This window comes from Anabrus simplex, chromosome 8, assembly GCF_040414725.1.
Source record: "Anabrus simplex isolate iqAnaSimp1 chromosome 8, ASM4041472v1, whole genome shotgun sequence".
Lineage (NCBI taxonomy): Eukaryota > Metazoa > Arthropoda > Insecta > Orthoptera > Tettigoniidae > Anabrus > Anabrus simplex.
Window position 1 is genome coordinate 112,632,461 of NC_090272.1, and position 144,179 is coordinate 112,776,639.

The 144,179-nt window shown below is 38.5% G+C and overlaps 1 protein-coding gene and 1 long non-coding RNA gene across 2 annotated transcripts; one reads left to right on the forward strand and one right to left on the reverse strand.

Moving 5' to 3' along the window:
• Positions 1 to 19,047: 19,047 nt before the first annotated feature.
• On the reverse strand, positions 19,048 to 61,357 carry LOC137501889 (uncharacterized). Its single transcript, XR_011018677.1, has 3 exons — positions 61,236 to 61,357; positions 47,618 to 47,730; positions 19,048 to 19,084 (listed from the first exon to the last, which is right to left on the reverse strand). It is a non-coding gene; the product is annotated as an uncharacterized lncRNA (long non-coding RNA).
• A 6,512-nt stretch (positions 61,358 to 67,869) lies between these two features.
• On the forward strand, positions 67,870 to 114,216 carry LOC137501906 (small COPII coat GTPase SAR1A-like). The gene is made up of 6 exons (XM_068229065.1): positions 67,870 to 68,161; positions 70,686 to 70,799; positions 70,849 to 70,968; positions 80,262 to 80,327; positions 100,313 to 100,548; positions 113,386 to 114,216. Exons 1-6 carry the CDS (start codon positions 67,870 to 67,872, stop codon positions 113,500 to 113,502), a joined length of 945 nt encoding a protein of 314 aa, XP_068085166.1. The 3' UTR covers positions 113,503 to 114,216.
• The last annotated feature ends 29,963 nt before the right edge of the window (positions 114,217 to 144,179 follow it).

Consider the following 144,179-nt stretch of genomic DNA (forward strand, 5'->3'; position numbering starts at 1 on the left):
TTTAAAAAGTAATGAACTTCATAATCTATATCTCTGCTAATATATAGAGAGAGAGTGACTTCGTGGCTATGAAAGGGTAATCTCAGAAACTACTGAACTGATTTTGAATTTATTTTTCACCATTTGAATGATACTATCATTCCAGGTAACACAGGCTATATGACATCCCAGAATACCAAAAGGTTCAGCGAGAACTATGATTTAAGGGGAAAATGGCAGCCATAATAAATCTACAAGTTTGTATGTTTGCCTGTCTGTTATTTTTCACATAAAAACTACTTGACTGATAGAGCTCAAATTTGGCAAACATATAGCTGATACCTTTGGTTAACACACAGGCTACTTATTATCACGTTATCTATTAAGTGGGCTAAGGAGCAAAAGAAAATGTGAAGGAAGTCAGAGAAAAACGCACGTTTGGGATGCTTAAAATTGAATACGCTACTTAAATGGTAAGTTCTATTGACAATGGAGCACACCAAGTGTATCAGAAATTTGATTTCTCAGAAAACAGTTTATATGAATTTTCTTTGTATCTCGAACAGTTTTCGAGAAAAAATGTTTTGCTGTGTTTTGGTGCATCCTTGGTCTTTTTGTCTTGGTTCCTTTCATGTAAAAACTACTTGATGGATCATGTTCAAATTTGGCAAGCATACAAGTGGAACCTTTGATTAACATATAGGATGCCTCAGTTCAACTTTAGCAAGCAACGAGTGTAGACGTGTCGAGTAGGGAGTGCGGAGAGACATGGTGGGCATTGAGCAATATCGGGCGGCAATCGGGAGCTGGCAGTGAAGGCTGAAGAAGACGTTGATGCGGGCAGCAAGCAAGGGAGTGCAGGGGAAGTTGGGCGAGGTGTTACTGGTAGCGGCGGTGATATCCATGCTACTAGTTACAGGGGGTGTGGAGTTGAACCCCGGCCCAATGGAAAGTGGAAACATGAGTTTGGAGGACTGGAAGAATATGAAGAAGGCGAATGGAGAAGTTATTAAAGAAAACAACAGAATCAAGGAGATTAAGGATTTGATAAAAGACCAAGTTAAGAAATTCGAAAATATGGAGGTACGGCTCCAAGATCAATAAGAAGCACAGTCAAAAAGGTTGGAAGTAATAAAATTGAGATTGAAATGTTATGTATATTCATATATGGGCTGCAGGAAGAAAGGACTGAGAATAAAGTGAACATTAGTGAAACCTCGATTCTCCGTTTTTCGAGGGACCATGAAAATAAAACGTACAATACGGGAAAACGGAAAATCCGGGAATGAATGAAAACCATCAACAATTTGGCTAAACATCACAAAAATGAAATATGTATAATTATAATCTTACAAAACTCCTAAACCAAACCAAACTACAGCCCCAGTGGGACTTTGCCTGCCAAGCGACCGCTGCTCAGCCCGAAGGACTCCAGATTACGAGGTGCGCATGGTCAGTGCGACGAATCCTCTCGGCCGGTATTCCTGGCTCTGTAGATCGGGGTCGCCATCTCACCATTAGATAGCTCCACAATTAAAGGTAATCACGTAGGCTGAGTGGACCTGGAACCAGACTTATATCCAGGTAAAATTGTCTGACCTGGTCACAATCGAACCCGGGCCTCTGGATGAGAGGCGGGCATGTTAGACCACGAAACCGCATTAATTACCGGTATGCGAGTTCAAAATCTCGATACTTTATATTCAGTTTTACAGGGGAATCTTCGTCAGTTTCCCGTGAAAACTTCTTTCAATTCAGCGACTTTGATTAGGCTAGCCAAACTCTTCGAAAAATCTAATAACGCCAAGCCAAACGACAATCGACCACAAGTAGTTTTTAATTCTCTCATCTAATAAAATAAAGCACATTAGATACGAAAGCACCCAAAATGAATGTGAAATCCGTTCATTTCTTAATCTTTCATTGTAATTTGGTCTCCGGTATACTGTTCGTAGTCAGTTTCTGAAAATCTCGTACCGCGCAAATTAGGCCTACGTCGACTTTTAAAGGTTATGTTGAACTCGAAAACATGGTTTCGAATATAAGTATCGATTCTTAAAAGTTCTCGAATGCATTATATTCAATTCTGCGCATCACAATTCAACCAAATTGGAAAGATAAAAGAAATATCAAAACTTCAGAAGTTACGGTTATTCGTGACCTTGAGGTCATCTGGAAAGCGCGCTCGCTGCACATGTCAGTGCGAGTTTGAAATTATACCAACCATTTAAAATGTAACGTGCGCAAATAAAACGACTGCGGTTTTTGGTATTTTAACACGAAAACGTCGAATTCCCAGTCTTACATTCGGACCTAAACAGTAATAGGCAATTCCAAGACCTCCCATGGCTTTCTTTTTTTAAATTACATTTAGGTGCAACATGTGTTTTGGTCTCGCTAACATAATCATGTACGATAATATCAAAAATACTGAATTTGTGTTAAGAAGCAGTTTCGATTCCTGCCTGAAAGCCCAGTTACTCTGCAGTGCCCTGAGCAAAGTGCCAAAAACCTCTTCGGCAGTACGATCGAAAAAAGTAAAAATATAAACATCTAACCCTGGACGTAATATGGACGTTTTATAAGTGCGAACATTTGACGAAACTCGTTCCGTCTTCAAGCAGAGCTGTCGAAATGCGCCGTGTCTCCTTGCAATTGTTGTTGCCACTCTCTGCTTTATGATTTTCCGAGATTCTCTAAACAATACCACCCGAATGCGATGCTAAGATGGTCCTTTATGCAAGTTCACCGCCGATCGCTTTTCCAGTACCGGTACAGTACTTGCTTTAATTATCGCAGTGACGGGGCGTTAACGCCAAGATCCATAAATATGCCATAGCTGTCCTTTTGTGAGATACAGTTTATTAAAAAACGATTGATCGAAGATTTAGCGTTGATGGGACTGGAATTTCTGGACGGTTGATCCGGGAAATCGTTTCTTCGAGGAACGGATAATGCGGGACTATTACAACGTGATTTAATTACGATGCTCGCAGGACCACGTAATTTGAACGCATATTCCGGGAAAACGTATTTTCCGGGAACGGATAATCGAGGTTCCACTGTATATACAAAGTGGTAGACGTTGTACAAAATAAAATGAAAATCAATTTTAGTGAAGCGGACATTGACGATGTTGAGAGTGTAGGAAAAGTTAAAGGAATGAGACCAATAAAAGTGAAGTTAATATCTACTCCAATGGCAGACATAGTGCTAAGAAATGCAAGGAACTTGCAAAGTGAAAAAATCTGGGTCAAGAGGGACCTGGGAAGAGAAGGGAGCGAGAACTTGAAAATTCTGAAGAAACATTTAGGGAGAGCCAGGCTTCAGGGTCTCAGGGCAAAAATTAAGGACCAAAAGTTGGTGGTTTCTAATAGTAATTGGTGGCGTGTCTGGTCGGTGGCAAAATTGAAAAGCATGGAGGAGGTGCTCAAACACGAAAAGAACCTAACAACAAGGCAAGATGGTAGGCAGGTGGCCGTTCAAGAGGAGAGCAGTAACGTGGAAGGATCTAATGAAGAGTCAAGTCAAGTGGCTAGTGTACTGCAGTGCAGTGAGAGTGCAAATACGAGTTCTCAGGAGCAGGAAGTGTTGTTGGATAGTGTTCCTCAAGAAAAAACAGATACAGTGTGTGACGGTTTGAGGGTGGAAAAGAAAGGTCGAGACACTATGATAAAAGGAAGAAGCAGGAGCCTTATGGACCTGTGGGGTAAGAAAAATAAAGCTATAGAGGAAAAGGAAAATAAAGAGAATACCAAAATGCCAAAGTCTGATGGAATGGAGGTAGAAGTGGAGAGGGAGATAGTGACAAAAAGCAAAAATAAAGATGGAGAAGACAGGGAGAAAAGGTTGTAACTAAACTGGAAAATAGGCTTTGTTAATATCGAAGGTCTATTAGGCAAAATAGGAAATATAGAAGTGAAAAATTTAATAGAAAGCTTTGTCACTGTATCACTCTTGGAAACATGGCTAAAGGTAGGTAAGGAGATAACTGGGGGGGGGGGGGGGGGTTACAATTAGGCATAAGTCAAGAAAACAAATTGAATAATAAGGGGTGTTCACCCGGAGGAATTATGCTAATTAAAGAAGAGATTAGTAAATTAGTAGAGGATATTAAGAGCAAATTGGAAGAAGTTTTTTGGATAAGATTTAACATGGGTAAAGAGGTAAGGAAAGAAAAACAAGTATGCTTGGCTTTTGCCTACTGTCACACCAAGGGATCCCTATATGTAAACGATAAGTTTTTTGAGGAATTACTAGTAGAGATTAGTGCTATCAGAGGGATGTATGAAGAGGATGGAATATTATTACTTGGAGACTGGAATGCCAGAATAGGTGAGCAAAGGCAAATGTATAGTAAAGAAGAAGAGATGACAATGAGGAGAGGAAGAAGAAGTAATGATAAGGAAATTAATACAGTAGAAGTCCGTTACAGCGAGTACGGGATATAACGAGAACCCCGTTTTCACGACAGGTTTTTTATGTCCCTTCAAAATTCCTATATTAAACTGTACAATAGCCTTCGGTTACAACGAGAACCCTTTCACAGAGTCATCCGTTATTGTGACAGTTTTTAACGTTATCGGTATTTCTACATTTCAGCGTTAAAAAAATAGCAAAAAGACTATCGATTATGATTTTCCGTGTAACTCTCGATATTCCACGAACTAAAGTACGGTAAATAGTTGTATATTACTATGATCGTTTTACACAATTAGATTATAAAACCTTCCACGAAAAAAATCGACAAACTTTGCAGCAGCGGGTCTCTTGCAAACGGGATTATTGGTAACATTATAGTCTCGTTCATATCAAGAATTCAACGCGAAGCGGTAGTTCCTTCCGATGTCACAAATTTGTTGGGTTGGTCAACATGTTATGCCTATGCATTGTCGCAATGAAGAGTTCTTTATTGAGCTAGTATTGTTGCAGTCAAAATTTGTCGTTCCTCGTGGTGTGACTGAATCTGACGCTTTAATTTAATGCTGTCGTATGCAGAGTAAAGCCACTTCTTGTGTTGCGTAAGTCGTGATTTCTTTAGTCTGCGTGTCTAAAATTGTTTTCTGTGTGAGATATGAACAAACTGTGCTATTGTTTATTTAAAAGATCGAGTTTCTTTCCGTAACATGCGAAGAAGTCGTGTAGGCTCTATTACTGATATAAAAGCGAACAGACTGTAATGTGTAGTGTTAATTTACATTTCTGTTTGTTTTCGGTGCTGTGAACAGCATTGTTCGAACTGTTGGCTGTTTCTAAGTTGTGTTTGGGAGTCTTCGTTCCTTTTGAAAACAGTATCGGTATTGAAACAAATCCAGTTCGTTCCGTTGTGACTTAACACATTACAATGTCGAGTGGGAAACTAAAATCAATAAATTTGGCTACAAAATATGAAATTGTGCAGGCTTGTGAAAAAAGCAGTGTGAGCAAAAGTAAAATAGGTGGGCGGTATAATTTCACATCTTCGACTCTTTTTATTATCCTTAAAAATAAGGAAAAAATCAAAGACGCTGTTAAAAAAAGGTAGCATTCCAAGCGGGAGTAAGAAACTGCGTGGTGCGGACCATGCTGAACTTGAAGCTGCCCTTTTTTAATGGTTTACCCAGAAGCGAGCTGCAGGAGTTCCTATTTCAGGGCCTATGTTAAAATCTAAGGCGCAAGACTTGGCTCTCAGACTATTTCAGACTTCCAATGCAGTGATGGATGGTTAAAGCGCTTTAAAGCCAGGCGTGGCATTTCGCTTCACACAATAAAAGGCGAATCGGGAAGTGTAGACGAAAAATCCGTCAGTGACTGGCTTCCAATTCTCCGTGAAATTCTTAACAGGTACGAGCCCAAAGATGTCTACAATGCTGATGAATCTGCACTTTTCTATAATTTATTACCCCAAAGGACTCTTGCGGTGAAGGGCGACCCATGCAAAGATGGAAAACGTAGCAAAGAACGATTAACCATTCTTTTGTGCTGCAACATGGACGGTAGTGATAAACTGAAACCGTTTATTATCGGGAAGTCAAACAAACCGCAAGCATTTAAAGGCGTGCGTAACGTTTCGTGCACGTATTAAGCGAACACGAAAGCATGGATGACATCCGTGCTTTTTAAGCAGTGGCTTCAAGCATTTGATTCGAGAATGGGATCGAAGAACAGAAAAGTTGTTCTTTTTATAGACCATTGCCCTGCTCATCCAAATGTTGAGCTACGGAATACTGAATTGGTATTCCTACCACCAAATTGTACCAGTGTGCTACAACCACTTGATCAGGGCATATTTAAACTCCTTAAACACCCGTTTTGTAGCATACTGGTCAATTCATTGATGCGTAGGCTAGAGGTAAAACGAGTACTGAAATGGAATGTACTGGAAGCTATCCGAGGTATCGCAGTGTCGTGGGAAACCATATCTCCCGCTGCAATTTCTGCATGTTTCAAACACGCTGGCTTCCAACTAAGTGAAACAGAAGGCGAAATTATTGAGGAGGAACTTCCTAATCTCGAAGTGCCAGATAGCTGGAATCGTGTCTCTTCTCAGTTGGAAGTCACCTGTCAATTTGACGATTACGTAAAAGCTGATGAAGGTGTCCCTGTGTGCGGGAATCTGAATGAGAGTGAAATTCTTGAACTCGTTAAGCCCACTAACTCACGTGATGAATCCGACGAGAGTGAGGAGGACGGGGACATCACGGACGAACCAACACAGTCTGCAGTCATGAGCGCTTTAGATGTTTTAAAAACATTTTATGCAGTGAATGACACATTACTAGACGATTTAGTGGCTATCCAGAGAGTGGAGAATTTTGTGATAAGGAACACCATTGCCGGTGCAAGACTGAAGCAAGCGACTTTGGACTCCTTCCTGAAGCCTCTGTAAGGTATAAAAAAATAACTACTGTTTCAAATTTAGTGCTGTGAATGGAAACTTTAAATGCAAATGTAATATAGCCTAGAATAGTTTTAACTTGCATTTTGCATGGTGAAACATTTTTAATCGCTGCACTTTTCGCCAGTTTTGGTAACTGGTATCTTGTTTGAATGATGCTGGTGTGTTTTATTTTGTATTATAAAAAGTTGTGTGTTCAAACTCAATTCATGTCCTGTCTATCCAAGACTTTGACAGAATTGCAATTCAAGTATTAACGGTGCGCGCTAAGTCGCCAGGCATGCTGAGATATATAGGAATGTAAACAACAAAAATGGCTTCATGACCAGGGGATGTTGCGTGTGTAAAGTATGAAGCACACCTCTGCCTTTATTCAGGGAGCTCCGTAGAGTACCACACTAAAATAAATAAAGCGGAAGCTTACGGGAAGATAGGAGAGAAATTTCTCAAGGAAATGGACAGTTTTTATATTTATTACCGTATGATAACCTGTAAGTAAACACCATCCGCAATGTTTGATTTTCCCAATATTGGAAGCAAGTAACAAGATCAATATTATTATTGAATTCCTAATATGTTTTCATGCAATAAGATACGAATTCCCATTGCATTCCTATCATTTGTATTTAAATCATGCGCATAAATTCAAATGCAAGCTGATGTTAAGGCAGTAAATATATCACAAAAATTATGTAGGAGAATATCGAAATCTTTTTTCCATGTTAATTATGCCTTACTGCGCGTTTCTCTTCCTTTTAAGAATACATCACACTGCTAGTCCAAGAACCACAACTGCTGGCTGACTTTCCTCCTCATTAAAACAAAATTCTATCAAACCTTGCAAAATCTTGTCAAACCTTCAGCAATAATGAACAGTCTTTGACAAGATTTGAAATTTTACTTGTGAACCATTGAATCGGAAGAAAAATGTGATGGTGTGCAACAGGCATTTTTAGTCGTGTGTTTCTGAAGGTTAGATTTAAATTGAACACGATCGATCATCCATATCGATTTATCACTACGTCCAGTACCCACACTAGCGAGCTATTTTGCGCTGCCGATTATTAATCCCCGTTGACTGGCGAAAAGAAATATTAAAGTTCGAAACGAGAGAGATGCCTTCATAATTCTTCTTCTTCTTCTTCTTCTTCTTCATAAGTGCGTAAATAACGTGACAGTTTTCGTTAGCACAGTCAAAATAAAGGCTGAAATAAACAAGTGATTTCAGTAATAACTACGTAATTGGCCTTACGTACTACTAATTACTTTTACCGGATTTTGTAGTCGCCGAGGTATCAAAATTTAGTCCCGCAGGAGTTCTTTTACATACCAGTAAATCTATAGACACGAGTCTGACGTATTTCAGAACCTTCAAATACCACCGGACTGAGCCAGGATCGATCCTATCCTACCAAGTTGGGGTCAGAAGGCCAGTGCCTCAACCATCTGAGCCACTCAGTCCAGCAGTTTAGGTACAGTAAATAAATAAAAATGTGATATATCTCAATGTACGACAGTATGCATCACTGATTTCAGAGGTTACTTTATTACCAATCGGGTTAAATTTCAGAAAGGCTGTTCCCTCATAAATTTTCAGCGAAATTATTAATATTATAATTACATTATTATTATTATTATTATTATTATTATTATTATTATTATTATTATTTTGCCAGGACATACAATATGTTTCCATGATACGTGCATGGTGAAGTATTTGGTTTTTTGCGTATCTATTCTGAAATTTAGGGAAAATCGGGTATAACGACAATCCGCTATAGCGAGTAAATTTTTCGTCGTCGTAAATTCTCGCTATAACGGACTTCTACTGTAGTTACGGTGGAAAACTCCTGGAATTATTCTGCGAAGTAGGACAGTTTTTCATCTTAAGTGGTTGTTGGGAGGGTGATAAAGAAGGAAAAATTACATATATTACGGAACAGGGGGTAGTGTTATTGACTTAGTAATAAGTTCGGAAGATATGTTAGAAAAAATTAAAAGGATAGAGGTTGGCGATTGGGTTGAGTCACATCATGCACCGGTATGGGTGAGAATAGTGAGAAGGATCGAGGAATTAAAGGAGAGAGACATCAAAAGGTCCTTAGAGAAGGTTATTGGTTACACTAAATATATTTGGACAGCGAACACAAAACGGGAACTGGATGACCTTATGAAAAATGCAAATCCAAGGAAGGAGAGGCCGTGGACGACCACGATTGAGATGGAAGACTACCATCCAACGCAGCACTATAGAAAGAAACCTGGACTGGGACACAGTGTTGGAGGAGGAGTGGTGGAAAGACCGAAGAAAGTGGAGAGGAACCATATTTGCCCCTACCCGGCTACAGCTGGATAAAGGGAAATGATGATGTTGATGATGATGAAGTGTGGATGGGAAATGGCTTTAGAGGAAAATAATATTGATAGAGCATTGTAGTTAATAGAATATCCAATAAAAAAGGCGGCACGGGCAGTCAAAGGTAGCAGAAGAAAAAAGGGTGAAGGTGGAGGGTGGTATAACGAAGAATGTGAGGTTTTTAGAAGAGTAGTGAAGACAGCATTAAAAGAGTATAGAGCAAAACGAGGGAATAAAGAATGAGAAGTCTTTTGTAGATTAAGGAAAGAGTACAAACATAAAATTGCTGGGAGGAAGAAGCTATGGATGAAGGAACAATCAGAGATAATAAATAGGGAATGCAGGATGAACCAAATGGAGAGAATATGGGAGAGAATAAATATAATTAACAAAGGAGGGAAGAGATACGATAAACTGAATATCGATTATGATCACTGGGTGTTATACTTTAGCGAGTTATTACGAGGTAGAGATAAATGGGGGTATAGAGAAAGGAGGCAGGTCATATGGAGTTATATAGAAGTAAGTATACATGAACTCGATAAGGAATTTACAATACAAGAAGTTCAGGAGGTGATAGGTAAACTGAGAAGGAGATCGGCGGGGGGATGGTATCAACAATATATTTTGGAAATAAATAAATAAATAAATAAATAAATAAATAAATACAGCCAGATGGAAGAGGGAATAGTAAAATTATTTAACAGGATTTTTGATGGGGGTAAAGTACCAAAAGTGTGCAAATCCGGGATTATTTGCCCAACATATAAAAAGAAGAGAAACAAAAAAACCTCCCAAAGAACTACCGAGGGATAACTCTCTTAGCCTCGCAGAGCAAGATCTACACAGGAGTCTTGGCAAATAGGTTAAGAGACTGGTCTGAAGAGAATAGTATCCATGTTCCAAGAGGGTTTCAGGAAAGGAAGACAAACAATAGATAACATCATAACAATCAAGATGATAACAGATAAATATATAAATAGGGAAAGAGGCAATGTATTTCTAGCAGCCATTGATTTTGAAAAAGCTTTTGACATGGTGAGTAGAAGAATGTTAATAGAAAAATTAGGGAGGTTGGGAGTTTCTAGAAAGATGGTTCGAGCAATTGAGGCGATATACCAGAACGTATATTGCAGTGTCAAATTAGAGGATAATTTAAATAGCAGGCCGATAGAGTGGAAGGTTGGTTTAAAACAAAGCTGCAAATTATTGCCAATATTATTCTTATTATTTATAAATGACATATTGCTGAGTGTTGAGAGGCAGGAAATAACCTGACTCCCTAAGGGAGCCAACGGCTTTGGGCGAATGAGCCCCTTTAGGAATGGCAACTGGATCACATCTGCATAGACAAATACCATACAAAGAGATCTATAACGTCAAAGTCCTCCGAGGAATAAACACAGGTTCAGATCACTACGTAGTTAAAATTAAACTCACTCCCCAGAGGAGACAGCAAAAGCAAGCCTGTAAAACTAAAAGAAAAATAGATCCTACCCAGCTAATCAACAACAACAATTACCAGAAAGCAACTGAAAAAATAAAAATCACAGATAAACTTGAAGACTTAGTACATAACCTTAAACAAATTACAGAAGACCTGGCTCCAATTAAACCACGTAAAAAGCATCAATGGTGGAACAGTGAATGTGATAAAACAGTGGAGAAAAGACATCAGGCATGGCTATTACATCAGTCCCAAAAAAACAGAAATATCCTATCAAAATCTAGTAAAACAGAGAAAAGAAACTACCCAAGTCTTAAGAAGAATAAAAAATCAACATCATAAGGACACACTGCAGTTAATTGAAGAACAATTCAATAAAACTTAATCAAGAGACTACTACAAAACCTTCAGAAAGCAGCTCCAAAAATATGAAGCCCCGACCCTACTGATGAAGGATGAAAATGGTAAGCTGGCTCATAATAAAGAAAATGCAGAAATTCTGGCTAAATATTTCAACAAGCTTTTAAACTGTGAGGAACCTACAGAACTCCTTCACCGAGCTTGATAGCTGCAGTCGCTTAAGTGCGGCCAGTACCCAAAATTCAGGAGATAGTAGGTTCAAACCCCACTGTCGGCAGCCCTGAAGATGGTTTTCCGTGGTTTCCCATTTTCACACCAGGCAAATGCTGAGGCTGTACCTTAATTAAGGCCACAGTCACTTCCTTCCCACTCCTAGCCCTTCCCTGTCCCATCGTCGCCAAAAACCTATCTGTGTCGGTGCGATGTAAAGCAAAACAAAAAAAAAAACACAACAGAACTCCTTCATTTGGACACCAACACCCTGATAAAAACACCATCAGAGAACATCAATCCCCCCAACAATACTGGAAGTCTACCAAGCTCTGAATAAATGAAAAAACTACAAAGCACCAGGAGAAGATCAGACCTTTGTGGAAATCTGGAAATATGCAGGAACATAAGCAAACGTTGCCCTCCATCAACAACTTGTCTCTATCTGGATTAAAGAAGAACTACCAGAACACTGGACAAGAACCCTCTTTCACCCACTACACAAAAAAGGAGACAAAACTGACCCTAATAACTACAGGGGAATCTCGCTCCTAGACATAACATACAAAATGTTTTCAATAATCATCCTTAATAGGATAAGTTTACAATTTGAGAAAAAACTAGAAGAATATCAAGGAGGTTTCAGACCCTGGAGGAGCTGTCCTGATCAGATCATGAGTCTTAAGTTGATAATGGACTATAACAGGAGAAGAAACAGAGATATGCTGATAACATTTGTAGATTTCAAGAAAGCTTATGATTGCATCCATAGAGAATTTCTGTTAAAATTTTAAGACACCTTGGACTACACCCCAAATTAATAAACATGATAAAATTGACTCTCACTAACACCAAATCAAAAGTGAAGTTTAGGAGTGAAACATCAGAGACATCTGAAATTAAAATTGGACTACGGCAGGGAGATGGGCTCTCACCACTATTATTTAATTGTGCTCTAGAAATGGTAATGAGGGAATGATTTAGGAAATGTCCCCCCAAAATAAAGATTGGCCGAAAAATCAAAACAAATTGCCTGGGTTTCGCTGACAATTTAGCATTACTAGCAGTGGACATAAAAAAAGAAAAACCCAGATATCATAACTTCAAAGGATTGCAAATAAAATTGGTCTCAAAATATCATTTGAAAAAAACAGAAATTAAGCCCCAAAAACCAACACAACTAAAAGAAGTTACCATAAATGGTAATAAAATCAAAATAGTAGCTCAATTTAAATATCTTGGAGAAGTAATAACATATAACCTAAATGAAAAAATCTCAATCCAAACAAGAACAAATAGATTAGCTAAAGCACAAAAATTAACATGGGATATCTACAAAAAAGAAATGTCTATCAATAAATGCAAAAATAAAACACTACAACACAGTTATAAAACCGAAACTACATATGCAGCAGAAACACATTTTCACCTGAATAAACAATCAAAGACCGACCGACTTCAGAGAATTGAAAGGAGGATTGGAAGAACCTGCATCAACAAAAAATACCAGAAAGATGGACAGTAGCGGTTAATACCTAACAAAGTCGTGTACAAAGAGCTAGAACCCATAACAGATACTATGCGTAAGAGGAGACTGGGATTCTTTGGACATATCATGAGGATGCAGGATTCGAGACTTCTCAAACAACTAGTACAACACAATCTCGTCTCAAAAAAATACCACAACAGGATGTAAATGGATCAGAGAAGTAAGATAGGATCCGAAGGAAATAGGCCTTACAACAGAAGACACCACAAATAAGATAAAATTGAATACAAAACTCAAGAACACAAACCTCCGCTTTACCCTTAAACAAAAGAAACCAACAACACGCATATTTTCAACTGAGGAAAGGGCACGAAGATCGGAGCATCTGAAGAAGTACTGGGAGGGCCGCAAAGCCCGTACAATCCCTTCAAAGAGTCCTGAACGACGGACTGACTAAAGTGATCCTATGTGGTCATAAAAGAAGAAGAAGAAATGACATACTGGATGGACACAGAGCAGCAAATTGGGCTGTACCGGTAGTGCACAATTTAGAGATTCCAGGTTTGATATTCACGGATAATATAATGATAATGACTCGAAGAAGGGGGGGGATTGCACAGAAGTATGAATAAATCAGCAGAATACGCAAAGAAGTGGTCATTAAAAATGAACTGTAACAAATCAAAGGTGTTAATTATGTGCAAGAGGAAGAGGATAAAAAAATAGAATGGAATGGATGATACAGGTAGAGAGAATAGAAGAAGATGAGAGGTTAGAATATTTAGGAGTGCTGTTAAATAGTAGAGGAGGATGGTATGATCATATTAAGAGGATAAATTGAGAGGGATTGCGGCTCTCTCGGCGGTGAAAATTCTAGTGGCTAAATACCCAGGGATAAATTACAAAGTACTGAGGTTAGTGTTAAAGACATTAGTACTAAGCAGAGCTTTATATGGGATAGAATTATGGGGACTGGATAAGAAAAGGGATATTTTGAACCAAATTATATACAAATTTAGTAAGATGGACTACCACAATATACAGCTAATGTGGGGGCGTTATCAATATGCAGTGAATATTTAGAGATGGAATGTGCTAATAGAGTACTGAACTACTGGATGCAACTCAAACAAGGAGCGGGAAGTCTTGTGCTACAGGAAGCATACAAACAAGAAATAACAGGTATGTATGCCGATAGTTGGGTGTAAAAAATTTAAACTTATGTCGAGAATTTGGCTATGGGTTATATTTGGCTAGAGACATGGAAGGGCAAAGATAGTAGAAGTCAAAGGGCTATGATAACAAGAATCAAGGATATTCAAATGCAAAGATAGTTAGAAGAATGTAGGGAAAGAACTTTGCTCAGTTTATTCTATAAGGTATTCCAATTCTCCAAAATAAACATAAGATATGGGGACAGAAGGATGAAAGGTGGTCTATTATGGTGGCTTATGGGATTGTATATAAACAAAGGATGGATTAGGAGCAAAGAGAGCACACAGTGTATTTTACGTGAGAAAAAGACCGATGACATGCATTTAATAGGCTTTCGTAATGAAACAGAGAAACTAAGGACAATGTTTCTAAGCACTGAACAACAGGAGTTGTGTAGACAAAATGAATGAAAAATTTTAGTACGGACAGTGAAACAGTGGAATAGTGGAGAAAACTTGAACAAGTTTTTATTGCAGTTAAAAAATTATGTCTAAGAAAAGTAAGTGAAAGGTATTGTATTTTAAGACAGATGGTTAGGGATAGAGAAAGTAAGTGTCAAAATCATTGGAATGAAACAGAAAGGATGCCAGCATAGGGGTCTGCGCAAGGTTGCTTTTTCTTTCATTCTCTTTGTTACATAACCTGATTGTAGTAATTCTTTCACATTTGTTAGTCATGATACTCAGATTAATCAGAGGAAACATTATGATTCTTTACTTATATTCTAAGACAATTGAAGTAAGGTAGTGATTTAGCTCTATCCCAAGCATATTTAGTAGCGTTTCAAAATTTCTGCAACTGGACAAACCTAAAGTAGAGCACAATACTATAAGATACTTTACATATTTTAACATATCTTCTTTCAATGTTTAGACTTTCAGAATACGTACATCCATCCAAGACATAAAACTTGAGGCACTTTGCCCTAAAGTAGAGGTCCCAGAATCATTGAATAGAGAATGGGAGTCATCACTGTCTTGATCAACCCTGTACAACAAATCAAAACATACTCTTTTAATAAACTTGTAAATGCATAATTAAGTTCGGCTAGATCAAGAGAAAGGTTTGAACATTTGACTTACTCCAAGTCACTGATATATCTGTCAAAGCAAAATTCCTTGCTTTCCAATCCTTCACTGATATCTGGTAGAGAAGCAGCAATATCCGATATTTCAAAAGAACTCCTTTCCTTTGCAACGTCCCCCCCTTCATCAGGAGCATGTTCCTCAACTTTAATTGCCATATCTTCTGCAGGTTCAGGAAGAGGATGGCCCCTTGGAAGTTTCACTTTAGGTCCAACATGTCTGAGGGAGAAAGATGCAAATGACAATGGGAATTATGAGTAGACAACACAAGTAGATGTAGAAGTCAGAGTTAAAATTCCACACATGATTATATAAAATTAGAGGATTTGCTGAACCATTCATGAAATGAATGACAATGCTGCATCATATTGTACCGGAAACACCGCTACGTGAAAGAAGTTTGAAGTATGTGTGTTAAACTTTGCGTGAGGTGGAAGATAGGCAGCCCGTCGAACTCGCTGACGTGCACAGCCGGGACGTAGCCGCTTCAAACTAACTCCACGCAGCCAGATGTGACCATACATGGTAATGTTCCGACCCATGTGTAAAAGTCTACTTGGAGTTAATATGTTGTTGTTTTTACACCGCCAACGTGGAGGCCCTCGTAACAGATGCAATCTAGCAAATTCTCAAGAAAATCCACCATGTACTTTGGGAGTTATAGAGGTGGATAGTGTCCACATTTCTAGATGCTTCGTCACATCCTGGTATAGGAGGGTGATCCAGGCTACAGACTCAGTGTTACTCCACCGTCTCTGCGATACATGTGACGGGTGGAGCTCTGCAAGTGTGGCAGACCGAACCTATGGTCGGACGAGACTTTGCATCTCGAGTGCTCAGTTCCAGCAGAGTTGGAACTTTATAATTTTCTTCAAGTGCCATGTTAGGACTTGTGTTTCAGTGACAAACTGAAGGAACTTAGAATTCCTCTTGTGAGTGTTGTAACTCTTCCAAGTGCTACATTTTAACTTGTGTTTCAACTTGTGTTTCGTTTTTTTTTTTTTTTTTTTTTTTTTTTTTTGCTAGGGGCTTTACGTCGCACCGACACAGATAGGTCTTATGGCGACGATGGGATGGGAAAGGCCTAGGAGTTGGAAGGAAGCGGCCGTGGCCTTAATTAAGGTACAGCCCCAGCATTTGCCTGGTGTGAAAATGGGAAACCACGGAAAACCATCTTCAGGGCTGCCGATAGTGGGATTCGAACCTACTATCTCCCGGATGCAAGCTCACAGCCGCACGCCTCTACGCGCACGGCCAACTCGCCCGGTACTTGTGTTTCGTAAACAGACTTTGGGAACATAGAAATTTCCCGAGTGTCGTATCTGAACTTGTGTTTTGCGACAAGCTGTGAGGACATAGAACTTTTCTTATGAGTGTTGTAATTTTCCAAGTACCACATTGAACTTGTGTTTCATGACGAACTGTGGAAACTTAAGAGTATTTCCGAGTATTACGTTCGAACTTGTGTTTCATAACAAATTGTGGGAACATGGAATATTTTTGAGTGCCGCATCTGAACTTGTGTTTAAACTTGTGTCATCGTAACTGACTGTGGAAACAGAGTACCCATGCCATATCTGAATTTGTTTTTTCCTCTAAGTTTCGAGAGAACATAGTTTTTCAGTGCCAAAATTGAACTTATAATTTATGCTTCATAATCATTTTTCACGGACAGTGTTAGACTCTTTCCAAGTGCAGTTTAACTTTAATGATCATTTAATGACATTGCTAAACAGTCTTCAGGTACACGTAATTTCGTGTCCTGAACTTGCATGAACTGTGCATTTTGCACTCAATATTGTGTTCTGATCATAGATTGACAAAATCATTAAGTTAGGAACTGTGATGATAAAGATTAGTGATCTAACAGAACATTCCAGTCTGCCATGCCAATGTTAGCAAACTTATGTCGTGAACTTGACATTATAAATTATGCATTATTTTCCCAAGTATTAATTCGGCTGACATCTAACACGTGGTCAGATATTTAGTTCAATTGCCTTACTTTCAAGTGATAATTTATGAACTTTTGTGATTCAACGAGGTGTTTGAATCAAGATTCAAGTGTCAATTTCATTAGCATTTGACATATTCCACTTGCAATGAATGAACGCAATATTTAAAGGTCAATGTTAATTTATTTAACAGTGCTACAAGTGAGTTGAATGCCATACGGCGGACTCATGTGTGAGTCACGCCTCACCTCTCAATATTATCGTGTGAGATCGAACCTCGCAACGTGTGCACCTAGAAATTCGAGAACTCCCAGATCCTCTAGAACTTCGAGAAATTCTAGAACGTCGAGAACTTTACTACCAGGACGGGCGTGGTTCATGTCCAGACCGTGCCCAGTAACCATCCTAGAGTCCAGAGATTCCAGCCTGCTACAACGCTTCAACTCAACTTGTATGAAAGGTGATATGAATTTGTTTTCAATGAACAATAAAACCAAATTTTCAAAGAAATCTAAGTTCAATGAACTAATACCCCTCTCTGTACCATCTCCAATGTTTATATGCCACACCCTTAGAAATATTCCATGCTCTTCAAACTAGTGTCAGCGGCCCCCAAAGACAGACATCATTTTCCCGGTACAATATGTAGTTTGAATTCTGTTACCTAAAATGTCTGGAAACTGAATTTGTGAATGAAATGATGTATACAGATGGTTGAAAACTTTTCTAGAGGATGTGTAAATAAAGTGCAAGCCTACAAGCTCAGCTAAATATAATGAATTATTTGCAACAGCAACAAAACATGGACAAAATTCAGTATGTTTCAGGAATAGATTTCTTCAATTTTCTTTTGATACAGATGAGGTATTTCTAGCCACTGGTACTCCCTTTTTAGAAATTGATTAGCCTTGTGTTAAGGAATTTTCTTTCATGTTCTAGATCAGAGTACATTAAATAAAACCTATTTCAGTTGTTTAGTTGCCATCTTGTCATCCATCGACAGCATTGGTATAGCACTGCAAGGCTCTTATACATCTCAGGGGGTTACGGGTCTTTTCTTGTCACTACGAAAGGAGATATATAGACTATTTGAAATAAAATCCAAGAATATAGATTCAAGTTAAATGAAAAGAAAATCATCAAAAGAACTCTAACGATGTGAAGCATCAATAAACAAAGGAAATTAAACTACACAGATGATAATTATAAATAATTTGATAATGAGTAGACCTTTGCCTTCCTTATAATTAGCTTTCATTTACTTCTCGAGTTGCACAAAATATAAACTGTGATTATTTAAAAGTAAGAACTGAAAATTATTATTTCAGATTCCAAGTAGTACCTTTGGTTAATTCACTTGATCCATGAATATTCAGTTTCTGTGATCAAATTCTGAATTTTTCTTTAATTAAGGTCATCCACCAATTAAATACCTCATAGGATAACAGACACCGAATGGACCCTTAACTGAATCAAAACAATCTCGAGTTGTATTTGATAATAACTTTATAATTTTCTTCAATGAACTAATACCCCTCTCTGTACCATCTCCAATGTTTATATGCCACACCCTTAGAAATATTCCATGCTCTTCTTCTTCTTTTTTACGTCCCACTAACTACTTTTCCGGTTTTTGGAGCAGTTGTACTTGAATCGGTTATAAAATTGTTATAAAATACTATTTAATAAACTAACTTGCTTATCTGCAAAGAATGGTGCTCTAAAAGTTCAGCAGTACATGATCATAGAAATAAAATTTATGTTATGTCATAACCTGACATCATGAAAATATTTTACATTTAAAATGCTTAAACACGCATATAAACCGAAACTGAACAACTGAATCAAAAACTATTTAATAAGATACTTTAGCTGATGTTTAAAATAAATTAAATGACTTTTTATTCAAGAAATAATTTTACTTAACTTTCAGGTTATGCTTACAATAATTTTACAATGGAATACTCCAATAAGCACATGATTTAATATTAATATAACCATGTCTATGAATGGCAAGTAAACTAATTAACACAATCATCTATGAACAGTGAAAATAAAACAAAACTAGTTATCTCTTCCCTTGATATTCATAGAATTTACAGCTGCAAGATCTGAAAATAAATAACACACAAAATTATCTTTGTCGTGTTAACTTGTAAAATAATACAAGTCAAAATAAATAATCAGGTGTGGTCTTTTAAAACAGTAAACTATCGCAGAAGAATCTAATACATACTCAAATGACACGTGATAAATAACACACTACAATTAATCAACCATCAAAATCCTAAATACTAAACACTGAAAATGTAAATGTTATCTAAATATAAAACAAAAAGAAATATTAATGAATCCAAAGCCTACAGAATAGTGGTTGAAGCTACATGCTGTCGGCTGGGCCTTCATGGGGTGCAACACTCATTTATAGCTTGATAATGCAATACTAATCCATAAAGCATATCCTAATCAAATTTATAACTTACACATTCCATGATGTATGGTGGACAGCACTAACACTTACACTGTCATAACCAATCCACTAACAATGCACAACACACTAATCACTTCACACTCCCTTCCACCTAATTCTTGGCCACCAACTATGTACAACACAAAAGTACCAGCTCCGTCCTCCAACACGTTAATCAACTAGCAACCCCTTCTATCTAAATATCAACCATCAACTGACAACACTATTTACAAGAAAGAAAAGTACATTCATAGTCCTATCGTCCATGTCCAACAAAGATGAAATAAGGTGAAGTCTGAAATGTAACTAGCATTATAAAACAAACACCAATGAGAAATATGTCTGTACCGGGGGTACACCTTCCCCGGCCTTCTCTGAGGCAATCGATGTAAAAAAAAAAAAACTAACTTGTGAACTCCAAGAAACTTTGATCTTCAATTGTTAGATGTCTCGACTATCAGTTTATATGCTCCCTCCGGCGGGCTAAACTCTAATTATTTCATAAAGAAATGTTTATTTTTTATGTTTATATACCTGATTCTGAGGATTGTTTATTAATGTTCTGAAGTTGTCAACACTTCAGCTGGTTCCTCCTCGATTGTAATCAACCTATCAAAAACTTGGAAATATTTTCTCTAGCCAATTAAAACTGGCAGAAGGGTGGGGGGGGGGGGTGAATAGGAATTCAGCCCATCAGTAAAGAGTTCTGGAATCTTCCCCTTGTGGTACTATAAAATCAGGGCCCCTTCGGGCCGTATAGTCTGAACTGCTCCAGTGTGAGGAGGGTGACTTGACGTGAACCAGAAGGCAGGGGCACGGTCTGCGGGAAGAAGGCCCAGCAACACAAGGTAATGGCAGAATCTACTTAGATATGTGATAGACCCTGCATACAGTTTGAGGGGAAGGTTTCAACCTCTTTTCTTTTAATGTAATTTTGTAAAACCGGTGATTTAAAAGTAGAATTTTCGGTCAGTCTCAGGATTCTGTTCTATTCCCCATTTATCAGTATGACCAATGTAAGGGAACAAAGAGTGATGACCCTCTGTCGTTTCCCATTCAACCTTGCATTGGGTGACTAAAGCTTTCAAACTCTAAATTTCTTCAATCTTGTCTTGGCATTAATGTTCCCTCTTTAGTCATCACAGCGTAGCATAAGATTAGCCTCTGTATTTTCGGGCCATAAGCCCACTTAGGGTTTTAACATTTACTACAAGGAGGGTAAGTGTTTCGCCTCCTAGACTTTTGTTTATGGCTGGTCATGTGCAACCTTTCCTTTTACCATTAAGGCCACTTAGTATGGACAATTGTGCCCCTGTCCGACTCGTTGGCTGAATGGTCAGCGTACTGGCCTTCGGTTCAGAGGGTCCCGGGTTTGATTCCCGGCCGGGTCGGGGATTTTAACCTTAATTGGTTAACTCCAATGGCCCGGGGGCTGGGTGTTCGTGCTGTCCCCAACATCCCTGCAACTCCCACACCACACATAACACTATCCTCCACCACAATAACACACAGTGACATACAAATGGCAGGTGCCGCCCACCCTCATCGGAGGGTCTGCCTTACAAAGGCTGCACTCGGCTAGAAATAGCCACACAAAATTATTATTATTATTGTGCCCCTGTTTATTTGGTCATTTTCTTTGGTGTTATTTCCCTTTGGGAACAGTGAATTACAGTATAATACTGTTAGGTAACAGATAAGCCCACATCGAGGCAACCGTGTATAAATACTTTAAGGTGAGGACAAAAGATAGGTTGTCAGGTGGAACTGGAGTACGCCATAAGAAACTGATGCCTCTGCGAGGCTGGACTATATTTGGAGCGCAGACTCCCATGTAGTGTAAATGATCAGAGCAAATCGTGCTCTTGTAAATTTTTTACCTGCCTAGAGCAATAGGCCTAAAGCTCTTTTCTATGTAACTGCCTGCTAATTATTACAAGTTTTGTACCTGATGTTCAGACTTCTTAGTTCCTTATATTGTTAGAGCTGACAAGCTCATTAACAATCTGTTCTATTGGCTTGTTATTCTTTCAGATTCTTCATCTATCAATTTTTAAGTAGGAAAAAAAAGGAAAGAAATAAAATTTCAAAATTTGCTGTGTTAAGTTCTGCTCTAGTTAATTCCTTGTACAGCCATTCAACCCACATGCTTCTTATCCCTCTGTGAACCACAGAAACCCCAGAACAATATTAATTCATGTCATTCGTAAATCTTTATGAGGATCCAACATACCTCCAATTTTCATCGTTACTAGCAAAAATCAAACCATTCATAATCCTACAAGTTACTACTAGGGTTCAGAAGTTTATGACCTAAAAAAGTACAAAATATGCAAGCAAATATGCCCTAAAAAATAGCTAAATATGACATAGAAAAAGGTAAAATATGACTTGAGCATTTTAGGGGTAGGAAGCAAGTATTAGGCCCGGTTTCATCAACACATGTTAAATATACAGTATACTAACAAGTAGTTAGTTAATACTGGGTTAAAAATTTAACATCTTGTTAGGTTTCTTGCGTTTCATCAAACTTTTCCTGTGAAATGTTAACTATCAGAATAATAACAGTAAGTTATTTATTAAATTGACCACCTAATCAATACAATAAGTCATTGTCTTGGATGATTTACATTGATCTATTAACTAAAAATGGTACGTTTCGCCTAGTATGAAGGCATCATCAGCCATTGTTTTAACCTCGGAATAAAAATAAGCACTTGATTAACATATAATAAGATGAAATTAATTTAAGAAATCTTGAAGAGACTTAAACTAAAATTAACATTAAAAATAACAATGTTGGTTTAAAATATTTTTTTACAATGTGAAGAATTACAAAAGGTGAAAGTATTAAAATTATTGACATTAAAAGGCTGCTATTACAAGTAAAATGGACAAAGCAACAGGCTGTGATGAATAAGTAGTAAGATTGCTGTAAAATTAAGTTGAGCGATTGGCGGTTACAATTAGACTCTGACGAGAATGACGATTAGCCATATTTATTCAAAAAGTAATATTGAGAAAATAATGTTGAAGGTTAGTCAAGAGATCACTATATTCCTTTCTAGGAGACAAAAGACGAAAGTCATAGGCATATGGTAGAAATGTAGAACACAATTGATGAGAAGATAAAAAGTTGTAGATTAAAGGTTGAAGAACAGTCGAGCAACCCACTCACAAGTCAGGTTTGCTATAAATCGGATAACATCAACGGCAAAAGGAAATGACAGTATAGGAATAGAGATGATAAAAATTATTCTGAATGTGATATTACCTGCACTAATTAACATATTTAACTCTTCCCTTGTAGACAGCACATTTCCCGAAATATGGAAAGCGGGCATTATACGTCCTCTAAAAAAAGTAGCTTCCCCTTCTGAACCATCTGACTACAGAGCCATTTGCATACTTTCTGCTTTATCCAAAGCGCTAGAGTTCATCGCTCATAGACAAATAACAGACTACATGACGACTTACAACTTATTTGACCCACTACAATCTGGTTTTCGTCAAGCACACAGTACTACAACGGCACTACTGAAGGTCACAGAAGACATCCGAGAAGCTATGGACAACAAGGAAGTGACAGTTTTAATACTCCTAGACTTGAGCAAAGCTTTTGACTCCGTTGACATTGACATTTTGCTCTCGAAATTGTATTCCCTCCATTTCTCGGACAGCGCCCTCCTTTGGTTGCATTCCTACCTGCATGGCCGTCGGCAGTGTGTTACAGATAGAATAAACAAATCAACTTGGCGGTCTGTGCAGTGTGTGTGCCCCAAGGGTCAGTGTTAGGAACCCTTCTTTTTTCTATTTACATTAATGATGTCTCCCAAAACCTAACGCACTGCAAATACCATATTTATGCTGATGATATACAAATGTACCTCCATACATCTCCAAATCTAATACTTTCGGCCATAGACAAAATCAATCAGGATCTAACATCGTTTTCTTCTTGGTCTTTGAGATGTGGGCTTAGGTTAAACCCAGCAAAAACGCAAGCCATCATCCTTGGATACCCAAAACTACTTGCGAAGGTCAATCGACCAGAGATTCCATCTATAAGGTCGTGTAATACTAACATACCATTCATGTCATCAGTAAAAGTCCTAGGCATTACTTTCGATGATGACATGTCATGGAAAACGCATATCACGAACATCACCCAGAAAACATTCTCTGCATTGCACATGCTGCACGAGTATAAATACTTATTTCCTGAAAAACTCAAAAAAATGCTGGTAGAAAGTCTGGTTTTCCCTCATTTCGACTATTGTGACGCGATTTATAGAGACGCTCGAGGCAAGTTATTGAGCAGATTACAACGTAGTCAAAATGCTTGTGTGAGATACGTCTGTAACCTATGGTACTATGACCACGTAACTCCTTCATATAACCATCTGTCTTGGCCCTGACTAGAAATCCGTCGCACTGTGCATTCCCTATGTCATCTCCATAAAATCCTTCATTCTTCACAACCATTTTACCTTACTTCATATTTCAAATACTTATCCTCTTATCACAGTCTTAACACCAGATCCACTAATAATTCCATCCTTGCTTTACCTACCCATAGAACTGCCATCTATGATAAATCATTCACAGTAATTGCCTGCCGTGAGTGGAACCTCCTTCCCGAAAATGTCAGGGGGCTAAGCGCTATTTGCACTTTCAAGGAAGCACTTTGGAGACATTTTATGCACCAGTAAGGATCATCTGTAAACTTGATGCTGCTACTTACATCCTTTCTATTGTTATGAATGTCCTGGTAGAGAGTCTAAAATTCTGATCCGATTTGTCTTTAAAATCAAATTTTATGTACTGCCTCTTTTTTTTTTAATTTTTTTTTTTACATGTAGGATATTAGTTTTAAGAATTTATCCCTTTTTATATCTAATTTATTTCATCTTAATTTAATCTTAATTTATTAATTTAATCTTAATTTATTTCATCTTAATGTAATCTGACCATTCTTGTATTATTATTAATTTAATTTGTATTAGATCTAGTTATTGTAAGTAATACAATGCAATATATGTATAGTTCAGTTCCTGGTTAGATGGAAGAGAAGGCCTGAAGGCCTTAATCTTGCCAGGTAAAATAAAACATTACTACTAAACAGTGTTAAAATTGGACCTCTGTGGACCATCTCAATTTGAAGCAATGTTAAAATGTCAAGAATATGAGTTTATTTTTTAACATTGCTTCAAATTGAGATGGTCCACAGAGGTCCAATTTTAACACTGTTCTTCAACCTTTAATCTACAACTTTTTATCTTCTCATCAATGTGTTCTACATTTCTACCATATGCCTATGACTTTCGTCTTTTGTCTCCTAGAAAGGAATATAGTGATCTCTTGACTAACCTTCAACATTATTTTCTCAATATTACTTTTTGAATAAATATGACTAATCGTCATTCTCGTCAGAGTCTAATTGTAACCGCATATCGCTCAACTTAATTTTACAGCAATCTTACTACTTGTTCATCACTAGAGCCCGGATTTCCATGCACTATCAAATCTCAAAATATGCATGCATTAATGCACTATCATATGGCAAAACATGCTCAATAAACTGGAAAATATGCACTATCGAAATTCAGTTCCTTTTGAAATATTGTATAAAAACTACTCGAATTTCTCCAAATTGTCCTGATTTAAGCTCATCCGTTTATCTGTCAGCACATTCTTAAGCACAGAAAATGATCTTTTTACGTCACAAGAAGTGATAGATGCATACTTCAATGTAGACATTTGGACAAAGTGAGGTCAAATTGTACGTATGTTGCATTTTCGCCGCAATACGTCTTTTATAAGCTTGACAAATTCAAAATCAGGATTTGAACGAATTAATTTGTTCAACTTATCTCTAGCTGCTGCAGCTACTTCTCCATGCGATGATTGCAGACACATTTGAATTTCCTCTTTAACTGGTAACGATTGCCTGCTGCGATAACAGTGATGTGTGACGTGTGAGAGTTCCGGGTAGGAAACTCCAGGATAACAGAAGAGGGCTCAATGCAAAACCAGACTTTGTAACGCGCCACAGAAGTGCGATACAAGTTTTCTTTCGTTCGCCTAACATAGACGAAAAATGAGCTGTCAATGGTTAATGCACAATTTACGGTTCAATATATAGCAATGTACAACTGTAACTGGGACACCTTATTCCTAAGAATTAGAGATCGATGTAGGGCCTCCCGACTTACGTCATTGTTTACTCAAGCAACAAATAAGAAAGTGTTTGGTTAATTGGATTATAGGACCTGTACCGTATGTAGGCTACTAACTTTGGTTGTCATATAGGATGCCAGGAATGGATTCTCTCCGTCTCTCAGCAATAGACATTAGCCTATAACGTGGAAAAAATGTCCCAAATTCTGCAAACTAACATGGAGAAAAGGCACTATCATGCAAGTTAACAATATATATGCGTGAAAGTCAGAATAAAAGTCATATTATGCAATATTAAATGTCCAAATATTCGCTATTGAATCCAAGATTTTGCAAATATGCATTATGCATGAATTTTCTCCTAAATATGCCAAAAGATGCAAACATGCACGGAAAAAGAACGGTTATTTGGAACTGTTAAGCCGCAAAACGAATATTTGCCAAGTTTGAGAAGTGTAGCTAGCTTATTTAAAAACATGCATTTGCATGGAAATCTGGGCTCTATTCATCACAGTCTGTTGCTTTGTCCATTTTACTTGTAATAGCAGCCTTTTAATGTCAATAATTTCAATACTTTCACCTTTTGTAATTCTTCACATTGTAAAAAAAAAATTTTAAACCAACATTGTTATTTTTAATGTTAATTTTAGTTTAAGTCTCTTCAAGATTTCTTAAATTAATTTCATCTTATTATATGTTAATCAAGTGCTTATTTTTATTCCGAGGTTAAGACAATGGCTGATGATGCCCTCATACTAGGCAAAACATGTACCATTTTTAGTTAATAGATCAATGTAAATCATCCATGACAATGACTTATTGTATTGATTAGGTGGTCAATTTAATAAATAACTTACTGTTATTATTCTAATCAAATATCATCAATAGGACCAAAACTGATATTTATTACATGTAATAAATGTTAACTAATCAACTGTTAACTCTCCCAACATTGCAAACTGGTGCAAATCAAGGAGGCAGTGGTACGAACATGCTGTTTTACAGCGCACTCCGATGCGCTTTTGTTTGAGTACAGCTGTTAAATATGACGCGTGAAGTGAAACGGAGTCGTGGTTCTAATTTTTCCTCCTTCGAAAAGGAGTTGTTAATTGAATTAGTTAGTAAATATACAGAAGTTATTGAGTGCAAGCGCACAGATGGCTTGATAATGAAAGAAAAGGACGAGGCGTGAAAGAAAGTCCACGAGGGTTTCAATAGGGTTAACAGATACCTTCCTAGCGGGTATCCACTATCACCTAACAAAATCCTTTCGTTAATTGTCCCCACTTCAAACTGGGTGCTCTGATATGAGAGTTATCAAATATTGTACCAATGTGTACAGAACCAAGCCACCTAGCAACTATATCCCTGATTTGGAGGTTAGGATCACTAATCACCTGAACATTAACATTAACAGGGAAATATCCCTTCCAATTACGATACATTTCGGCCCTATTGCCTCCAGGTGATAAAATTCACTCATTTTAAACGTAATTGTTCCGCAATAAAATTGGTCATTGCCACCGCAGTCTTGTCTGTATTAATATGTGTCCCCATGTCTAAGCCATTTGCGATCTGTAGATTTTTAAGCTCTGGATAATCACGGAAAATCCACTCTCTTTTCGCTTTAGAAATTCCAACATTGTCTCCGACCATAATGTGAAAAGAACCAGTAGCAAAATATCATGATATCAGTACCTGCAATATTGGAGAAAGAGGTAAGTTTCTCTTCGTAGGATATTCTAACCTCAGTCGAATTTCGTCAACAACCTTAGCAACGACTATTTTCGATAACCTGCAGGTATCTAGGAAGAAATTCTGTATCCGTCAAATTTTCAAAGTCATTACGTCGCTGAACTCTTCTTCGATCAAGATTACTGTGTAAAAGATCTAAATAGAGCAATTCCGTATCTAAAGGGAGATTCACAGCAGCCATTTTGGAACAGGTTGCCAAATGCTAATGTTAGCCATTTAACATGGGAAATGGGTGATGTTAACTTTAATATGCAGCTTAACATACAGTATGTTAACATTAACAGTTGTTGATGAAATGCAAATTTTCTTAAATTGTATGTTTAAATGATTTAACACCTTGTTAAGTACTAACATGTGTTGATGAAACCGGGCCTTACAGTATTACTAACATTAAACATGTTAAAATGTGATAAGCTATAATACAACAGACGCATTTTATCATGCAAACTGACAGGTAAATTAAAACTTTATACATTCATTCAGTATCACAGCCCTCAGGTACAGTTCTCAGTCTGTTTTCCTAAAAAATAACCAAAAATGAAATATTAGCATGCTTTTTGGTATCTGTCGCCCTATGTTCGTACAGCATCTCTTTGCAAATTAAGAATCTCATAACTGTTCCGTATTGACTTTACAGTAAAGAAATTATATAATTTCAACAGTCCACCTTGGTCTATACACAAATGTTAATTAAGAACACAATTAAAGATACATGTTTCAGCACTACTGGGGCTTCTTCAGTCTTGAAAAGGAATATGAGTTTACAGAAATGTTCTCTAGAAAAAAACACCACACTAAAAGTCCATAAGAATGAATTGATCTTGAAGGGTTTCAACTTGTCATAACGTGTCCTGCCTGCGGTCATTTCTTGATGGATACAGTACTTTTGCATCCATCTCTTGGCACCGGCCAGAGTAAAGTGTAGCTTCCACCGAAGTCCCAGTCAACATCCATGGCTGTGACAATATGGAAGTTGCTGGGGTATGGGTAGTGCTGAGCATGACTAGTGCATCTGAGTGTTATGAAAGGTGCTGCTCATAGGTCAGTCATGCTGCAATAGTACTTTCTAACCCAGTGAGGAAAGCAATGGCAAACTACCTCACTCCTCACCTTGCCCAGCACGCCTCATTTTGGTGCTGCCATTGGTTTTTGGGGTTTCCTCATAACCGCATAACCTTTGGTGGTGCTATTTGAGGATCCAACCAGCCTCTGGGCTGATGACCTAACAGACAGACAACCAAAAGTCATAAAGAAGAATACAGAGTGGTTGGAAATAACGTGAAACAGATATATGAACTTTAGAGGGTTGGTCATACTGGTAAATAATTTGAAAATCATAACTGGATATCTTGCGCGATTGTCATTTTATTGGCTGCTTAAGTTAGCCAATCAGAGCACTTTGCGCCCGAATTCAAAATGAGCTATGCAAGATGGTGTATGCCTGTATGTCGATAAATCAGCATTAAACACAAACACATTGTCGGTTTCAGCCAGTGCCACCTAGCATACTTGCTATGGCGAGATCCTGTCAACTTGGAGGTCCATGTTCAAATCCCTCCCTGGTGGAGTTTTTCCTTCAATTGGTGCTTTCAAGCCAGGTCTTAAGCCGCATGCAGATTTAGCAACATCGCCTCGCAAAGCGTATTTGAATTTGCCTGCGAAGCCATCTAATTGGCTAACTTCAGCAGCTAATAAAATGACAACATCATGAGATATCAAATTATTTCTTAGTATGACCAAGCATATAACGTTCATATACCCAGTTCACATTAATACCAACCATCCTGTACATACCCAAACACTTGTTCTCGAAGTCTTGTAGAAAAGTATCGATTGCACCAGAAATACTGTGTTGCAAGAAAGTTAGGAAAATAACAATTAGAAAAAACTGAAATGAAATACGGAAAACAAAAGAAACATAACAAAACCATGAAACTGAGAGACTGCCACAGCAAAGGAAGGGACAAGAGGAAATCGTGGAAGGGGGAACTTTTATGAAATGATGGGAAGAGTTGTAACTTTATGTTTTACCAAGAAGGATTATTAATGGACATTTAGTGCAGTGTTTTTTTGTAAGAGCATTTCTATATACAGTACTTTATATTATTTTTCAAGACTGAAGAAGATCCAATACAACCGAAACATGTACCTTTGATTGTGTTTTTAATCAACATTTGTGTAATGACTAAGGTGGACTATTGAAATTATATCATTTCTTTACAGCATCTCTTTCTCAGAATCATATCTTCTAAACCTGCTACCTATCTCTTTCGGAAAAAGAAAGAAAAATTGGCAGCTTTTATCCCGTCGGAAGGACATTTGATTGCTTTCAAGTCTTGCAAAAAGTAAAATGCAAGACCGTAACGGGTCACATGGCCCAATACTTGGAAGGAAGATGATGATGATGATGATGTCAACTTCCTTAAAATTTTGCACATACTATTTAAGTCGGACCGGTTGCACCTCGTTCCCGCCATCCTATGCTTCCTTGTTTTGACACTGGGGTGTAATGATGAACCCAAGTTTTATCAGAAGTCACAATGTGACGCAAAAATCATATCCTTCCCCCTCACAGCGATTCAGATGCCTCTGCCAAACATCCTGGCGGAACTATTTTCTTGTTCCTGGGTGAGGAGACAAGGAACCCACTAGGCAGACAATTTACGAAGGTCGACTTCATCATTGATAATGGCTTTAGCACTTCCAAAGCTTATTCCTACGAGTGAAGCTATTTCAGAAATGTTTATGCACCGATCTTCAATAAGGTCACGTTTGTCTGCAGTGATGCTTGTCCGCGGTCGTCTTTGTTAGGGCTCGTTTTCCACTTCTTCCCATCCTGCCAAAAATTGTTTGTGCCATTCATACACCCGTCTTTGAAAGGGTTGCATCCACAAAATGTGCACGGAGCCTTCTCAAAATTTTCGAAGCTTTGGTGCCTTCTTTCGCCAGAAACAGTCAAGGTCAAAACACGCCTTTCTGCTGGCTACTACAATTTTATGGTCTCCTTCAAAATCTTCTCTTGGCATAGCTATCACATCTTCCAATTGTCTGCATTTCTCCCTCTCAACTAAAATCAGATCAAACATTATAAAGAATAACAGAGCTTAAGGTTGATGCATTTCAATACATAGCAAGCAATGTTTCAAATTCTAATGTTACATTTTGTAATTTATATTTTAATTGTTACTGTTTCTTTTACTTCTCTTCTGGATTTGCTCCAAAATTTAAATCATGTTCTCCATATTTTGAAAGGATGTTAAAGGTAGTAAGAAAGTGTTATGTGGATTGGTTAAAAGCTAATTAAACAGGAGAGAAGATACAAAATTGTAAGGACAGATGTTACAGGACAAATTTTGGCACAAAGAGGATATTCTCCAGCAAAGGGAGGAGTATGTTGCTAAATTGTTTATATATCAAATTCAAAGAACTGGAGGAAGAGGAGCAACACGATGAAGAAATGGTGGAAGAAACCCAAAATGGAGATACAACAATGTTAGAAATATAGTGGAACCTCGTGTAACCGTACAAATGTACGATTCCCAAATTTTTAGGTTAGGAAATTTTCGTAAGATAATTCGTAATATTGAAGTCATGAAAATCATGTAATTTTGTTCATTTATAATGCATTATTATTATTGAATATCCAAAGCAGTTTGGAACCCTATTTTACATAGTATACTAAGGTTGTAGTTAAAATACATATTCAGTTTTACAATGAAAATGAATTCATGTCATGGTCCACTGTTTGTGAGGATCCACAAACACACACGTAGCCATCAGGACGATTGATTCTGAACTGATGAAAATAATAACCAAATTTGCTATGACCAGTCAAAAATTGAGTAATTTCAGAGTTTGGCACCAACACGTTACTTTGCAAGCAGTTGAAAACCTCAGGGAAGAATATTTCTCTGGTGACCTGGCCTCTAGTGGAAGAAGTCCAAATGTTGTTCCATTGATGGATTACGAGCTTCTTTATGATTTTTTAGCGTAGCTAGGTGACGTTTTGTCATAAGAAATTTCCAAATTAGATGCAGCCGCTGCTTTCGCCAGAAGATCAGCTTTCTCGTTTCCAGATATTCCACAATGACCGTGAATCCAGCCAAAACAGATGTGCAGACTTTGTTGAGCTGTGGTTCTAATAGCTACAGCTATTGGATTCAGATTATATTTATTATTTATCGCATTCAGCGCAGCTTGCGAATCACTTAATAAGCGAGATTTCTTAGTGTTGGATTTGCACCATTCAATCGCAGACTTGATCGCCCACAGTTCAGCCTGGAAAATAGAGCACGTAGAAGAGAGTTTGTACTGGGATGAGAACACCTCAGAATTGTTTTCATGAACAACGAAGGCACATCCAACTCTGTCCTGTTCATCTGTGCTTGGTATGCGAGATCCATCTGTGTAAATAAAGCAGTCATTGCTAATTGAACAAATTTCATAAATGAAGTTTTGAAGAGACTTGGATGATCAGACTGTAGAAAATGACAAGGTTGCTCTAGAGTGGTATTCAGAATGGGCATTGGTGACACTTTGTTTTTTTCAAAAAAGTGAGTTCAGCTTTTGCTATCGCCATCAGAAATAGTGGCTCAATGCCTGCAATAAGAAGAGCTGCATCAGTAGAGGTGGTGCGGTAAGCACGGGAAATACGAAGGGCAAATCCTCTCTGAATTTGCATCAATTTATGCTGAGCCCATTTCTTCTCAAGTGTCATTTGAAAAGAGGAAACACAATACAATATGAGAGGTACAAATGCTGTATCATAAATAATTCTTAGTGCCTCTGAATTTAGTCCCCAAGAAGGTCTGCAGGCAATAGCTAAACCTTGCATAAACTTACTGCCTTTCTGTTGTAGTTTGTTGAAATGGACCCTGAAGGTTAACTTCTTGTCAAGTACAACTCCTAGATAAAGAATATGATTTTCCATAGTGATATTTTGTCCATTCATTTTAATTTTAGGCTTTAGGTTTTTAGTTTCCTTCTCCTTGTAACAAAAATGGCCTTCGTTTTCTGGGGATTAAATTGTAATTTATTATCACAACCCCCAGTAAATAAAATGTCAAGAGACAAATTTGCTCTTACTCTCAGATCCCGCACATTATCTGCTTTAATTAGAAGAAGGGCATCATCAGCGTAGGCCACAACTTTACAACCAACAGGAAGACGTAAAGGTAGACGGTCATTGTATAAAATGTTCCAAAAACCAGGACTACAACTAGATCCTTGTGGGCAACCCCTTTTCAGGATCTTTGAAGAAACTGCTGATCCGACTTGAAGTTTAACTTTCTGATTTTGGAAATAAGATTGTATTAGTTTATATAAATTTTTGGGACAGAGCTTCTTTTTAAACTGAGTTAGAACTTTTGGCCACCAGGCATTATAGAATGCACTGGAGATATCCAGTGATATTAGGATAGCTACTTCATGCATGGAGAAATCAGTCTCAGCCCATTCTACTACACTAAGAACAGCATCTTCTGTCGATTTTTGTGGAATAAATCCGTACTGGCATTGACTTAAATGATTGTTGCTATATAAGTGGTACATGACCCGATCGATTATTAACTTCTCAAAAATCTTCCCCAGAACTAGAAGAAGGCAAATAGGCCTGAAAGATTTGGCAGTAAACATTCTTGAAATAATGCCTTTAGGGATTATTTTAACAATTGCAATTTTCCAAGATGTAGGGAAGAGGCTGAACACAAAGCATTTATTAAAAAGGGTGACAAACAGGGAAGGAAAACACAAGTGGATATTTTTGATAATGTTTGCTGATAGTCCATCCCAACCTGGTGCTTTCTTGTCATTTTGTGAGAGTATTATTCGTTCAACTTCTTGGCGGGTGAAAAGCACATCATCTGCAGTATTAGGAGGGAGAGTGCAAAATAATCTAATGGCCTTTTGCGTTTCTGTGTCGTCATCTTCTTCGGAGAAGAAAAAGTTGATAAGAACATCAGCAGTATCGGAGAAAGATTTTGAAAAACCGGTGTCTGATTCAATTGAGCAAATAGTATTATTCAAGTTTTCAGGTTTTCTTGTTAATTTGTAAACAACTCCCCAAGAATTACATTTTGTAGGCAGTGAGCAGAATTCTTTCCATTTTCCTGATTTCCTTATTATCAAATTCTTGTACTCTTCCTTAACTACCAGATATATTTCTTCGTATCGCTGACAGAGAAGAGGACAACGACTTCGTTTGTAACGTCTGTGACAAGCAAGAACACGTTTATTCATGACTGTTAACTCTTCGTTCCACCAGAAATTTTTAGGAGGTTTCCGAGATATTTTTGGTAGATTTGTTTCAGAAATTTTGATTATGGCATGAGTTAGTTTGTCTGTAGCTTTTTCTAGGTTTTCCGCGGCATTGCAGAATTCTATTTCTTTTTATATTCTAAGTAAACTTCTTTTAGCACCCTGTTGAAAGTGAGCCCATTTGATGTTTTTGGTCTTGTATTTTCTGGTTAAATAATGAGAGGTGTTCACTACAGGTGAACTGGCCGTAGACTTCATATTTATTATAATTAGAGAATGGTCGGAGGAAGTTGGCAGGTCGCTTACTTTCCAGTCGCATATAAAAGGAAGGAGTGAGGAGTTACACACACTAATGTCTAAAAAGCTCTGAGAATTTCTGCGCATACATGTAGGTATATTGCCTGTATTTAACAAAATTAAGTTGCCGGCACAGCAGAAATCATGGAATAGTTTGCCTCGTGCGTCGTCGAAAAGGCTGCCCCAGGGCCCGTGTTTCGCATTAATATCTCCTATTATAAGTAATGGCTTCCCTTTTAGCTCGTCGTGTATTCGTTGGAGAGCATTTATATCCTCAGAAATATCACGTTTAGAGTCAAAGTAAACATTACATATGTAAAGCTCCCGTTGGCCAATGGTTGTACATACAACCACTCTATCAGCTGAGCAGAACTGTTTTTTTGCTAGGGGCTTTACGTCGCACCGACACAGATAGGTCTTATAGCGACGATGGGATAGGAAAGGCCTAGGAGTTGGAAGGAAGCGGCCATGGCCTTAATTAAGGTACAGCCCCAGCATTTGCCTAGTGTGAAAATGGGAAACCACGGAAAACCATCTTCAGGGCTGCCGATAGTGGGATTCGAACCTACTATCTCCCGGATGCAAGCTCACAGCCACACGCCTCTACACGCAATGCCAACTCACCCGGTGAGCAGAACTGTGACAACAACAAGACATTCTGAGATTTTGTAACAATTGCCGCCCGGATTTTTTCCCAAGATGTAGTGTTTCTTGATGTATGAATAAGAAAGCCTTGTCCAAATCCCGTAACTTTATTGTGCCTGACGTTTGGTTCTTGTATGCATAAGATTGTTCTGTCATTTAGCTCGAAATTGGATATAAGTTCCTGCGGTGGAACGAGAGACTTGTGCAGATTTTGTTGATATATTATAAGTTCAGCCATAATTAATTTTAGATTTGATTATATTAAATACCTTCTTGTAGATAGGACACTCTAGAGATGTTGCTGGGTGTTGAATGTTAAGACATTCATACTGACATCTTGTGCGGTTTCTCTCGTTTTGAGACTTGCAATTTATGCATTCAGTATTCATTTTTGAACATTCATGGGCATTATGTGCCTCAGAACAGTGCGAACAGATCTACGGTTTATCACAATTCGAGGAGAAATGACCAAATCCTAAGCACTTATAGCAACGAATGACGGAGATGTATTCATTAAAACTACACCTATTGTAACCTACATACAACTTGTCACAATTTTGTAAAGCCCGAAAAATGGCGGGGCTAACTTCTATAACTGCGTACTTTGTGCTTCCATCTCGAGATATCTTCATGAAACACTTTTGTATTTCAGTACTCGCATCTGTCAAAGCATGTTTCACAGCTGGATTTTGCTCTGTGATTGATTCTAATAAATCGTTCTCGGGAAAACTAACCTCTATTCCATGAATTATTACTCTAGGATTTTTCTTGTGTGGAATTGTAGCTTTTAGATGAGGGCTGGCTTCTATCGTATTTACCATAGTCTTGCATTCATCTTCACTTCGTAGTTCAACGATCACACCTTTATTGCGTACTTTCTTAACTCTATTTACTCCAACTTTCATGGACCTGGTATTTGTTGTGGTTTGTAAAATATTTAAAGTTTGTTCGGAGTCTTTCACTGTTTCATCATTTTTAGGAGAAACCATGACCATATGTTTGATGATGATAATGATGCTTGCTGTTTAAAGGGGCCTAACATCTATGTCATCGGCCCTGACCACACGTTACCACGTTACCACATGAGGTAATTGGAAGCTTCTTAGACTGTACTGCATCTGAATAAAGAGCAGGTTGCTTACCTGGATTAAGAGATACATTCATCAAGATCATTAACTGTTCATTGAAGATGTCAAGAGTCTGCTTGATCACATTAACAGAAGCTAATACTTCGTCACGCCAGTTTTTATTTGTACATTTGTCAGTTTTTAAAACATCATTGATTAATTTCACTTCACTTTCAGCAGAGCGATATAATTCACCAACATTCATATTCACCACCATCTTTTAGTCTCGTTTATAATGTAAAAACATAATATTATATAATATATATATAATATTATAAGAACAATTTTTATATGTTTAATTTGTGTAAGTGTCTGCACATGGCATGGCAGTGTAGGTTGCTCAAGAATTGTGCACCACGGAAAACAGTGGCTATATCGAGAAAGACAGTTGAAGTCAGTTGGAAGTGTTACAACACGTGGTTTAGAAACCCGGGCTTAGGCCGGGAAGTGGATGCTGAAGATGCAAATTCATCAATGTGGACAAACGTGCAAGTTCGCCATTTGCGGATCGGCAGCTTGGTAACCAATCTGAAAGCTTCGATTTCGAACGAGGTTGCATTGAACAAGAGATGCTTGAAGATGTGGCAGTGGTAGTGTTGTTTCCTGTGGATTTTAGTAGACGCTACGCCACATGGAGCGTGCCTATATATGTGTGTGCGTGCAACGAATTTCTCAGCTTGCTTGTTATGGAGTGATGGACGAAACATATTGTGCGTGCTACAAGTTTATTTTTAATGTGCACGAGTTTGCGGTTAGGCCTACTGATCACTGATACTGAGGTTGCTGTTGAAGACGATTGCCTCTGCGAAGTCTTTGCTGTTCGAGTTCTTCACGGGTGCATTACTGCACAATTACCGAGTCATGACGAGTGCATTACTCGTTAATTCACATTCCCGGTGAGCGGTTGGTGGAAGATGCTACATGGTGTTCTTTTGTGAGTAAGACTATGGATTCCTCGCCGAGGAAATGCACATTGTGGGCAGTCTTTTATATGTGTAATTTGGAAGTAATATGTTGTGCACAGAACTAATTACGACTTGACGGAAACGTAGCTGAAGTGTTTATTACTTGCTCATTCTTTGAATAATACGACATGCTTGTCGTTATTTATTAATCCCGCAGCAGACATTTTACACTGTGGATGTGTATGGCTTAGTAACAGAGTATAGTGAGGTGGCTGGGTTTGTTTTTTGTACAGTTATGACATGTGGTAAGATTCCACGGTGATGATGCCATTGTGCTAACGTATTTAAGGTTAGGAAGGGATAGTCTTCATATCCGTAGGATAATCAGTTTGAAGCTTGACCTTCAGAATTATGTACAGTTGTGGTGTATAGCTTGTAGATGTTGTTTGTGTATGTTTATTCTGGTTTCATCACGTGATGATAATTGTTGGTTTTTGTTTTGTTTTAATATTATTTTGGGGAGTAAATTGTTGTAGTGAAACTCGTGGTAAATATTTTATCGGTGGAGTGAGGAAAAACCTGGCATGCTATCCAAATTTTATTTTAGGGGTAAACAGCAACAGGTAAGGTTGTAAAGTAAGTCTGGAGCTTCGTCAGCCTGATGACCATCGCCTTGGGACAGGGAGTTGCTCGTTGCTCTACAAAGTTAATTATTCCTGTCATTGTTTTTGCAGGTGGTGCCCAATCTTGTTATTTATACTTATTTTAGTCACCACTTATCAATTTGGTAATTTCAATAGCTTGTAGATGTCACACTCGATTCTCCGTTTCTGTAGTGATCATCAAACTAAAACGTACAACACGGGAAAACGGAAAATACGGGAATGAATGAAAACCATCAACAATTTGGCTAAACATCACAAAAATGAAATATCTATACCGGCAATTATAATCTTATAAACACTCCTAAATCAAACCAAACTACAGCCCCAATGGGCTTTTGACTGCCAAGCGACCGCTGTTCAGCCCGAAGGCCTACAGATTACGAGGTCACGCACGGTCAGTGTGACGAATTCTCTCAGCCGTTATTCCAGGCTCTCTAGACCGGGGTCGCCATCTCACCATCAGATAGCTCCTCAATTAAAGGTAATCACGCAGGCTGAGTTGACCTGGAATGAGCCCTAATATCCAGGTAAAAATGCTTGTCCTGGCCGGGAATCGAACAAGAGCCCTCCGGATGAGAGGCTGGCAAGTTAGACCATGAAACCGGCATCAAACATTAACTTCGTCAGTTTCCCGTCAAAACTTCTTTCAGTTCATAGCAACTTTGATTAGCCAAACTCTTCAAAAAACTAATAACGCCAAGCCAAATGACAATCGACCACAAGTAGTTTTTAATTCTCTCGTCTAATAAAATGAAGCATGTTAGATAATAAAGCGCTCAATGTGATGGCCAAATCCCTTCTTTTCTTACTCTTCCATTGTAATTTGGTCTCCGGTACACTATTCGTAGTCAGTTTTTGCAGAAAATCTTGTACCACGTAAATTAGGCATACATCGACTTTTACAGGTTATGTCAAGACCAAATTGTAGTTGGTCTTGGTTATGTTGAACTCGAGAACATGGTTTTGAATGTAATTATCGATTCTCAAAAGTTCTCGAATGCACTATATTCAATTCTGCTCATCACTAATCCAATCAAATTGGAAAGAGAAAAAAATATCATCAAAACTTCAGAAATTACATTTATTCATGACCATGAGCTCAGCTGAAAGCCGCGCTCGCTGCACATGGCAGTAAGAGTTGGAAATGATACAAACCATATAAATGTAACGTGTGGAAATAAAGCAACTGCGGTTTTTGACATTTTAACACGAAAACGTAATATTGCCAGCCTTATATTAGGATCAAAGCAGTAATAGGCAATCTGAAGACCTCCCATGGCTTTATGTATGTAAGGTGCAACATCTGTCCTGGTTCGATAACATAATCGTGTACGATAATATTAAAATACTACATTTGTGTTAAGAAGGAGCAGTTTCGATTCCTGCTTGCAAGCCCAGTTCCTATACAGTGCCCCAAGGAAAGTGCCGAAAAGCTGTTCTTCAATACAATCGAAAAACGTAAAAATATAAACATCTAACCCTGGACATAATGTGGACGTTCTATAAGTGCGAACATTTGATGAAACTCGTCCCTTCCCCAATAGAGCTGTTGAAATGCGCTGCGTATCCTTACAAATGTTGTGGCCACTCTCTGCTTTATTATTTCCGAGATTCTCTAAACAATACCACCCAAATGCGATGCTAAGATGGTCCCTTATGCAAGTTCACCGCCGATCGCTTTTCCCGTACTTGCTCTAATTAGGCCTATGGCAATGACGGGGCGTTCACGCCAAGATCCATAAGCTCGCTATAGCCGTCCTTTCATGAGATACAGTTTATTGCAAAATGCTTAATCGAGAATTCAGCGTTGATGAGAGAAATTTCTGAACTGTTGATCCGGGAAATCGTTTCTTCTTGAAACGAATTATGCAGGATTTTTACAACGTGATTTAATTACTATGCTCGCAGGACCACGTAATTTGAACGCATAATCCGGGAAACATAGTTTCCAGGGACGGATAATCGAGGTTCCACTGTAGAAGGTGCTATTAAAAAAAAGGATGAAAAGTGGCAAAGCATCAGGTGTGGATGAGGTAATTACAGAAATGATAAAGGCAGCAGGACCAGTAGTGTTACATTGGATATAAGATTAATTTTGAGTGATATGAAAGGAAAAAGAAGTACCAGAAGATTGGAGGAAGGGTCAGATAATCCCAGTGTTCAAGAATGTAGCAACTATAAGGTAATCACCCTCATTTCACATGAAGCAAAGATTTTGAGAGGATATTGGAGGGAAGACTTAGAATGATAAGGAAATGGAGGAAGAGAAATATAGATTTAGAAGAGATAGATCAACTTTTGATCTAATTTTTGCATTAAGGAACATTACATTTTCCAACAACTTTTGAATGATGCAATTAGAACTCAACAAGTGGTAAGGTATACCAACCCTAAGTACTGAATTTCCAGTGAGTATGATCAATAAAATGTTATAATCATGTGAGTGATATGATTTAAGCATGTGATTGTGGTGAAATTCAGAAAATTTTGTAATGATTACAGAAAATGTGATTTGTCTTCAAGATGGTGGTCCTAATGATACCTATAGGGTGAACAAGATCTGCCATAATTAAATAATTTTTTGACCTGCAACCATACCTCAAAATTTTGTGGCAGTGTTTTATTATGATTATTTATGCTAACGATTTTTCTCGTGCTGTGTGTTGAAATGCATCTTTTCTTTATAATGTTTCAAATTCTAATGTTACCTTTTGTTATTTATATTTTAATTGTTATCCTTTCTTTTATTTCTCTTCTGGATTTGCTTCAAAATTTAAATCATGTTCTCCCTATTTTGAAATATTTTGATCTAAGCTGCATGCTCCATTTTTATTATAGTTTTATTTCCTCCTCACTTTAATTTTATGTTTCTGATTTTCTTGGATTTTCAAGATAGCATTTTGAATGAAAGTTTAATTGCAGCCAATGGCCATATAAAGTCTTACAATACTGTTAAACAAAACTTTGTCAGTGATTCACGTCTCTGTCTACCGGAAGTGGCATGGTATCTACCACATGGCTCCCCGCAACAAAAGCATACACAGTCTGAGTCAGGGTGATGAAACGGTGATCTTCTGCATAACTTGCGGTGGAAACCATGCACTGTGAACCTAGTTACAGTGTACCGCAGCTCGTAATTTGCTAGTTTCCAGTCTTGTGAGAACATCACATCAGTGGTAAAGAAGTTGTCCCAGATTTCCGCTCTCTTTGCCGATAAATCTTGTAGGGCATTAAGGTAGCTGGAAGCGGCTGGAAGTAGCGGCTTAAACCACAGTTCCTCTATGTAGTATAATTCCCTGGCTAGCACATATACAAGACGGGATGGCGTGAATTTTGACAAGCAAAGGGCCTTTTCCAGAAAAGTTTATTTTACACTTTCGATATCTAATGTTTCTTTGTGAGATATGTCCAGATGTTTTCTAGAGCATATGTAATGACTGGTGATACCTTCACACTGAACAGCTTAATAGCTGTTTCAAGGGATAATTTGCTGAGCTGCTTTATGTCATTCATTGATTGTATTGCTGCTTTTACCTTGTCTTTCACATGTAGGGTAAAAACATTGCCATGGCTTTGGAATGTTATGCCTAGGTATTTAAACTTGGTCACAGTAGATACCTGTGTTACTTGTATAGAAAGACTGCTTGCTTTCCACCTTGTCTAAAGGACATCGACATGGTCTTATCCTCTTTTAGGAGGAGTTTATTTCTTTCCGCCCAGTCTGTCAGTTGAGTGAAGGATGTTTGAAGCATTTCCTGTGACGCTGACGTTAAAACCATATCATCCGCATAGATGTACGTTTGCAGCTTATCTGGATTTTCTAAGTACACAGACTGAATAACATCTGCTGTGGCTGTTATGAATAAAAGGGGACGCAAAGGGTCACCCTGCAGGACTCCAATATTCTGTCTTATAGGTTTGAGTAAGTAAGACCGTCATTGATTTCAATAAAGTTGTTATTTAGAATATTTCCATGATCCTGCATAGAAAATTCTAATCACCGAGCGAAGTTTCCAATTTCTCTATGAGTATATTTCTATTGCTAGTATTGAAAGCTTTTGTGAAATAAATGAAGATGGCATATAGTTAGTTTTTCCTTGGGCCTTGGCAGGGCTATCTCTGTATCTTCCTGAAGACACTGAATAGCCTGAAGAGTGGGCCTACCCTGTCTGAAGACAAATTGGTCTTCTGGAAGAAAACCATCCACTAAAGATGAGAGTCTTGTAGTTATAAGTCCAGTCAGTATTTTAAAAAGTGAACATTCTAGGGTGATTCATCTATAACTGTTGGGTCAGAAAATCTATATATATAAAATAACTTGTCCTGACTGACTGATTCATCATCGCCGAGCCAAAACTACTGGACATAAAGAAATGAAATTTTGGGGATACATTCATATTACAATGTAGGTGCTCACTAAGGGAGGAATTTTGGATATTCCACCGCTAAGGGGGTGAAAAGGGGGGTGAATTTTTAAAATGAGTGTACCTCTATCTCAAAAACTGAACAGTTTGAAGACATGAAAAATTGATATTTGGAATCTATATTTAAAATAAAGGAACACATCTTTTTTTGTTTTTGGAAAATCCTGTTAACAGGGTGAAAAAAAAGTGAAAAAGGAGTTGAATACCTTTTATGTGGATACTTATATCTCAAAAACTGAAGATGTTACAATAATGAAAATTGATATTTGGAATCTCCTTTAAAAATAAACAAACACGCATTTTATAACATGTTACAGATGTGAAAACTGGTATTTGGAATTTCCTGTAAAAGTAAAGGAATATGCATAATTTGTTTTCTGAAAATCCACTTAAGGGGAAGTGTTAAAGGGGGTAAATTTTTAAAATGAGCATATATACAGTATATACAAAAAAAAAACTTAACACGTTACAGACATGAACATTGGTATTTTTAATCTCTTTTAAAAATAAAAGTAACACGTATTTGTTTGTCTTAGGAAAAATACACTTCAGTGGGGGGGAGGGTGTAAAAGGGACTGAAAAAGGGGTTTAATTATTTTGATGTGGATACTTATAACTCAAAAACTGAAGATGTTACAGCCATGAAAAGATTTACTTGGAATCTCCTTTAAAAATAAAGAAACACATATTTTTTTGTTTTTGGAAAAACTACTTGGGGAGGGCGGAGAGAACAGGACTGACAAAGGGTGTGAGTTTTTAAAATGAGTATATCTCTAAAACAGAACATGTCACAGATGTAAAAATTGGTATTTTTAATCTTTTAAAAATAAAGTAACTGTTTTGTTTTCGGAAATTTCACTTTGGGGGGGGGGGGGTGAGTAAAAAGGAGTGAAAGAGGGGTTAAATTATTTTTATTAGGATACTGGTATCTCAAAATCTGAAGATATCACAGACGTGAAAATTGGTATTTGGAATCTGCTTTAAAATTATAGAAACACATATTTTTTGTTTTCGGAAATTCCTGTTAAGAGGGGTGAAAAAAAGTGAAGGGGTTGAAAACCTTTTATGTGGATATTTATATCTCAAAAATTGAAGATGTTATAGTCATGAAAATTGGTATTTGGAATCTCCTTTAAAAATAAACATGTATCATTTTGTTTTCATAAAATCCACTAAAATGGGGTTAAAAAGAAGTGAAAAGCAGTTAAATTTTTATTATGAGGATACTTATATTTCAAAAACTTAAGATGTAAAGAAATGAAACTTTATATTTGGAATTTTCTTTAAAAATAAACATGCATTCTTTTGTTTTTGGAAAATCCAATTAAGGGTGGGTAAATGAACTGAAAAATGAGTTTACTTCTTTGTATGAGGATACTTATATTACAAAAATGAAGGATGTTACGGATGTGAAAATTGTTATTTGGAATCTCCTTTAAAAGTAAGGAAACATGCAGTTTTGATGGGGGGGGGGGGGGGGGAGGGAAATCAACTTAAAGTGGGTGTAAAAGGAGTTGAATTATTTTTATGAGGAAACAAATAACAAGTGGACTTAAAACAATACACCCCTAAAGGGTTTTACTTGGGATGAGGAATGACGACAAAAACATACGTTTATATGAAACCATCTGAATTACAAAGTTAAAATGTCAAATGATATCCTAGGTGTGAAATAACAGAAGGTTTGAAACAAATTTAACCCCTCAGAGAGTTAAATGGGGATTAAGATTCAAAAACAGATATATTAATTCCTTCCTCCGAAGCGGTTTAACGTACGAAGACAACATTCCAAATAGCGGTATATATTTTAAATCATAAGTGTGAAATAAGAAATATTTTAAAACGTTCCACCGCTAAAGTGTCAAATGAGGTTAGCTCCGTAAACTAAATTATTCATCGCTCCAAAACCGTTTGGTGTACAAAGTTGTAATTGTACAAGAAGGGTCTTCTTTTATGTCTTAGGTTTAAAATACCGTTTACTTCAAAACATTTCACCCCTAAGAGGTTTAGATGATAGTTGGCTCTCAAAAACAATATCCATTCTTCTGAAACCGTTCTAGGCATGAACATAACTTTTTTTTTTATTTTTTATGAAGGGTGGTCTTCTATATCCTAGATGTTAATAAATATTTCAAAACATCCCAACCCTTAAAAAGGTATTCATTCCTCCATTACTGTTCAACGTACAAAATAAAAATTTCACAGATTGGTGGTTTTACGTCCTAGACGTTAAATCAGATATGGTTTAAAACATTCAAATTCATCCATACGGGATTCATGTGAGTGAGAGATTAGAAAATAAATAACCATTTCCCCAAAACCATTTGACGTACGAACTGAGGACATGTTTTACAGACTCAGCTGACAGTGGACTCTCCAAAATGTAAAACTTTGAATAATATCTTTCATTTTAAAGCCGTAGCGAAGCACGGGTATCTTGTTACTAATTTAATAATGGCAGATCTTGTTCACCCCTATAGGTATCATTAGGACCACCATCCTGAAGACAAATCACATTTTCTGTAATAATTCCAAAATCTTTCTGAATTTCACCACACTCACATGATTATAACAGCTTACTCTTTTAGTATGTCACAGGAATGGAGATATTTCTGTGAATTCTGTTCTTATGAAACTCAACTGCACTTGTTTTCTTAATTCTTGCATTCTTCCTGTGTGCCTTGTTCCTTGTTAGTCTTATTTTGTTTCTGTTATATGGGGTCTGAGCTAATTATGTAACCATCCTCCCTCTTTTGTTTTCACTTTTCTTTTGTGAATTGTGTGAGTGGGATCACATTCAATGGGGGATGGGTCTATTGCTTGATTGATGGGGTTTTGGCTTCTCTTGGGTTGACATTATAATGGATGTAACGTGGTGCTCCTAAGTTATGGATTATTTGAAGATTTCAAGGCACTATTATTGCTGATTTTTCATGGAGTTCCTGTTTGATGATTCCAAACATACCATTTGTTGCAAAACTATATGATAAAGGTCAACAGTTTTACAGCGAATGGTATGTTCAGATTACAATCTAAATCCAACTTTGAGGCTTCTTAGAAAATAGATTCAAGAGATTTGCTGGTTTTACAATTATGCGTCTGTGAATATTCATTAGGCTGAATCTCCAATACACGTGATTACAACCAGAGTTGGAGAGTTAAATCTCATTGATGGAATGGCGAAATGGAAAAGAAAAGAAACCAAAGCAGAGGGTATAAGCAAGAAATCAGGAGGCATACTCTAATGAGTGGAGTTAAGCAGAGGCCACACGGCATATACTTGTGTATATCCTCGACTAAAGCCCTGGTTATATTTACAAAATGATGATAGAACGTAATGAAAGTGCTTGTGCATGTGTGGTGTGCGCATGGATGAGTGTTGTCATAAAAACATGAATACGAGTTAATAATGTTGATATTCAGATGCAGTACTATCACAGATATTTTCATGTATTTAAGAAATTGCGTTACGAGAAACTTCTATTACGCTCTCTCACAAGACTTTTACAGACACTTGAAGTGCGCCTGCGCTGTGAGACGAGTGTATTGTTTCTACATTGGTTGTTCCCCCTCCTGTCCCTTCCTCTTCCCTTCTCAAACGTAGTCTTGGTGGCTGGTTGTATCCAGCGTTAGATTCTCACTAATTATTTGTCGCTCTCTTGAGCAACTACTGGGAGGTTCCTTTCGAACCCAAGGCTTCTGGGCTGCGAACATCGGAGCGTAAGTCGTGAGTGAATGTTGTATGTGTGTGTATTGAGTGAGAGGTTAATGCTTATGGCCGCAAATGGGTGTGTAAGTGGATTTGAGTTGTGCTTCTGTGTGTGCTGTGCTGTTTGGATGGGCCGGGTTCGTAGTCCAGGGGCCTATGGCCAGTTGAAGGCCGTTTCTTTTTCTTTAATGTTAACGTTTAGTATTACTTTCTAGTACTACTTGTTTCCATTATATTTTCTGGGGAAAATGAATCTTCTGTTCTCTCTTGTATGTAAAAGGCCAATAGGAGTTTATTGGTTTACCTTTGAAAGAGTGCTTCTTTTATAATGTTGTACATATGTTGTTGTCAGTGAATAAAAGACGGATGGATTTACAGATGGAAAGCTCCCTAACCTCGGTCCACGTAGCTTCCTCTCTGGGCATGTTCCTATTTTCCTAGGCCGCAATGCTAGCACCTTCTCAGGTGGTAGCAGAGCGTGGTTGATATCACAGATATTTTCATGTATTTAAGAAATTGCGTTACGAGAAACTTCTATTACGCTCTCTTACAAGACTTTTACAGATACTTGAAGTGCGCCTGCACTGTGAGTCGAGTGTATTGTTTCTACATTGGTTGTTCCCCCTCCTGTCCCTTCCCCTTCCCTTCTCAAACGTAGTCTTGGTGGCTGGTTGTATCCAGCGTTCGATTCTCACTAATTATTTGTCGCTCTCTTGAGCAACTACTGGGAGGTTCCTTTCGAACCCAAGGCTTCTGGGCTGCGAACATCGGAGCTTAAGTCGTGAGTGAATGTTGTATGTGTGTGTATTGAGTGAGAGGTTAATGCTTGTGGCCGCGAATGGGTGTGTAAGTGGATTTGAGTTGTGCTTCTGTGTGTGCTGTGCTGTTTGGATGGGCCGGGTTCGTAGTCCAGGGGCCTATGGCCAGTTGAAGGCCGTTTCTTTTTCTTTAATGTTAACGTTTAGTATTACTTTCTAGTACTACTTGTTTCCATTATATTTTCTGGGGAAAATGGATCTTCTGTTCTCTCTTGTATGTAAGAGACCAATAGTATATTACCGAAACTTGGCGAAAACAGCAGTTACCAAGACATTCTCTTAATAAAGCAATAAGTGGCCTTTACCTGAGAAGGTGCTAGCATTAGGGCCCTAGGAAAATAGGAACATGCCCAGAGAGGAAGCTAGGTGGACCGAGGTTAGGGAGCTTTCCATCTGTAAATCCATCCGTCTTTTATTTACTGACAACAACATATGTACAACATTATAAAAGAAGCACTCTTTCAAAGGTAAACCAATAAACTCCTATTGGCCTCTTACATACAAGAGAGAACAGAAGATCCATTTTCCCCAGAAAATATAATGGAAACAAGTAGTACTAGAAAGTAATACTAAACGTTAACATTAAAGAAAAAGAAACGGCCTTCGACTGGCCATAGGCCCCTGGACTACGGACCCGGCCCATCCAAACAGCACAGCACACACACAAGCACAACTCAAATCCACTTACACACCCATTCGCGGCCACAAGCATTAACCTCTCACTCAATACACACACATACAACATTCACTCACGACTTACGCTCCGATGTTCACAGCCCAGAAGCCTTGGGTTCGAAAGGAACCTCCCAGTAGTTGCTCAAGAGAGCGACAAATAATTAGTGAGAATCTAACGCTGGATACAACCAGCCACTAAAACTACATTTGAGAAGGGAAGGGGAAGGGACAGGAGGGGGAACAACCAATGTAGAAACAATACACTCGACTCACAGCGCAGGCGCACTTCAAGTGTCTGTAAAAGTCTTGTGAGAGAGCGTAATAGAAGTTTCTCGTAACGCAATTTCTTAAATACATGAAAATATCTGTGATAGTACATTACAAGATCTTACATTAACATACCAAGAAAGAACAATATGATAAAGGTCAACAGTTTTACAGTGAATGGAATGTTCAGATTACAATCAAAAACCCAACTTTTGTGGCTTCTTAGAAAATAGATTCAAGAGATCTGTTGGTTTTACAATTATGTGTCTGTGAATGTTCAAAACAGCCAACCTATTGAGTCGATATTCACTTGTTTATTTTCAGTTTCTGTTTATTTTCTTTTGTAAAATGTCCATGGGAGGGGTTCTAAACCCCAGTAAGCTCCCCCCACCACCGCCACTGGTCTATGCCCCTGAAACAAATATAATCTAAAATTAAATTAACCTACTCACAGGCACCTTCTGCTTGTGGTCTTCCAGGGCATCTCACATTCTTTTCCTCTTAGATCATGTATTCCAGTCAGCTGTTGTAGTCCTTATTGGCCCTCTTTTCACCATCATGTACTCTGAAATCCAAATTCTCAGCAAATATTACAATATACTTATACAAGGGTTCTGGATAAAACATTATTATAGACATTTATTTGCAATTTTTTACTCCAAGTTAATTAAAGCAAGAAGGCAAGAGTAAATGGAAAAAGGTTAAGCATTTCAAATCTCTCTCTTGGGTATCTATATAGTGAGCTGCTAGTTAGCAGAGGTCAAAAAGTTATGAATTCCCTCCACCAATATGACCCTAAAGAACATGGTGGAGTAAACATCAATACATAGTAACGTATGTTGTAATGAGATACAGCAAAACATAATTGACTGGTACTAATCTATGTAGGGAAGAGAGAGTTTAACTGAGCTTCACAAGTTGTTTGTGTATTACAGGATACATAGAGCAATGCAAGTTCCATTTTTACAATTTTATGGGTGGGTATGCCTTTGTTGGCAAGACCTGCTGCTTACAGTGCAATAGATGTGGTATGGACTAGAGCAATTTTGTTACTTTCATTGATCTGTCTCGTTCTTATCCTTGGCTTTGACAATATGAAAGTAACTGAGGTTTAAGCAATGCCAGTAATGCTATTCCTTAAGCAGCCAGTCCCTGCTATGAATGGTATGAAAATGTTGCTCTCAGGGTCGGTTGGTGCATGCATTTCAGTGGGCTTAGCAGACTGACATGTAATAGCAACTTCTAGCTCAGCAAGGAAAGCCAATGGGGAAACTACCTCATTCCTCATTTCACTAGTACACCTCTTCAGTGATTCCTAGACCATCCATGACAGCTAATGGTGGAGCTGTTGAAGATCCAACCAGCCTTCGGGCTGAGGACTGAACATACACATACATGTGTGGATGCAAAGATGTACAAATGCTCTGTTTAGATTACCCATACCACATAATTACATTGATTTGACTTATGAAGTTTCAGGGTGTTTTCTTTCATTTGCCCACTGCCCTCACGCTAATTCTCCCACTTCCAAACATTCCATGAGTTAGTGGCAATTGAAGCACTACAATGGTGATGTCATAATGTTATGACCAAAAATCAAGCGACCGCTGTTCAGCCCATAAAGCCCTATAGATTACAAGGTGATACTTGATCAACACAATGTATCCTCTTGGTCTTTAATCTTGGCTTTCTAGACCAGGGCCGCTACCTCGCTATCACATAGCTCCACAAATGTTCTCATGTAGGCTGAACAGACCTCAAACCAACCCTCAATCCAGGTAAAAATTCCTGATCTGGCTGGGAATCAAACCCAAGGCCTCCAAGTAAGATGCAGACTTACTACTCCTAGATCATGGAGCTGGCACACGTTATGACCAACTGAATCAATCTCAAATACTTTGTCATGTATCAGGCTTCTCTCCAAAAGATAAACGCATGATCCTGTTCCAACCTGTTTATGAGGTATAAAAGACATGGCAATATTTTTTTTAAATAGCCTGTATTGTGTTTTGTCCATGGCAGAAAGAGGACAGTTAATACTGAATTGCACTGATCAGAATATTCTTAAGCAGCATAATATATAGCAGAATAATGAAGTAAAATAAATGGAAATTATAATAACAAAATGTAAGTTACAGTACATTCAAAGTCAGGTTGTGAGTTTCACAAATAGGAAGAGTCCTCTCAGTTTTAATTACTGCGTTGATGGGGTGAAAGTTCCTTTTGGGGATCACTGTAAGTATCTAGGTGTTAATATCAGGAAAGATCTTTATTGGGGTAATCACACAAATGGGACTGTAAATAAAGGGTACAGATCTCTGCACATGGTTATGAGGGTGTTTAGGGGTTGTAGTACCAGTAAGGATGTAAAGGGGTAAGACCCCAACTAGAGTATGGTTCCAGTGTATGGGACCCTCACCAGGATTACTTGATTCAAGAACTGGAAAAAATCCAAAGAAAAGCAGCTGGATTTGTTCTGGGTGATTTCCGACAAAAGAGTAGTGTTACAAAAATATTGCAAAGTTTGGGCTGGGAAGAACTGAGAGAAAGAAGACGAGCTGCTCGACTAAGTGGTATGTTGCAGGTTATAAATTTCTTTTCTTTTTTGGTCCGTATTGAAGATCTACTTGTGATACAAATTCTTATAATTTTGTTAAATACCACCTATTCAATACAATAATGACGTAATAAAAACTTACATATTTATTAAGTTGTTAATATGGTACATGTTTCGCTCCTTTTTCGTGAGCATCATCAGCCAATTATCATTTACTTAAGATTATATAAGATTGTGAATTTATTCTATTGGATTAAATTATGCTTGTAAACCTGACTGACAAATCTTATAATATTTTACAAGTCATATAACAATAAAATTATGCCTTTAAGTTAAAACATATTTGTCTAAAATCTATCTAAGTCTAATATTTTATTGACGAAACTCATCTGGAGAACATCCTTTAAAATTATTTTAAAAACCTTTTGAGATCTGGCTAATTGTATTGATTCAATGTTGCTTGACTTGTATGATTGTCATTGAAACTTTGTTGCTTAACAATTTTTTTTCTTTTTTACAGTTGATAATTGTCTATGTTATGAACATTCAACTTGTTCTCGATGTTGCGGGAGTAACATTTGTACAAAATGTACCGACAAGTTTGTTCATAAACAATACTCTCGTATTTACAACATAAGATTAATGCCAATACAGCACATTTTGTACAAATGTTACTCCAGCAACATCGAGAACAAGTTGAATGTTCATAACATAGGCAATTATCAACTTTTAAAAAAATTAATATAACCTTAAGTAAATGATAATTGGCAGATGATGCTCATGAAAAAGGAGCGAAACATGTACCATATTAACAACTTAATAAATATGTAAGTTTTTATTACGTTATTATTGTATTGAATAGGTGGTAGGACCTATCTAACAAAATTATAAGAATTTGTATCATGAGTGGTATGTTCCGAGCTGTCAGCGGAGAGATGACGTGGAATGACATTAGTAGACGAATAAGTTTGAGTGGCATCTTTAAAAGTAGGAAAGATCACAATATGCAGATAAAGTTGGAATTAAAGAGGACAAATTTGGGCAAATATTAATTTATAGGAAGGGGGTTAGGGATTGGAATAACTTACTAAAGGAGATGTTCAATAAATTTCCAATTTCTTTGAAATCATTTAAGAAAAGGCTAGGAAAACAACAGATAGGGAATCTGCCACCTGGGCGACTGCCCTAAATCCAGATCAGTATTGATTGATTGAAGTAGGCCTATACTTCGTGGGCTTTATCTTTGATTAGGACCAAACACACAGCACATTCAATTTTAACAGTCCTAGACATACATTTTATTCAAACTTTTATCAAATACTCTTTTGCTGAATGGTGCTCTTAAGAGACAGCATAGTAGTAAGTTACTTTTTTTTTGTTTTTTTTCTAACTTGCTTTACGTTGCACCGACACAGAAAGGTCTTACAGCGACGATTGGATAAGAAAGGGCTAGGAATGTTGTTTGTTTGTTGTTTAAAGGGGCCTAACATCGAGGTCATCGGCCCAGGGCTAGGAATGGGAAGAAAGCGGCCATGGTCTTAATTAAGGTACAGGCCAGCATTTGCCTGGTTTGAAAATGGGAAACCACGGAAAACCATCTTCAGGACTAATGACAGTGGGGTTCGAACCCACTATCTCCTGGATGCAAGCTCACAGCTGCGTGCCCCTAATGCACGGCCAACTTGCCCGGTACATAGTAGGAAGTAGTCTACATCTTATTCCAAGTAATACTCTCCAAATGTGTGTGGAATATAATCCAGATGCATGAAGTCTTTCAGACGTGATAGTTGCACTAGCATCCAAACATACAGTATATTTTCCAGTTGCTGTGAAATAACATCGTTAGATGTTTCCTCGGAGTACTCTCCCCTGCCCATACCAAATTTGCTCAAATCCAGAGATAATACATATTTAAACAGGAACGCCCGTACTTCAGTTTTGTGGAGAGCATGGATAACGCCAAGGCATATACGGTTCATGCTTTAGAGAGTACGAGAGAAGGGTAGTGAAATGAGTTCATATTTAAAGTGGAACTTGCAGTTTATTCAAAAAATGCATAGAAATTATATCATCTTTTACAGACAAATAGTTTGAATGTCCTCAAAGATGTGGAGAAGGCGTTGTTCTGCGGTGTCGGTGTCGTCCCACGGCGGTTGTTCGCCGTTGATGTTGAAGGAGACTCAAAGCTGGGGCGGTCGTCTGATGATAGTGCAGCGTGGAATACTTGTTGAGTTTTGTATTCCACTAAGTCCTATGCAAGGAGCAGAGATGTAAAACTTTCGCACAAAATGTCAATGGAATCTGATACTACACTTCTCTACCGCACTGCACTGCAAATTATGGCAAGACACTGTTTACTGGCCGAATAAGTTCCACTACAAATGGTGTTAGACGCACATTTGAAAAGAAAAAAAAAAGAGACAAATTCAAAATCACAGTTCTGTGAGAATGATTAATATTGCTCGTGCAATAGTCGCTATCGAACTAGAAGTGATACGCAATAAAAATAATCTGGAACTTTCTGAGATAGGATGGTTTACCACTTCACTTAATCTCAGTGCAAAAGAAAATAAATTAAGTCCTTCGGACACAGTCTCTGCACTGTTTGTAATGAGTACACACACACAGTCCCTTGAAAAGAAATAAAGGTACCGTATTTCATAAATCAGGACTGTCCTTGAAAGGAAATATCGGCACAGGTTTATGAAGGTAAATGTTAGCACAGTTCTGTGAAATGGATTGACACAGTCTTTTGAAAATGAAGGTTGGCACAGTTTTATGAAAAAAAATGTCGGCACTGTTTTTCTCACGGAGTAATTGACACAGTCTTTGAAAGAAAAGTAGGCACTGTCTTTTAAGAAACAAAGTGACACTGTCAATAAAAACATTGTTCTTTCACCAGGGCACATTTTTACAAAATAGCCTAACACAGTCTCCTGTAGAGGAAACAACTAAAGCACAGTCTTTATGCCCTAAGTCCTGTAAGCACAGTTTCAAAATAACAAGTGATTACTGTACAGTCTCTTCAATTACACAATTCATGAAACAAAATAATGTTACTCGGCTCGACAGACCGATATTATCAGAATAAGCTTTCGCTTACACGCAAAGTTAGAGTCCACAAAGAAGGCTTTCAACACTCGTATTACGTACTTTCGAACCCCGGTCTTTAGCCGGACAGAGTAACGAACGGTATCACATCAGCGACACGACTGGTTCATGACGAAGTACTGTGACACACTGACACACTCTTATCTCTTCGAGGCTGGCGACCTCCTTATATTATTCAAGGTCGGACGGCGAGACTGGAAATATGACCTTCAAAAAAATTCATATCTCGGCCATCCTTCCACCGATTTTAATGAAATTTTGGGTAGTAGCATTTGTTGTCCAGGCCTACAAGGCGACGTTCTCGAAATTACGATTTCACCTTCCGTTCGTGATGAAATGACATAGAATCGAATGGAACTTTCGGTGTGACATCACCTGGCCTTGGCTGGCACTCTGTAGCAGCGCTCGCTCGCATGCTGTCCCCCATGATGCCTGCGCGCTCGGCGCTTGTTTTAAATCCATACAGTCGGATGTTAGGGTGTTCTTCTCAAGAAATACATGAACGTGAATGCTCGCAGGGCATTCCCGTTTCATCATGAACATCTTTTTGAAACTTAAATTCTCAATCCTGTTTTTTTTTTCTAATACATTTTCTCATTATTTTGTTTTTTATCAAGGAAGGACAAAAAAGTATTTTAAATATTTTCCTGAAACTCTATTTTACGGCATCACTTATTTATAACCCTTACTATAGTAACTTTTTTAGAAGGCAGGATACAGTACACACAGTACTGAAACAAGAAACATACCTCCGTTAACACCTTTGGAAAAAATCTGTGAGTCTCTTCTGTTTGTTACTGTTAACCTTTCCTCCCTTCACGTTAAAACTTCTTGTCAATACCATGCAGCCGAGGTTCGTAAATGGAGCTTGTCATCCACTACTTCGGGGGTTGCCTTTGTACGTGACCGGTAATTAATTCACACCCGAGAAACAGCGAGGCGTCGCCGATTTTCTGATCACTAAAGTTTTCGTTTTTCGGTCCCCATTATATTACCTCTCAGCATCACTGTAACCCTTTCTTTACTTGTTAACTGTTCCTCACAAACCACAAATGCTGTATTGCACAGTTAATGTTGCAAAAAATTGGAGTTACACAGTATTTTTTGCTTCAAGGGAGGACATGTTCGTTTCGAGAAGTCAAGAAATTTGTGTAACCAAATTTCGAGTAATAGGGAAATAAATACACGTGAAGAATAGGTCAAATGGTCAGGAAATTCAAGTTACTTAGAAATACTGAAAATTCATGTAATGGAGGTTCGACTGTATTCCAAGTCATATTCTAATATTGTGTGAAATTTAAATTAGATGCATCAAGTTCTTCGGATGTGAAGTTCGACAAACATCTAAACACTTTTTTGAGCTTGACATTTATTAGGCTCTATATTAGATGGGCCAACGGCCGTAGCCGTGTTGGAACACCGGATCCCGTGAGATCTCCGAAGTTAAGCAACATTGGGCGTGGTCAGGAGTTGGATGGGTTGCCACACGCTGTTGGTGGGGGGTAAGGGAATGGAGGAGCGGAAAGGAACTGGCCACCCTACCGCACGTAAACTCCGGCTCAGGAACACCTCTGCGGAGGTTCGGACCTGCCTTCGGGCAGAACAACCCTTACCTACCTTTATATTAGATGGGATTATGACTATAACGTTAGACGTTTCCCCGGCGTACTATCGCCTGGCCATACTGAACTCCCTTATCCAAAGAAAATGCACATAAATATCTTTTAGGAACTTAAATTCTCAATCCTATACCTATTTTCCTTTTCTGGTAAGTCTGCCCATTATTTTATTTCTTATCAAGTAAGACATGTGCCTAAAAAAAACTTTTTCCTGGAAAACAATTGAGTTAGGAAGAAAATGCCTATGGCCTAAGTTATTTATTGGAAATTAAATCTGACAAGGAAGGGTACCCAACTGTTGTTGCGCACATTCTGAATCTATCTAGTGTGTTGAATAGATAAAATCGAAGTATGCATACCATGAAAATTTCAGCTGCTATGAGCAACAAGCATAGGAGCTACGAGCTGCCAAATACAGACTATAAAGACAGGAATCCACATGCAAATTAGTCCAAATGCAGCTGAATATTGTAGATGGGCAAGCAAATGCATTCAGTAACATTTAAATACTGGAAATTAAATACATTACGCACCCATGGCGGGTCAAGTGTAGTAGTCGTGAAGGTCGATAAGTAATCCGTGGTCTAGAGATAAACATCTTTCACAGTAAGCACATCAAATGAACGCAGGCTGAACACAGTTATCTCTGAAACAATCCTCTTTCAAACCACTCTCGAAACTATTCAAAAGGTGTCTGAAATGATCCTGGATGTTCATCGGTGTAACCACACCTGAAGAAAGCAAATTGGATCAATTGTTTGAATCTATTAGCCAAAAATAAGTTCACAAACACTGAATGCAAAGAAATTGTTCTCTTTGCCACACTTTTAACTGTGGACGATAACACTATCGTATCTGTGATAAACCGTACATATTTTTGAACAGACAGAAAAAGAAACGTCCACTGGTTGTACCAATCCAGTACATTTTGCAGTGATCAGCTTCTTGTGAAATTTAACATCTTCTGAAACTGTCTTATTGTGTAGAGCATCATCATTATTTGCTATCCAAGAATCAACCAAAAGAAGAATTTGATCTCTGCTGTGCAAACCCAGCCATAACACTTGTTTCAGGAACACTTCCAAATCCCGTTTTGTCATGTTTGGTGATTTGCTAGCATGTGCTTTCACACTGGGTAATTCAAGTATCACGCTTGATGGAAATTTCCTACTGGGTTCCGAGACAAGAACATACATGTGTGGAAGAAGGGTGCCATCTTTTTACAAAGTCTTGACTGATCTGCATTAGGCCTAATTATCTGCTCTGGTGTAAAATTATACTCTTCAATGAAACGCCTTACTTCTGTAAAAAAAAAAAATCATCACTTTTCTCTTCTATATCAGTGGCATCACCAACAAATCTGCTGCCAAATTTATGCATGATCTTGCAAGAAACAACTTTGCTTTTTTCTCTTGAATCATTGCAGCCATGATTTGGAAGCTTTGAATGTTAAGGTTTTGTTTGGATCAATTTGTTCTTTAAAAGACATCGCCCAGATTCATAGCGTTTGGTCGTGTATAATTCCATGTTGTTGTTTTGTTTTTTTTGCTATTTACATTACGTCGCACCGACACAGATATGTCTTATGGCGACGATGGGATAGGAAAGCCCTAGGAATTGGAAGGAAGCAGCCGTGGCATTAATTAAGGTACAGCCCCAGCATTTGCCTGGTGTGAAAATGAGAAACCACGGAAAACCATCTTTAGGGCTGCCGACAGTGGGGCTCGAACCCACTATCTCCCGAATACTGGATACTGGCCGCACTTAAGCGACTGCAGCTATCGAGCTCGGTCCATGTTGTTTTCATATTGCAATGAACTGATCACGTATTCCGTTATTTATTCTTTCTTCTAGCACCTTGCCGTTTCTACCATGTTGTTTCAGCATCTTTTCAAAGTTTTGCAAAACAGTCTTGCTTTTTAAAATATAGAAATAAATATTCAAACTGGATTAATGCCACTTATATATATTTAACCAAGCTGAGCTTTCAGCCAAATTACATTGGCCTTCATCAGGGCATGTGAAGGTTTGCCTCCGACAGTGAGCAAAGAAGTTCTTCGAAGGAACTTGGAAGTCACCACCATACTACCTAAGGCTCCCCCACTATCTGGACTCGGGGATCATCGCACTGTGCTGTAGTGGTTGGGAGGGACGTTACTGATTCACTGCCCTCTGTCAACAGTTTCTTCAGTATGTCGCGCTGTGCCATGGTGGGGTTATGCATGTATTTCTGGAGTACAGGTCTCCACGTATTTGATCAATTGAAGCCATCTTCCCTGTTGATGTTATTTGGACGCAGCTCTAGGTCTATGGCTTCCCTTAAAAGTTGAGCATAGACGTCTTTTACAGGCACGATGACCTTCACATGGTCTAAGAGGATTTCATGGTCTGCACTGCAGAAATGTTCTGCTATGGAAGACTGGCTTATAGCATTTTCTGTGGAGGATGAAAGAGTGACATTCTTGACTGAACTGATGTGTTCTTTCACCCTGGTGCTAACAAGCCTTTTTATCATGCCAATATATTAGCAACCACAACCACATGGAACTTCCTAGATGCTCGAATTTCTTTACTCACTGTCAGAGGCAAATGTTCACATGCCCTGATGAAGGCCAATGTAATTTGGCAGAAGGCTCAACTTTGTTAAATATATGTAAGTGGTTTTAATCCAGTTCATATTTATTTCTTTATTTTAATACAATGAGCCATGAAAACCAATGTTCATTAATTAAGTCATTTTTTATTTATCTTTTTTTTGTTCCATTACAGTAGTGAATTTGACTCCAGGAGGGCACCATTGTGGAGGATCATTTCATCTTGGCTGCTTTGTCCAGATTGTCCAGCATCAGCCAAATAACCTTTAGGAAATTTTGTTCTATTATTCTCTGGTGGTGATGGATAATATGAGGACTCACTGATCTCATCACTGCCACATAATGCTGGAATGCTTTCTGAAGTTGTCTCATTTTCTAGCTGTATCATCCTGAAAATCACTTTAAATAACTTCTTCATTGGTGACTTCTTCGTCTACCATAAGAGTTCTATACTCTTCAACAAGAACTTCTCCATCAAGCAGCGGTGTTCTAATCTGTTTGAAAACTATCTGATCTCTCCTCGTTGGCTTTTCCTCTGAAATACCAAAGAAATCCACCGACAACTTAACGACCACAGCTGGTTTCATTTTGTAACAGCCAATGCATACAACAGGTCACATTCACCTCTTATACGTGACTAGCAGACCGATTCCATGTCTCTGCGCTCCATAATCCCCCCCGACTTCCAGTGGTCCATAGCATGTCAAATTGCACCAAATGTTGTTTCTGATGTTCTGAAACATAAATAAACTGCTCTCATTGAAAAGTCAGTGACAACGGTTGGGTAAGTTGGGTACCCTCCCTTTAAGTATACTTGGTGGTCTCTATTTTTTAATAGGACCAACCGTTTAGGCAGAATACTGTATTAATTTTTAAAGAGTTCAAGTCATACATTTTCTTTTGGCTTGCATTGCATATTATTTTGCTGAATGGCCCCTTAAGAGACAAAACGACAGTAAACAGCCTACATGTTATTCTAAGTCAGAATATTATAATTGTGTGTGAAATTTCACCTTTCCACGGCCAAGTTTTGATAAACAGGCAAGCCCTCTGGGCTGAGTTTTTTAAAGGAAGAATCACTTTTATAGATAAATGTTTAGACAATATTAATGGAATACATATTGACTCCTAAGCCCTGCTGCCAAATACAGGGTTGGGGATGAGGTGAGATGATAGTTTACAGTATGTTTTCAAGGCTGGATGCCCTTCCTGATGCCAACCTCAATTGAGAAGATAATGAAAATGTAATGAAAGATGGTGAATGAAACTGGGTAAGGAAGTTGAAGGAATCAGCTGTGGTCTGCGAATAGGAACTGTCCCAGCATTTGCATGGAAGTGAAAAAAAAAAGAAAGCACAGAAGACCATTCTCAGGACAGTTGACGGTAGGGTTCGAACCCACTCGCCTCCTGAATGCAGAGCTTGGCTCCATAGCCGTAACGTGATATTATTACTGAAATATAATAAAATATTGTTGAAGGCTAGCAGTGCATGGTTTCCATTACAGGATTTGCAGAAAAAATAAATACAACAAACCAGACAATAAGTGTGTTTGTTCCTTATGCAAACAGAACTTCAACTTTTATCATGTAACTGTGTGCACAAAAGGAACTAAATCAATTAAAGACTACAGAAAAGAATGAACTTTCAAACATAGTGCACTTTCAGATGCTTTTTTAAAAAATTTTTATATCAGCCAGGATTCGAACTGCACCCGCTTTGGTGAGAAGTCGGTAACCAAGTCACTTAGAAATAATGCCCCTATCAAAACTGAGGCTTTGGATGGTTTACATACCAAAGATACAGTAACTGTTAGTATCTTCATAGGCCCGTTATACTGTACAGAACCACCAGTCAATGAGACCAAGATACCTTGTGTAACAGTAGTTATGGCACTATCATTTTTTTCATGAGGTCTCTCAGTTACAAATTCCATTCTAGGCAACTGCTGGTCTACTCAGTTGACTACCTTAAGTTTACTGAATATAAAAGGACACTGCAGTTGTTCTCAAGACACACAGCTCACTTCTCGACAACACGCCTTCGTCGTCTGTCTCTACAGTGGACTGTCTTCTCCATTATCTCATCCCAAACTATTTTTGATTCGGCCGGGTGACGCAGCAACTCTAACATCGCACCCAGCCGACCCAACAAAGCATATCGGCCAGACACCAAGTTGGAAGTCGGCCTTCCCGCCATGTATTATACCTGTATAGTCCGTGATGTTGACCTTGCAATCTCCGACGAAGCCATCCAGACCGATCTGCGCATCCTCGGCGTTCATAGTGCCGCACGACTCTACGACGGCCCCGCACCATCACCGGATGTACTTCTGTATGTCGACTCTGCAGATGCCTACTTCAACCTTCACGATAATGGTGTGTTCATCCAACATCACCTTCACCGTGTGGAATCTACTCCTTCCAACGTCTTCGCGCAGCTCATGGACAACGCACCTGCTACAGCCGCTTCGCCCATCACAACCCCTCCATCCCCGTCACCACCAGCACACGCGTCCTCTAGCTCCACCACCACCGTTACTACCATTACTACCACCACCACCACCACCACCACTACCACCTCTGCGCACACCTCACTCAACACTCCTATTACCACCACAACGATGTCCTATCTTTTCCCCCTTATGATGTCTTCTCTCCCCATCCCTCCCACCCCTGATCTATCACGTCCCCAAAGCACATCTCTTCAGCCATCTGCCGAGGGAACTATTACTCCTGGAACTATGTTATGTCCACCATCGACGCCACCGCCTTCGGATCGTAATATCCTGTATAGCTGCGTCGTTCACGGTATGGAACCAAGTATACCAGCTGACGTCATCGCCCAGGAACTCCGCCAGTCAGGACTGCCCGTGCGAAGAGCGTTTCGCATCCACAACGTCGACGGCCCGACCTTCTTAATCAGACTCCATCTTCCAACTTCCGAAGACGCTCAACGCCTCATCGACAACGGGATAAACCTCTATGGCTACCACCATCGAGTTGAACCATCTCGCTCGCCTCCGCAAATCTTGAACCGACATACCACATCTCGTCGCCGTCCCCGACCTGCCCCTTCTCCTCAACCACCTAGTCCACATCTCCGACCTTATCTACCCCCACCCCGTTACTTTTCTCCAGCATCGCCAACCTCTCACCTCCTTAGCCTTCTACTCACTTCTCTTGTTAACTTCTCTTCCTTCTATCACATCCTTGCACCTCATCTTATCCCTTGCAACCTTGGTTAAACCTTCCCTTCTTGACTTTTCTCCTATACAAGTATTTGTAAATCTGTCCACAAAGCACTAAATAACCTACACATCCGTTATTCTCATCTCCTTAACTTCTTCATACCGCATTACCCACCTTCCTCATTTCTCACACCTCCCAGTTCTCTTCACTTCTCCCGGCCTGAGCGAGGGCGTCACCCTCCGAGAGGCCCGCCCCGCCCTTTGGGCGGGGAATGAAAACAAGAAATAGATAGTTCTCAAGACACAGTGGATGTATACCTTCATTATTAATGGAGAGGGCACATACCTAGTTGTCATCTTATCAAGAACCAGCTCTACACCATTGTCCAGAGGTACCATAGCCCAAGTGTTAACAGTAATGCTCATCCGGGATTATTACATTCTAATCTTTTTAATTTAAGTACAAGGTATTTATCTTCAGTTGTGAAATAGACGTGAACACACAGACAGTCACAAAACAGGAGTAACGAGGAGAAATTGAGACGATACTACTGTAGACCTACATCATCAGTGTGTCTGGAAAAGGTTTTACATTTTTGAAAACCCGTATGTATTAGCCAGGATTTCAACTGCGGCAGCTTTGGGGACAAGTTAGTTGCGATGTCACTTGGATATCAAGCCCCCTCCCAACTCCCCACCCGTCAAGGGCCCATTAACGGTATGGTATATCCGACGATAACACTGTAACACCCTATTTCAGGCGATGATTTTATTCACAGTTGTAAGTCTGCTCAGAAAACATTTTAACACATATAATTACTCAGGTCAAGCAATAGGACAACTGATGGATTCTTACCCGCCCGCGTCAATTAGGCTACAATGACATTTAAATCCAATTAAAAGACGGAAGGTCCATCGAACTGGAATAACGATAAATGCCTAACATAGTGAAATGGCATGGGAATACGAAATAAAAGTACAGTTATAATTCATCTGATTACCATGACCATGCAAAATTTGCTTAATTTTTACTTCTCGATAGTTTCTTCTGCGTAAACTCGCTTGCCAATACAAAACGCCACCATTGCGCACATACTTTGATATCTGATAGTGGCATTTCTTGGGCTACACAGTGTACTACGATAATAAATGGAACTCGAACACTCCGGTGTTTTGTAGAGAAATTCTTTAAGGTTCATGTTGAAGTATTATAATCTTAAAAATTATATATTATTGCTTAATCTTTGCGCTGTAAAACCTTATAGTGGAATATAAGTCGTCCGTCAATTGTCACGCCGGAAATTTACCTTCACTCGCCTTCACTTGTTTGCCAACTGTTTCGGAGCTGACGTACCGTCTCGGACTGCTCTTGACGAGCAGTAATCGTTTGCCCTCACGATTTGTGCACGCTTTTATACGCTTTTTTCTCTGTTCTTCTCCGCGCTTGCGAATATTCAGGTATGTTTAAATGGACATTATATTTTCATGTCGTAGAAATATACCAACATCATGTAGCAAACTAAGCTAAGTAGGGAGAGAGTTCTGAAGTTTATTTATTGCAAAGCAAGTCCTTGCCGTAAACCGAATAAGCTGTCTGGATTAAATCTGGGCCTTATGGTCAATAATTAGTCGTTCGCATGCACTTATAATTTACTTTTTCGTTTACAGACCCGTAGTCAGAATGTTCTCTATTTTCTCATTTAACTAAGATTTTTCGTTTGTTTCCCATTTTAAGAAGATGATCATTTGCCTATGATCAGTTTAAAGAAGCTGAGTCATTTATGGACCTAAATGACAGGATTACCATACCGTTCAGCTTTGTAATCGGTTATATAAACCTGTGTTTCAATTTAATCATAGTGATGTGTATTTTTAAAAAAACTGTTAACCTCCCCTTTTCTTTTTTCAGTTAACATGTTCCTTTGGGACTGGTTTACTGGTGTTTTAGGATATTTAGGTAAGTTTTGTGAAATTAGTTTACTGTTATTTTTTCAACAGGTATAGGTTATTGATTCCACTTAATAGCAGTCCATATGTTGTGTAAACTAGGAAATGAAGAGTATGTTCACTGAGCAGTCGTTTAATGTGAGGACTGTCTGTCATGCCTATTTGCTGAATGTGCCAGCATTACCTATATATACAGTGAAGAGATAGCATCTATCTTAATGATAGGCTACATGTTTAATATAAAAGAATTAAACAGATTATTTACAGGTTGACTAAGAAATTGCTAGGACCTATATTTTTCTATGACTTTCTAGTTTTTGTTGCTTCATGCCACTACCGGTACTAGATAGGTAGGCCTTGGAGAATTGGCGCTCTTTGAGTAGACTGTTTTTGGTACAATGACAACTACCGTATATTGTGCTCTTTGTTACCCATTGGGATGATGTTGAATTCTGGACCTCCAGTTTAAAGTAAAGTGAAATACCAATGTACCAAAATTAAGAGCCATGAAAATGAAAACCTACAACCTGTTTTACAGTCATTGACCAGGTCAGGGATGGAATGAATGAAGCAGATATAGGCTGTTAGTACGATGGGGTCGCCACTCCCAAAGTGATTTATTAATGAGTGATAGATGCTATGAAATGAGAATGGAGAGTGTTGCTGGAATGAAAGATGACAGGGAAAACCGGAGTACCCAGAGAAAAACCTGTCCCGCCTCCGCTTTGTCCAGCACAAATCTCACATGGAGCGACCGGGATTTGAACCACGGTATCCAGCGGTGAGAGGCCGACGCGCTGCCGTCTAAGCCTTGGAGGCTTAAGAGCCATGAATAGGCCTAAATTTTAAAAAACAATTCTTGTGGTTAGTTATTGGTCAATCTTCTGCATTTATAGTTTGCATTTAATTCCTGTCATCACAGACATATACTTCCAAGCAGGATCCTCAGTAGATGTTGCATCAGCACAATTGTTTCCATGCGTTTTCTTTGTGAAAAATCCCTCTCTTTTCTGTAAACAGAATTGACCAGTTCAAGTTCAGCATGGATTGCCAGATAGGAAATGACACTGGAACCCATTGAGTAGCGTCTTACCCAGGTTAGGGACGGCTGCAAAATATGTCTGTACTCCATGTTAGGAGCAGCCTGATCACCTGCTGGCAGTAACTGTAAAATGCCTGTGGGAGCGGCGACCCCCTTGTAATAACGGTCTGAAATCTCCCTCTGAAGAGGTTAGGACATTCCCCGGAAGTAATGCAGAGTTCATATTATCATATGATTGCGTCAACTGTTTCTCCAGAGCACCACTGCAGAACTCTACTATGTTAATTTTAGGCATTGGTGCTGACTTTTCATCTATAAACCTACATGTTCAACCATCACTTTTGTGCAACTATTTCCCATACTTAATTTTTGTATGTTGTTAATAATATGTATTAATTTGTACATGTCTACTACTAACCAGTTACCTGATTTTTTACCTTGAGGTGATATTTTGACTGATTATGCCCTCAATGAAGGGCGAAACATGTCTCAAGTGGAATCTACAATAAATTCCTAAATTATAAAATTTATATGTATTGAATAGGTGAAAAAAACAAACCTTTTAACATCCTACATTGAGTTCATATTACCCGCAGACTTTTTAGTGATGGATTGTGTACGTGAGTGAGGAGTAAGGAGGGAGCTCTCCTGGTTCTGGGTAATACTCCCAACTGATTGGAAATTAAATCTGAATTGAATCGATAATATGATCGATCGATATGAATTTTCTAAACCTTTATTATCTCAAGCCAACAACTGTGTCACACACACATATAACATTTCTCGATGCGAATCTTGTTCCTAGCATGAATTCTATAATTTGGCTTTGCTGTGTAAACAACAACAGTACTGGTACGTAAAGTGTACGCCAGATGTCGCACAGCAATGCATAAGCGATTCATAGTTTGTGTTTCAAAGATTGCCAGTACGAATCTCGAAAATTGCCGAGGTCGACCGATTCAGCACTAGGGTGTCCATCTATCACTAAAAAGTGTGCAAATAATACACATGGGGGAACTGTGAGAAGTGGGTAACCAGTAGGGAACGTTACGAGGGTGGCACTCACTCGTATCATTGACTGGAAAGCTAGAAGAGGTGATTGATTTTATGGAGAAGAAGAATATAGCTATGGTTAAGTGGAGAGAAAAGGGAAAGAAGCTGAGGAAGGGATACAAATGGAGGACAGAAGGCAGAAAATGGAGTGAGGATAATAACCAGCAACATAGATAAGTGTGTAGAAAGAGTGGACTACATAAGTGATAGAATAATGTCCCTTGATGGAGACTGTAGAATAGTGGTAGAAAAAATGAAAGTAAAAAAAACAAAAGTGAAAATTAAGTAAAAGATTTGTTTTGAGTCTTGATTTTCCCTCATAATAATACGTCAGAGCTGCATGACCCTCTAACACATTAGTAACTTGCTCCTGAAAGTTATCAAACTCAAAACGGCACTAGGAACCCAAGGAAGCCAGGATGAAAGGCCATCACAGAAGATACAGGTTGCTGGGAAAGGCTGACATACAACAAGGTGCAATTACCACCAAGACAGATGGTGAAATCTATCTTGTCTGTGAGATTATCTTTGCCATCACAGAATATCATCAGCGGTGAACAGATTTTTGTGTAAATACATATGTTTAGGAAACTAAAATTAAATATATTTTATATTACCTTTACGAATCATGATGTGTAAAGTTGAAAAATGCAATGCCTGTTTTCCATATTTTGGAGTTTAGCACATATGTTCCATATTCTTAGTCATTAAAATCAATATAGTCCATAATTACGGATAAATTAACAGACTGCCTGGACCATTATTTCATAACTCGGGAAGTCTCATTCATCTGCAGTATGTCTGTGGTTTTCTGATTATTTCATAACTCAGACATTCCCTTTCATTGTTTGATGCCTCCATCTAGTTCACTTACCAGTCATTCACATTTCGAATTAGCAGTAAGACTGATCATAGTCTTCTACTATACATTGTTACAATATGCTAAAGTAGCACAGTCAACGAGTTTAAAATTAAAATGTTAACCTATCAGAATTTAAGGTTGATGGTTTGTCAACTGACGGTAAGATATTATGTAATTTGCGTCAGTGTAGCTTACAGTGGCATCTACTCAGAGGTTCCTGGTGCAGCAACACATTTCAGCCAGTAAATATCAAGTTAACAAACAATGAAATTTCAACTGAATAATCTGTGGTTCATGTAATCCCTTGAATATACTAATCGAAAAATTCCAAGTGAGTACAACGTTCAGAAAAATCTATTGTTCAGCCATATACGATGAAACTGTTCAGAAGATAAGGCTGTCTAAGGACAGTCTAATTTGGGTTTCTATTGACGAGAACACAAAGAATGCAGGCTACTACTTGGCAACGTAATCATTGATTTGTAAGATTATTGTAAGCTGATTCTTTTACATTGATGTTCTAGAAAAGTGCAATAAAAAAACTATAGCAAAACATTTCAGTGCAGGCCTAGCTGTGGGTTCCCTGCAGCCACAGGACATTAAGAATGATAAATATTGTTACTTTTTATTAGCGATGCTGCACCTTATATTATAAAAGCTGAAGAAGCAACTTGTGTAACACATGCCTTTGATCGTGTAGCAGAATCATTCAACCGAGGAGACTGACATTATTGTAATGAAATTGACAGGAAACCACACTACTGAGAGAGAACCTCTGCTAAGTCTACTTTGCCAAAATGTGTGTCCCAATCTTTAATCCAGGATGCAGGTTAATAACCATCGGAATACAACTGTATTGCTACCAGTTATTTCTCTACACATTTCTAAAACTGAAATTTTTGCTTGTCTATTTCAAATTCTCAATTTCACAACCTGATTTATAATTCATACTTGCAAACCCTGCCCTTATGTACAGTGCCTTGCAAGAAAGATACTAGTCAAATTAACTATCTGGTTTACCTCATGTTTTGTTTGATGCATGATAATTATTTTGCTGTGTCACCTTTCATGAGACTGGAGTGTTTCTCAGTGATATAAGCTTTGATAAGTCTTATTGTAATTCCTGTAAAATTATGCTTTATTGCATCAGCAGTATTATAGAGTGAATTGCAAGAAATTTGGAAAATGATTGAACATTTCCCTTGGTAAGTTATTCCAATCCCTAACTCCCCTTCCTATAAATGAAATTGTGATCTTTCTTACTTTTAAAGACATCATTCAAACTTATTCGTCTACTGATGTCCTCCCATGCCATCTCTCCACTGACAGCTCGGAGTTTAATTTTATACTGATTTTTCTGTTAGAAAATACTGTACATCGAAGGTGGTGGTGGTGATGGTTCTGTCAGCTTCGAGACTGATTTGATCGCTTTTTATGCTAACCAACCCTCTGTTAACCTTTCCACCCATTCATAAATATTCCATCATGTATCTAAAAGAAAATTATCTTTCTCTATATCATTAAATCTGCCTGCATTGGAGTCTGAATTAGATTTCAATACTGTTAGTAACAATAGTGAATAGCCCAATAACAGCTTAACCCCTGAACACCCTTTCTGTCAAATTCCATCATTCGTTTCAGCCTCTATGTCAATTAGGATGGCCAGGGCTATAGCCTGCAAATGTTACTTGTTCTAGAACCTGTATTTCTAACAAATTAAGCTATGTGTTCTCTTTTAAGGGTCACAGAGACATCAGTTTCCTTTGGTTTGCTCCACTTTTTCTTTCCTTGTCCCTGCCTTCCACCTTAATCTTTCTCACAGCGAGAAGTATAATGATTGTTGGACTTGCTCCACTAATGGATACAGATAACAATTTTCACCCTAAACTACCTGACTGTACCATGCTCAATGTCTGAGCTTTGTGGGTCATATGCTCGAAGAGTGACATTTTTTGGCAGGCCATTAGAGTTTGGAACAAATCATATATGTCTTATTGTAATTCAGCAGCCCTGAAGATGGTTTTCCGTGGTTTCCCATTTTTACACCAGGCAAATGCTGGGGCTGTACCTTAAGGCCATGGCCGATTCCTTCCTACCCTCAGGCCTTTTTTTTTTAATTTCCTAGTACTTTGCTTTTGAAAAAACTGGAGAACCTAGTAGGGCAGTCAGAGCTGACAAGACCAATTACAAATATACTGGCTGAAAATCAAATACAGGTGTGGGATGGGCTATCAAAATCAAATTGGATAAGTCAAACGATTGGTGTGCTACAGGGCAATCCACTCAGCCCAATTTTATTTAACATCTACTCGAGCGAAGTAGTCACCAGAATCGAGGAAGGCGCACTGAACACAAGCATCTACATTTATGCATATGATATGGCTCGCCTCAGAAAACAGAAGATCTACAAAAAGCGATGGACCTCGTTGCAGAGTGGACAGAAGAAGATAACTTAGTGATAAACTAAAGACAGACAGAATTTGTAGCTTATAGAAAAGGAGGTAGGCTACACAGAAGAGAAGCTATAACGTGCAAAGGACTAGTGCTGACTCCAAGGAATCACTTTTAAGTACCTGGGCATCACCATCCAAGTAACTGCATCAGCCTTTACAATCCATATAAGGGAAAGACTAGCTGCTGCTAGGCATATATCGAGAATGTCCATAGCCACAGCAATGAAATTATTTGAAGTGAAAGTGATTCCCGTGCTTACTTATGGACTGGAATTAATATGGGAATACCTACCAAAGAAGCAATTAAGGGAAAAGCGAGATACTTAAAAAAGGTGCTAGGACTCTCAAAATACGTGGAGTCTTGTTACACTTATGTACTGGTGAGGGAAACATTTCTAGTAGAGGACCTGAGGCTACAATTCCTCTTGCCAGCTACAGCTGCATACACAGAGCTCCTACAAGAGTTGCAAATGAAAAGGAATAACATAGATGAAGAATTCTCCACCACCATGACTATGCAAACCAAAGACTGGATGGAAGCAGAATATGAGCTGAGGCACTTAATGATACGTTTGGCAACCCATCGATTCCACCACCGAATTTACAGTCTGAAGTTGTTCCACGAGGCAACGCAAGAGTGTTTTGTAGTTTATGCGGTAAAAATTGTGAAAAATATCACGTCATGAAATGTGCCAACAGAACAGCATCACTGATACAATTCTGTTTAGAATAAGTTGTAATGAACTCCTATGCCCATTGGGTGCACCTTTATTATTATTATTATTATTATTATTATTATTATTATTATTATTATTATTATTATTATTATTCTAAATCCTACACCGGGCAAGTTGGTTGTGCGGTTAGGGACGTGCAACTTGCATCCGGGAGATAGTGTGTTCGAACCCCAGTGTTAGCAGCCCTGAAGATGGTTTTCCGTGGTTTCCCATTTTCACACCAGGCAAATGCTGGGGCTGTACTTTAAGGCCACGGCCAATTCCTTCCTACTCCCCGGCCTTTCCTCTCCCATCATCGCCATAAGACCTATCTGTGTCGGTGTGATGTAAAGAAATTTGTAATTATTTTTATTGGAAAAGAATTCGCTCCTAAAAAAGAAATGGTAGTTGGGAGGAAATTACACATTGAAGAAAATTGCATTCTCACTTGGTGAGATCCATATTTAATAATACTAACAGTTCAGGAGATGTATTCTTTTTTAAGCGTCCCAAACACACAATGTCTCAGACTTGCTCCAGTTTTCTCAACTGTCTGCTCACCTGATAAACTAGTATATTATTTCTTGCCTGTAATAACATGAAAGAAAGAATTACTGAAATCAGTTAATTGGTTTCCGTTATTACTCTCCATGATAGAAACCACTTCACAAACTCTCTCTTTATAATATTGGTTTAGTAATTTTTTAAATTGTTTAGTGTGTAATTCTGGTGGATTGTACAGAAATCAAATATATTACAATCCTACAGTTATCCTAAACAAATTGTTAATACATTATGATGGTCCAATTAGCTTCAGTATTGCTGCACCGAGCTCGATAGCTGCAGTCGCTTAAGTGCGGCCAGTATCCAGTAATCGGGAGATAGTGGGTTCGAGCCCCACTGTCGGCAGCCCGGAAGATGGTTTTCCGTGGTTTTCCATTTTCACACCAGGCAAATGCCGGGGCTGTACCTTAATTAAGGCCACAGCCGCTTCCTTCTAATTCCTAGGCCTATCCTATCCCATCGTCGCCATAAGACCTATCTGTATCGGTGCGACGTGAAGCAAATAGCAAAAAAAAGTATTGCTGCAAAAGTATCCTGTCCGACTCGTTGGCTGAATGGTGAACGTACTGGCCTTTGGTTCAGAGGGTCCCGGGTTCGATTCTTGGCCGGGTCGGGGATTTTAATCGCTTCTGATTAATTCTTCTGGCTCGGGGACTGGGTGTGCTTACAATCTCTATATGGGGTTGGTGCCAGGAAGGTCATCTGGCCGTAAAACAGGGCCAAATCCACATGTGCGACACAGTTCGCACCCACGACCCGACAGACGTGGAAAAAAGCAGTAGGGCAAGAAGAAGAAGATTGCTGCAAAAGTATCCTAGCTAACCTAATGGCAGATAAAATGGTTATAAAAACTCAAGATTGGAATGTATGTGTATGTTTAGTCCTCAACCCAAAGGCTGGTTCGGCTGTCATAGATGGCATAGGCATCACTGAAGAGGAGTACTAGGAAAATGATGAGTTTCCTGTTGCTTTCCTCACCGAGCCAGATGTTGCTGTTACATATTAGTCTGCCAAGCCCACTGAAATGCATGCGCCAACCAACCCTATGGGCAACATTTTCACACCATTCATAGCAGGGACTGGCTGCATAAGGAATGGCATTACTAACATCACTCACTCATACCTGTCACTTTCATTTTGTCAAAGCCAAGGATAAGACAGAGACAGATCAATGAAACAAAATTGCTCTAGCCTATACCCGAAGGCATAGTGCACTGTAAACACTGGGTCCCGCCAGCAAAGGCATAAGATTTGAATAGGTACTTATAAATCAGAAGAGTGCAGTGGATTATTGATGAAAGGAGACAATGTAAACCAATTCATGAAATTAGTGGGTCAGATGCTGTGCCTATGAAAACATCAAAAATGTAAATCTTTAAAGGTTGTGTTAATTTTTTTAGGGAAAACATTTCAGTCTTTTAATTGTTTGAAATATGCACATACATTGAAGAGTGCTTGTCCTAACTGGGGAAACAGAGGACAGCAAACTACTGTATATAGCATTGCATATGGGGATAGAGAGATGGGTGGTGATTTATTTTTAAACATTCATCCATTAGGTAAGCAGCTGTTGCTGCTACAGACCACTTTTTGTGCATGTTTTCTGAATATGCTTGTATTTCAGTAATAAATAGTAAGTAGACAGGGCTATAAAAATATTGATCTGTTACTGTACCTATAGAGTTCTCTTTACTGGCCTTAATACCCATGAAATTTAGAATTCTTCTCTTATTATTTTGATGTAAAATGTACCTTCCTTTTGTTTGTATTTCTTTAGAATTACTCTCATTCTCTTTTGTTTATTTTTATCAAAGGTTGGCATCCCACTAAGGGTAGATACGCATTCTTAGGGCTGGAAAATTCTGGCAAGTTCACATTAATGAGGGCATTATTAGAAGAGGGTAGCATCGATCCTGTTCCTTACACATGTAAGTTTATGCATTGTTTGTGCTGCATGCTTGTTTGTGATTTTCACAGGCTTGTGGAAAAAATCTGGAAAGCTGCTGTTCTTAGGATTGGATAATGCTGGCAAAACCACTCTCCTTCACATGCTCAAGGATGACCGCTTAGCTCAGCATGTACCAACCTTGCATCCAAGTAAGATATTTGTCTATTTTAAATTGTATCTAACAAACTCTTTCTGCTATCTATTATATGTTGTATAACAATAGTTATTCTTAATAATCATCCAAAATTGCATGCTTTGCTGTAGAATAAAATTCTATATAAACCTAGTCTGTACATATTGTTAAGATCGTACAAAATGTACATCTAACAAGAATTAAATGTTATCCTATTGAAATGTAAAGAAATTATATAAAAGGCAAAGATTTAGCTGGTGGATTCTGTGGTAAGCCTGTAGTAAGAATATTAGGATACCATTTGCTATGGAATAAGAGTGGGCAACTTGAACATATTCTAAGTCATGGCCCTCCTTACGTTCAGGCAGCTAGGACTACTGTATACAATCCACAAAAGGTCTCTAATCTGTTAGTGGAGAGATTCTGACTGGGACTGTGTGAGTAAGGTAGCATCCTGCTTTACTGAATTTTTACAGAACACGCTCAGAGCATTTTAAGCAAGCCTTGAACCTTGGGGAGTAACGGAGGCTCACTTTCAGTTGACAAGCAAGGGACTCCTTGGGAACAACGTGGCAAACAAAATGGAATTCAGTGTGCAGCCATCACTATTAATGGAGCTTATAAAAGAAAGTAGAACTGGTGAGTCAACAAAGAGGATGTATTTGAATGTGTTAGGAGTTAAGGAGAAATAACAAAGATAGGGGAGGTTATAAAGTGCTCTTAACATGTTTTAAAATGGGGAGGGTAGTTTGGGGTGGAACTGTTCACCAGGAATACTATTACTCACAGCATAGTTTCTGTTAGGCACGTAAATGAGCGAAAGGTATAAGCAGATTTGGCAGTTGGAGGAATTAGGACGAAGAATTGCCTTGGTACCTCTGAATGTATCTTCGAAAGGGAAGGAAATATAGTGTTTTGGTAAATCAGGTGAACTCATAATTGATCACTGGGCAGGTTAAAGGAAAATTTTCTCAGCATAAAAGGAAATCTGTGGATGTCATGAAAAACCGAACTCATAAGGAGGAAGACGATATTAGTGAAATTATGCTTAAGGAAATCTAAACGATTTGCAACAGACTTTCAAAGATAGTTTATATACTCTGTCGCAGCGTACTTGTGAGATGGAGTAAACCCGAGCAGCTGTCTCCCTCTACTGCCGCAAACTTGTGCTGGGAACGCTAGTAACATTCGTGTAAACATGCTGGCTCGCCGAGGCAAGCTCTGTTATACGAAATAAATACATATGCAAACAAGTGAAAATAATTAATAATAAAATAAATAAATAAGCTATGTTAATAAGAAATAAAATAATAATGAAAGAAAATCGCCCCGCTGTGGGTGGGGGACACAGACGAATACACCCACAGTATCCCCTGCCTGTCTTACGAGGCGACTAAAAGGACCCAGGGGCTCTCAACTTGGGAGCGTGGGTTGGCGACCACAGGGCCCTTAGCTGAGTCCTGGCATTGCTTCCATTTACTTGTGCCAGGCTTCTCACTTTAATATACCCTGTCTGACCTCCCTTGGTCAACTCTTGTTCTTTACCGACCCCAGTGGTATTAGAGCATTAAAGACCTAGGGAGTCTTTCATTTTCACGCCTTTCGTGGTCCTTACCTTTCTTCATCGGTTAATTCCTTTTTTGAAGTGACGGATTCCTTCTTTTTTCTCTCTCTCTCTACCCTCTGTGGGTGGGGGACGCAAAGACTACACCCACGGTACCTCCTGCCTGTCGTAAGAGGCTACTAAAAGGGGCGACCAAGAGATGATTGTATTAGAACCATGGAACTACTTGTGATTAGTACCGTCACCATGGGTCGCTTGCGAGTAATACCACTATGTTAGGTACACAATAGGTTTGTGATTAGTAGCAGCAGAGAGCAGTTCACTGTGGGTTTCCAGTACCTGTGATTAAAATAGTACCACTATATGTGAAACATCACAGGCTTATGTTGCCAATATGTGAGAAACAGCATGGATCTGGATGTTGCCTGTGATTAGTACCACTATATGAGCTACACCATGGGTCCACGTTGCATTTGATTTGTACCCACTATGTGAGGTGCACTATGGTTTTGTGTTGCCTACTAATGGCGCCATTATGTGCAAAACATCATAGGTGTGCGTTACCTGTGTGACAAACAATACTTGTGAGTAGTACTGTAATGTTTGGAACATCGTGAGTTTGCGCTACTTTTGATTAGTACCGCAATTTGAGAAACACTATGGTTCTACACTACTAGCGATAAGTACAGTACCATTATGAAGGACCATTGACCTGGATTTTGAACCCGTTTAGACAAACATTATCGATTCAGGTTTGTGCTTTGGAAGCAGTCGCTTGGTCAGTAATATAGTTTTCTGGGAAGGTGAGGCATTGCAGATCGGATCCACTGATTGTTTTAAATTCATATTCATTCATTCTTATCACGTTTTGAATTCTGGTCAGTGGATGAATTTCAGACATTTAAATTGCCCTTGCATTTCATCTCGTTTCGTACCATTAGGGACCGATGACCTAGATGTTAGGCCCCTTTAAACAACAAGCATCATCATCAGCGAAAGAAAATCAAACTGAACATAACATAAACTGACTCCCGGTTAGTCACTGTCTACGATGACGTCAATCTTTTGCACACTGTTGGTGTCGTCGTCCAGGTTGACGACAAAGCGTTCCATGACATCCTCTGCAAGGTCATAGAGTTTCCACATGTTGGACACATGACTTCCACCGATCTGGCGTGACATTTTGTAGCCCTTCCATCAGCAGCACTTCATTTCACCAATCGAAAACTTTACGTTATTCCGTGCCACGTGTCATTTAACCTGGATGCACAAAAGTTCTATATGATTTAAAGAACAATATTAGGGTGGCAATCTCAGAACTTGTCTTCCAGGTTCTATAGCAGCTGTATCTACGCAGTACTCGTTACAAGCAGCATGAATGTGCGGTGGAATTAAAGACAAAAGCTTTAATTTTTCTCCCGATAATCCCTCCAGAAACATCTGCTTACCGGACTTTATATTAAGGTCCTTTCACACTTTCGATATAGTGTGACCCCACTTACCGATGTCTCGTCAAAGTAGTAAATAGGCCTAGAATCCTCACAAAACTTCCTTATTTGCCTCAGATACTTGTGCCTCCACAACACTATTTCGTCCTTCGTATTTAATGCTCACTGGCGATTTCATGCAACAAACTTAGATTTTTAGAAGCCTATGCAGAGTTGAATGAGGGAAATTAGGCAAATCATAGTCCCTATTCACTGAAGATAAAATTTTGTTCAGTGTGGGAATTTCATTCCTAAAATAGAATTCGTGAATTTTTTACGAATGCTATCCTCTGTGAAATTGTCGTACTTTTCAGTAAGTTGTTTCACTTTCTGAGCTCCTGCGGTGTAACCACCTTCCCATTAGTTTTTGCCTCACTCCTTGCACGATAGATGCTGGCCTTAGAAATACCTGAAGAAATTGCAGCTAAATTCGTTACTTCATTAAGAGTACCTTCTGGGTAGTCTTCATGAAACTTAGTAAATACTGTATATTCAAAGCGCATTTCTTTTCATCACTGGTCAGTGGTTTTCTCTTCTGGTGCTGAATTATAGAAGGCCCAGGCTCAGCCATTGGATAAGAATTATCATAGATTCATAATTACGCTAAATATGTATACTGTAAATGAAACAAGTTTACATTGCATTGCACTAAAATGCATTACACAACACTATTATGGAAAAATTAAACCTGTATATATACACTAGGGTGTCCCTTATTTTTCAGAAAAATAAATTTATACTAATTTTTGGGGACTCACACCGTAAATATTTCCATTGGGTCAGATTTACTCAAAAATAAAATTACCTCTCAATAAGCCGATATTAACCTGTGCCGACTTGAGCGCAAAATTTGAATGTTAGGAATTACAGGTTTTGTAGTTTTTAGTCAGTGGAAAAGCTATTGATACAGGTTTAATATCTAATTTTATATTACAATTTAATACATTTTCACTCTTTAGACTGTATTATGGTTTTTAGTATTCTTGTGGATACTTTCTTTTCAGTGTTTCTTTCTTGCAACCTGGGTAGGCCCTACAGTGTCAATGTTCTTGAACACAGTACATGTTGCTTCTCCTCATCTGCAGTCAGTAGTCCATGAAAATCCTGCATTAATTTAACACCCCCATTCACCACAGTCATTCACAACTTTCAATTCCATAACTATCCTTTGATCTTCTACATATAAAATGTCACTCGTCCATGTCGAAAGACTTTCTGGAATAAAACTAGTGTTCATCTTCAGACAAGAGAACAGATCTCTGCTTTTTGTTGACATAAAGTTTATTGTTTTCACTGAAATGAAGATAAGATTGTATTACATGTATATACGAATTAAAAATTAAAGAATGGTAATCAGAATAAAATTAAACTTACCATATAATTGTCCATCTAATTCTTCACAAAGAGAAATATATCTCTTTTCCACGTGTTGATTCTCTCTGGCTAAATTTGCTACCATTTTTGTTTTCATTTGTATGTCTACATCAGGGTCAGCCAACTGCGTGTACGTGTGATGTCAGGTAACACGTCACACACTCTGCTCGGGCAGCGAAACGAAGTACTTAGTACTGTAACTGAGAAGTGAAGGCTAGAGGGGCGAGGGGAATCACAACGTCATTCCTAGGGGGAGGCCCAAGGGCTGCAGGTAGTACAATGCGGTTATGTGTAGTACATATTTCTCTCCACATAATTTATTGTGACGTAACTTTGTTATGAAGTAGCATCAAAGGTATAAAGCAACTTTATTTCTACCTATACAAACTAAACTTGCTTTTTCCGGTGAATCTTCGGAACTTACATTCAACACAAAATTGCTGTGTTTGACAATATCACCCACTGTAAAAATAGTGCTAATAGTAACAAACAGCACAGTTTTACTACAAAAATAGTACAGAGAGTAATCTGTAAACTCAAAACATAAGTTTTACCTCATGATATCGATACTCGGTTGCCACTCGTGGGTTTCCTTGATTTTTTATAGTCTTGTTTTGTTGACTAGTTTTGCAATATTTGGAGTTAATGTTTGAGGAAACACTAAGTTTAAAGCACACCTAAAATCGTGACCTGACAACTGGCTTCTCTGTTTTAGTTTTGTTGATTTAAAATAGAAAAGATTCGTTCACAGGCATACGTGGAACCGAAAATACTCAACATTGTTAAATTGAAATAATAAATATGGTAGTTTAACCTATTCAATACAAGTAAATAAGAGATGTAGAGATTACATTCTTATTTAATTAAAAGTGGAAATGGTACCGGTTTCGACCCCAGTCTGGGTCATCATCAGCCGATTATAACTCGAAAAACAATGCATAAGTAAGAAAGAAGTTAACGGTCAAGTCCACACAATATCAGTTGAAGAGGCGATATAAAAATGACTGGGGTAGGCACTGTAAAATTCAGACAAAGTGGAATGTAAGTCACTTAAAAGACCGGTCCCATGTTAAATAAAAGTTATTAGTAACACGTAATTCGTATTGAATAGGTTGACCTAATAGATATCTCATCTCTGTAAAACGAAATGGGTCATCGTATTTGACAGGCTTCAAGTATATTAGAACGAAGCTTGGTGAAACCGGCTATAAACATAATTGTATTTTGGAATGTATATGTGTGTGTGTTTGTTATTCAGCCCAAAGGCTGGTTTGATCATCCACAGCTGCACCAACAGCTTTCATAAATAGCCTAGCCATCACTGAAGAGGCATACTAGGGAAATGAGGAGTGGAGTAGTTTCCCATTGCTTTCCTCACCAAGCCAGAAGTTGCTATTGCATATCAGTCTGCCAAGTCCACTGAAATGCATGCACCAACTGACCCTATGACCAATATTTTTACACCATTCATAACAGCGACCTGCAGAGTAGTGTCCTTTGGACTCTCTTATATGCAGATGTCACTCTTGCTGATACCACCAGAAGTGCATTGCAGCGTAGAGTTGAAGATTGGAACAGCTGTCTCTTACAATACTGTCTTAGACTGAACAAAATGATGTGTGATACATTCAACACTTGTCATTATTAAACTCACACTGTGATGCTTGCTGTTTTACTGATACCTCACAGCAATGCTTCAACTGTGCAAATATTCAGTATTGTTTGAGAGAATCACACTGACTTGTGACCAAATATGAGTACAAGGACTCATAGTGCTCTCCTAGTGGATAAAATCAAAAATGTTATCATGCTCTGAGATCTGCTATCAAAAGCAGTTTTCGGAGAAGGATCTCTGTGAGCCAAAAGAAGCAACTGTGTACATGCTCCACGAAAAGTAACTTATGTTTGCGTGTGTAATGCTTCTGGGTTTTTTTAAAGAATAGAGCCACATTAATATGGTAATTTTTTTGAAATTACATATTATAATTTGCCAGAGATGTCTCATTCCCCACTACCTCTTCTGAGATTCACACAACTGATGATCATCTTTGTAGGGTTGGGCAGACCGGAACATTCAGTTGTTTCGCAACATTAGGAGCTTGAGGCGGAGTGTTTCAGTACAGTGTGCCAGGACACGGGACACAGGACTGTAACTGCGTCATAGAGAGAACTTCGAGAGGCAACATGATATGCTCCGCATCAGCTGGAATGTGCCTGTACCGAACGTGCTGTGTCAATGCCGCACTAGATAGATTAGTTGGCCTTGGCTGTGTCTGACTGTCGATACTGGCTGTGTGCCGCCCTGTGCTGGAGTGTAAACATTTTTTCATCCAGTTATATCTTTAATTCCAAAGCGATGACATATTTTTCTTGGGCTAAAGAGTTTCCTTAAAGTCCAAATTAATTTTTAACGTCAATCCGCGAGAAAGTGTTGAGAGAAATTTTCAAGATATTAAAGAAAGTAAATGGAAGTTGAGAGGGAAGGAATTCGAAGCGCAAAGAGCATAACAGCACGAAAGTAATTAAACCGTACGAAAGACGGTAAACTTTGCATAATGTCACATTGGAGTCCTGTTCAGGACTCTTTTACTAGAAGAAAACCGGACAGAGTGAAATGCAATTTATGTTCTATTTTGTATGCAAAGGGACACTTCAACTGGCACAATGACAAGACATTTCAAACTTCAAACATCCCACAGTTTTTATTTTTGTGTTCCGCTTGTATATTGTGTACATGAAAGAGCATTGACGAATGTTTCTTCAACTGTGCGAGTATACTTTTAATTGGTGAAAATAACATTGTGACATTTGTAAACACCTGTACTGCCACTGTAAACGTGACAAGTGCATTTCTGAATGAATGAAAACATTCTTATCCTAAAAAGAAAATTTAGACATGATTTTTTGGGTGAGTATTTCATTCAGAGTTCCGACTGCTTTCTCACGTGCCGTGAAGTTTTATCCTGGCCCTAATTACTCACAATACAGGCCAATACATTCAACTGGCACAAATACTTTAGAATTAGTTACTTTTAAACACCTGCACTGCCATTGTAACAGTGTTATGTGTATTTCATATTGACCGGAAAAATCTTAACCTAAAAGCGGCCTTTAAACGTGATTATTGGGCGCGAATTTCAGTGTTCCGACTGTTCGTTCACGTTCCGTGCAGCTTTATACTGGACATGGCCATAACTACACACAGGCACACAGCATGTTCCGTACAGGCACATTCCCGCTGGCGCGGAGCATGTAATGTTGCCTCTCGAAGTTCTCTCTACACTGTGCAGTTACTGTCCCGTGCACCCACTGCACAGTTCAGCTAGTAGGTGAAGGGCAGTGCGCTTCAGTGTCTCCGTCTCGCTTGAGAATGTTTCGGAACAATTGACACTAGGTGTTCTGGAACAGCGGAACATAACTGTGCACCGGCACAGTGTGCAGAAACAGGGACATAGTCCCCAACCCTACAACTTTGAAGGTTGGCATTTTTTGATATTAAATAGATACGAAACTTGTTAATGACAGGTGGAATATCATGCGATTTCAATAGATGATTCATTATTTTAGAGATTCTATAAGGGTGACACAAAAGTGAATTTCTCTTAACATATTATGCAACCATTAAGACAAGGATTGTTGTTGTTGTTGTTGTTGTTCTTCTTCTTGTTCTTGTTTGTGCCAAATGAAGTGCTGAATATGGTTTTACAGCTCAGGTACTGCTAAGTTCTGCAGCATTTCTAAATAGGCTATTGAAGTAGGTTTCTTTTATGTATTAATCCAATACTTAAAATTCCTCCCTAGACACCAAAACTTTAAGCTTTTTCTCCATTATCTTACAGGGGTTTATATTGCACCAATAAACACAATTGTGGTAATTAACACCTCCGTTTGGTTTGAAGAGTGCCCCATCTGTCTATAAAATTGACTGCCAAGTTTTTGAGTTTGCTTCATTCCAGATGACAACTCACAAACTCATGTCTTCTCTCATAATTATCTTGTAATACGTGAAGTAATTTTGGGTGAAAATCCTTTAATTTTAAATCTTTTAGGATTCTGTACAGGCTGTGAGATATGCCCAACCAAGTAGAAGTATTCCTAGTTGACTTAAGACTTGCTGCAAATGCTTGAGCTACCAGTTGAGCATGTCTTCATTTCGGACCTGACATCGAGCAAATCTTGATACATTGCTAATTTTTTCAAACTATTGAAGTCAGGTTTTTTCAAATGTTTTCGTGTTGGAAACGGTACGTCAGGGAACCTCATACTTAAACAGTACATTTGTGTGCCATTGCAAAGAACATTGCAGAACACACATTCCACTCATCAGCAAAAACAACAGCTGACTCAAGACTGATTCACAAATTAATTGAGGAGCTTTCTTGCAAACACCACTAGTCATTTTTAACACTTTTTTCTGTTTTTCTGTAAATTCTTATTAAAATGATGTGCTCACGCAGTTTCAAATGTAAATTGGGCTTGAATTAAATGATTTTTGCACGGTTTCATACTGGAGCACAAAAAGGTCATTCTAACTAGAATTTTATTTTAAAAACAAAAATGTGTAAAAATTACTTCAGTGGTATTTGCAAGAAAGCTCCTAAATTTGTTTATGCAGTGCTGCAGTCTATTGTTACTGAATTAAAAGCTAAATCTAAGCATATATTTTCACCTTATTTAGCCTACTGAAGAAGAGGATACTAACATTTGCAACACCTTATATTTCCTTAAATCCAGTCCAGATTTCCATTATTGTGGCATATTTTGAGTAGTATTATTTAAATGATTCTCCTTGTTTATGATATATTATTTGGTTTCAAAATTTATTGATTGTGTGAAGGACATGAGAACATTTATTCACATGTTGTTTCCTTGTTTTTCATGCAGCATCAGAAGAACTGTCGATAGGAAATATGCGGTTTACGACTTTTGATTTGGGAGGTCATCATCAAGGTATGTTAAACTCTCAAGTGATTTTATACTTTCATATCCTATAAACAATAATAATAATACTACTACTGTGCTACTTGTTTGTTCATTTTTACCCAGAACTTGTATTAAGTGTTGAACTGTTGGCCTGTCACTCCAACTCTTCTCGAGTTGTGTAGTTTTATTTTTCAAAACTTTCCTAATTGACCCAAGAGACTAGTCTTTGGGCACCTTCCAGTTTGTGGAATGTCAATTTTATCTAAGAATTTGAGGTTAAAGCCATCCGAATATTTCTAGATTGATTACCAGGACTTCGATTTATATGTAATAAAAATGGCTAAATATGTACATACATATGGACTACACACATGCCTCGCAACAATTTAAAGGAAACTCGCGAAGGTTTAACAATCTTACATATATAACTGCTGTTGCTACAGTTTTTTTTAGAGAAGGGGTGCATATTTTAATCTTTTCATGAGAATTGCCTATTTGCAAGGCAGTGGGTTACAAAATGCTGTTCACCATCTGTAGATAGTCCTTTCAAAAATCACTTATTGTACTTAGTCTTAAGTTTACAGATGAAGACATACGATCTGGTGACATTTTCATTGTTTATTGCACTGAATGAGCACAACACTCAAAACTCATACACAACTGTTATTGGGTCCTGAAGTACAGTATAGAACGGATGTAATGGTTAGTCCACACCAAAGTTGCAAAAGACTGGGAGACTGAAAAAAATCAATTTTATTGTATATTTAGAATCAAATACAATAGACTACCATACATAAATGTTTATTTTAGAAAACCATATTCATTTAGTGATATATTTTCGGTGGGAAATATATATCCCACTGCCACTTCCCGACAGCTGACATTCTCGGGGTGTTCATTGGGATAATAATTTCCCACCTAGTAAATTACGTAGTATTTTGCACAAGTAGCATAATTTTCTGGCTGAGGCTTTTGTTCTCCAGTATTTCTCATAACAGTGTCACTGTTGAGTAATTCGTCTTCTGAAGAAAGGATTGAGTCGCGGTCTGGATCAGCCAGCAAGTTGTCAGATAATCCTAATTCAGAATCATCTGACTCAGGTCGTTCTAATAATAGAGACCTACAGCATTTCCTCTTCGCTCTTCCTTCACCACTGGTGGAAGGTTCCATTTCTGGCTGTGAATTAGATCTCCTTCCTAAGAGAAAGAAAATAGAAAGCTTATAACTCAATTTTTCATCAATCAACATCATGTATCCAAATGCCATCACTGCAATTGTTGGCACTATACAGTAATAATATTTTAATAGTCAAGCTAACTGCTAAATAAACTTACCAGAACTGAGTGAGCAATCTTCAGCATCACTAGCATCGCTATTGCCTGCTCATCTGGAATTTCCTCTTCTAACCACTTCGCAATATTCTCCATATTCCTTGGCAATAAATACGGGAAATCTACAAAATAAGCGTGTAAACATGTTCATGTGTATCATACTACAAATTAGACCCTATACCCAGATGCTAAAGTGTACCTTACAGCCTTCAAATGTACACCAAGGTGTGTATGCTGATAAACTGGTGTGAAAAATCTACATACATGACTTCAAGTTGCTATAACAACTTTGCCAAGATAGAGAACAACAAAATATTGCATACACAAACAACTAAATATGTAATTCACTGATATGCAGTCCGATACTTGTGATCTGTAGCATCCGAATTTATTTCTGAAACATCGAAATTTGTAAACAAAAATTTAACCTGAATCATTACTTGACATTTAACATTTATAACTGTAAATCAATGATTCAAGGTGTAAAACTAAAGCATAATATTAGTTGTGTATATGTTACAGAAAACTATTCTTACCAATTAGACTTCCTCCTTGGCTTAGGTTTTCAATAAATTGCTTCAGACTTGCCGATTACAACACAGCATCTTCTGTAAAGAACTTCAAGCAACCAGAGGGATATATATTTCCCACCTGGTAACATCTGACTTGCTGATCAAAGAGTAAATATGTGACTGAGGCAATTTATGCACTTCCTGTGTCCAGCACATGAAACTACATGATACTTGCACGTTGGGAACTAGATATCTCCCTGGAGCACTGGCGTAGAAACTTAAAGGGTTAAGGGAACAAAGTTAATGAACAATGTTATTGAAAACATTTCTCAACAGGTCGATAAACTTTTGTTAACAAACTTCAACATTGTGTCCACACCAAAATAGTTGTTTGCGAGGTTACAGTTGATAGGGTCAGGAAGAAGAAAATACTTACACCTCAGCGTTCATTATTTTAGTGATTACAATTAGAGAAAATTGCAGGCGCGAAGTGTGGCAAAGAAAAATACTGTAAAGGTGAGTAGAAGTAAGTTTAGAAAGAACACTTATGTCAAAACTTTTAATTCATGATGCAGCAGACTTTCAAAATTCTCTTGAGAATGCCCCCGCATGACTCAGTTCTTGTTGACAGTAATTGGGTCTGAAATTGCAAATAATGATCCAGATTATCGAAAAGCGGGCTCCACTAATGACGGGCTATTTTTTTAATATATATAGATAGGCTATAACTTTAAGATTCCTAGCAACTGGTGACATTTCACTTATATACCTATTTGACTATGCCTTTGCTGGGGAGATGTATTGTTTAGTGCCCTATGTCTTCTGGTGCGAGCTAGAATAAATTTGTTACTTTTATTGACCTGTCTGTCTCATTATTGGCTTTGACAATATGAAAGTGACCGAGGGATGGGTGATGCTAGTAATACCATTCCTTATGCAGCCAGTCCCTGTTATGAATGGTGTGAAAATGTCACTCATAGGGTCAGTTGGTGTCTGCATTTCATTGGACTTGGCAGACTGATATGTAATAGCAACTGGCTCGGTGATGAAAGCAATGGGAAACTATCTCACTCCTAATTTCCCTAGTATGCCTCTTCAGTGACGCCAAGGCTATCTACGACAGCTTTTGGCGGAACTGTGGAGGATCAAACCAGCCTTCGGGCTGTATACCCAACATACACCTATTTGACTAGAGTATCAAAAACGATCAGTTTCAGTTATTGTGTCTTAGGTGTTTGGAGCTTTGAAGGTGTTTATACAACAAGGAATTGGGAAAGGTATGAAATAAAGAAAATCTCCATTTAACCTAGTTAGGATAATATTATTTTGATGATGTACAGGCGGTTGTTGGGACATTAAGTAATTCAGTGAGGAGCGAAGCTGGAAATGAAACTAAATGAGAACACAGCTAAAAGAATATCGTACAGAATTAAAGGTACTGCATATTAGAACTTTCGCTTGCGATTTGATGGTCAATTTTTAGAAGTAATAAGAAATCATTGTATTCTGCGCTACGAATTTGCTTGCTCTAATTGTGTCCTTTTGCATGTGCGAACTGAAATGTTAACAAAAATACAAAAGGTTATTGAAAAGTTTCATTCAAAAAAATTTTAAAAAACTTGTTTATCAACATGCTTGAAAAGTTAATGTACATGCTATTTCGTTTATTAACATCCAGAAATGTTCATGAAAATTGTTCATTAACAGTGTTTATTAACAAAGTTAACAAAAACATCTTGGTGTGGATGCACCTTAAGGAATCCTATTGTCACAGGTGTTGATTGACAAGGGCAGAGTCAAGGCCCAGCAATAAACGATAGACCGGGCGAGTTAGCCATGCGGTTAGGGGCGCGCGGCTGTGAGCTCGCATCCGGGAGATAGTGGGTTCGAATCCCACTGTTGGCAGCCGGGAGAGGGGAGTAGTATTTGATAGTGCTGAATGTGAGAAATTGTGCAGAGGAGACTATAGTAATATGGTAAGATGACTCAACAGTATCCGGCTCCATTACTAAATGGTTAGCGTGCTGGCCTTTGGCGGGGTCGGGAATTTTAACCATAATTGGTTCATTTCGCTGACACGGGGACTGGGTGTATGTGTCGTCTTCATCATTTCATCCTCATCACAACGCACAGGTCGCCTACGGGCGTCGAATCGAAATACCTGCATCTGGCGAGCCGAACTTGTCCTTGGACACTCCCGGCACTAAAAGCCATACGCCATTTCATGACTCAACAGTAAATGATGGTATAACCATGTTATAGATGGAATTTAGCAGTCCGTGAAATGATAATGAGGAAGGCGCTAGAGATGGATGAAATTAGTTTGGAAATGATAAAGGCTGCTGGACTTGTTGGACTACAATGGGTGTGCAGATTGTTAAAGAGCATACATGTGCCAGACGACAAGAGAATACAAAGGTTCATCAAATATAAACAGGATTTTTGTTCCTGAACATAAACACTTGGTAGGACTGGCCCTGTGCTTCTGCTGTGCTTACGCAGGACCATTAGGAGTGGGAGGAGCATGCTGTTAGATATTTCCCGACGTTTCGTCAGTAACGCTCACAATATTGGAGCAACCCCTCCACTGCGCAATGCATAATTATAAAATTTCTTGCTCGTAAAGGAGTTTCAGCTTTGGAAATTTGCCGGGGGTGGACTGCACAGTCCAGTGATCAAACATTGTCAAGGCGCGTGTGTTTGCCTGGCATAAAAAGTTCAAGGAAGGACGAGGACGTGTGGAAAATCAGAAACACGATCGCCGTTCTCGGACCAGCATTACACTTAGCAGTATTTTTACTATCGCTTATCATAGTATGCCTTTGTATAAAGGTTTTAGTTTAAAGCTTGAATACACTTTTTTTTTTTTTTTTAAAGCTCCTCTGTGGAAAGATGAGTTAATTGTGGAAAAACGCAGCCATTAGTAGCAACGTGTTGAATCGAATCTTCTAGAACTATAGTGAATCGTAATTGGCCAGGTGGAGCATGTTACAAGCAAGGTCATTAAAGATATTGTGTGACCAGAGTTTCTCAGTCCAATGTGGGACCTGAAGCATGAAAAGAGATAAGGAACCCATTAAAAAATGAGAAGATTTAAAGGAGGAAAATAAGACAAAGATGTCGTTTAGTTAAAGACTCGCCTCGTTCAGCTTAAGTCTGAGTGGCGTGGCGGAGGAGGTGGGGGGGGGGGGGCATTGTGGTAGAGGAGAATACCGTGGAAAGGTGTTGCATGGGAACACGAAAGATCAAGCTTTTATTTGGAAGTTTGATGTTTGTAAAAACTGTAATGAGAATGTCAAAAAGAATTTTAGGTTTTTCAGAAATGTCATTCAAATTTATGTTGGAATTGAAATATTGGTCCAGATGCATGTAGCAATTTTCGATGGTGTCAAGTTAAGGGCCTTTACTTAACGTTTCCAATATCTCTATGTCTTGATCTATACTAATAAATTTGTGTTTTAAATCTTGTGCGTGTTGGCCCACTGCTGAAAACCTGTTGTACTTAATTGTGTTGACGTGCTCCACATACCTGATTTTGATGCTCCATCCAGTTTGACTGATATATGAACAATTACAGTCATTGCAACGACACCTGTAGACTCCTGATTTTTAAAAAGGGTTGGTTTTGTTTATTGGAGTGGAATTTTGCAAGACCTCCGTATTTCTGTTGTTGGTGTGGAAGGAGACGTTGACGTTACGTTTTCTCAAGATTTTAGTGACGCTGTATATGTCTTTATTGAAAGTAAAAGTTGAAAACATTCTAGGGCTAAATTTGTCTTTTTGTAATGTTGATTTAGGACGATGTCTGAATTTGTTAATTATGCTTTCAATAAATGCCTCGTTAAAACCATTAAATCAGCAGTAGAGACAATGATGTTTAACTCTTTATTTAAATTGACTTTGGTCATAGGAATTTTGAAGGCGCGATCGACCAAACTATTGTAGGTGGCACATTTATGGGTTTGGGGGTGTGATGAATCTTCATCTTATCGTTGTCGCTGTGTGCTTAGGTTTTCTATAAATCTTGTATGAGAAGGAAGAGAGAAGTCTGGTTACCGTTAAATCAAGGAAGTTAATTGATCGGTTAGTTTGTGATTCTAGGGTGAATTTAATGTGAGGATCTATGCTGTTAAGATTTATAAGGGTGGCCAGCGCATCAATGGTGCGGTCGTCGAGAATTATAAAGGTATCATCAACATACCTAGCCCACAAATGTATGTTTGCAAATTTATCATCTTTTTCAACAGCCGTATGCTCCAAAAAGTCTAAATATTGGCTAAAATGCCGGAGGACGGCTACTCAATCGCTAAACCTTCTTGTTTGTAAATTACAGTGTCAAAGGAAAACAACTTTAAAACAGACATGAAATTGAGAATTTCGAGTTTGCTTAACTGGCTGTTAGTATTTAGGTTCTTTTCAATGATGGAAAATAGTTTGTTAGTTTTTATGCTCGGATACTTATTGACAATGTCAAAAGAATGCAAAGAATGGTACGGTTGAAGATCAAAGCTATCTAGCTTATCAATTAATTCTATAATGTTCTTACTGGCTTTACTAGGATTAAATTTGTAGTGTTTCTTGAGAAGTTCCTGAATGAATTGAGATAGCTTATATAAGGGGCTAGGCCTATAATTAATTATACGGCGAATAGGGACATCGGCCTTATGAATTTTTGGCAGCGCTTTTGCAGTCAGTAAACTCGGATTCATGTTAGTTAATCGAAGTTTTTCTTGTTTTGTAAAAAGAAAAGAAGTATTCTTCAAAGTCTGTTTTACGTTACGTTGGATTGATTAAGTTTGTTTTACGTTACGTTGGATTAAGTTGGCTCCTTCCTAATACCATAACTGAAAAAGAATATCGCTAAAAAAGTTTTTTGTTTTTTCAATGTACTCTGTTTTATTCATGATAACCATTGTATTTCCCTTGTCTGCTTTTGTGATGAGTTGATTCTTTGATTTTCTTCTTAAGTTTGAGGATGCATTTTTATTTCCGCTAAAGATTCATTGGTGTTGTTAGAGTTGGAAGAAGTAAATATTTTTTATTTAATAACCTTTTTACATCCATTCTTACTTCTTTCAAGTCCTGCAGCATTTTACTAGTGGCTACTTCTGATTTTGTAACATGTTTGGAAGCTGTATTAGTTACGTTAGAATTAGGCCAGTTATGTTTCAGACCTTTCGAAAGAGTTAAATTCTCATCATCTAGGATAGTGTTAGATATATTAATTAACGGAGTATGAAATTGTTTAATTAAATTGTCGGGAGTACTGGGTTCTTTAGTTGTTTTTGAGAGGGGTTTGAGTGACATAGTTTTTCTCCGTATCTTACAGCAAACCAAACGAGGTGAGTCTCTTACTAAACTACATCTTGTCTTATTTTCCTCCTTTAAATCTTCTCTTTTTTTAATGGGTTCCTTATCTCCTTTCATGCTTCAGGTCCCGCATTGGACTGGGAAACTCTGGTCACACAATATCTTTAATGACCTTGCTTGTAACATGCTCCACCTGGCCAATTATGGTTCACTATAATTCTAGAAAATTCAGTTCAACATATCGCTACTCTTAGCTGTGTTTTTCCACAATTAACTCATTTTTCCACAGAGGAGCTTTTTTAAAAAAACTTGTATTCAAGCTTTAAACTAAAACCTTTATACAAAGGTCAATTTGACATTGTGACTAGTAACGTCACACATGACCTCAAGTTTTTAAACATGGCAGAGACTTAATCAAAAATCAACATTTAAGTGTTTTAATCTTCATTGTTTTACACTGACGTCAAGATTCTATCTTGTTATAAATAGAGGGCCTTTGCCTTCAAGCACAATAATTTTGTGTATTTTATCTAATTATTGATCTTTTAAGTGTAAAGGATTATGTATTGTATTTTATATTGTGAATATTTATTTGGCCTATCCAAAGATCGGCTGATGACTTCTAACAACGTCGAAACCGGTACAGAGTAACCAAATTAAAATGTTGCAATTCAAACTGATCAACATAATTATTTTGTATTGAAAAGGTGGACCTTTTGCAATTCTTATGATATTACTATATGCAGATGATTTTGTGGTCTGGAGAATAAACAGCAAAGAAGTGCAAGAATAACTTGATGCTCTGAGCTAGAAAGTTGAAAGGTATGGTATGAGAATCAGTGCAGAGGCAAGACCATGATATCAAGAGGAGAAAGACAAGGGAAAGGTATTGTGAAAATTGGTGGTCAAAGCCTTGAAATTGTTGACATTTTCAAATATCTAGGGAGTGAATTCGTATAGAATACAAGGCTGGACATGGAGATTAGCAAGAGGGTGCAACAGGGCAATGCATTCTACCGTCGTGTTGGCTACTGAGTGTATGTTCGAAGCAGTGCATCGATTCATGCAAGTTTCCAAGTGGATCGAATCACAGGAAAGGCGAGCTCACAGCACACAATTCAGTTGACTCGCAGCGGACAGTGCTGAATGGCTCACTCATGGATCATAGCTGAGGAGTGCAAGTGTAGGAACTGTGGGTGTGGCCAGGCATTAAGGAGTATGAGGGAGGAGTTGGAGAGTTTGAGGGAGATAATTAGGATTCTCTCAGAGGACAGGAAGGAAAGTAGGCCTCCCTCAAACAATGTAGGTGTAAAGAGGGATGGGAAGGAAAGGGGGTGAGAATAGTAGAAGTCAGGTGGTCTAATGTTTTAAGGGGAAGGAGATTGCAGGCTAAGGGCTCCATTCAGGATCAGATTTCAGGACAGGTGTCTGTGAGAAACTTTTACGAGTCACTGCAGTAGAACAACCAAGGAAAGATAAGAAACAGGGAACTGTTGCTGAGAAGTGTGGAAGTAGGAGGAAGGGAAAAGGCAAGAAAGGGAAATGTGGAGTAATGGATAAGAAAAGACAGGTGGAACAGTGTCATGGGAGGGAGAAAAGGGAGGAGGAAGTAGCTTCTGTAGCTGTCAGGAAAGATAGGACTGACCAGGAGGGGAAGGGATCAAATGAGGTGGGTAAGGTTGAGGCACTTGTCATGGGAGATTCCATTGTTAGGCATGTGGGGAAAGTGTAGATGCAAGTATAATTGGTGTATTTTGTTACCTGGAAAGGGATGAAGAAAGGAAAGGAAAGTTCAGAGAATTTCAGACTTTACACAACAGAGATTAGGGAAATTCTGAAGCATGTGCCTACTTCGATGGTTATCACTAAGAAGGTAGGAAGAAGATAGGATTTTGCTGCAGTGGGACCCTTCGGTTACTTCATTCAGGAGTGAAATTGTTAGTAAGGATTCTCAGGTGGGAATTTTGAAGACTTACAAAATTCCTAAGTACAGTCTAAGTGCAGATGTGTCCTGTCTGAAAAGATAAAAAGCATTGTCATCACATTTCACCACACTCCTCAGTTAAAGGGAAAACCCAGTCATCAGTTTCACCAAACAAAAGAAATGAAACTAGTGATGACACTAAGGATACGTTTATGTTGCAGCTTCGCTGCTGGCACATGGATGCTCGCCCTAGCATCTCACTGCTGACTATAGCCAGGCTCCTGGCCATGGAGCTTTTACCGTGCAGCAGCTCTGCGCGCGTGCTGCTGGCAGCTCTCAGCTGTAGTCGAAAATTCAAAACAGAGGAACTGATAGTTAGAGGTTGTTATTTTGCATGATTTGATTATAGATATAGAGGGGATGAACACAGGCTACGAAGACGTACTTCCAAGAGCTACCCCGTTGAGGAGAAACAACGCAGTTCCAGTTGAAGCTTTTGAAGTGCAGAATAAATTGAGTTTTTTTAACGAGTGAGTCGCAGTTCTTTTGGCGAGTGTATCTTGCAATAATTTGGTGTACTGAATGTGAAATAAAAAGTGTAAAATGCTTCACCTGGATTTTTCAGTGCATTTCTACTGCGGGAGTTGATTGAAGAATGAAGCTACAAATGCTTCATTTCGTTATTTAATAGTATACTTTTGAATAATGTAAAATAAGGGGTTATGGAGTATCTCATTTTGACTTTAGTTAGATCTAAAGAAAATGTGTTTTCATTTTGAAAAAATAACAGTCGAACTTTCCATGAAAAACAAGGTACTTCATACAAATCGCCTGCTTGTAATGATAGAGGCCCCCTAAATAACAAGAATAAAAGAACAAAGTTGACGTAATCGTTCCGCATTCTTTTGCCACATCATTCCATAGTTGGTGATGACGATGATGCTTGTACGAGATGAGACGAATTGTATTAAAAGTTATAATTAACCCACTGACTAGGATTAGAAAAATGATTATGTTGAGGAAAATTATTATGAATTTAAAATAAGTAGTGGATCTAATTTGCAATGCCTTACTTTCTTCTAAAATTAAAGAGTAAAATGTAATCATATTGAATAAGTCACTGATGTAGAAGTAAAATAATATATTTAATTCAAATTAAAAATACACAAAGTTAAACACATATTCAATAGAATAAAATAGTTTTTTGCTATTTGTTTTACGTCGCACATACACAGATAGGTCTTATGGCGACGATGAGATAGGAGAGACCTAGGAATAGGAAGGAAGCGGCTGTGGTCTTAATTAAGGTACAGCCCCAGCATTTGCCAGGTGTGAAAATGGGAAAGCACGGAAAACCATCTCGAGGGCCACCGACAGTGGGATTCGAACCCACTGTCTCCATGATGCACGCCCCTAATTGCATGGCTAACTCGCCCGGTAGAGTAAAATAGTAGTTAACAATAAAACAGTTAAAACACAAATAGAAACTTCACTTTTAAACACGATAAAACAGGCCTCTCCCCCTTATAAAACATAGAAAAAGGTTACTGGCCACTCGTCATCTCGTCACTCCTTTTATCCCATATGAACCTCTTATGATGATCCGCATGCCGCTGGTTCCAAATCGCATTGCGTTCAAAGACAGGTTCGGATAGCAAGTGATCACTGAACGTGTGTATAGAGTGCGAAGAGACGAAGAGTGGGAGAGCGGGTGACCTTGAAATAACCAATCACAGTCCAGGTTACAGGATAGCTGGCGATGTGCCAGATTGAAAATCAAACGTGTTTGAGACCATGGATGTGGCGCGAGGATAGCAGCCAGCAGCGCAACTATGAGCCGGACTCCAAGGTAAAAGCACCGATTGAGATCCATTGGTTTGTTGCAGCATAAACGTACCCTAAGAGCCATGCTTAGTCACATGAAGAACGACTGTTCGTGTTCCTTTCATCAAATTTACATACATATTTTTGCCTTTCTCTATCAAGTTTTATGGATATATTTGAGAGTCCAAGCGTAGCTCTTCAGCTAAGTATAATGCCAATATAAATGGTCCGTTATTGGACATTCCCTATGGGAATCAACATCTATATCAGTTAAGTATGCCGCACATCCACTTATTGAAGTCTATTTTGGAGGAACTATTGAAGAATGTTATGGCAAGATTTGTGAAACCACGCATTATTAAAAGCTCCTCTCTCCTTGATTTAGATTATTATACTCCACTAAATTAAAAGGATGATTGTGATCTGATGGTAGGGAACTCTGCATTTGTTTTGGTGAACGCTTTGAAGTCTGAGGAGAAGAGCATATTCTTTAAGTCTGTTAGAAAGTGTTTCTCTTCATCATCTGACTACATGGTACACAAATTTCCATTCAAAGATGAAGTTTTAATTAATGCAGAAGTTGCAAATATTTCTGTTCTAAGTAAGGCATTTTCTAACCTTAGATTTTTCATTAACAAGTTTCCAAACATTTTGACTATTGCAGAGGTGCCAACTATTACGGATTGTCCATAATTATTACGGATTTCACCTCACGATTACGGAGTTACGGTCAAAGGGGAAATTATTGCGGAAAAGCTGACATTATCACGAAAAAATAATTTTCGACGGAAACAAAAGAAAAGGAAAAATGTTGAGTCCTTTCGAGCCTTTCTCCTAAATCGACTTTATTTCAATGCTTGTGAGTTGGCAACGATACTTATTCGATCGTGACTTCCTTTTGCTACCCATAAGTGTTGTAAAATTCATTGTGAATGAAGGAGCTCAGGCGGTGCTCTTCTCCACTACAAATCCTTCCGTAATGTTGTATTTGCTGTGTTAAGTGTACCTGACAGTTGACAGAAAGATTGAGAAAGAAGTGAGGCCTACATTAAGCACATCTGCATTGGTATCGCTTATGGTTCAGAAAACGAAAATGTCATCACAGTTAGAAGGATGCTTCAAGAAAAACTACACTGAAAAGTAGCTGCTGCATGAGAAACAAGCTACAAGGAATGTTTTATCACAGAACTAACAGGTTGCGTGCAAATATTATTGTGTAATATGATATACTTTTGGATAGATTGCTAGAGGCAAGGGAAAAGGGGTGTCATTATCAAGAAGGAAGGCGTATGCTTTGGACTTGACTCGAAATTTTTCTCGGGGGCGGAGGGCGATTACTGATAATCCACTTCAAAGTTGGCACCTCTGCTATTGAAACGAAACATTTAGATAAAGGAACTGATATTCTGCATTCCCAGTTCTGTAACTTTCAGCTCAAAGAAACAGACAAAGCAGAAGGAAGAATTGATGTTCAGTGGGCGTTGGTAGGTCAGATGAAATCAGCTGATGGTGTACTTAAATATGACACTCTCTAAGGTGCTGCTTGCTATTTTATCAAATCCAAATAGCAGTGCAGGATATGAAAGGATTTTTAGCAGAGTCACAAAGACAAAAACACAGTTCAGATCCTTGCTGTCTGAACAAACTTTGGAGAAACTTTTACCCGTAAAATCAGTTCAACAAGCCAAGTGCTTTGCGCAAAAATTTACTTCTGAGTTTCTGAAGAGGACTAAGTTGTCTACAGGTATGTTGAACTTAGTTGTAATGTGTTCAGCAGGTTGAAGGGTGAGAAGTCGCATATTCCTAAAGTTCAGGTATGTCCGGTATTTAGTATTCACATATAAATAACGGAAAGTATATATATATATGAGGGCCAAAAAAGAGTTATTCATCATAATCATCCTTTCATGTATTAGTCCTATAGAACTACTGTTACGGTCTATACAAAAGATTTGCAATTTCTCGCCATCTCTTTCTGGGGCATCCCAGAGATCTCTTCCCACCGCGGCAATAGTTTGACTGCTTTGGGGATCCTGCTTCTGTCCATCCTGTTTAGGTGTTCTGGCCAATTTCTCTGGTATTCATAGATGTATTCCAGTATAGGTCTGCTTTTAAGGTCATTCAGCACTTCTGTATTTCTTTTGTGTTCCCACTTAGTGACTCCTGCTGTTCGCCACATGTAAAGGGTAATGATGTGCCTTCCATAACCTCTCCTACCCAAATCTCAACCTCACCTGCCCGTGGTGCAGTAACCTGCTTTTACAGACGAGGCTCTGGGGATCTAGTCATGGCAGTATAACCATTCCATCTCAGTACTGAGGAAATGCAGTACCATGTACCTGGTTCAGAAGCTGAAAGTTGACTGATCCACCACTGAACTTACCTCCTTGCCAGCAACTAGTTGGAGTGGGGGGGCATTTCCTTGCTTTTAAGTCTATCAAAGATACAATTGCCGAATGGAAAAATGAAAGAGTTGTTAATGTACTGAATTATAATGAATTAGTACATGTTCTGCAATCAGTGATGTCATAATACATCGTGATTTGCTGTCACATTTCTCCTGATTTTTACTTTGAAAGTTGGCATGTCTGCAGTATGATGCAAGAAAACCTCTCCCTCCTCCTCGTAGCGATGCAAGAGTCTCTGACAAACTTCCTGGCATAAAATTTTTTGTTCGTGGTTGAGGAGACGAGGAACCCACCTGGCAGACAATTTTCTGAAATGGAATTCATCTCGGATGATGGTTTGATCACTTCCTTTGTTCCTACGGTTGAAACAATTTGCAAAATTTTTATTCACCAATCTTCACCGATAATATCACAAATGGCAACAATGTTGTCTGCGGTCTCCTTTCATGAGGTTCATTTTCCACAGCTTCTCTTCCCGCCACTAATGTTTTAGCTCACTCATACTCAAGTCTGTAAAAGTGTTTCTTCCCCAAACCGTGTTTGGAGCCATTTCAAAATTTTGGAGAGTTTGGTGCCGTCTTTTGCAAGAAATTTGATGATGGATTGTGCAACAGACGTATGCATCTCTTGCTCACTCATGGTGTACTGAAGCAGGCCAGCTCTCCACCGTCATTCGCCCGCGCAAACCCCTTCTGGAGACACCCCCATCAACATCCTGGCAAAGCCCAGCCTCAGAATTATTACTAACAGCAGCGGTAGATTCAAATTCTCATTTATATTTGATCCGCCTTCATACCAAAGAAGTGTAAAGAGTTAACGTACAAAATGTGTTATGCATCCATGCTGATCTCTGGGGTTGAGACCTAGACAATGACAAGTAGGGAGAGTAGAATTCAAGCCAGTGTAATGAAACACCTATGAAGTAGGATAGGAAAGACAGATTGAGAAATGACAATGTGAGAAAGGGGGTCTGAATGGAAAATCTAAATGAGGGAATTGATAGGAATAAACTAAGAAAAACCCCTGTGGAGGGGGGGCGCAGATGAATACACCCACGGTATCCACTGCCGGTGGCTCCAAGTAGCCACGCAGTGACCTCCACAGTATGCACTAGCCATGCATCTTGGTAGGTGTGCTATTTACCAACTGATGAGCCCAATTTAGCACACCAGGGCAAAACACTGGCAACCAGGAATGAGTTGGCTGGAAAATTTCTAATGTCCAGTAGCGGACCAACTATATTGGTATTCCCTGCCTGTCGTAAGAGGCGACTAAAAGGATTTTAGAACCATGAGACTAGTTGCGATTAATACCACCCTATGAGGAACACCATGGATCTACGTTACCTCCGAGAAGTATCTTTATGTGAGAAATAAGTTACCAGAGGTCTATGGTTAGTACCATCGTGTGTATTCCATCGAGGGGAGGGGGGGGGTTCATTCGGCTGCACGGACTAATATCCATGTGCCGTACGCTGTGCTGGAATTTGTTGGTTCCCGTGTGTTCAGAATGGGCCTGCGCTATCTATGAGTAGTAACATTATATGAGAGACACCATGGGTCCACATTGCCTGTGGTTAGTACCACTATGTGAGAAACACCATGGGTTTTGCTGGTGCCCGTGATTAGAACCAGTATGTGAGGAAAACCCTGGATCTGCGTTACCTGAGAATAGTACCATTATATGAGGAACACCCTGGGTTTGTGTTACCTGTGAGTGAAGCCATTGTGTTTGACATACCCTGGGTCTACATTACCTGCAATTAATACCACAATGCGAAAAACACCATGAGTCTACGTTACCTGTGATTAGTACCATTATAGAAGGAACACCATGGTTCTGCTTTAGCAGTGATTTGTACTATTATGAAGGGCCGGTGACTTAGTTTTTAGACCCCTTTAGATAATAAGCATCATCCTAGTAATTAAGGTATTGTGAATTGGATCCACTTATTGTTTTTGTTTCATCATCAATTTTTCATCATTCATTTTAGATTCTAGTCAGTGGATACATTTTGAAGTTTTAATTTTCATTTCGTTGCACCTCGTACCATTGGGGACCGATGACCTAGCTGTTAGGCCCCTTTAAACAACAGTCATCGTCATCAAACTAAGATAGTTTGGACATGTAAAGAGGTTGAAGGGGGAAAGAATACTAAAACAGATTTAGATGAAGTTCAAGGGAAAGAGAGAGAAAAGGAGACCCAGAACAAGGTGGATCGATTTGATAAAGAGTAGTGCAAGAAGTTGCCTTTGCTGGTGCGACCTAGTGTTTACACTGCACTAAGTCTTCTGGTATGGGCTAGAGCAATTTTGTTGCTTTCATTGATCTGTCTCTGTCTTATCCTTGGCTTTGACAATATGAAAGTGAGCCATACTAGTAATGCCATTCCTTACGCAGTCAGTCCCTGCTATGAATGGTGTGAAACTCTTGCTCATAGGGTCAGTTGGTGCATGCATTTCATTGGGCTTGGCAGACTGATATGTAATAGCAACTTCTGGCTCAGTGAGGAAAGCAACGGGAAACTACCTCACTCCTCATTTCCCTAGTACGCCTCTTCAGTGATGCCTAGGCCATCTATGACAGCTCATGGTGGAACTGTTGAGGATCCAACCAGCTTTCGGGCTGATGACTAAACATACATACAGTGCAAGAAGAAGAAACTTGGACTGGGACGAAATGATGGAAGAGGAAAGTGCAGAAGTGTCATAAATGCCCCGACCCGGCAGGAACTGAATAAGGGGACAGGAGGATGGTTTTACAGAACACAACCAATCTAACAATAATAAAATTGTAAAAGGAAAACGTTGCATGCATTGGTGACAAAAATATGAAGACTCTAAATTTGTATGCCATTGTTAAACATGTAATAACACTTATACTACTCGCCATGTAAGCACATACACTAAGGGTACTACTTTACTCTTTCTCCTCTATTAATACTGATGTATAGTTATTTTCTAACTGTTGGGTTAGATTCAGTGTCACTAATACAATTTAGGGACCCTACTCGCCAATACGATATCTTCCAGTTACTGTTCATCTTGCATGTTGATGGTTTTTTACATGACTTGAAAGATTTTACGTACTGCCACTGCCATGTTGTATAATCACTACTGTTACATTTGCGAAAGGAAATAAAGCATATTTTCTTTTTCTTTAGTATTGTAAATCTATTTGGTTAATACCAGATAAGTAGAATTGTGGCATGTTCAAATAATGCATTTAATAACGTAGTTGGTGTGACATGACGAATGCAACATTTTATTAATACGGTCTTATTTTGTCCAATTCTTAGGTATGGGAGGAAGTTTAGTTACCAATCTAACCTAACCTTGTCTCGGCTTTGGTACAGTTTGCAGGGTTAGCCTTTACGTATTCTTATTGTCTTACGGCATATATGTATGCAATATATTTGTTCGAGTGGCTTCACTTTGAAGCTTACCGCAACGCACTGGCTGCCAGTCCTGTCCCTGTCCCACATTGCTCCACCAAGCCTGCGACATTCAAGAGCCCCTTGTTCAAGAATATGATAAGATCATGTCCAATCCAACTCTACCTATCCACAGAGATCTTTGGAGACAAAGGCTGAAATCCCGTAAGCCACCAATGAAAACAGCTAAGAATCTAACGGATGCTGGTTTCAGTTTAAAAGAGGAATGGAAAGAGCAATGGTTTCGTACAGCTCCGGAGTGGCCAAGACTCTTTAATCCAAACCACGCTGCGACTGGTTTCAGTTTGCCAAGAAGAACGTGGGCATCACTAAACAGGTTTCGCACTAATTGTGGAAGATCTTCATTCTCCCTTCACCAGTGGGGCTTCAGGGACTCGCTAGCGTGTGATTGTGGTACTTTAGTCCAGGCCATGCATCATATAATGGACGAATGCCCTATGCGTGCTTATGGTGGAGACCGAAAAGACTTTGCTGATGTCTCAGTATCCCTAGTGCAGTGGATAAACAATTTAGATATCCGTGTGTAATTGTTCCCTACTTACCATGTATTCTTTGCAGGTTTTTCTTTTGTATAATATTGTATATACTTGTCCATTTTGTAAATTCCATACACTTAATAATAATACTTCAGTCTGACAAGTATTAGCAAATTTCAAGAAAGGAGGTGTAGTATTTACACCAGACAAGCACCAGAAGAATACGGTTAAGAGTAATGCATATATCAAAATAAAGTGAGGGTGAGAGAGCATGTTTATTTCCTTAATTCCTCGTTGAGCTTGAAAACAGATTTATGGATATCGTGCTTTATCATTTACTTGGATATAGTTTGTTACGGTTATGTCTGGTGATTTCAATATGTTACTCATCAAGTTGGCAGCATTGATGAGCCGTTAAAAAGAGGAGAATAGGGCAGCAATATTTGCTTTTTAGTGTACAGTTTTACATGCAGAATACTATAAAAAATGTCGTAACATTTAACTCACGTGATTGTAATGTTTTACTAAATAAAAATTCATTCACATGCATCTAGATCATCCATTCCGTAGCACGGTGGTCCAGAGACCCTGAAAACCTAGCCAAGACCTCTTTATACTTGTTATTAGAGTTAAATCCTTCAGTTTTTTGGGACGAGAATGGTTGCTTTTCCCTCCTCCCTGAGAATTTTTAACAGTTTTTTCAGCATATCTGCAAAACAGAAGTAAAACTATATAGAGTAAGTAAACTGCATGCTCAATAGCAAGGCATTGGAAGTAAATTTTCATGAGGAGGAAAAACAAGCAAGTTTTATTTACTGATTTGAAAAGAGGAGGAATTGGGCATCTTTTGGAGAGAGAGAGAGAGAGAGAGAGAGAGAGAGAGAGAGAGAGAGAGAGAGAGAGAGAGAGAATGGACAGAAGGTGGCAGTCAAATTAAAACTCGTAGAAATAAGAACTGCATGGATGTTCTTGCACAACCTTCTTGTGTGTAACAGTCTATAGCAGGGGAAAACTATATTTTAAATTCCTTGTTCATACATAACTTCAAAATATATAATTCACCCATCCAACCTCATTGGTGAGAGAAGAGACCTGTCTTGATTTGTGAAATTATTCAAGGTTTGGAATGCATGAAGCTCCAGCAGTTATGCAGTCCTGAAATGTTCATTAGTAATTCTGGATCTAAAATTATTTTTCACAAATTCATATTGGAAAACAAACTTTCAAACACACATGTTGACCCAAACATTGTCACCGTATATTTCAAAAATTTACGTGAGTTAGGTTAAGAATCTCTATCGAGAGATCCAGAACAACACATCAGCTTTCCCTGCCCTTTTTTTGTCAACTGCATCTGTAGCATTTCCACCTGTGATTCCACAGTGTTGAAGTTCAACAGTTCGGTTGCTTTGGTACATTAGTTTCCTCGGGAATTAACATAAAATGTTTTTTCCACAATCAGAAAAATGTCTTCCAGTTTCTTGAACCCACCGAGGAAAGTTTGGGAAAATTAATTCTTTCCTCCTCCAAGCCTTGAATAAAGAGATCTAAGCTAGCTGTTGCTTCCTCCGCTCGCAAATTCAAAAATAATGCTAACTACTAACTGAAACGGAAGAGGCTGCAGTATAGAGAAAATCCAAGTAAACATTCACCGTCATCTACAGAGAAAATATTGTTCTAGGCCAGGGAATGTATGTCATGCATTACTCTCTAAAATATCTTTACTGTTTTAATCATAATTTATCTTTCTTATTCTTGACAACATATAAACTGTGCAGGTCTAGGGAAAAAAGGCATCGAGATCCGGACCTGAGTCTGCCATTTGAAGATTCCTGGTCTGTAGAACAATAAATTGAAATCAAGAAAATTCTGGGTATAAAAAAAAATTTGTTTAAAAAAAATGTGTACTGCCTGGAGTCTCCAAACTTTGCTATTGCCAACTTGAAGTACACTGATGATTTTTCAAAGTCTGCATTTGACTAAAGACTGGGAATTCCATGGCTACCCGGGTAGTTTGGAATACTCCTGGGCATTAACTCCTAAAATTATTAGGCTGTTGACTGGTTTTGAGAGGTTTGCATTTGCAGGTTTTGGTTAAGTCTTCAGAGTCTATGGACTACTGTGTTATGTGAAAATATAGCAACTCCATCCCATTATCTTTGATCTCTTTGAAGAACTTCTGCATCACAAAATTCTCAGCATATTTCACTCTCGGAAAATACTGTATTTCTTGTGAGATAGAGCTTTTTAAGATTTTTGCTGATGACTTTTTTTCAAATGTCATTTTGAAAATAGTAAATCTTCCTAGTGACTGACATCCTGTTGTTTATAATCTGCTGGAACAGCAGTATATTGTCTGCTTACAATTTTTTTTTTTTTTTTTTTTTTTTTTTTTTTTTTTTTTCCCAAAGCTTTCAGTGTAATGTTTAATTTATAAAAATGTAAAAATGTATAGTATTCTTGATAATGCAGTGGACAACGCCACAATCTGTGTAATGAATTTTATTGAGATAAGCTGTATTCTCGTTCTGTTTTCTTGTCCGAAAGTATACGGCAAATTTTGCATTCCAGTTAATACATTTCCAACCTTCATGAAAAATAAAAGCAAGATTTGTTTTCAAACTTGACACAGTATGAGGACACTGTTTTAGTATTCATTGCATTGCAGTTCTTATTAATAGATTGTTACTTTAATTAATTTTTAATGTTTCCTGTCTACTAAGATTCTAACTTACTGGATTAATCATTCATATTGGTTGTATCTGTGTTTCAGCGAGAAGGGTATGGAAAGACTATTTTCCAGCTGTGGATGCAATTGTATTTTTGGTGGATGCCTCCGATAAGGGTAGATTTAAGGAGAGCAAACAAGAGCTTGACTTACTGCTAACTGATGAACAGTTGAGTAATTGCCCTGTCCTTATTTTGGGTAATAAAATTGACCGCTCTGGAGCAGCGTCTGAGGATGAACTGAGGAACTTTTTCGCCTTGTATGGCCAAACAACAGGCAAGGTAAATATAAAGTCGCTTTCTTTTTTCAGTACTTCTTCATAAAGAACAACTTAATTCAATCATTGTAACAACTACATATGTTACAAAATCTAAAAATTAACAAATAAAGACTGAAATTCAATAACTTTAAGATGTTTTAACTTATTTGTGATTAGAGTTACGGGTGATATACCTTATCTGTGATTAGAGTTACAGGTAATACACCTTACATACATGAATAATCACTGCCTTTGAATAACCCCCGCACCCCCATTTGCGGAGAGAAAATTTTGAAAAAAAAAATTTTTTTGTGTTTGTGTAGCTTTGTCAAATATCTATGCTGAAAATCGAAGAACAAAACCATTACAGTAAATTATAAAATTATGAAGGAAATCCTTGCATCATATCCTTGGCTGAAGGGTCTATGCAGAGGCCTCCATTTCAGAGGGTCCTTGGTCCATTTCTTGGCAGGGTCAGAGATTGTGTTTGTCCCAATACTCCCCTCTTCAAACACACACACAACACACCACATAACCGAAAACTACAGAAACGCACAGTAGTGGAGTTGGCATCAGGAAGATTATCCGGCCGTTAAAACAGGGCCAGATCCATATGTGCAACGCAGTTCATACTCATGGGCACAAGGGTGTGGGGGAATGAAGAAGAAGAACTAGCTTTTATACTTCAGCAGCATTTCAAAATGTAATGGCATCCAATCTTCATTACCAATTTCCTTGAGTACATAGCAATATTTCTAGTGCAAATCGATTTTTAAAATGTGTAGAAATTTGTTATATCATCTTAATTAGCTGGGAGTCGTTGCACAATGTTTTTGTTACCAAAGAAACTGAAGTTATTTCATTCAAAAACATGCGAGACATCCATAGCTAGCCTTACACTCCGAGATTAAGCTTTCAGCCAAAACATTTCAATCTCGGTCACACATGCAAACTGTCTGTTTCCAGTCACATATTTGCATATTGTATTTTCAATTTCTGGAAACTTCTCTTTTTTTCCACAAAATGCCTGGCAGTTATTCTGTTCAAGACTAGCTTTTTTCCTCCAATTACGTACCGTACCACAACTCTCGTCCTTATCGTACTTTCTTCCAACAGCACGATTACTCTTTTTTTTTTTTTATGCTATTTGTTCGGGGCGTCGACTCTTGTGGATCTTTTGCCCCTACTGGCACCATATTGTATGAACTGCATGTTATTGGAATGGCAGAAGTGTGGAGTGTTCTGTGAGGAAAGGAACATTAAGGTCGACACAAACACCCAGTCCCCAGGCCAGGGATATTAATCATTACAATTAAAAAACCCTGACCCGGCCGGGAATCGAACCCGGGGCCGCCGGGTGGCAGGCGGATGCGTTGCCCCCCGCACTGCGAGGCTGGACTGATTACACTTTTAGAAATAGGAAAGGAATTCCACCTATTAATACTTATTTATTGCACTTCTAATTGTGTAGTTCGTCAGTACAGATCTGAAGATCATAGATTATGATTACACAGTTACTCTGCTTCTTCAATAATGCGGAGCACAATATATATCAGCACAAATCATATTTCTTTATTAGAACTGATATGGCTTTGTCATTTTATGAAGGGAACAGAGTTGCCTACAGAGCAAGCAGAAAAATACCAACTTCCAGATTTCTGTATGTCAAGAGCATTGTACCAGCCTTGACGTCAATAATATCCGCATGCAGAATTTTTGCCACCAGATTTTGAAATAAATATACGGGGATTATTCACATGTATACAGGGTGCCGGAAAATGTTCTCTGCAGTGCCTATGTGCGGCTGCGCGAGGTGGCATCAGCAGTTAAGTTGGCAGCACGGCTGCTAGCGCTTGTATCAAAACAAACAGTAAACTTGTACTCACCACAGCAATTCATAACAGATGTTGGAAGTGTTATCCTTGTGTTTGAGGACAGACTTAAACACGTCTACTCATATTGTCAAAGACTTTCACTAAAGTTTCTTGTGTAATAGACTGCACATAATTAATGATATTCACTTTAAGTACATCGTTAACTGAGCCGGTCACACGAAATTTACTTATCAAATCCCGAACTGTATCCCGATTTTGACACTTTGAATTAGGAGACCGCACCAGAAATTTTAATTTTGCATTTTCTGTAAACCGATCGCCTTCGCGAAAAACATATTCCACCAAAAAAGCTCTCTCTTCAGTAGTAAACATTACTGCATGTATCCTGTTGCAGTATTCCAGTAATCTTTCTGAACGCTCACTTAAAGCAATACACACTGACTATTTTGACAGCCCACAGCTCACGCATGTGGCCTTCCCTATGCTGCTGTTCTATTGACCTTGGCCTGTCGGCGAGTGAGCGAGACAGATGACACCGTGCTTCCAACTAAACTGCTGATGCTCCCTTACGCAGCAGCACGTAGGCACTGTGGAGAACATTTCCTGGCGCCAGTTACTATAAGGGATTCCATGCACAATCTCTGCTGTGGGTTGGAGATGGAATACAACTATCATATCCCCTGTCTGTCAAAAGGCAGGGTGTCTTCAGGTCATGAAAGTCCTGAAGAAATCATGAATTTTGTTTTCCGGTCATGAAAATAGCAAACAAAGAACTTTAGATACCTGAAGTTTACTAGTCACTACAGTGACCAAACCATCAGTGCCATACTGCTTTTCTTAAACATATTTATTTTTATCAGCATCATTTCTTAGCAGCTGGGTTGAGGCGTTTATGGTACTTCTCTAACATCCTCTCTCCTTCCATTATTCTTTTATTCAATTTTCTTATATGAAGTATGTGTTTCTATTACAAGTAGTTTGTAAATTTATTACTCAAAATTAGTTTTGGCAGAGTGAAGAACCTGACAGTTAAAAATTAACTGAGTCAAAACTGAAGAGGTGGCTCCAGATATTACCAACAAAAAAAAAAAGATTGTTTTCTATTTCTGTCTCTTCATACTGCTATTGTTTCTCACACACTATTTCTCACATTCAGGAATTTTTCAAAATAGTCTTCACATGTTTTCCTTATCTATTTTGACTGTGTTAGTAACTGTCAAACTTTATCTCTCATCAGCTTTGTGCATACTCTTCCCTTGCTTCTTACAAGCCCATATAGCATTGTTTTGCTCCCCTCTACATCCTCTTCTATCTCTGTTGTGAATACTCTTCTCTTGCTTCTTAAGCCCATATAGCATTGTTTTGCTCCCCTTTATATCCTCTTCTATCTCTCTTGTGAATTTCTCCAAGCTTTACTCTTGCAGATGTTCTAAGAGAGGTGTTCTCTGAACAGCTTACAAATGTCTCTTTAAACTTGGACCATTCCATACCTCCAACTTCCATTGCTGGAATTGGTTGTTTAATTATCTCCTGTACATTTTGCAACCAATCCATTATTGGTCTCCACCAAATGCTTCTCCCAGTAGAGCCATCCATCAACTGCAACTTGCACTTTCCACCACAAAGTAATAAATTGTCTTTGTCCTTCTGTTACCTGAATTATATTGTGTACTGTATTTGCTATTATTCTTTCTGAACCACACATTTTGCCATAGATGGTTGAAAGTGTAATACAGTGAAACCTCGGAATGCGAGTAACTTGGTCTGTGAGTGTTTTGCGAGACGAGCAAACATTTTAAATAAATTGTAACTTAATAAGCGAGTGATGTTCCGCAATACGAGCGTCGTGTGTGCCTACATTTCCCCCTCCTTTGTACCTTGGTTTTCCCTTCCCCCTCTCCCTCCTGGGAGAGTGTGTGTAATCATCTCCCGCGCTGGACTTCAGTTGGCATGCCTCGTTTGCATAATCAACACCGTGCGAGTGTACATGTTTTGTTTCTTTCATTAGTGTTTAACTGTTCTGCAACAATGGGCCCAGTGAACGAAAAGAAGGCTAAAAAGGAATTTGGTCAGGAGATGATTACGATGGAAGTTAAGGAAATGATCAAAAAGCACAAATGAGGTATGCGAGTGGCTGATATTGCAAGATTTTATAACAAGTCTACGCCAATGATTTGCACAATATTAAAGAAAAAGAAATAAAGGGGGTAGATGCAGCAAAAAATGTCACAAGAGTATCAAAGCAACAGCCACGTGTTCTGGAAGATGTAGAAAAGTTGCTTCTTGTTTGGATAAATGAGCAACTAGCAGGCGATACTGTGACCGAGAATTTAATCTGCAAGAAGGTAAGGACGTTGTACGGCGACCTCGTAAATAAATTACCATGTAGTTCACGTACATCAGCAGAAGTCGAAGAAAGCTTCAAGGCCAGCAGGGAATGGTTTGATAATGCGTCGTTCCCGCGTCCAGGTCGAGTCACAAAAAGATCCAGACTAGCTCAATTTTATCATCATCCATCAATTCAATGTTGATTTGGGGTCGTGGGTTTCGGAAGTAGAGTCATCGGATGAGACAAGCGGATAAATTTATATCATATCATCAGCTCGCTGGACGTCTCCATCTCGCGAATTCATTCATGTCCTTTTATAAATTTCTATCATTCTTAACCTAGAGATACTTATAAGTACTTATCTAACCTAGGATACCATTAAAAAGATTAAATAAATTCATCTAACATCTCTTTATTAAATTAAAAGATCTTAAAAATAGAGCAAAAATTGAATATCCTATAGAAAATCTGGCTATCTCTCCACCTAACTAATCTAATTAATATCTGTATGGAATATTTAAAGGCCTTTGATATCAAAGAAAATATAAGTCATGAGTTGTATTTTTGGGCTTATGCCGTGTAAATAATTATAAACACACTCAACGTTTCAAAAGGAACCTTGCCTTTCTTCATCAGGAGACAAAAGAGAAGAGAAACGACGTATTGATGGTTGCTAGGAGAAAGCAACAAGGAAGCTTTAAATGGTGCCCAAAGATGTAAAGGGGACGCCATTTTAGCCCAATGCTAGAGACAACGAATAGTAACAGCAAAGCATTACTCTCTAATGGTTCTGATTATAGGTAGCCATGATTCACTGAGGTTGTAACCTGTATCGCAGTTGAAATTATCTGGATGTTTACGTATGTCAACCGCCTCCCTGATAATTCTTGGGCGATATTGCTTTATACGGGCAAGAACATCCACTTCTTGGAACAAGACATCATGACCAGGTGTTAGGGCATGGTCAGCAACAGCTGATTTATCAGGTTGGTTGAGTCTGATACATCTGGTATGTTCTTTGATGCGAGTACACACCGTTCTCGAAGTCTGCCCAATATAAACCTTGCCACAAGTACAGGGAACTCTGTAGATACCAGGTTGTTGTAATTTAGGCAAACTATCCTTAGTTGGTCGCAGGAGTTGCCTAATCTTAACTGATGTTCCAAAAACAGTTCGTACATGGTACCTACGTAAGATTTTAGCAATACGATCCGTCGTGTTATGTATGTAAGGTAGGTAAGCAGTTCCTTTTACATCTTTTTTCTTAACAGACGTCCGATTATGTGCCGATTTCAGAACCCTTGAGATCAAAGCTCTGCTGTAACCGTTGCTCTCAAAGATGGTTCTCAAGGTGTTAATTTCCTCTTGTAGATCTGACCACCTTTGAGAGCAACGGTTACAGCAGAGCTTTGATCTCAAGGGTTCTGAAATCGGCACATAATCGGACGTCTGTTAAGAAAAAAGATGTAAAAGGAACTGCTTACCTACCTTACATACATAACACGACGGATCGTATTGCTAAAATCTTACGTAGGTACCATGTACGAACTGTTTTTGGAACATCAGTTAAGATTAGGCAACTCCTGCAACCAACTAAGGATAGTTTGCCTAAATTACAACAACCTGGTATCTACAGAGTTCACTGTACTTGTGGCAAGGTTTATATTGGGCAGACTTCGAGAACGGTGTGTACTCGCATCAAAGAACATACCAGATGTATCAGACTCAACCAACCTGATAAATCAGCTGTTGCTAACCATGCCCTAACACCTGGTCATGATGTTTTGTTCCAAGAAGTGGATGTTCTTGCCCGTATAAAGCAATATCGCCCAAGAATTATCAGGGAGGTGGTTGAAATACGTAAACATCCAGATAATTTCAACCGCAATACAGGTTACAACCTCAGTGAATCATGGCTACCTATAATCAGAACCATTAGAGAGTAATGCTTTGCTGTTACTATTCGTTGTCTCTAGCATTGGGCTAAAATGGCGTCCCCTTTACATCTTTGGGCACCATTTAAAACTTCCTTGTTGCTTTCTCCTAGCAACCATCAATACGTCGTTTCTCTTCTCTTTTGTCTCCTGATGAAGAAAGGCAAGGTTCCTTTTGAAACGTTGAGTGTGTTTATAATTATTTACACGGCATAAGCCCAAAAATACAACTCATGAATAGTTACACGGGCCATGAAAGTCTAAATGATAAAATATAAGTCCTTGCTATATACATTATTTCTGTTGAATATAGAAAATGATTCAGAGATGCTCATTATTTATGATAAAATATTAAATTAAAACCACGTTTGTTACTCTTTCTGTGCTTATACAGAACATAATTCTGTAACTTCTTCCCCAAACATTTTTATACAATACATTGCAGATCTATTCACAAGTTTTCAGTCTGTTTTGCCTGCATCTATCTGTTAACATTTCATAATTACATTAATATCACATTTATTAACCTTTCGTATAAGGAAAGCATTCGTTTTCTCGTTCATTTTTGTCAAGTATTTCAAGTTGTATGTCCTTTACATTCATATACACAAGGAAGAAAAGATAAAGATAACTCATTGAAACATTACTTCACTCTCAAATAATCAAAATGACCATTACTGATCATTATTTAAGTCATTCATCAAAAATAAAATATAAATTCCCAAAATTAATTTAAGTGCCAATTATATTTACCATATGTGATCTGTCATCATGTCACCAATTACTTCTGACATCTTATTTAATGTTATTTCTGGAAATTCTGTGGTCTGTCATCTAAGAAGACTCTAATAACCAATGTCATTATCATCCAATTACAGAGAACCTCTTCAGTGATACGATTAAAAATGAGCAAGCAAGCTTCCTAACTGTATTTCTTTGAATAAACACATTTGTGGTTAAGAATTCAGGATAATATGGGCTAATTTCACTTTCACTTCCCTATATGGATTCGTTTTTGATTATCTACAGGTATCTAACCGGCATATGCAAGTTACATGGATCGTATTTAGTGCTAGTTGTATACTGAAGGATTAATATATGTCACGGAATCAGTACATTTACTCTTAACCTTAAATCGCATTAACTAACTTAATATCAATAAAATATATCCATCTCTTCCATCTAGGCAAAAAATAATCATCATCATCATTATTCTTCTTATTACTTGACCATTCTTCATATCTTTAACATCTGCTTCACATTTCTCATAATTCATCCTTCATTTCAATAACCGCAAAAATCTATTTTAACTTGACGCATATGACCGTAATTATTATTTATCCACTTATATATTCCATTTCCTTCTCAATTTTCTTCAGATTCCTCTCATAATACCAATATAATGGTCCGTTATTGGACATTATAAATTTTCCAGCTAACTCATTTTTGGTTGCCTGCGTTTTGCCCTCATGTGCTAAGTTGGGCTCATCAGTTGGTACTTAGCACACCTACCAAAATGCAAGGCTAGTGCATACCGTGGAGGCCACTGCACAGGCTACTTGAAGCCACCAGCAGTGCCAATGCACTATGAGAGACTATGTCTCACTTCCAAAAATTGATGCCCACTCATTCTTGGTTGCCTGCGTTTTGCCCTCATGTGCTAAGTTGGGCTCATCAGTTGGTACTTAGCACACCTATCAAGACAGTGGAAGCCACTGTACAGGCTACCTGAAGCCACCAGCAGTGCCAATGCACTATGAGAGACTGTCTCACTTCCAAAAATCAAATCAAGGATGAAATATGATATGAGAAATGTGAAGCAGATGTTATAGATATGAAGAATGGTCAAGTAAGAAGAAGAATGAGTCCAACTTAGCACATGAGGGGTGAAATGCAGGCAACCAAGAATGAGTTAGCTGGAAAATTTATAAGGTCCAATAATGGACCATTATATTGGTATTATAAATTTACTCATTCAGGACAAATATTTCATGTTCCCTATGGGAATCAACATATTCATTTAAGCCTCTCATATTCTTCATATGTCTTCTTATGGTCTCAATATAACCTGTATATGGCATTACATTCTCTATTTCGTGGTATACACCCTAATATAATCATAACACTAACCACAATGTCGTATCATATTAACAGCCAAAGTATATTAACCTCTCTACTCAGTATAGACAGCATTACGAACGCATAACCTGAGGCCTGTTCCACGAACGAACTTTGCACTTTTCAGTTCAGATTTTGTTCCACCATCACTTTTCAGATTTAGCTTGCAAAGTGAAAAGTTAGGAATAATTTCACTTTTCAAACCTGTTATGTTCCTCCTTTGGTACAGAAATGCAAAGTGCAAAGAAATGAAGTGAAAAGTTTTCATAAATCTTGCAAAGAGATGATTCCCTTTTCATCTGTTAATTAACAAGTATGTACACTAGTTTTTCGGCTTAGAATTTTGTTTAGTGATATAAACACGTTTTGACTTGAGCTTTTGTTAGCATCAAGTGAGGACAGTGATGAAGAATCCAATAAGAGAATGTACAAAGACGACATTAATTTTCATAACCACACTTCGACGGACTTTCACGAGTGATTTCATATTAACTCGAGACAGGCTGGCTGTATTCTTGAAATGATAGGTCATTTATTGAAACATGCAACAAAAAGAAGTCAATTCCTTTCCGAAAAAGAACAAATTCTTACATGCTAATATACATTGGTTAGTAAATGGTGCCCAGCTGCACAGTGTAGCACCAATGCATGGGACATCAAAATCAATTACCGTATTTGCAGAACTGTTACCAAAAATTGTAGATGTTATAGTAAATATAATATTTCCTAACAGTACGTTGGCCTGATAATCCACATAATATAGCGACGGGATTTCTAATGAAGGGTGTGTTTCCTTCTGTGTGTGGATGTGTTGATGGTACTCTCGTTAACATTGATGTGTGTCATCATTTCAGAGATTATCTTTAAAGTTGTCAAAAAGGATGTCACGTTTCTCCTTGACAACTTCCAGCACAGCCAGCTTCTTGTAATACTAACCTTTCTTTCTCGTGATAAAAACTTAAACGGTACCACAATTATACCATCAAGTTCGCCGCGTATAGTAAAAGTAATAATAATAACTTAAATGTTTCCACCTTTTCAATACAATATATTCACAAGATTACAAAATTATACGGTACTAGTTTCGACCCATCTAGGGGTCATCATCAGCCGTATTGGAATAAACTCGATTGGATCACTCAGGCTTTGCAGTTTGCAAGAATTGAAAAGTGCAAAGTTGAAACGTTGAAGTTTGTTCGTGGAACAGCCCCCTGGTTATCACTGATTAAATACATCCTAACCCGAAGGATTTGTCATTTCATCCTCCTATGTTGTTAAATCAATGCTTTTCCACACTTAACATCACTTTTCTTGAATATAAATCTATGACAGCACTGCATACAATTAGAAAATGGCACTTTTCAAAAACATGTTATTTAAATTATTTACGGTAATGTTATTTCAATAAACTTTTCTTTTCTTCCCTGTATTCCCTCGCTGGCGTGTCCAAATGCTTAGGACATCTTGTCATTTACGACTGTTACATCGTGCTGGTCTCTGGGAAACATATGGGTAGGTCTCTCCTCCTCCATCATCTAGGGATAGCTTTGCCGGCTTCAGGTCATCATCTCCAGGCAGCCTGTCTCGGTCTTCTTAGTCCTTGATGCTAGCTATTTCTTGCGCAGTTAGGACAGATATACAGATTAACATGGCCAGTTTCGTCATCTTAGTATTCAAAACCTTCTGTGATTTATAAATATTGTATATTTAGAATAATGCTTCTTTCAATTAAATGTTGCTTATATCTTGCAGAATACTAATAAGGCTACAAAGATCTCAATTATAATCTGATTTAATTTCCTATATTTTGTTTCTAATCACTGTAGGTTTTCTTATTTTCTTGCGAGCAGCTTATGATGCTATGTATTTCTTTCGCTTGGTATCTCGTAACGTAGCTGGTTCTGACAAGTCGTTCTGCTTCCTCAGCTTATTAACACGCGAGTATGCAGCATTTCTGTAGCCTCGCTTAATTCTCTTGATGTTATTTCTGTTTCCTTTTCAATTTAAACCTTCTTCTATGAACTCCGTCTTCTTTACGTGTTAACATGTTGTAGCGATCTGCCTGCGTTGGTTTCTTCTGGAATGATTTTTGTACTAATAAATTTGTAACAATCTTGTATCTTTCATTCTTTTTCACCGCCTTCTAAATGTTATTTCTTGGTTTATGCCTGATGAAAATACAATCTTCTTGACATTTACAGTTAGATTTGCGTCTTGTTTTTAATGTTCCCGTGGCATAGCGTCCATTTTTGCTCAATGATGTTCATTACTAACAGTAAATGAAATGGCGTATGGCTTTTAGTGCCGGGAGTGTCCGAGGACAAGTTCGGCTCGTCAGATGCAAGTCTTTTGACTTGACTCCCGTAGGCGCCCTGCACGTCGTGATGAGGCTGAAATGATGATGAAGACGACACATACACCCAGCCCCCGTGCCAGCGAAATTAACCAATTAAGGTTTAAATTTCCGACCCTGCCGGGAATCGAACCCGGGACCCTTGTGACCAAAGGCCAACACGCTGACCATTTAGCCATGGAGCCGGGCATTACTAACAGTGAAATGGCCCAATAACTTTAAGAGGAGAAATGGCATCCATAGTGTTAGGCAAGGGGAGGCTTCTAGTTCGGATGCTAAGGCAGCTGAGGCATTCGCTGGTGAGTCATGCAAAATGGTTCCCTCAAAATATTTTCGTGTTTAGGGAAAACGATTATAACAACTGTTGGAATATTTAGAGAGATCAGACTTTCATCTTCACAAAAATGAGAGTTGACATAGTATTTGAGTAGTTTCTTTCTATCAGTTTATGAAAACGATTCATGATAGTCTGGCCGGTTACCTGAAATGGTAAATGATGAAGTGTAGTTACATTTTGTGTTCGAAAGTGATCAGTTTAGGGCCTTCCATGGTCTGGGTTATGATTTAAGAGAAATGAAGGTGCACTCATGTTTTTCCATGTTAATCTCGACTTTAATGGACAGCTGACAGGAGAGGAAGTACAATAAATGGAGTACATAACTGAGATGATTTCAAAATTTGTTCATAATATTGATCGGTTAATTTTTTTTAAAGGTGTAATTTGATAGAATCTGATTGTTCTTTGAAGGACAAGACCTATTTTCTAGTTTTACAAATCTTTTATTAGCTTTGACAAACTGGAAGACTTCAAAGTTATAGACTAAGTTTATTAATTAGCATTTCTAGGCTGGAGTGCGAGATTAGCTATTCTTAAGGTCATGGATTTTATCCCACTTGTCAATGCGGAATATAATGGAGTGTTAAGGTTGTGCTATCCTTCATCTCAGGTGGCAGATGCTACTGTCATTACACATACACACATCTTTTCACCGTTTCACAGCTAATTCTGTAGTTTTCGTTTGATTCTGTACTGTCGCTTGCATTGGTTTAGGCGTTACTCCAATCTAGTTTGCCTAGGTTTGATTTAATTCTATGTCTTTGATGCAGGTCTAGTTTGGGAGACTGGAAAAGGATGGGCTCGGGTAGCATAATTGAGAAGAAAAGTGGGTTAAAAATACCTTTTTCATCCAACTTGGAGATAGTTTTCCATGGTTCTACCTTCAATTCTTGGGAAATGTTGGGATCATACCATATTGCTTCCTTCCCCCAAAAAAGTCCTTATTTAATTAACCAATGCCAAATCCTCACAGGTTATCTGACAGAATTCATATCTTACGTAAACAAGGTTGTTGATCGTGATGCCTTTTTTTACAGTCGGCTTAACGTCACACTGACACAGGTCTTCTGGCAACAGTGGGACAGGAAAGGTCTAGGAGTGTGAAGGAAGGGGCTTTGGCCTTACTTAAGGCACATCCCCAGCATTTGCCTGGTGTGAAAATGGGAAACCATGGAAAACCATCTTCAGGGCTGCTGACATTGGGGTTCTTTTTTACAGTTGGCTTTACGTCGCACCGAAAGATATAGGTCTTACAGCGATGAAAGTATAGGATAGGGCTATGATTGGGAAGGAAGCGGCCTTAATTAAGGTACAGCCCCAGCGTTTGCCTGGTGTGGAAATGAGAAACCTTGGAATACCCTCTTCAGGCCTGCCGACGGTAAGGTTCGAATCCACTGTCTCCCGAATGCAAGCTCACCGCTGCATCCCCCTAAATGCACCGCCAGCTTGCTCGGTTGCCTCAACTTTCATGACAATAATAATTTTAAACATTTATTTTGTTCTTTGGGGTTTTTCAGTTGTGAATTTGTTTCCCTCCAGTTTGGGATTGGGCTTGTCAGTTGAATTGCCACACCTTTCGAGATGCTGGTGCCTGTAGAGCTTGAGTGCTTTTATAAGACTCGCACTGGGGGAAATTAAATTATAATTCCCATCTGGAAACCAATTCTGAAATAATCATATCATTCCACCCATACCTTATAATAGTTTAATTACAAGTATAATCTTATTCTGGATTTTTCATTTCTTCCCTTACTGTCTGTAGGTAAATCCATAAGTCTAATCATGGTCCAACCATTATATTCAAAAGACCATAGTTAATGTGACTATTCTATTTTTGAGGGAGTTGTTTCCAAAAAGTATTAGCTGAAGTCTAAACCTGAGTAATCTGTTTTAAGATCATATGTGTCATGTTTTTGGCTTCTGGTTGATTTTAAATGGTTTGTGATTTTACAGGGCAAGGTACCAAGATCAGAACTTCCTGGACGTCCCCTGGAGTTATTCATGTGTTCCGTCCTAAAACGACAAGGCTATGGAGAAGGCTTCCGGTGGCTGGCACAGTACATCGACTGATGTGGTGCTTTTCATAACTCGTGATGTTCATTAATATAATTATCGTGAAGAGGGAAGGATTTCAAAAGTTCCACAAAATCATTCACTGTTGGGATCAGAGTTATTTTATAAAAAAAATGCATTGTATCTCGACATGTGTAGAATTTCTTTTCTTGAAATGTGCTGTTGTGCAATCGTAAATGTGTAGTAGTGTCTAACGAGCATAACATCTTATTTTGTTTGTTTTGGTTGTGAATCAACATTCAGTGTTTTAAACAGTTTGTACAACAGCACATTTCTCACAGTCAGTCATTCACATATACACATTTGATGCTTGGCGAGCATGATTGAAGTGACTCAATATTCGATATGCATGTCCCCCTGCCATTGATCTCTTGTGGCATTCAAGGTGACTCATTCTGTGGTTCAAAATGAGCTTTTAGGAAGAGGAAGATTTCCCTACCCAATTACTCTGAAGAGTGACTATCATAGACTTCGATTTTCATTGGATTGTTTATTCCAAATATAAGGCAACCCAGTTGAGCTGTAGACATCGTAAATAGAAACAAAGTGGGGTTGTATTGTATGAGAATAAATAATATTATTATTAAACACCTCATATCTCATTAGCACCCAAGTTTTCAGTTGTTCATTTATCCACCTGTCTGTTCCCTGTGCTAAAAATGTATGTAGAGGTTATCTTCAATACTGAGATTAATAAAGAACCTCTAATAATGCTTTTTTAATCTACTTAAACTCCATTATACAGTGTACAAGCAACTCCTAATATTCCAAGAAACTCGGAAAGTTAAGGTAGATGTATTAATCTCCCTTGGTTTTCAGGAATATGGACTCGTGTATAGTTTTAGAAGTTTATGAATGTTTTGATATCTTTATTAGGACATGTTTTTCATAATGTTCTATTAATTTGTTGTGGAGAATAAACTAATTTAATTCTGTTCTTGTAATTTCAAAATAATGATCTTTCTGGACGTAAGCATGTTTGAAATTTCACACTATTCTGACTGTTCATCTGCCCGTCATATTCTGTGATATGGATATCACTGATAAAAATTAAGCTTCTCGTTTAGAATGAAGCCACAGCAGATCACTTTCACTTCAGTCCATTGTGTCATCCTGTTGGTTATCATTTCCAATTATAATTTAATTTCTGCACGCATTTCCTTCATAAGTATCCTTAATGAACTTTCTTTTACATGTAAAGTTAAGTTGAGGGTGGGGTTTTTATTTTTCCTTAGAGTGTGATTTTGCACCGTAGCTGATCGGTATCAGTCAACTGCATGTTCCATTTATCATTAGACTTAAATATGTAGTTGCCAAGGTAATTTGATTAACCTTTGATATTGAAGTGCCTAGGCCTGTAAGGAAATTATGTACGAGTGATTTGATTCCGAACTACAGTCTTGAATTCATTAATTTTTCACAGAAGAAAAATGAGTTGATATATTAAGGTTTTGAACTCTCATTTGATTCCTAAACTTGGATGACAAAATGCATTTGCACATATTTATACTGACATCCCAGTAAGATCAGTTATCTCATACTATTGTGCGATATTTGAATTCACTGGTCCACAACCTGAATGTATTGTAATATGCATATTGTTTCATTAATAATCACTCAAATACAGTAATAGAAAGTTATATAACTACTAGTATGAGTTGATTCTATCTAGGCCTAGTGAATTCAAGAAAACCAGTGGATAAATAATTTACAGCATTCAACCACAATTCAGAGATAAAGAGCCTTTGTCACTACCACATCAAATTGGCAGGTAGGCAGGCAAGCTATGTATTTCATCATGTTTCAAGAATGATGATCACTCCACTGTTTACAAAATACTGGCAGTTAGAAAAAATCTCCTATTTGCTATCACCAAACAGTACGTCACTATTTCTTTTTTTTGGATATACACAGTCTCTGTTAGTACATGAATTATGAACATAAGGAGAAAAGGTCTATTCACACATATCCGTAGTCCGACTCGTTGGCTGAATGGTCAGCGTACTGGCCTCCGGTTCAGAGGGTCCCGGGTTCAATTCCCGGCTGGGTGTTTGTGCTGTCCCCAACATCCCTGCAACTCACACACCACGCATAAAACTATCCTCCACCACAATAACACGCAGTTACCTACATATGGCAGATGCCGCCCACCCTCATCGGAGGGTCTGCCTTACAAGGGCTGCTCTCGGCTAGAAATAGCCACACGAAATTATTATTATATACATATCCGTGACATGTCAGTTCCGTGAAACTGCATCAGTGTCAGTGATGATTCATATCGTTCCTTTGAATCTATCGTGTCCACACTTGTCCGGCGCAGTGCTGTATTTTCTGCGTCAGTATCAGTGTAGTATCCGTTCTGTGATATTGAGTATTGTCGCCAACGATATTTTTGCTGTTTCACGGACACGTTCTGCTGTTAAGTTTGTACGCACTAATGAATATAAAATGAGCGATGTAAGTTCAATGTGTGTGGTTAAGTAAATATTTGTTTCATTGTATTTGTACTGTATTATTCACTTACCTCATACAAACTTCTAACCGTTCTCTCTGTATTATCGCCTTTCTCCAGCGGGTGTCTTGTCGTTTTAAATGAACTTCCAGTTTACTCAGCAATATGTTAAAACAATTTTCAGACATTCTGAAATATTCAAAATATTTAGTTTGATCGTCAGTTAGTTCCTTGTACAGGGTAGCGAATTCACCATCGCGTTCTCTATTCTGCCATGCCTCATGTACCCCCTTCCTTTTTTAAACTGACACTGTTTCTCTTCACCTAGAATTATAGCAATAGCCGCCAATTCTACATCCGTAAACTTTGACATCTCGGCAATCACTGAACTGAAACAATACTGATAGGTGTGAATAGCAATCACTGAGACGTCACGTATGTCACGGAACTGACATGTCACGGATATGTGTGAATAGACCTTAAGGCTTCCTTTACTTTGAAATAACCCTTAACAAAAAAAAGTTGTATGTCTCATTGTAGAGGTACATATTGGAAAATTGCCTTACTCAGAAAGAGGGATTTTCTGAACACTTCAGCAAAGTACAAGTGGATTTTGTTCATACTTGGAATGTATGAAGAAAGAAAAAAAAAAAGAAGTAAAAGTGTTTAAAACACTGTCTTAAAACCATGTTCAAGCGTGCCAACTTCCCTGGTCTAAGCGGGAGACTCCCAAATTTTCATTCTTCCTCCCTTTCTCTTGATTATGGAGACCAATCTCCCGATTTTAAAAGCATATTTATTATTATTATTATTATTATTATTATTATTATTATTATTATTATTATTATTATTATTATTATTATTGGTCTTTTCCCCGGTTTATCGGGATCAGCCCTTGATGGGGGTTTTAAGGCTGGATGCCATACCTATGTGAATTAATGTATTCTCTATTCTTCATTTCTGTGGTGGTGCATAGTGTGGTATGTACACTAGTTACACGTTATAATTCTCATGTTAAGTCCATATTGAAATGTACGTAAATACAAAGTATGTTACAAGTATTATTTTTAATATCCACCTATTCAGTTAAAAATAACACTTGTAGCATACTTTGTATTTATGTACACTAGTGTCCAAAAGTTAAGCATAATCACTAAACGAGACCATACCGCCTGATAGGAACGTCAGATGAATTGCTGAACCAACGAAAGCTGAATCACACACCATATGTCACAACTTGTCCAAAAATGCAGTGTCAGAAAACTTCTGATAGCTAAGATACACCTTTGACAACAACTAACAAAACTTGGCAGTGTCTTCCACAACAAAATATGCTGTTATCCCTAACGGCTACACATGCTTCGCAGCGACGTGGCATGCTCTCTGTCAAATGGTCCAAGAGGTCTTGTGGCAGTCGATCCCATTCCTCGGAAAGGGCAATGCGAAGGTCTTGGAGGGGCCTTGGTAGAGGCTGACAGGATGCAATTCGCCTCCCCTGTGCATTCCAGAGGGATTCAGATCCGCAGACCTCACTGGTCAGTCCATGCGATGAATCTCTTCCTCAGCCAGAAATTCATCCACCAGAGCAGTGCGGTCAGGCATTATCATCCATTAAGAGGAAGTCTGGACCAACTGCACCTCTGAAGAGTCAAACATGTGGTCTCAGTACCTCGTCCCTGTATCTCCGAGCTTTAACAGTGTTCCCCGGACCACCCATGAAGATGTGGAGGTCCGTACAGCCATTCAACATGATGCCACTCCACACCATGACGCCACCACCACCATACTGGTACCATTCCATGATGTTCCTGTGGTTGTATCGGCTACCTGGTTCTCTCCAGATTAATGTGCGACGGGAATCATTCTGAAAACTGAAGCGGGATTCATCTGTGAAGAGCACATGCCTCCATTCGTTCATGATCCAGTTTCGATGTTGACGGCTCCACAGTAAACGGGCCCATCTCTGTGCTGAAGTGATCGGGACACACACCACTGGACGTCGGGCAAACAGCCCTGCTGGTAGCCTCTGGTACACAGTTTGCCGGGAGACAGCTGCAAGCTCCACCAACAATTGTCTTGCAGGTGCACTCCGATTTCGTCGGGCGGTTAAGGCCAGATATCGGTCCTGCTGTGGAGTGGTTACCCTTGGTCGACCTGGTACTGGCCTACAACTAACATCTCTTGTGTCTCGAAATCGTCTTTAAAACCTGGAAATGACACTTTGTGGCACATTCAAGGATGCGGCAACTTCGGTCTGTGTCTGGCCTGCTTTCAGGCGGCCGAGTATTCTACTCTGCAAAACAGGGTCCAAATGGCGTTATGTTTTCGCGTTCACCATGAGGCTACACTCCGCACACTATAAGGGCAAACACGACAGAGGGAATATGGGGCGCAGGCACTGGCTGTGTTTACCTTGCGGGTACGCAGCTAGTCAAAGCAGGGAACACTCCTTTTCTATACAGAGTGAACATGTAAGGTTGGTAGATGCATATGTCGTGCTATTTGTGGTCTATTTCCATATTCTTGTATTGTTTAAAAATCCTGTGCTTTTCCTCGTTCTATCAATAGGTGGAGAGAATTTATGTTCAGTGGACATAGGTAGGACAGATGAAATCAACTGATGGTGTTCTTAAATATGTCAGTGTTGTAAGGCTATGCTTGCCATTTTCTCAATTCCACATAGCAGAGATGATGTTGAGCATATTTAGAAAGACAAAAACACAGTACAGATCAATGCTTTATGAAAAATAGTCAGAAAAACTTCCTCCAAAGATGTTCAGCAAGGGAACTGCATTGAGCGAACGTTTAGTTAAAAATTTCTGAATAGAGCTAAGACAGCTACAGTGAGGAGATGTTCTAAAGCTCAGTCATATGAATAAATAAATAATGGATATAATTATGTCATCAGTTGTGCATTGTAATACAGTGTTGTATGTCCTAAAAAAATCTGATATTTTACGTACTTGAAGATACTGTATTTAGTTAGCCATGTAACTTTCCTGGCCTTAATTTTGAAATTGAAGTTTGGTGAGAAATAAAAATTTGCATAATTTTCCCACCATGATTATGTGAAAGTTTCCTCTCTGTGCGTTTTCTATATTTTTATTTATTTTAATGCGTCGTCATGAAAACATTAATGGCTAGACGGAAATTTTTAAACATAACCTTCCTCCGTTCAGTAACGCAAGAAATATGTGCATAGGGCTGTGACTAAATGCTATTGAAGGTATCGCGCAGTATTGAAATACAAAGCTGTCCTCGAGGTCACTGAATAGACGAATGGATTGCAGTCCATAATCTTCTAGTAAAGGACGTAACTTTCAGCAGCTACATTTACATTAAGTAATGTAGTATTACGAATGTCCGGGTCACTCGTCAAATATTCCATATATCTACCTCTTTTTCTGCAGTTTCTATTCAAGTCATCTGACAACCTATAATGAAATGGTGGCTTTGTGAGTTATGCTTAATTCTATCAGGACATTTCGAAACACTTGATTTCTTCGAAAATGCAAGGCAGTTTATACCAAGGCCCTACAACCTATGAAAAAATTTGTGTAGTCATCACATTCCAAAACTTGATCACTTAATGCATATATAACTTATTTCACATACAGTGTAGCCAGGGTGAATGGAATAAACCGTTAAATTGATATCTGAAAAAGAAATGTTAATTTAGTGTATGCCTAGCCGTACCCAATTGTTACAATGGCTGATGATCAGTTTGTACACAACGACTGAGAAGATCAAACAGCGACACCGCAGTGACAAGACCATTCGGCTCTGTAAGCTACACGTCGTGTTGATATATACGAACATAACTAGTGTGCTAGTAATAACCATGCGAGAGGCACTCACTTGTTCTATAATATGGCATTCACTTTGCTAATTATTTTTATGTGAATAGTGATGGGTAAGGAAAACGGGTAATTTCAAATCACAGTTTAAATTAACGGTGATTGAATTAGTAGAAAATAACGGCAATCGTACTACAACACAAGTTTTGTGTTTAGCCATCAAATGTATGCTTCTGGCATAAATAAAAAGGGACAATTTTTGCCAAGATAACCTTATAATTTCAAGGACCTAAATCACGCTAGTGTGCAGAAATCAAAAGGAACTATTGAAATATGTAACCAGATTAAGAAAAGGTGGCTGTGTAGTTTCATACAAAGTGGTAAATGTGGAGGTGCAGAAAAAAGTGCAGTAGAAATCTCTGTTTTAAAGAAAGCAGAGGATGGCTGTTGTAGATTCATCAAGAGGAACAATCTATCTCTATGGAGGAGGACTGTACAGAAATACTAGTAGAATTCCATTGGTATTTTAGATTCAAAACTAAATTTGCATAATTCTCCCTCCCCTCCTTTGAAGTTAAAAATTGCTGTAAAAAATGTAGGAAAATTACGCGAATAAATGCAGTACATTTAATCTGGCCGCCAAAGCTGGGGGAAGATCTCTCATGTGGAGGGCACATTTGAGACCTTCTTCTGCCATCGTTACACAATTATAACAATAGGTATTTTTTAATAACAATTTTTAAAAATTTTACTTACCAGAATAAAAACCACCTCTCAACGATAAACGTAATTTTCTTCTACCCAGGCTGTAATTTCATACCATATTTACTGTCGTGCTTATTTGTAACCAGTGAGTAACTTCGAAAATGTGAAGTGGCCAAGATATATTGTGGCAACTCCCATCACCTAACAGCCAGTAGTAGGAACCAGACAAGCAGCCATTTTATTTACTCCTACCAAATATCTTATTACTTACAAATATCAGACTATAGTCTAAATACTGCTAAGGTCAGAAGAAAAGTTTGACCTAGGGATGTTGTATAGGAAAGATGAAAGTAAGAAGCATGACAGAAGTATTAAGAAACATTTGTGGACTCAGTTAGGGACCTTGCAGTTGCTGCTCCATGCTCTTAAATGGAGAGCCCTGGGGTTCTTCTTCTTTTAGTCTGCTCGTGTGATGTGCAAGTGATTATCCTGGCCCCCACCAGAAGGGAGGGAAGGAGGGGAGTTCCTATTGAAACCTCTGAATTCAGTCACAGACTGTGGGATGTCTAGGCAACTAAGAGTTAGACAACCTATTGCACACATTTTTTATAGCAATACATATTATCAAGTCTCTATACTTATCTTGCACCTGAAACAACAATTGCTACCACCAATCTACATATACCCATGCATAGTAGAAGACACTCAAGATATTTTATGAAAACTGATAATTGCATTACATTTACAGTATAAGACATGAGATGGTACCAAGTGGTCACTTGAGATGCATTGAGTGGTGAAAACAAGATAAGGTCTCTTATTAAAGTTACAGTTTTAAATGTTATTGAAATTTTTGAAATATTCCTCTGCCTTTTTGTTGGTTCATTGACATATATCTACAGTATAATGGAATTGCACAGTACTATCATTCATTCTTGTTTACCATAGATTGAGATACATTCATAGTCATTTTCTAAAGGAAAGATCCATTTTATTAAATTTTACACAAATCATAATTTGAATTGTACCACAGTAACTGAAGAGACTGCAGAAAATATATGTACAGTTGCTCAAAAAAAAAACTAGTGCATGTTATTATACAAGTTCCTCGCAGCTACACTTTTCTCGGAAACAATTGAATCTATAGATGTTTGTGGGTATCCACAGGGTTTGCATCTGCATGGGAGGTGAATTTTATTTTGATATGTCATTCATTAATCATTGCCCTAGAGGAGTGCGACAGGCTTCGGCAGCCGGCACAATTTTTATCCTCACCGCTAGATGGGGCTTCGTTCATTCCATTCCTGACCCAGTCGAATGACTGGAAACAGGCTGTGGATTTTCATTTTGAATCAAAGTTAAATTTGATAAAATATTAAATGTGAGGAACATACAATACCATGCACTCATGCTTTTGTTGAGTAACTATAAATAGCACAATCAAAACAATAAAGAAACCCATCAAGACAGTGATAAAGGGAATCAAACCTGAGATCCTCTGAACTGAAGGCTAATAACCGCCCTTACAGTGAAGAAACTTGTCCACATTCATCTCCGTTACTAGTTGTTTTATTTTTATTCAGGCAGGTGGCAAATGTTCTGTATTTCACAAATGAATTAGGATTGGACAGTTCCGTTACATAATGTGTAAGTTAGCATACATATTTTTATTTGATTTTCCTTACTTGTTTCTTTTGTGTATATATTGTTTTAACTTTTCTGAAATAAAAGGATTTTGAGTCCAGTTGTATGTTTAATTTGCTGTTATGTATTTGTATAACAAACCAAATGAAAAGACATATATGCCGTAATGGAAGTAGTACTATAGATTCATTTTCCAATATGAAAGATGCCGAAATTATTTCCCAGACAGTTCTACACACAGCAACCAGGAAGCACTTACCAGTGGCAACAACGCTGATGCTGCGAGAGAGAACCAGAGTCGTCACTAAAACTATAGAAGTATCAAGGAAAATCAACATGTAGGTAATTTCAGAGTCTAAGGCACTAATGGATATGGTGTCCCTATATGTCTAAGATGGTGATATTGATAGTGCAGTATTGAAACTGCAAAACATTATCGTAAATTCTGCTATAATATATAGTAAAACCGATAGAAGAGCAAAACCATGGTTCAATAGGTCCTGTTACCAGTACCGATGGGCATCGCTCTCGCTCGATGATCTCGAGGCAGATTCTCCTGTGTTGCAATCTGTGCCACGTCCCAGCAACTACGAGTGTAAACTTTAGTATACCATAAGCAGTTATTTAACGTCAAAAACTTCATTTTAGGGTCCGTATTGCATTGAGATTTACATTCAAATAGTATAAAAAGATGTTAGGATCCACCTATTCAATACTAAATCACGTGATAAGTCATCACATATTCATTTATTCAAACTTATGGGACTGGTTTCGGCAAACATGATTGCCATGAGCCTAGGGAATCTTTACAAAGACATTTAAAAGAATTACATTGACATAGACTCTTGGAGTTAATATAAACTAATAATTTAAAAATATAAATGTAAAAGCTGTGAAGTATTTACAAATATTACATAATTATTATGCATTTACATAATGAGGTGTACACCATAACAATTATATAGTTAAAAAAGTTAACTAGAATTTCTTTTTTTTGAACTTTTCACTATGTAATAAAATATAGGTTGTCGTCAGTTTTTCAATCGTTAAAAAATATGTACAATATTTGGATTCGTTAAACAGCTGAATCGTTTTAAAAATTTTATAGGCATTGTAGCCGTATTGATAGGCTAATTGAGGCAACCAGTTTTTAAATTAAAGGAAGTTCCTTGAAGAAATATAAGTTACTTAATTGTGTGGAACATTCAACTTCGACTTAACAAGATTTGAAAGATGATTTAAATACACATTATGCCCTATATAGTAGACTTAATTAGTCTATGTATCACTAGTTGTTGTTTACGAAAAAAAATAATTCTTTGTATAAAATAGTTGAGTTCTTTAAATTGGCTTGGTTTCATTATATGTCCGTAAATATTGTAACAAAACTTGATATTAATAGGTTGATATGAAAATAACACGAGGTTCTTGGAAAAGGATCTTATGAAGTAGATTTACAAATACAGGTGTTGATCTGGAATAATCTCGAACTAAGAAGAACAGTAAGACGCGAATTGGCGTAACAAGCTCACTGATAGGCAGCAGACCGCCGGTGAGAGCAGGGAGGGGCGGACGTGTTACTATTTGAAGACGAGCATTTATTGCGTGAAATAATGTTTTCATGGAAACGTGTGAACCGATATTTTTTTTCAAAAGCCTGGAAAAGTACTACATGTCCAGCTATGGCCCCGTTAATGCCATTAACAAAGTGAAAAGAGAATGTCAATATCTTAAACTGTTCACGACTTATTTGAGGTGGACATCTTCGCTGAATAATCCTCTATAATTTGTGAATAACTGCAGATAGCATGTACACCTACCCGGATACTAGAGGCGCGCAGTATTCGAACTTGAGACGAGGCAAGATGTGCATGGCTGCAAATGCAACCACCATTACACATGAGTGGAACGTATAATCTAAAATGCCCGATTTGCTCCAATTCTTTCGACAGGGGCAATGGGCAACGCTCTCGAGACCGATTCTTCTGTGATGCGAGCTGTGCGACGTCCCAGTAACTACGAGCGTAACTTGATATTATGTCTTACATCATCAGCAGTTCCCATTTGGAAACGTGTGTGCCGATAAAGTTCGTCAAAAGCCTGGAAAAGTATTGCATGTTGAACTATGAGCCCCTTAATACCATTAACGAAAGTAAAAACAGAATGTCAGTATATTAAGCGGTTCAAGAGTTCTTTCAGGTGGACACCTTAGCTGAATAACCCTTGCGTTATAATTTGTTAATAACTGTAGATAGGACGTATATCTGCCTGGATACCTCGCAGTTGTTGTCGGAAAGGTAGCTTCTTGTGGTGCAGTCCAAGCCGGAGGTGTTTTGTGACAATTGGTGGTGGTGGTGATTATTTTTAAAGAGGAAGTACAACTAGGCAACCATCCCCCATACAACACTAATCAGAGAGAAAAAATGGAAGGAATCCGACACTTCGAAAAATGGAGGCGTCGGCCAAAGGAAGACAAGGGCCACGAAGGGCGTGAAAATGAAAAACGTCCTTGGGCTCGAGTGCTGTAATACCGTCGGGGTTGGAAAAAAACAAGAGCTGGCCGAGGGAGGTCGGATAGGATAGATGAAAGTGAGGAGCCTGGCAGAAGTACAGTAAGTGGAAGCTATATCATTACTCAGCTGAGGGCCCCGTGGTCGCCAACCCACGCTCCCAAGTTAACAGCCACTTTTAGTCGCCTCTTAAGACAGACAGGGGATACCGTGGGTATTACTATACCGTGCCCTCCCTCACAGGGTTTCTGTGATGATTCCCTTCGTTGATATTCGTTTTTAAGCAGTAGTGGCGATTGGGAATTAGAAGTGAGGGGGCAAAAAGATGCACAGACAACAAAAAGTACCCGGGATTGTGTGATAATTAGGGATGGGCGCGACTGAAGCCTGGAATCGAGAGCGTCGACTCCATCGACTCCGAACACCGGTCTCGGTTCGCATGAAGCCTCTCGACTCCAAGTTAACTTGATGCGCATTGCGGGGCCGCACGGTCGCTTCGCATGAAGCACTGCCTTCGTAATATACAGGCCGTACTGTAGAAAGCGCGCCAAGCCAATCAGCTGATCAATTGAGGCGAGCTAAGCGAATGTTACTAATTGCACTTATGAATGAAATCCATAAGGATTGGGGGCATTCTTAGGATAATTGTGACCGTTGAGAGACAAAAATTTATATTTAAGTACATTACATGTTTTTTCTTTAAATTTATCACATCAGGATTTACGTAAACAGCTGTTATTAAGATCATGAGACCTCATAGTTTAGGTTAGGCATGGTATCTTCACGTGGTGAGTAATATAAATTCAAGGGACGTAATACTTCTCGTGTAATTTATTCATTTCATTGTTATCGTATAACACGTTTTTGTGGAAATATAATGTGCTACAAATTTAAATACAGTGTATGGAAGTTCGCATTTGCCACAATGCTAAGAACTTGTGCGTACCACGTCGAAAAGACAACTATACAAGTGAATAGACATTGATATTTTCATTTTCTTCGTATGGGGGCAGGTTACCATTATGAAAAACGAAAATTCCAACCGAAGAAATGCTTGTTACGAAGAATAAAGGTGTATGTTTCACTCATTTTCCAGAGCTGATGATGAGTTCTGCTTTTGACTTTCTTGTTACACAGATTTACAGCAGAACGTTTTATTGTTGGTACAGAACAAGTATAAAAGTGGACAGTAACCAATGGGACATACATATGGTTATTTCTTGGGTTCGTAATGTTGAGTACGCGCTGCCTTTTCTCCCCAAAATTAATGCGAGTTAAAACCATTCCTCGGCAGTTTCCGTGAGTGTGGTAAGTAACTAATAGATCTGGCTGATCAATGCATTATTATTTGGGAAAACATAGGCTATTCCTAAACAAAAATTAATACAAATGTTTGTATAGAAGAAAGGGTTTTAAGAAAGTCTTCGAAGGATAGTGCCAGAAGTATCAACAACAACAACAAAAAGACCAAGAAAGCTACTGTATTTATGGCCTTCTAGAGGAATGGAAATAAAGTGTATTACTGCACGTTTGTTTTCTCCGTATTTGTATTAATGCATAATAATTATTTGGTGGGTACATTGACGAATAAAACACTGAAGTTTTGACCACGTAGATCGCACTTCAAACTTACTTCTCCTAAAATTACATAGACCTGACTTACGAGTTATGATGCGATTACAGGTTTTAGTGATCTCGCCTGTAATATTAATACAACATTTGTGAATATTTCATTATTACAAAAGGTACAGACCCATCATGTCCTTGCATTACACGGATCGGACGGAGGAAACAGTTGCCTCTTTGTGTGACGTCATTGGAGGTACAGTACGGCCTGTACATCACGAAGGCAGTGCATGAAGCCTTGTGACTCCAAGCGAACTTGACTCTCATTGCGGAGCCGCTTGCGTGTCGAGGCGCGGAAAATAACATAAAATATCATACATCGTCGCTGCCGGGACAAAACCTCCTATGTGAAATAATTTTAGCTTAGAACTTTGGCTGGTAAGGTTCTGTCATCTAAGGTGCAATATTGTGTGCATATTGTCAAGGCATTCTCGCTCTTCACAACGTATGTGCTGCGGGTCAGTATATCTCCAAAACATATTATCACATAGGAGGTTTTGTCCCGGCAACGACGACATGTTGCTGCTCATTTGCCCATTGGTTTTTTTTAAGAGTATTGTAGAGTGAAGTATGATATCGTTAACGAAGACGACTAGCGTAAAAGTATCGGCATAGCAGACCACAGACATTTAATTTCACGTCTTTATTTGTCGTGATCAGGAAATTGATAAACATATATCGATGGTAAATCATAATGAATTGCACATGAACGGTGAAATCAAACCTAATATGGGTAAATCCTCTCACATAATTCGAACATAGATTACACCATTAAAAGCCTCCGTGGCTCTGGCGCCAGCGCGTTGGCTTCTCACCGCTGGACTCAGTGGTTCAAATCCCGGTCACTCCACGTGAGATTTGTTTTTCTCCGGGTACTCCGGCTTTCCCTGTCATCTTCCATTCTAGCAACAGTCTCCAACATCATTTCATTTTATCTGTCAGTCATTCATCATTGCCCCAGAGGAGTGCGACAGGCCTCGGCAACCGGTACAATTCCTATCCTCGCCGCAGGATGGGAGCTTCATTCATTCCATTCCTGACCCGGTCACTGCCTGGAAAATAGGTTGTAGGTTATCATTATAATTCAAGGACCACGTTAAGTCTTGTTGCATTATTATTATTACCGGTATTATTATTATTAGTAGTAGTAGTCGTAGTAGTAGTAGTAGTAGTAGTAGTAGAATTGCCAACACCTTGCAAATTATTTCCAGAAACTACTGAACTGTAAAAAACCTGAGGAAACTCTAATGTTTGAGAAACCCAAGAACCAGACACCGGACTCAGAACCACCTAATAAAGAAGAAATCAGGGGAATAATAACAGGACTGAAGAACAATAAGACGTCAGGTGAAGATTCAATAGTTGCAGAGTTATTGAAATATACCGGAGAACACTTAGTGACTCAGCTAGAAGCACTGTTTGAGGAGATTTGGCAGACAGAGAGCATCCCAAAGGAATAGAAGACATCATTAATACACCCGCTGCACAAACAAGGAGACAGAACAAACGTTAACAATTACAGAGGAATATCATTGCCACCAGTTGCCTCTAAAATTCTATCCAAGGCACTACAAAACAGGACTGAAGGGATAATAGAAAAAGAACTTGGTGAATACCAGGCAGGATTCCGGAAAGGGAGATCATGCAGCGAGCAAATTTTCAACCTAATCTCCATAATACAACTACGTGCACTCACAGCCAAAATTCTAGTGATTGTATTTGTGGATTTTAAGAAAGCCTATGATTCAGTTGACACAGCAACCTTGATAAGCACGTTAGAAGAGTTGGGATAGATAAAAAAAACTAGAAATTTAATCAAAGAAACCATCACTGACACTACATCACAGGTTAAGTTTATGGGTATGTTGTCAAAACCATTCAAGATCGAAACAGGTGTCCGACAAGGGGACGGGATGTCACCACTCCTGTTTAATGTTATACTTGAAAAAGTGGTCAGAGAGTGGAGGAAGAGACTGACGGAATTAGGGGTGGAAAATGGAATATCACTGGGAAGATCTGGAGTCAAAATTGACTGTCTAGCATTCGCAGATGATATGGCAATACTGGCAGAAGACACTGAAACAGCCAAGGTACAAATTGAAACACTTCAAGAGACTGCTGTAAAGACGGGACTTCAGATATCCTTCGAAAAGACGGAACTAATGATTCAGGACAAAAAGGATCCGACACAAAATATTGTCACCAAATATGGAACAATTAAAAGAGTACAGAAGTTTAAATATCTAGGGGAATGGATAACCCCAACAGGACTACCAGGAATAGCATTACAGGAAAGGGCAAGAAGGAAGCAGCATACCAGTTATGTCGAAATGTCTACAATAAAAAATCAGTTTCATTCACTGCAAAAATCAGACATTACAACACTGTCATCAAACCAGAAAGTCTATATGCGATCGAATGTATTCCACTGAACAGGAAGGGTTTACTAGAAAACATTGAAAAGACAGAAAGGAAGATCTTGAGGAAGATACTAGGGCCCAGGAAAGTGGGTCAAGAATTTAGACTGCGACCAAATGAGGAACTATACAAAAGGACCGAAAAAATCACAACATCCTTCAAGAAGAGAAGACTATGCTTCTACGGACACATTAAAAGAATGCCACCAGAGAGAACAGCCAAGCGAATTCTGGAATACATGGAGAACAGGAAGACACAAACTAGCTGGCTTAAAGGGGTCAAGGAGGATATGGAGGAAAATAATATATCACAGCAGGTAGTATACAACAGACAGGAATACAGAAAAATCATCAACAAAATTAAGGGATTCCAAGATCAAAGTAGCAAAAAACGGACCGGCAACAACTGGTCACGAGAACGTAAAGAAGCCCACTCCGAAAGGATGAAGAAGTACTGGGCCGATCGAAAGAGGAAGAACCGTAAATGAATGATGCTTAAAGCCCCTTTTCGCGACAGGCCTTGGCCTACCAAGTGACCTCTGCCCAGCTCGAAGGCCGGTGGATTACGAGGTGACGTGTGTTCAGCACGACGAATCCTCTCGACCGTTATTCTTGGCTTGCTAGACCCGGTCTCTACCTCAACGTGATCACAAAACCTGAGATACAGGTAAAAATCCCTGACCTGGCCGGAATCGATCCTGGGGCCTCCCTAGACTGCGGAGGCGGTTATTATGACGCACAATGTTTGGTAAAATATTTGTTGTGAAATCAGACTCTAAGCACTCGCTTCTTTTTTTTTCTGTTTTATGCCCCAGGCCAGGGGTATTAATCATTTACAATTTACAATTAAAAGAACATAACCCGGCCGAGAACCGAACCCGGGACCGCCGGATGACAGGCGCACGCGCTGCCCCTTACACCGCGGAGCTGAACTGCTGGAAGTCAATATTGGCGATTATGTAAAAGAGTACTGTCAGATTATTATTACCACTACAATTATCGTCATCATTATCATCATCGTCGCTAAAATAGACCTACAACATGAACACTAACGATGATAAAAAATCCCGAAACAATATTTAATGTTTGCTGACTTGTATTCATCGTATCACAAGTTACCAAGAGAGGAACGTGGAACTATAATTCCAAGCAGTTCCGATAATAGTGGATACATGGCGTTACTGCATCAGTGGAGTCGACACTGGAGTCGAGAGTGTCGGTTCCAGAGGTAGCAGTCTCGACTCTTCGCGACTCCGTTCGCAGCCCATCCCTAGTGATAATGCGACGGGGGGTGTAAAGTGAAAAAAAATCTACAAATCTACGAACTTAAGTGCGAAAATAAGGGGTTATTTTTTAGATTTTGATTCAATACATACAATAAAACTTTCATCAAAGGAACAATTAAGTAAATAATTAAAGACTTAAGGCGTGATAATACAATTAATATCATTTAGTATTTGACTACACTCTAAGAAACTAACAGACACTAAAGAGACTGTCAGACTGACGAATGTGCACGGCAAGCGGGTGAATCATACCTCAGTGTCCATAACTTTTGCAAGTAAAAGACTGCTACCCTTCCTCTCAGCACATGCAAATGCAGTCTTCACTACTTGCTGTCGCGCTATACAAATCGGTTAGCCGCGACAAACGACATTTTGTTCGTATATCCACCAAAACGTTTGTAATAATTTAAGAAAATAGAGTAAGTGTTGAAAAGGCAACAGGGCTTGAATAAATTGCCTTAAAAAAAATAATTACCAGCTTCAGCCGGCTAAAATGGAATACAAATGCAATGTTTTCTCCCCACCGCTATCACCGCTACTGTTGTAAGTGCCGGATCATCCCAGAAGTATTTCTGCTTACGTATTTTACTCCTTTTGAATAAACAACACAGCCGGCTGTGCTATGTGGCATCTCTTCAAAATAACGTACATCCATGACTTACGTTGCATTTCGGACATCGTCTTAAAGTTGTCGTGTACATTAGACACAATAATACGCATTGCACCGTCATATACCGAAGTACCTAATTGTGACGCGAGTACTCTATGACATCGTCATGGCTGATTGCAGCGGATTGTAGTGGTTTCCCACTCGGCGATGGGGTCGCCACATCTCTACGCCCAAAGTATTGATTAGGTGGGAAAATCCAGCCTTATAATTTTAACTATAATATCGGTAAATACAAGCAGTGGTCATATGATATTGAATGTGGGGTCTGATAATACCGATGTATACCTAGGTACCTGTCAAAAGAACTGGAGCAAACTCAGGCATTTTAGACCACAATTTCCTCTCAAGAGTAAAGGTGGTTGGATATGGAACAAGGCACGTCTTGCCCTGTCTCGAGTTTGAATAATGCACGCCTCTAGTATGCAGATATTACTCACGAAACGTTTATACTTCTTTGTACGATGGTGAGGAGTGTTAGCCCGGTTTCGGTAATACTGCCAACTGAATGGAAATTAAATCTAAATTTAATCGATAGTATGATCGATCGATAGGAATTTTCTAAACCTTTATTATCTTAAGCCAACAACTGTGTCACACACACACATTATATAACATTTCTCGATGCGAATCTTGTTCCTAGCAATAATTCTACATTTTGGTTTTGCTGTGTAATTAACAATAGTACTAGTACGTAAAGCGTACGCCAGATGTCTCACGGCGATTTATTGTTTGTGTTCAAAGGATGCCAATACGAATCTCGAAGATTGCCGAGGTCTACCGATTCAGCACTAGTGAGTCCAAGTATCACTAAAAGTTTCGCGAGTAATAGGTGTACTTACAGTAGCCCTCAGTTTCTGCACTTAGCCTACTCATTCGTGTACTTACCGCTGCATACAATGCCAGAATACGTATCCTTTATAATTATGTTATACTGCGTCAAAAGTAGACCTCGGTAGAAATGAAAGCCTTGTCCTTGAGATACTTCCGACAAACGCCGCTAGAGTTCTCTTTACTGTTCTGTCTCGCCCGCTCATTGCAACACGTTGGTTTGCGAAAAACTATAAAATTTAATTAAAACTAGTAATTTCAGAGGACACCAAACAGATATAAGATAAAAAAATAGACTAAGAGCAATTGTATGACTTATTTTCTAGAACGTAGGCCTTTGTCTCACACTATGTTAAGACGAAATAAGTAATTCACGAAAACTTCGTGATCAATTCAGACAAATACATATCAGCAGCATTAATGTTCAAATGATCACAAGGAACGATTCATTTAATCTCATAGAATATTATCTATAATGTATGACGTACCGATACATAAGATTAGCTTACCTGAGATGCAGGAAGTTATCACAATTTCAGCACTTTGCGGTTCAGGGGTTTCCTTCTGAAATTCTTGAACGCATCATCCTGATCGGAAATTTCCTTCACCTGATTGTCCAGAATTGGTTTTAGAAACTTTGTCAGTATTATTTTACCTAGTCTTTCCTGATCACAACAACTAGTACAGTTGAAGCGTTGCAGAAACTTTGGCACAACATAGACAATTAGTTTCTTTACGAGATTTGTTTTTCCCAGGTAACATAAAGCAGAACATGTGAACTTTAAAATGTTTCTTAGGAAATACACGAACTTTCTTGATGGATACCGTAGGGCACCCCGATCTTGCATTCTTATTAAGTGTGCTAGAGGACTATCACTGGTGACTGATGATAGTCCTTGTAGGCAGGTTTCACAGTGTGTCTGCTCCTCAGCCACTCTCACTCTCAAGATATATCATTATCTGAATCAGAAATTCTACTAAATTTTGATGGTACGTCATTTCTGGGAGCTGGATCCTTCCTGCGCTTGTTACTTTTCTGTTTATGAACAGGGTACACACTAAAAACAGAAGGAACTTTGTTGGGAAGAATTTGCTTGATTGGTGTGCTTACACTAAAATATGGCGTATTAAAATGCAAGCTACACACTCGAGAAGAATTGTTAGGTACCCAAAGAGATCCTACTTTATCACCTTGCCTGGAAATAGCTTGCCTCCACTTCTCTCTTAAACCGCGCTCCGAAGGGAAACTATATGAAACGTCACATTTTCTTGCTTTTTAGCAGTATCGGAAGTACAAAGAGGTACACAACAGTTCACCATCTTCTCAACCTCACATACACACACCGACAGAAAAAATACTGACAATAAATTGCACAAAATCAACACAACATCACTATTAGTCCGCACATCACAATGTTAAAAGTCCGCCAAGAACAGAACGGAAACCTGACATCTAGCGGCCAAGCCGTGAACACGGTCGGGCCGCTTTTTCAGCGGCAAATTGCTTCCTATTTCCCGGCCTTGTGTATCTCGTAGGCAACGACTCGGCACAAACAACATTCAGCTCCGACTAGGCCTACTACTGGCCACACAATGCCGAGAAAACGCTCTCGAGATCTCTCGAAATTTCTCGCGAGAAACAGTTCCTGCGTTAGTCTCGAGAAATCTCGAAACCCCATCGCAGACTGCCCATCACTACTGTTCAGTGGTAGAGTGTCGGCCTTGGGATCCCAAGATAGCGGGTTCAGACCCGCCAGAGGTAGTCGGATTTTTGAAGGGCGGAAAAAAAGTCCATTAGACACTCCATGTCGTACGATGTCGCCATGTAAAAGATCTCTGGTGACAGATTTGTTGTTTACCCGACAAAATTCGTTAAATCTCAGCCATAGACGCCCAAGAGAGTTTCGGTTTACTCGGTCTGCCATCTAGTGGGCTTAGAGTAAAACGGAACGTCGAAATTGACGAGCAGACAGCCAGATGGCGTCAAATTGACATGTTTGCACCCGGTAGCTGAGGCCATACGATTATTATTATGACCCATAAGTAAACACTATCAGCAATGCTCGATTGATGGCGATCTTCACATATTATTATTATTATTTTCATGTAATAAGATATGAATGTGCCTTTGCTGGCAAGATGTACTGTTTAGAGTGCACTATGTCTTCTGGTATGGGCTAGAATAAATGTGTTACTTTCATTGACCTGTCTCAGTCTTATCCTTGGCTTTGACAATATGAAAGTGGCTGAGGTATGAGTGATGCTAGTAATACCATTCCTTATGCAGCCAGTCCCTGCTATGAATGATGTGAAAATGTCGCTCATAGGGTCAGTTGGTGCACGCATTTCAGTGGGCTTGGCAGACTGATATGCAATTGCAACTTCTGGCTCAGTGAGGAAAGCAACGGGAAACTACCTCACTCATTTCCCTAGTACGCCTCTTCAGTGACACCTAGGCCATCTATGACAGCTAATGGTGGACCTGTTGAGGATCCAACCAACCTTCGGGCTGAATACCCAACAAACAAACAAACAAACATACAAGATATGAATTTCCGTTGCATTGTTATAATTTTTATTCAATTAATGTGAGTAAATGCAATATAACAATCTCTGCGAATGATTTTATGGCAGTAAATTAATTGCAAAAATAATGTTGAAGGTAATCGCTTTAATTTTGCCTCCATGTATAGTACAGTTTATTACGCGTTTCTCTTCTTTTTAAGAATACATCCCACTGCTACGGTACCGTTTGATTTTCCTCCATGTTAAAACAAAATGCTATCAAACGTTGCTAATCTTTTCAAATCTTGTCAAATCTTGAGCAATGTTAAAGAATCTCTGATAAGATTTGACCATTTTTCTTGTGATGTATTGAACTGAAAAGAGAAATCTGATGGGTGCATAAAAGGCATTACGCTTGTAGTTACTCGAACGTCACACAAATCGCAGCACAGGAAAATCAGCTTCGAGATTCTTGCGACAGTCTCGAGTGAGAGCATTGCCCATCACTAGTCTGGGTCTAGTGCAAGCATGTTTCTCGCGAGAAATTTCCAGAGCTCTCGAGAGCGTTGTCTCTGAATTTTGCGGCAAGCAGCGTGTCGTATGCCTACAGGTAAACGGAGCTGAATATTGGTAGTGCCGAGTATGCGAATAGCCAAAAACTAGCCTTCTTCTTTCCGTCAATACGTGTCAACAAGCGACTAGGCCGTTCATTTCTTTTATTTATACCGAAGTCTATTTTGACACAGTATAACATAGTTATAAAGGATACGCATTCTGGCATTATTTGCAGCAGTAAGTACACGAATGAGTAGGTTAAGTACAGAAACTGATGGCTACTATATGTATGTTGTCCGTGCACCTTTTAGCGATATTACTTTGTACGGGGCTGAGGAGTGAAGAGGGAGCTCTCCCGGTTCCACTATACTGCCAACTGAATGGAAAAGAAATCTGAACTGAATCGATAATATGATCGATCAAAAAAATGTAAACAGACTCTGGGATGGGTTTAAAGAAACTGTTGAGGAATGTGAGAATAGGTTTGTACCTTTAAAGGTGGTAAGGAATGGTAAAGATCCACTACCGGTATATTATAACAGGGAAGTAAAGAGACTAAGAAGGAGGTGCAGGCTGGAAAGAAATAGAGTTAGAAATGGCTGTGGAAGTAAGGAGAAATTGAAGGAACTTACTAGGAAATTGAATCTAGCAAAGAACTCAGCTAAGGATAACTTGATGGCAAGCATAATTGGCGGCCATACAAGTTTTAGTGAAAAATGGAAGAGTATGAATAGGTACTTTAAGGCAGAAACAGGTTCCAAGAAGGACATTCCAGGAATCACTAATGAACAAGGGGAATGTGTATGCGAGGATCTTCAAAAGGCAGAAGAATTCAGTCAGCAGTATGTAAAGATTGTTGGTTACGATAATGTCCAGATAGAGGAAGTGACTAATACTAAAGAAGTATTCAAATTTACCTATGAAAGCAATGACATTTACAGTAAGATACAAAAGTTGAAAACTAGAAAAGCAGTTGGAATTGATAAGGTTTCAGGGGGATATACTAAAGACAATGGGTTGGGATATAGTACCATATCCGAAGTACTTGTTTGATTATTGTTTGCATGAAGGAACTTTACCAGATGAATGGAGAGTTGCTATAGTAGCCCCTGTACATAAAGGAAAGGGTGATAGACATAAAGCTGTAAATTACAGGCCAGTCAGTTTGACATACATTGTATGTAAGCTTTGGGAAAGCATTCTTTCTGATCATATAAGATATGTTTGCAAAATTAATTACCGGTTTGATAGAAGGCAGTTTGGGTTTAGGAAAGGTTATTCCACTGAAATCCAACTTGTAGGATTCCAGCAAGATATAGCAGATATCCTGGATTCAGGAGGTCAATTGGACTGTATCGCGATTGACCTGTCTAAGGCATTCGATAGGGTAGATCATGGGAGACTACTGGCAAAAATGAGTGCAATTGGACTTGAAAAAAGAGTGACTGAATGGCTGGCTCTGTTTCTAGGAAATAGAACTCAGAGAATTAGAGTAGGTGAAGCTTTATCTGTCCCTGTAATAATAAAGGGGGGAATTCCTCAAGGCAGTATTATTGGACGTTTATGTTTTCTTATATATATATATATATAAATGATATGTGTAAAGAAGGGGAATCAGAGATAAGGCTTTTCTGTACAGAGCAATAAATTAGTTACAAGCTTGTGAGCAACTGCAACGTGACCTCGATAATGTTGTGAGATGATGATAAACGGGGATAATAGTCAGGTTGTGAGTTTCACAAAAAGGAAAAGTCCTCTCAATTTTAATTACTGTGTTGATGGGATGAAGTTCCCTTTGGGGATCATTGTAAGTACCTAGGTATTAATATAAGGAAAGATCTTCATTGGGGTAATCAGATAAATATGATTGTAAATAAAGGGTACAGATCTCTGCACATGGTTATGAGGGTATTTACGGGTTGTAGTAAGTATGTAAAGGAGAGAGCATATTTGTCTCTGGTGAGACTCCAACTAGAGTATGGTTCCAGTGTATGGGACCCTCACCAGGATTACTTGATTCAGGAACTGGAAAAAATTCAAAGAAAAGCAGCTCGATTTGTTCTGGGCGATTTTCGACAAAAGAGTAGCGTTATAAAAATGTTGATATGTTTGGGCTGGTAAGACTTGGGAGAAAGGAGACGAGCTGCTCAACTAAGTGGTACAGTATGTAAAATTCTAAATTCCCATGGAGGGAATTAGATATTTTTCCCCAATAGAGCATGTCAAAAATGTCAAAAATATATCAGATGTAAGGCTTTTCAGGCGTTAGCTGTATTAACCAGCGCTACATCTAAGGTCTGACACTACACTCATCAGAGTGGGATGTGTCAAACCCTACCCACTGATGCTGGGGTGTATGCAGGTGAACTTATAAGAAGCACAGTCTGATAACTGCATATGGGAGATAAATCTCCACAATGGAATTATTGCCCGCCCAGCAATTCCGAATGGAAAATTCTAAATTCCCATGGAAGAAATTATATATTTTTCACCAATAGAGCAACAACTGTGCCACACATACATTATTTAACATTATATAACATTTCTCGATGCGAATCTTGTTCCTAGCATGAATTCTATAGTTTGGCTTTGCTGTGTAAACAATAACAGTACTAACACGTAAAGTGTATGCCAGATGTCACACAGCAATGCATAAGCGATTCATAGTTTGTGTTTCAAAAGTTGCCGATACTAATCTCGAAGATAACCAAGATCGACCGATTCAGCACTAGGGTGTGCATGTATCCCTGAATGGTGCGCGTACTGTACATTGTTATCTAGGAATGGGAATTTCTCTCATTCTAGAGTCTCGGGACAAATAGCCAAAATCTCGAGAATCTCATAAAGCATCTTGAGAGAAAGTGAATAGTACTATACTCGCTTGAGTGCATTTGCGAATTACAATTAAATATTGGTGTTCTTGCTCGAAGCACGGCATTCGGGTTATTTTAAACCACCTCATTTTTGGTTGTTCTGAAATGGAACACACGGAATATTTGCTTTGACCTTATATTTAAGTTCGTATGAACACAACTGCTTATTTATAGAAAGAAATGGCATAGAACAAAACTTTGTTTGGATGGTCTTCAGGAAGAAAAGAAATAAAACACAAAAATGGAATCAAACTGTTATTTCATTCCTAAACCTTGTAGAGGATTAGGCGGGCCACCAGCTAACTAAAGTAGTTCTTCGGCCGTGGAATATCGAAACATTATTTTTAAGAACGTTATATTTATTATGAAGTACGTCTACATAAGTAATGGGAATTGGTTAGTACAGTAAGTGTTTCTGGCGCAGAAGTCACCGAATCAAATATCCGCTCTGCAATCGCTCGTGCAGACTCATTTTATCCACCGTTTATTGAAAATAATATATTTTGTAGATTTGTACACATACCTATAGGCTACAATGAATCGTACATTATGTTAGTTTGAAGACTCATGCAACGTGACCTTGTTGTCATTGAACTGTGAGGTATTAAGTAATTCCAAATACATAATGTAAAAAAAATAACAAACTTACTTTTTAAACACTTTGTCTTGAAAATATGAAAGAAATTCAATATGTGTAGCATCATAAGGAATTTGAAATGTTACAAATCTTATGTAGAATTTCTTGTAGAGGAGGGACGTATTCACTGCGACAGCCAGGGACCCACCCACTAACCCCCAGAAGTACATTTACTTTTATAACTTAATATAATTTTTCAAACGCCGTTATTCATTGCTCGACCACGCTGTAGCATTTCCATTGGCTGAGGTACAATCGGATATGGCATCATTCCCAGCAATCAAGTGAAATACATTCTGTTGCAACCCGCACACAATAAAAACACAACTAAATGCAATCTATAATGAAACAATGTACAATAATTTTCTGTTGGAACTTACCTTAATGTAGGGGATGATAGAGCACGCCCACAACCTTAAAAAACTTGTGTACCCTCATATCAACGGAAAAGTTGGTCTTAAATAGGAATTCTGTCAAGTAGCCAGCAAAGTGAGCTTTCTTTCTCCCAAAGCCGGGAATGGAGTAGGGTCCGTGCTTTCGATGCCTCCACGAAGGTGCACGAATCCTTCATGTTCCAGGCAGTCGTTCGCTTTCCAGTAATCGGAAATATTAATTGTGCCTGGCCACCCACTCTTTAATGACTGCGAGCAAGGTCTCATCGAGACCCTAATACCCAGAATAAATTATATTCCCTTGTCATTAGCTCCACGTAAAGTTTGGCTATGACAATGTCAGCTTTTCGCCACTATCCATCGTTGCTGTCGCCATACGAAATGCTAGAGGGCTAATAGTCGCTTCGCGGCCATAACCCCCAAACTCCCTTTGTTGATTCCACTCAATGGTTCTGTCACGAACCTAACCAATCCTGACCAATGCTTTGGTCACTAGCCAGACCTAACCAATCCAGACCAATAGCTTTGTCACTAATCAGCATGATAAATTACTTCAGGTTTTAGAATGCGCTGCTACCACCATACTGAGCCGTATCCTGACGCCCCATAAGAGACAATCAGATTTATATTTGCCATATTAAATAATTTTATTGAGATAAATTTCAGTCAGGCATGGTAAAATAGTAGATCGCAGGATAGCTGAGACCGGAAGTCCATGGAGACATAAAGTCGCTGAATATTGCGCGATGCTTCCTCAGGACCGTAAGAAAGGCTTAGCGTTACCAGAAGTTAGCACATCTCGGCACGTGTAGAAGACGTTGGCCAAGAGGAATATTCAGCCAATTAGAATGCATGGGTGTGGCAAATATGGAGTCTGGATCGTGCGGAATTAAAATCCCAGGTTGACCAACATGGACATTTGCATGAAGAAGACATCGCTATAAAGGAATCAGTTCTGTTAGTTGAAGGATTTCCACAGGTCGGAAAGTGTAAAATAATAAGGAATACGCTATAGAAATAATATGAGTCATTTTTATATCAGCTGGAGTGTGTTTTATGTTAATTTTAATTAATATAAAAGTCGTTGTGAATAGCAAGCACGCTGATTGGTTGCTTCTTTAAACATGAGGGAATCCCATAGTTACAACGGTGTTAGCCAAGCTTCTCAAGCGTCCCAAGCTTTGGGACCGTCACTCTGATTGTGGGAGCCGACGTGGTGTGAACGTTGTTCGGTACTGCTCTGATGCTTGTGCGTGAATGTTGCCACGTGGATAGATACATAACAGTGTATGGTCTTTTCAACCGAGAAACAGTGGTTTTAGTCGTGAAGTTTACTGAATTAATTGGTGCAGTGCTAAATTACCGATTTCATTATGACGCAATGTTTTACTCCAGAGTAATAGACGGTTATATCAGCCGCAGACTGGAAAATGAAGAAGAAATGCTCAGCTGTATTGCATTTTCGTGTCGGTCGTGTTTCGCGAAGAACTTTCGAACCAAACCGCGAGCCGCTCTAAGTAACTGTATAAAACCCTATATGTGTGATATTAATTTTACGTGTGTTTGTTTTGTCAGAGTAATGTTGGCTTAGTTCACAGCTAAAAAAGGTTTATTCGGCACGTGCAAATAGAGCGGTGAAGAGGCATTCATCTGCACCGCCCATAGAAGAAAGGAGATTGTTTCCATGTGTTAAAGCAGTGAAGAACATGGAGTAACCAAATACCATGGCAAGGATGTGAGCCGTTGCCAATGTCCAGAGAGTCATCAAAGATAAGACGCATGTTTGTAAATTAAATGGCATGTTATATGAATTATGTTTAAATACTAGTGAAGTTTAGTGTAGGGATTTTTTCTTTAACGTAATTTTTTGCCTGATGGCATGTGTTTATTTTACATTTGTAATGTTGTAAATACAGATAGAAAGGGAATGCATGATTTATTTATTTTTATTTTACTTTACGATTAGTTAGATGGGATATTGAGGGAGTTGTTAGGATTTATTTTGTTTTTATATCATTATGCATGTTAATTAGTTTAGTATTATTCCGGTATTCCTATATGTTAGAGATAGGAGGATTAGATTGACAAGATCATCCACTTTCCGAGTTAAACACTTGCTGCATTGCGAGTAAATTCAATTTTTGTCATTTAGAAAGTTAGTAACAGTTAGATTGCATGACGCATGTTAATTCAGGAGGTAACACGTGTGGAGCTGTATCGCAAGGTTGAATGAGAAAGGAGTCTTCCAATGTAGGTTGGAAACTATTTCGAACAATGATTTGTATGGGAATCGAAGGTGGACTTATAATGAGAAAGGCTGATGAGATTGTAAGAAATATAAGAGGATTTAATGCATGCTGATTTATGAAGTTGATTATGCCAGCCGACTGCATGCCTGATGAAGTGATAAGAATGATGTGCAGAGAGTATAGTGCTGCAATTGTATTCTGAGAGAATATTGAGAACCAGAATTGACAGGATATTGATGTCCAGTGAGCCTGATGTGTGTGTTAAATTATTATAGCATGCTAGTAAGAAGCACGATTGTATGTGAGCTTCCGTGCAGTTGAGGAAATATGAGATCGTCTTACAGGTTTACTTATCAGCCATGTTTACATAGACAGCGTGAATGAGATGTTATTTCCGTAATACAATCTTGTCGAGCAGTAACCAAGCCTCAGTGCAGTATTGAGTTCTAGCATTTCTTTTCAGCCCACAGCACAGCAGGAAATATGTGACAGTGGAACGCATTTTCTGGTGAGCAAATGCAGGAGAAGAACGCAATGTTGCTGTTTGCTTTCCACATATTTAATAAAGGATAATATATGTTTTCTCTTACAGGATGGTGTTTTGTGCTATTTCATGTTGTTTTGATATGTTGTCTTGTTGTTTAATGGGGAACAGCCCAAGTGCTGAGTGAATGTTGGTGGTCAATCTAGTTCTCACTAGATCCTTTTGGTGAACCGCGTTTCACGTTGCGTCAGTGTAGTATATAAGATTTTCCTTTCCTAATCCGATGTAAATATTTGAGATACTTTGCTTATATTGTGTTCATTGTAAATATAGCGTAGGGAAATGTCACTAGTATTTTTCATAATTCATATCATGTCCCATTGCGTCTTAATTTTCTTTTTATGTTAACTTTTGCAACGATTCTCCGGAATTTAAATCCGTATCAATGTGATACTTAACATCGTGCTACTCCATGCGAATCAGATGCGTATAAGTATACGCATATGTATACTACTATGAACATGAATTTTGGACAATCATGAAAAGTCATTTGAAGTTCACAAATATTTAATGTTGTGTTTGAACTTTCCTTTTGCATTTAATTATTTGAGTAATTAACGTTTTAATGTCCATTTCTTTTCAATTATATTTTTGAGATAATGTTATTATCATTTTTATTATTTGATTTCATTTATGTTAGTATGAATCGGGGTTATTTTATGAATAAACTCATCCTATCTCATATTATTGTTTCTCATTCGAGTTATACCTCCATTTCCTGTCATTTACTTATGATTAAGTGAGAAACTTCAACTTTTAGACTGGCCCATCGACAACCAACCCACCTCTCTGCCCAAACCTGAGTTAGTCGGATGTTTAAACAGGAATGGAGGCATCGTCCTAGAGGGTTATTACCCCTGGGTACGGTACAGTACGGAATACTAGTGGCCTAACAGCCGCTTTGCGGCCCCAACCTGGGGGCTTACATCCCCAGAGCCCCTTTGCTCAGTCACAGTCCAAACCAATCCACTAGTTCATAAGTTCAGAAGTGGCACCACTGCACCTAACAATGTACCTACTAGTTCATAAGGTCAAGCGTTGACGGCCCTGTGCACCGCATGATTCTATTCTACCCTCTTTGATCAGGACCATCACGAGAAGTCAGCGAGAAAGAAACAAATGACAGTGCAATCGCGCCTAGATGTCTGCGCTGAAAAACTGCCGCATTATCTGAACTTTTGTCGAAATTGCTTAATTTACTTTTTTGTTTTAAACTTGAAACAAGTCCAGTGTTGGCACTTCTTTAAACTAGCACGACTTCGACACTGGGCATTAAAACAATAATAAATCATTATATGCCAGAGTGTTTATTGCACGTATTTAATAATTATCGGCACAAAAACAATAAAACAAATGTATTGTTTTCTGCTGAATAAAGTCGTCTGTCGCTCTTCCCTTTTAGTAGCCTATGATTTATTTTGTCTTTCTACAAACTTTGTATATACGATTATAACTACTTAACTAGAAGAAGAAAAATAGAAATTTTTTAAATATTACATTTAACTTTAATAACACAGCGTAAAGGAAGAGCGGTAAAGCTGCAGGAGTGGATGAGGTAACTACGGAAATGATAAAAGCAGCAGGACCAATAGGGCTACAGTGGCTGTATAGATTATTTAGAATAATCTGGAGGAAGAAAGAGATCACAGAAGAGTGGGGAAAGGGTTTAATTATCCTGATATTTTAAAAAAAGGTGATAAAAAGGAATGCAATAACTACAGAGGGATTGCCCTTATTGCCTATGTAGCTAAGATATTTGAGAGAGTATTGGAAGGAAGACTGAGGAGGAAGCTAGAAAGAGAAATGGAAGAAAAATGGTATGGTTTTAGGAAAGACAGTTCAACGTTTGACCTGATCTTCACATTAAGACATATAATTTAATTTACCCGTAATTTTGTGTGGCTATTTCTAGCCGAGTGCAGCCCTTGTAAGGCAGACGCTCCGATTAGGGTGGGCGGCATCTGCCTTGTGTAGGTAACTGCGTGTTATTGTGATGGAGGATAGTGTTATGTGTGGTGTGTGGTATGTGTGTTGCAGGGATGTTGGGGACAGCACAAACACCCAGCCCCCGGGCCATTGGAATTAACCAATGAAGGTTAAAATTCGCGAACCGGCCGGGAATCGATCCTGGGACCCTCTGAACCGAAGGCCAGTACGCTGACCATTCAGCCAACGAGTCAGACATTAAGACATATGACAGAGAAAAGATGGAGTTTGGAAAAGACGTAGTGATGACATTTATTGACATTGAGAAGGCTTATGACAGTGTGCCCTTGCTATGGGACACATTAAGGAAAAAACAAGTTAACAGAGTGGAAGTGCAAATGATTTAAGATATGTACAAAAATTGTGTTAGTGGTGTGAAGACTAGTATGGACCAATGGTTTTAAGTTGAAACTGGTCTCCGACAGGGAAGTGTATTATCCCCCATACTATTCATCATAGTCATGGATGAAATTCATAAGAACATTAAACAGAGATTGTGAAGACAGGCAACAAAATCCATGTTGTTTGCCAATGATATAGTGATATGGGGTGAGGATGAAATGGAAGTGCAAAAACAAGTAGATGTATGGAATCAAGAGATAGAACAATTTGGGATGAGAGTAAGCACAGAGAAAAGTAAAACAATAGTGATGACAAGGGGAAGGAAGGAAGGACAGAAGGAATGAAGAGGAAAGATAAAACTGAATGGTAAAATTCTGGAAGTGGTTAAAAGTTTCAAGTACTTGGGAAGTGTGATCACAGAAGATGGAAAGATTACTGAGGAAATTGAAACAAGCAAACAGCTTCTACCAGAGTGTAAGGGGTATTCTGCGGAACCAAGATGTCCCAAAGAAATGTAAGAAAGTATATTATTCAACCTATTATGAACCCATACTTATGCAGCTGGATCGTGGTGTACAACAAAACGAGAGGACAGTAGAATACAGGCAGCGGAGATGAAATTCCTACGAGGTATCGAGGGCAAGACCAGAAAGGAT

Coding starts and splice junctions, on each gene's coding strand:
- LOC137501906 (XM_068229065.1), top strand. CDS start 67,870: ATGGGAATACCTACCAAAGAAGCAATTAAGGGAAAAGCGAGATACTTA. Junction 68,162..70,685: donor GCTGAGGCACTTAATGATAC/GTTTGGCAACCC, acceptor TTTTTATCAAAG/GTTGGCATCCCACTAAGGGT. Junction 70,800..70,848: donor CGATCCTGTTCCTTACACAT/GTAAGTTTATGC, acceptor TGATTTTCACAG/GCTTGTGGAAAAAATCTGGA.